We start from the raw sequence: 131,919 nt of genomic DNA on the forward strand, positions 1-131,919 counted from the left end.
TAGTATGAGGGGTCAGCCAGTAGCAATCTGAGCTAACAGTGTAAGGTTTTCTGTATGTATGCAATGAATCCCTGACAACGTTAGTAATCATGTAGGCTGGTGTTATTTATTTATTTATTTATTTATTTATATACTACTTGGGACCATTTCTTCCCCCTCTGACTCTGTGATTCCCCATATTGATATTGGTCACAACAAAGCCTCGGAATGAAGGTGGATTTGGCGCCGATGGAAGATGTCAACAATAGCTATACTGTACAATATGGAGAGCAGAGAACTTAGGTGGGCTATTTGGTTGCCACGGGGTTGCATGTAAATGCTTTCCTTAACTTATGTTTGGATCTCAGTTCCATTCAAACGAACTAATTCCAATAAATTTGGGGAAACGTGTTTGTAATGTTGTGTCTTGGTCAATCTGAACTGCATGGTAACCATAGACTCCTAAACAAGCCGAAGGTTGTTGGCTTTGTTCTCATATTTAAGGCTAATGTTATTGCCAAGGTCAAAGCTGAGAAAAACAAAAGGTAAACAAATTGTAGACACATTACTCTGTGGCATTTCGAAATCAAACTTAAAAAACTCTGTCAGTGTTCTGACCTATGTTTGACATTAGGGTTGGAAGGTATGCATTTTAATGGATTGCAATTGTTGTTTTGAGCACTCCAATATTTCTACCTCACAAAAGTATTTGACTGGGACTAATCAAATTCCTATCCTAACTTGAACCATGAAAGGCATGTGATGCAGGTGTTCAGTCTAAGATAAATGCACCAGGTTTCAAAACACGCTTGCCAAGGCGAAGGTTATTGCAAACTGTATAATGCCTGATGGAATAAATATGTAAAAGTTCTAATGGATGTGGAATGTTAATTGAGGCATTTATCATAATTGTGGAATCAGAGCTGAACATGGACAGACACGCTGTCTGAATCTGCCCTTGTGTCCCAAGGGTATCCGACTTCAGATCCTGTTCCTACTCTGTTCCTACACATCCCCCTGCCTGTACATTAGCCCTCCAGCACGGCACCGTTTTCTACAGCCTACAATATAGAAAAGAAAAAAAACTCAATAGAAGCAATAGCGCAATGAACTTCTGTCTTTTTTAAGATGACAGAAAACTACCAGCTATTAGTTCAGCAGTGTGTGCTACTGTATATAAACACACCTGCTGTTACACATCCACAGCCCACCAGATAAATTCTTCATAATCCCCTCTTTCAATCATAAAATGCATATTTTCTGTCCTCAGAGAAAAAGACAGGTTAACACCCCTCTATAATAAAGGGCAAAAGATATCTAAAGCTTGGTTGGCATCAAGTCTGAAGCAATTCATCAATCCAATCTGTGTTTCTAATAAGCAGGTTATAAATGTAAGGTGATAACATTTAGGAAATAAGCCCCTCTGTATGGTACCGTGTGGTACCAAGGAACCTCAATACCCATTTGTCACACACTCAAGGACTTGCTCTCTGGTCATCAGGCGGCCTGCTCTATTGTTTTTGGAGTCGGATTAGTGTTGGAAGTAAACTCCCTCTGGCTGGAGAGGGGAGTTGTGTGTGTCAGGAATGTTGTCAGAAGTCTTTTGGGCAGATATACTACAGACTGGGGATTGACGCACAGGATTATGGGTTCATGGAAAGGACCACAGACAGACTGAACAACTGGCTACAATATGTACCTGATGACTTATAGTTTTTTGGTGAGCTCAAATTGATAGCGCCGAAACCTGCGTTTGTCAATGATTTTACTTCCTGGACTGTACAGTCCCATTGGTGAATTGTAGCATCAACAAAGTTAACAAAGTAAGACTATTTTATTTGAAATTGTTCATCTTTTACACATTAACAGATATTATACACAAGCCTTAGTGGTCCCTTTAGCCCATGACGTGGTCATTCAGAATGCTTATTGGGTGTCAGCTGGGATGGCTTTAGGTGGAGGGCAAGGTCACACACAAACACCCATATACACCCACACACATACGCACACACACAAAGGAACAAACACTTACACACTAACAGACACATACACATAATGCAAGAGAAACTAGGACACATACTCTAGCCATCTAATGTACTGTAGACATCAACAGAGGGGGGACTTAAAGTGCATACAGCAAAAGAGGAGATCCTTATCAGTCTTCTTTACAAACATGAGTGATAGCTACCTCCACTGAAGCAATGATCTTAGTGTGACACTATCTTTACAAATATGATATCCCTTTAGCACATTTATAGCTCAAACTGTGCCTTGCATTAGACAGAAATGACACTGCATAGTTCACTGGTTTGTCTTATACATTATTGCAGTACAATATTACTCCAAGTCCGATTCTTGGGTATGATTAGTGGGCAAGAGAATGGTACAGGAATGTGTGAGGCTAAATAGCCCCGTAATACTAGAAGGGGTGGCTGTGTGGGTACTACTAAGTACTAACTACTATAGGAAGGAATTGTGATGAGTCAATGACTCAGTGAAGACGGGAGAGTAGATTGGACAGGGTGGTCCTACAGTAATGATGAGACTGGCCTGTAGTCCAGTGGAACAGGCGATGCAGGGTTAATACTGTAGAGCAGTAGCAATCCAAACGGAATGGAGTGGGCAGTAGTCCAGATGTAATGCTTCAGGTTGTCTGTAGTCCACATGTTTTGGTGAAGATCGCAGTCTTGAGAGAAGAAACACACCAGGACGACGAACGGTTAAAAGCCTGTTATTTTCCGTTAAAATTTCCCCATGATTCTACACGTTGGATCGTTCACAACCAGCAGGTGATCACTAACACACCGCGGCCATCTGTTGCTTTTAGCCGTTAGTTGTTCCGGTGTGTTTCTTCTCTGAATGTAGGGGAAACAGCAGAGGGAAGGGGACACTGATCAATTCTGGCCCTGGGCCATTGATGGGTTCCTTGGGAAATCCATAACGGGAGGTCTTCCCAGCCCAGTAGGGTTTATCTGTCAGTATGGGTTAAACAATACCTGTGTGCCCATTATCCACATATTCTGGTGAAGGTGGCCTGTGGTCCAAATGTATAGAGGGATAAGCAGAGGGAAGAGGACCCTGGTTCATAACTACTTCCGTGGCACGTCCGTCATGGGAAGTCCATAGAGCCTATAGGGTGGGGTTGTGAGTCAGTAGGGGGCAAACAGTAACTGTGTATGGGAGGTCCTGACAGGCCCGGGGGCGGGGCGGAGCAGAGCAGCAGGGAGGGTCTGTGTCTGAAAAAAGGTGGGACCATGGGAGTTAGCGTGGGTGGAGCGGAAGCCGGGGAAGGCCGAGCCCATGGCTGCTGCTGCCAATGCTGCCAGATGAGCGGGCATTATCTGGGTTATCTGAGGCTGGCACAACTCCTTCCCCACTGTCAGCTTCACCTGGGGGGGGGGGGGGGGAGAGAGGGGAGGGGGGAGGGAGAGAGAGAGAGAGAGAGAGAGAGAGAGAGAGAGAGAGAGAGCAGTGAAGAACAAACACCATTGTAAATACAACACATATTTCTACTTAACTATTTGCACATTGTTACAACACTGTATATATACATAATATGACATTTGAAATGTCTTTATTCTTTTGGAACTTCTGAGTGTAATGTTTACTGTTAATATTTATTATTTATTTCACTTTTGTTTACTATCTACTTCACTTGCTTTGGCAATGTTAACATACGTTTCCCATGCCAATAAAGCACTTACATTGAAATATATATATATATATAGAGAGAGAGAGAGACAGAGAACAAAAAACTCAATCAGTGTCTGAGAGTATGGGTTTGAAGGTCAATGGAGCTCTTTGAAACGTCTTCTGTATCAGTGATAGGGAAATGGAGCTTCCTCTGAACACAAAGATGGAAATTGTTATGTGCTGTCAATCAACTGAATCATGTATTCTAACCTACTTGGAGGAATCTTTGCTCTTCCATATAAAAGTGTCTCCTCTGGGTTAATACAGTTGATGATGGGATTTAGAGGAGTCATTTCCCACAGATTGTCAACCCCTGGGCCTAGTTGCAAGTTATCTCTGTCTGCCACTTTATGAGACCCATGATGGAAACTTGACTTTTCCCTCAATACATTCCACCTTTAGCATGCCTGTCTCAGACCTTCATTTTTACTAGGCCTGTAAAGTCACAAACCATATCAACTTCATATCCAGGGGATATTGAATAGACGAATAATGAAATACATAGTTTTAGATTACAAAACAAGAGCATGAGATACCCTCAATCATGTCCCTCACATTTTGGTGAAATAGATTTGTGGAGTAGAGACTTTCTGATTGTTTGGGTGATTCCTCTGACTCTGTTGTGATGACCTTTATTGTGTCAGTATTGAGACTAGAAGGGACTTACTGGTTGTGTGGCCTGGCCTTTCGGGGGTTTACTGTAGGGGCTGTATTTGGGTTTGGCCGGTTTGCCTGCCGCTCTGTCTTTGTGACGTCTGCTGCTGATGTGCTGGAGGAGAGATGGAGAGGACAGTAAGGTTATATAGTAAGAAAGGTAGAGACTACCAAAAGACCAAGGAGGACAGAACACCTCTAATTGATTTGGAAGGTTGTCAGCTGTAGAGGTACAAATCAAAACAAGAAAATTGCCTAGTAAATGCAACGTCAAAATTGCATGATCAACGCGGCACCCTAAAAGCCCAAATATATATTTTAAAAAAACGTTCCAATTCAATTTTAAGACATGTTCCATTCATCCAGTTTTGAAAGCCTACCTACTAATTTGTTTCTATTCATTTTGTGTAATCACTGCCTGAAAACTATTTTCTGTAATGTTAAGGTTATATTACATAGGCTTCGTAAGAATTTCCAGTTAGACACTACTTCAACGAACACAAGAGAGACAGATACAGTTATACCACTGATAAGAACCTGACATTTAAACATAGTGAATTCAAACAATTTCCATTAACTAAATTCACAATTTTCACTCATGGAACTGTGATAATTTACAATGGCTAATGTTCATGTAAAACCCTGGTGTCTCTCACCTGTTTAAGCTGTGTCTCGGAGTTGACGTGCACATCGCAGATCTCACAGTGAAACGTTTTGTTCTGTAGGCCCGTGGCTGCCTTGGTGGGCGGAGCTAGCTTACTCTTGACCCCTGGCCGGGGGAAGGACTTGATGGAGCCAACACCACTCCTGGCCTCTAGCATGGTCTTGTGCTTCGTACCTGGATGATAAAAAAGGACAAAGTGTGTCACAATAAGGTCTATCAGGCATTTGCATCCACAGTCCCTTGCCACTATTATGTAAACAGCATTGAGAGGCACTGACATTATTTGCCAATGAATATACCCTACCAATCAATTGATGAACATGATTGGCTGTGTTCTTCACATTGACAGAAGAGTGAACTCCATTTAAGAGCTGCTATAAAGGGTTAGCGATTGAGCCCCCAGGGACAGGAGGGACTGAGCGGAGGGCAGGTCTCTCACCGCTGTTATGAGCCTCCAGTTGAGATGCTGAGTTGACGGCCATCTTGCAGAGCGAGCAGTAGAGCAGACGCCTGGCTTTCTCTTCCTCTGTCTCTGGGTCTGTCTCAGCCTCTTGCTCCACCTCCATGTCTGGTTCTAAAGGTGAGCTGGGTTTGGGCGAGGCCCTGTCGTCCCCTCCTGTGGCTGAGGTAGTCTCTGTCCCTGTGGATGAGTTGGGACTTGATGCCAGCGTAGGTGCCAGGGGGGGTAACATTGATGTCATGGGTGCCAGGGTTGATGCCAGGGATCCCAAGGTTGGAGCCAGTGTGAGCACAGGAGATAGCGGTAGTGGTGATGCACCCGGAAAGCCATCTGCAGAGGGCGATAGATAATTTATTTCAGCAGGGAAGGTCAATTAACAAGACGACCACTGCACCAAAAATAATTGTCTCATGTATAGAGATGAAAGTAATATATGGATCAATGCGATCTGATGAGAGAAACAACACAAGTTGTTATAAAGAATACAGTGAACTGGCTCCTCATTTACCAAAATGAAATTTTAGCCTTGGCAGCATCCCCTGATCGATGTCAATTCTTCTCATTTCTCTCTACTGCAATGACACAGAGTGAAGATCGCCATCCAAGGGAGCAAATCAATAGTGAATTATGTCGTGCTATTTTTGCGAACCATTATGTATGGCTCTTATTTATCCCAGTAGAGGTGTCAGAGACGCACAATACTGATGGGAGTTACAACATCACTAGACACACATTTATCACATTTGAGTCCAAAAACATGCAATTCATTCACTTTCTGCTATTAAGGTGATTTTTGAGAGGAATAATTTGTTTGGGTATGTAATTACAAACACAGAATTGTATTCATTTATTAGTGTTGATGAACGTAAAAAATAATGAATGTGATTTGTGACAATATAATATCATTGAGTATTGATAAATCTTTCAGTGCATGAATTGTAATTGCTTATTCCGTAAGTTCTCAATTAAATTATTCGAAAACTTTACATGAAGTTCCACATGACACCAAACCATTTCATTCATAATACTCTACAATATCCAAATTACAATATACACCATTAACTCTAGTTGACACTTTCCATACTTGATATTTCTGTTATATCACATGAAGCCACGACCATTAGCATTTGAGTGAATAATTAATTGGATGGCAATTTATGGTGGGCCTCATCTTGTCACTGATGAATACTGTTTATGCTAAGAGGAAAGCAATAACCCTCACCCCCCTGCAATTATTATTCACATACTCCCAGCCTTCTCTTGAGTGCCAGGTATCAATACACCCCACAGTCACACTAATCCAATCACTCAATCAAAGCCAACTCACTAGAGACCAAGAGCTGTCAACCTACCGCCTTCTATGGGCAGGTTTTCAGCACAAGATAATAATTGTATTTGTCCTTGAAAAGCGGGGTTAAATGTGTTTTTGTAGTTTGTCTGTCAACATACAGTGCCTTGCAAAAGTATTCATCCCCCTTGGCGTTTTTCCTATTTTGTTGCATTACAACCTGTAATTTAAATTGATTTTTATTTGGACATACACAAAATAGTCCAAATTGGTGAAGTGAAATGAAAAATATTACTTGTTTCAAAAAATTCTAAAAAATAAATAACGCAAAAGTGGTGCGTGCATATGTATTCACCCCTTTTTCTATGAAGCCCCTAAATAAGATCTGGTGCAACCAATTACCTTCAGAAGTCACATTTAGATAAATAAAGTCCACCTGTGTGCAATCTAAGTGCCACATGATCTCAGTATATATATACCTGTTCTGAAAGCCCCAGAGTCTGCAACACCACTAAGCAAGGGGCACCACCAAGCAAGCGGCACCATGAAGACCAAGGAGCTCTCCAAACAGGTCAGGGACAAATTGTGGAGAATTACAGATCAGGGTTGGGTTATAAAAAATATCAGAAACTTTGAACATCCCACGGAGCATCATTAAATCCATTATTTAAAAAATGGAAAGAATATGGCACCACAACAAACCTGCCAAGAGAGGGCCGCCCATCAAAACTCATGGACCAGGCAAGGAGGGCATTAATCAGAGAGGCAACAAAGAGACCAAAGATAACCCTGAAGGAGCGGCAAAGCTCCACAGCGGAGATTGGAGTATCTGTCCATAGGACCACTTTAAGCCATACACTCCATAGAGCTGTGCTTTACGGAGGAGTGGCCAGAAAACACGTTTGGTGTTCGCCAAAAGGCATGTGAGAGACTCCCCAAATATATGGAAGAAGGTACTCTGGTCAGATGAGACTAAAATTGAGCTTTTTGGCCATCAAGGAAAACGCTATGTCTGGCGCAAACCCAACACCTCTCGTCACCCCGAGAACACCATCCTCACAATGGAGCATGGTGGTGGCACCATGATGATGTGGGGATGTTTTTCATCGGCAGGGACTGGGAAACTGGTCAGAATTAAAGAATGATGGATGGCGCTAAATACAGGGAAATTCTTGAGGGAAACCTGTTTCAGTCTTCCAGAGGTTTGAGACTGGGACGGAGGTTCACCTTCCAGCAGGACAATGACCCTAAGCATACTGCTAAAGCAACACTCAAGTGGTTTAAGAGGAAACATTTAAATGTCTTGGAATGGCCTAGTCAAAGCCCAGACCTCAATCCAATTGAGAATATGTGGTGTGACTTAAGGATTGCTGTACACCAGTGGAACCAATCCAACTTGAAGAAGCTGGAGCAGTTTTGCCTTGAAGAATGGGCAAAGATCGCAGTGTCTAGATGTGCCAAGCTTATAACGACATACCACAAGAGACTTGCAGCTGTAATTGCTGCAAAAGGTGGCTCTACAAAGTATTGACTTTGGGAGGGGGGGTGAATAGTTATGCACGCTCAAGTTTTCAGTTTTTTGTCTTATTTCTTGTTTGTTTCACAATAAAAAATATTTTGCATCTTCAAAGTGGTAGGCATGTTGTGTAAATCAAATGATACCCCCCAAAAATCTATTTTATTTCCAGGTTGTAAGGCAACAAAATAGAAAAAATGCCATGGAGGTGAATACTTTCGCAAGCCACTGTATATGTGTTGTGCTAGCATGCACGTCTCTATACATGTGCTTTTGAGTATGTACTCTGTTGTACTTGTGTTTTTGTGGTGAGTATATACCACAGGAGGTTGTTGGCACCTGAATTGGGGAGAACGGGCTCGTGGTAATGACAGGAGCGGGATAGGTGGAATGGTATCAAATACATCAAACCCATGGTTTCCAGGTGTTTGATACCATTCCATTTGCTCCATTCCGGCCATTATTATGAGCCGTTCTCCCCTGGTATATACAGTATGTTATATTTACAGTATGTGTGTGGTTGTGTACTGTACACACAAGCATGGATGTGACTCTTCCTTATTATTATTATTTTTTACCCCCTTTTTCTCCTCAATTTCGATCATGTTTCTTCGCTGTAACTCCCCAACAGGCTCGGGAGGCGAAGGTCAAGTCATGCGTCCTCTGAAACATGACCCACCTAACCGCGCTTCTTAACACCTGCCCGCTTAACCCAGAAGCCAGCCGCACCAATGTGTCGGAGAAAACACAGTTCAACTGACGACCAAGGTCAGCCCGCAGGTGCCCGGCCCGCCACAAGGAGTCGCTAGAGTGCGATGAGCCAAGTAAAGCCCCCCCGGCCAAACCCTCCCCTAACCCGGACGATGCTGGGCCAATTGTGCGCCGCCCTATGTGACTCCCGATCACGGCCGGTTGTGATACAGCCCGGGATCAAACCCCGATCTGTAGTGATGCCTCTAGCACTGCGATGCAGTGCCTTAGACCGCTGCGCCACTCGGGAGGCCCTCCTTGCTTCATCCTTTAACCAGGAAATCCCATTTCAGTGACACACCTCCATTTCAATCAAGGTCAACCTGTTCAAAAGGCCATGTAGGAACATGAATGTGTCTGTTCTTGCATTGCAGTTCACTCATCCTCCATAATGCCATTAAAGAGCCATTTACCTTTCGCGAGCAGGTGATTATAGTGTACTTTGGCTGGCCTAAAAGCCCTCTACTCTGGGTAATCCATATCCCCACTCGCTGTGACCTAACTGGCTCTGGGAGGCCGTGTTAAGAACTCAATCCCCTCTCATTAATGAAGGTAATGACTGTGATCAATCTAGAGAGGCAGCAGGTGGGGACTGACAGCTATGGGCTAAGAGGGGGGGGGGGGGGGGGAGTAAGAGAGAGAAAAAAGGGGAGATAAGGGGTAATAGAGGAAATAAGGAAGGGAGTAAGGAGACAGAATGAGAAAGAGAGATTGCAGAGGGAAATAAAGCGTGGAGAGGAAGCAACAGTGAGAGAGAAAGAGGGAATGGAAAATACAGTATGTGAAAGAAAGAGGAGGGAGTACAGAGACCCCAGAAGGAAAGGGGAAAGAGAGGAGATAAAGTCAAAAGAGAGTGACACAGTTAAAAAGAGAGAGAGAGAGAGAGAGAGAAAGAGAGAGAGAAAGAGAGAGAGAGAGAGAAAGAGAAAGAGAAAGAGAAAGAGAAAGAGAAAGAGAAAGAGAAAGAGAGAGAGAGAGAGAGAGAGAGAGAGAGAGAGAGAGAGAGAGAGAGAGAGAGAGAGAGAGAGAGAGAGAGAAAGAGAGTGCATGCCACAAAGAAAGAGGGAATTCGAGTGACAGGTATCATGACCCTCTTGAAGAGCTCCCTGTCCTTTTCGTCACCTGTTTTTATACCTCTATAGCTCTCGGCTCTCCCGGGAGATTTCCTTTGGCGATAGAGCAGAAATGCTCTTCTCAAATCTTTCCACTCTTGTTAGGCTTCCAGGCAATCACAGAGCTCCCCCGAGATCTGATTACCTTTCTCAATGATGCTGGATTAAGCTCTTTAATTAAAACCATTGGGCCCCATGATATGCCACCATGACTTAAAGGACAGAAACCCCTGCAGTTGTAAGGCATTCCTTCCTTTCTTCATTTTGATTTCCAGGCCAACTACAGAGGCAGTTTTGAATCTACTGTGATTAGGATCTTGATAAAGTAGCTTTGATACAGAAGTGTATTTATAATGGTCGCGATAATCATTTGGATAACAGAGCAAAATTATATTTGAGATATTTCACAGCAGGGGTCATAGATCTTACGTTGACTCATTCAGCCCCTCCTTTCTCATTGGAATTCATTCTCCTGACAAAATCCTTTTGGAAAGTTTCTACAGCTTCAAACCTCCTCAGAACTTCTCACAAATGAGGGCATTTACAGTAAATCGTAGTTCCACGCAAGTGAAAAGCTGGTTTAATGCACAGAGTCATCAGATTTGTGATGCATGTCTCTGTGTAAGGGCTTTTTCCAACCCAGTGCATACAGAAGAGATTTGGATATTTGAATTCCTTGTTGGTTAGGAGACGTGCATGGGGAGCTGTGATGGTTAACTGATGGCTGAACAAGCCTAAGCTAGCCCCCATGCCCCATGCCTGTTCTATTGTGTAGCTGCTGTCAGTACAGGCATGGCTCCCCTGACAATCTGCTATTTAATAGCTAATATCAGGGTACATTTCCTCAGGCACTGGACTGTAACTGAGAGATGGCGACTGCGTTATGGGCAACTCTTCTCTTTCTTAGGCACGTGCATGCGCACACATGCACACACGCATACGCACACACACACACACACACACACAGCTTGACAAGCAGTGGCTAAGTCATCGACTAATCTATACAATCTCACTGTTTGCCGGCTGTCCATTCGAAGCTACACACAAGTTCACAAGTTTAAAAAAAACACAGAACAACGTACACAGAACGTGTGTTATAATGGCACTTTGGCAGAAGTTTTGCATCAACACTGTGAGCCCACTATCAAAAGAGACTGCAGTTCCTCTCCCCCATTGCTCATATCTGCTCACTGTAGCCATTTCTCTTCCCTGACCTCTGCTTTTCATTAGAGGAGCTCACGGGCACTGATATACCGCTAAATACTTCAGCCCCAAAGATAATGTGGCGTTTACCCGCCTTGCCAATTAATTTCCCTGACATCTGAGCACATTAATATTCATTACCCAATGCCACTTGTGACAAACGGACGCTCCCACGTTTTGTAGACACGATAGCAAGGTGGAGGAGAAACCTGCTTGTTTGTTTTGGGAGGTCAGTGATGAAAATGATTTATGGCTATGTTCCTTTTCCGATACAGTGTTTAATGGTCTTTGAGGCCTCCAGGGTCTTATTGTTAAACATTATTTTGTGAACAATATTTTCCACATAGTGAGACGTGGGCTTGCTCTTGAGACACACCTATGAGTGAACTCTGTGCTGCATTTCTCTAACAAATGCATAAATATTCAAAGACTGGATGAATAAACGAAAGCTTGTTTTGTAATTCATTAGGTTGGTACGAAACTGAAGAGTGATATCAGCTCTCGCTAGAGGGGGTTTCTATTAAGCAAACATGAGGAGGACCAAAACATACATTGACGAAATACCCCATTTGTGGAGCAAACGTTATATTAAAAAGTTACCTGGTATACTCTACCTTCACAACTGAATAGAATGTGGGGACAAAACATTGTACCATTGGAATAAATATTTTATGACTTTTTAAATATGTTGATACCCTCTCCGTAAGTTGTGAATGATCCTATTCTGCAGGTGTGAGCATGCAAGACCAGAGTGTTCACAATGCAGTGACTTACAGAGTGTGAAAAGGAATCGCAGGACCTGAGCTCAATTATGGATGCTGGTGTGTGCTCCAGAAATGTGCTCCTGGTTTAAAATCGCTTACACATGGAACATTGGATTGAAGGCCCTGGACTGAGGCACTCAAACCTAATCCTGGAGAGCCATGGTCCAAGGTTTCATTGGTGCCATTTTATGAGGCAATTAAAGATGGATACAGGAATAATTTAGTAGTGGACAGAGGTTACCCAGAGAGCACTCTGCTTCTCCAGGTCCTATGGGTTCAGCTGTAAGACTAATGGAATTGACAGAAGGTCATCCTCCGAGCCTCCACCGACTGAATTTTAGAAAGATAAGACGGTCAAGCTTATCTGGTCCTGGTGCCTGTCTCCTGTAGTAAATGTACATCGTCAAGACGTCAACTGTATCTACTTCCTCCTACTCCCAAATTTCTCTAGTGTGACACCATGATCAGATATACAACATTTACAGTAATGTTATCCAGGTAAAAACAAACGGATGAGGAGAAAGAGAACTATCAGCACACTGTTTCTGTACTCCCACAATTTTATTTTGCAACCTTTACACCAAAGGGACCTGATCAGGTATTTCGGGAGACTCGGCACCTTTTGAAATTTGTTGGATGGATGTGACAAAGAAAAGAGTGACAGACAGAGAGAGTGGATGGGGATTGGAAAAAACAGTGGATACGGAAGGAAAGTAAAGGAAAATGACCAACCTTTCCTGTCAGTGCCGTAGGACATTGCTGGAGGGTTGATGCTCTTAGGGGTTTCCTGGTTGGTGGTTTCCTTGGTGACCACTGAACCATTGAGCTTACATTTGGGAGCATCCAGAGATTTCAGCTTCTTGGCGTGTTTTGTTCCTTTGTAGTGGGCCAAGGCTTGGCTCTGTGAGAAGAACAAATAGCAGGCTCAATTTAAACCAGGCCAAACTATGACCAAAAACTAACTCAAATCAGTGACTCATGAAATATCCAAAACACAGTGAGCAGGCATCACAAAGCATTGCCTTTTATAGTACTGAGTAGACACACAAACTTTAAAGGGTTCAACATCAAAATAACATCCATGACATTAACAAGGACCAATTTACACTGTTATCCATGCTCCTTTGCCTGTTATGTGATTTTTTTATTTGTCTCACATCTCAGTATAGTATCAGGGGCCATGTGATGGGTGAATTTGTGATAGTCTGATGTTTCATTTATGTAGCTGTTTGAGTTTAGAGTCCAGACACGATTCGTCCAAGATTCACCTTCACAACGGATTTACCCGGACGCATGGACTGGGCCACATGCAAAGACTTTCAGTCATCCTTGTTTACCTCCACATACTTCCTGGCTGACTTTGCCTGTGGCAGGAGGGAAGGTATTAGGAGAAATGCAATTGCTTCTTGTGCCAGCCGCATCCCCGGCAGGGCATTGTTAGTATCTTTGTGTGCTATCGGGGAAGTTTCAATCAAAACCATTGAGACAAAGAATTGTTACTTGCTGTTTGCAATTTTTTGGAGAAAATGAACTTTCTCCATGCCAATTAGAGCAAATCAACAAAATGGAAATGTTCAGATAAAACCCATTTTCTCTACACTCAACCTAAATTGATTTAGTCTGTGGAGGACATAGACAATTATTGGCATTGGAAAACCAAAAAAAAAGCAAACAGATATTAATGTGAATATTCTATAATCCGCATAAATACATTTTCCCACCAAAGATCTGTGCGTGATGACATATTGCATATACATTTTAAAAAAAATACTTTTGCTGTTAAATTCCCATGTACTGAATAAAAAATACAAGTTAAATGGATTTCCATCGCATTTTCAACTCTACTGATGGTTTTCTCTGGTCTTGGCATGTGCGCTCTAACCAACAGCTCGCAGATACAGTGTGGGTAGGTTACCTACATGATGAGAGCAATTTTTTCAAATGGCAGCCAAGTATCGATCATCATGTCATCAGAATAAGACCCTAGATATTTATTGGAAAGGAGCATCAACCTCATCAACTTGCACTTTCACCACCATGTGAAGTTCATCATAACTTATTTCATCTATAGTCTAATATACTGCATGCTTTCCCGAATCGTAGTAGAAGGACCACACAATATCATCGCGTGACTCCAAGTTTACTTTGATATGTTGGTTATTCTATCAATATTTGCGCATAAAGGTGTTTCTACTGCCATTTCTTGCATCATTACATTTACAGACACAAAAAGATCCCACCTTGTCTAGCGTATTTTGTTTTGTCGACATTTAGAAAGTTTACCGCCAAATTTGCTGTTCCCATCAGGCCTGTCGTGACATTTTTAATCCGACATGTACTTTACACTCATAAAAAGGTTGGATGGAGACCTGGTTAATGTCTACATTATCTTTCCTCCAATATATTTATTCCTTATAGCATGCTCCAGGTATCCAAGCAATCAGTAGATTTTTGCCAGAAGACACAAGTGATATATATGAATGAGTGATTAGTGTAATCAAGACCATAATTCATCTTTCATTAAAGCATTGATGTGGAAGAATTGCCTTAACGATACTTGAGATTTGACACAGACTTGATTAAGATGGGGAAGGAGGACATTCGTTTTTTGGATGGTCTATAAGTGAGAAAGACATCTTATCAAATAATAAATAATATCCACTGTCTTCAGCCCAGCCAAGCAATTTATAAACTTGATCTCCACTATAAAAAGCAGTAACCCGATGTGTCCAAAGACTAAATACAGTACAATATATATTTTTTAAACACTCTGGGCAATATATTTTGGGGGATCAGATTTGTCCATTAAGCTCAGAGAACAAGTGTACTAAAGGAAATTATACATTTCAGTTATGGACATGAATGGGTTAATATTTAAAGTTCTTGAAATCACAAACTGAAAGACTTTCACTCTAATACTAAAAACGCAGTAACTCAATATATATTTAATACAAATGTGTTGTCTCGCCCAATCTAGTCAGTTTTGTATGTGTAAAGATGGCCTTAGACTATGCAGAAAAACCCCTTCCCAGTCTGACAGAGTGGGGGCCCTAAGCGAGATTGGTTTGGCGGCCCTCCCACCTAGCGGCAACAATTTTTAAGGGCCCTACACACCCTATGCAAACAGAGCGACGGAGCGTCGTATATGATCCGTTCCAAAATTTGAGTCGCACATGTTGGGCGGCCTTTAGTTGCCCTTGACGGCAGAGAGAAACATTTTAGTTAATTTCCTGCAATTCTACACATTTTGCCATGGGGCGTAGAGAAAATGTTGCAGTTTTAAAGCAAGTTTTCTGCAATTCTACACATTTTGCTATGGGGCGGAGAGAACATTTAGCAATTTTATTTAAAAAATTATGTAATTCTACTCATTTTGACATGGGGCAGAGATTTTTTTTTTTGCAGTTTACAGCTAATTTCCTGCAATTCTACCCACATTTGCCATGGGGTGAAGAGACATTTTTGCACTTTAAAAGCTAATTTCCTACTAACGGAGTAAATAAATATATATTTTTAAATCGCTATATATTTATTTATTGTATTTTTGGTCAGAAGCCCCGGGGGGCCCTAAGTGACCGCCTACGTCTGTTATGCCTGATGCTGGCCCTGCTGACAGATCACGACTATGGATAAGGCCATTTCAAAGATCATCAAAGGTGCAAAGCAGAACGCGGTTCCTAGCATAGCTGTTGAGATCTCGTCCAACTGATTCATCCTGTAAGTCATGCAAGGTGTTGAGTATGAAATGCGTCCATCCACTACAGTGCAGTTTTTGGTGGTGTCTTTGCAGTCTGAAGAAGTGGCACTGATGAGCTGTTGCCCCAGTCCTGAGACCCATTGAACAACCCACAGAAATGCTCTTGCTCTTCCAGCTTTTGGAGAGTGCCCTGAGTTTTGAAATCCTGCTTGATCACTGGCACCATCTTCTCCACACTCTCCATTACCCACTCCTGAGCCTTCTCTGATCTTCCAACAGCTCCCAGGACTCCCACAGCCGACAAAAGGATGAAGATTATGAACAGGCCGCCGAAGAACAGTATTAGCATGCACCGGTTCTTCTGAACAGCTCCAACACAACCCAAGAAACCAAACGCCATGATGATGATTCCAACGACTAAGAGCAGGTTTAGAGCTGGGACTGCCTCATCTGTGAGTCTGTGGTCCTCTGTAGCTCAATTGGTAGAGCATGGCGCTTGTAACGCCAGGGTAGTGGGTTCGATCCCCGGGACCACCCATACGTAAAAATGTATGCACACATAATGTATGCTCTGGATAAAAGCGTCTGCTAAATGGCATATTATTATTATTATCTGCAATACTGCTTCCATCCCTGTTCACTTTGGTAGATGGAGACACCAATAAGGATGCATCAATCGATCCAGGACAGAAAGTTGAAGAAGAAAAGCAGATACTTCAGGCCCTTTTATAGACTGCCATTTTCTGTCAACAGCCAAGCAAGAGGTGGAGAGAGTGAGTGTGAAGTTGTAGATCTCCACAGCGTGAGACTGGTTTGGTGGTAGTGGGTGAGTTTGTGGCTTGTGTTTCACTGGCCACCAATCAGAATGTCAGTAGTTATCTCCTCAGGTTGAAATGTGAGGAGACATCCTCCTCTAAAGAATGACTCGAGGGAAAAATATTTGTACTGTTTGAGCAATACATTTGAGAGCTGTGTCAGCTTATTGAGGCACTTTTGACTTAGCGCAGAGGAAAACTGGATGGGAATATCCCAATTATATGGTACAATGGATTAATTAAATCATATTGTATGTATTTTCTTTTCACCACTCAAAAGTCCAGGTATTCTGTCCTTCACCAAAGTAAGTTAAGCTACACGTACCATCCACCACCCAAACAACCTCCAAGTCCACTAAGTTTCTCCATCCAATTTAAACTCCTATATAGTCAATTTGCAAAGATGATAAAGTATTTTTGATGTCCAAGTGACATCAAACTGAAATATCTTCTCCCTATCTTGGCACCACAGAGATTGAATAGGTAAACACCATCTTTATCTGTTTGCTCAGGAGTTGTGATTGATGGCTGGGATGGATGATGATTATCCTGAGCTAGACCTCAATGCTGAAGAAATAATAACCACCGCTTTGAGTAATCACTAGCACATTGGGGCACTGAATAGATAGCTAGCTTCCTTAGTGGAGGAAGTATGACAATGCCATTTTGTAATGCTACTGAATTAACTACTCCTGGCTCAAAAATGTGTTTTAAATTGTAGGAAAATGTGCATTGATGGTAAGAATAAGGTAATTGTACAGTCAGATTCCATGCATTTTAGTAATGAGGGTTATATCAGAACTACTTTGTTTATTATTAAACAACTGTGGTAATGTATTGCAAGATAACAGTTGTTTACTCCAACTTTAAAGCCTTTACAAGAAAGTTGCCCTAGATTATAAAGACGGCATGTTGTGCTAGATATATTATTCAGTACACATCCTCATATGAGACAAGTGACATCATGTGCTATTTCACAACTGACATCTTACATAAGGATGCAATGTGTCCCCTTTTATAACAAATTACATATAGTTTTTGAAGATTCATGAGCCCATTATGTCTTATGTTTCAAGCAAGACTTTGTTTGAAGTATGACCTCATCAACATCTTCTGGGATCCTGTAAATATAGGTCGAACATGTAGGAGTGTACCATTGTACTTTGTTATTCAGGTCAATACGACTCAACACAACACAATACAACACAGGTTCATCGAGGGAATTTGGACCCGTGTGATTCCCAGAAGCTCACTCACCTGTGAGTTGAATCTCAGTTGGCACACGCTGCACGAGACGTGTCTTCTCTTCGTCAAGGGAGGAACTCCAAACGTGTGATGCATAACAGCTTTCTGAACTGGGTCCATCTGCGGGGAGAGAGGAGAGAGTAGAATCTAAGTAAGATACAGTGTTAGAGCAGACCTCGAAATCAACCACCTTCCATCCCTTGTGGGGTGGAAAGAGACAATTATTTGCTTTAGAGCAGGGTTCCCTAACTCGCTGCAGGTGATTTTTATTTGGCCCTCCCAAGTCTTCTGAGCAAAACAAAAAGTACATTTTTATTATTTATTTTTTGCTGGACACAAAAGACTGTAAATACACCAGCAAATCAGCTCCAAGTGAGTTTAATTTTGGAAATATGTTCCAAAGTATTCCCATGCATAGTAGAGAGATATATGTAATCGAATACAAAGCAAGGTTTGAAATGATTATGTTTTAGTCAAATATTTTATCTGTTTGGGCTTCTTGCGGTCAAATTGTAGTCTACAAATTATTTGTAATTATGTTCTGGCCCCATGACCATCCGCTCAAGAAAAGATTGGCCTGCGGGTCAATCTAGTTGATGAGCCCTGCTTTAGAGCCTCTTCAGGTGTTAGACGTTTAATATTAGCTACAGCAGTTGTCTTCCAACTCAGACACAGACATATTGCACATTAATCTTAGTCAGTAGACAATAACATTTAATTGTTCACTCTCTCTTTGGTCATTCATTGTTCTAATCAAGTTCAATAACCACCAGCCAACAGTGCAAGCTCAATTCAAGACAAAAGTGTATAAGATCAAATTCTATAAGTTTAGGGCAGGAAGAAGGTGTAAAAGATACTTCTGTTGAAGCATTTACTTCCTTTATCATGTGTTGCTGCACCTTCTCTCTCTCTGTTTGATATTGTATGCACCTCCATCTGTCTAATGACAGCATTTAAAGAAGCAAACAAACAGCCATCTAATACAGGGAAAAGTTCCATTGTTAGAGCTGGATTAGGAGAGCTACCTGTTGTTGGCTTTCTATACTAAATACAGAAAACACTTCATACATGTTAACATTTTTATATGCATTAGATTAGTAAACTCCAATTAATTGGGATGAAACCTCCATTCACTCTCAAATGTTGACAGTAAACAGGCGGGGTAGCAATGGCTTTGAATATAACCGCGTAACAAAAAGAGGTCAGATATCTATAGACGGGTTAGCTGACAATGTCACAAAAACGATGAACGCACGTACAGTGGGGAAAAAAAGTATTTAGTCAGCCACCAATTGTGCAAGTTCTCCCACTTAAAAAGATGAGAGAGGCCTGTAATTTTCATCATAGGTACACGTCAACTATGACAGACAAATTGAGAAAATATAATCCAGAAAATCACATTGTAGGATTTTTAATGAATTTATTTGCAAATTATGGTGGAAAATAAGTATTTGGTCACCTACAAACAAGCAAGATTTCTGGCTCTCACAGACCTGTAACTTATTCTTTAAGAGGCTCCTCTGTCCTCCACTCGTTACCTGTATTAATGGCACCTGTTTGAACTTGTTATCAGTATAAAAGACACCTGTCCACAACCTCAAACAGTCACACTCCAAACTCCACTATGGCCAAGACCAAAGAGCTGTCAAAGGACACCAGAAACAAAATTGTAGACCTGCACCAGGCTGGGAAGACTGAATCTGCAATAGGTATGCAGCTTGGTTTGAAGAAATCAACTGTGGGAGCAATTATTAGGAACTGGAAGACATACAAGACCACTGATAATCTCCCTCGATCTGGGGCTCCACGCAAGATCTCACCCCGTGGGGTCAAAATGATCACAAGAACGGTGAGCAAAAATCCCAGAACCACACGGGGGGACCTAGTGAATGACCTGCAGAGAGCTGGGACCAAAGTAACAAAGCCTACCATCAGTAACACACTACGCCGCCAGGGACTCAAATCCTGCAGTGCCAGACGTGTCCCCCTGCTTAAGCCAGTATATGTCCAGGCCCGTCTGAAGTTTGCTAGAGTGCATTTGGATGATCCAGAAGAGGATTGGGAGAATGTCATATGGTCAGATGAAACCAAAATAGAACCTTTTGGTAAAAACTCAACTCGTCGTGTTTGGAGGACAAAGAATGCTGAGTTGCATCCAAAGAACACCATACCTACTGTGAAGCATGGGGGTGGAAACCTCATGCTTTGGGGCTGTTTTTCTGCAAATGGACCAGGACGACTGATCCGTGTAAAGGAAAGAATGAATGGGGCCATGTATCGTGAGATTTTGAGTGAAAACCTCCTTCCATCAGCAAGGGCATTGAAGATGAAACGTGGCTGGGTCTTTCAGCATGACAATGATCCCAAACACACCGCCTGGGCAACAAAGGAGTGGCTTCGTAAGAAGCATTTCAAGGTCCTGGAGTGGCCTAGCCAGTCTCCAGATCTTAACCCCATAGAAAATCTTTGGAGGGAGTTGAAAGTCCGTGTTGCCCAGCGACAGCCCCAAAACATCACTGCTCTAGAGGAGATCTGCATGGAGGAATGGGCCAAAATACCAGCAACAGTGTGTGAAAACCTTGTGAAGACTTACAGAAAACGTTTGACCTGTGTCATTGCCAACAAAGGGTATATAACAAAGTATTGAGAAACGTTTGTTATTGACCAAATACTTATTTTCCACCATCATTTGCAAATAAATTCATAAAAAATCCTACAATGTGATTTTCTAGAAAAAAAATTCTCATTTTGTCTGTCATAGTTGATGTGTACCTATGATGAAAATTACAGGCCTCTCTCATCTTTTTAAGTGGGAGAACTTGCACAATTGGTGGCTGACTAAATACTTTTTTCCCCCACTGTAGATGGGGCAGAAGTCTTTGTGTTGTTATGATTCTGGACCGTCAGATAGCTAGCAACAATGACAAGAAGCTGCCATGTGGGGAATAGTAGGTGGATTGTTTCAGTTCGTTGCTGAACAACGCATTTGACACAATGGTGATTCAACCTGATTGAGTTTGTCTGCAAAAAAAATGTTATGGTGTCTCCACAGCGCTTGTGTAATTATTTTGATGCAGAAAAACTCTGTTGTATCACAACCATTTTACCAAATGCGTTGTAAATCAGTTGTACAACTTGAGTCTGTACAGGGCCTTAACCAGCACAGCTGCATTCCTAGCAACACATTATTCCTCCATCAGACTCTCCCATCAGCCACCCAGTGCGCCACATACTCCACAGAGAACCTCCTGCTGGGAGCCGGCTTCAATTGAGATATCTCCCCATCCACACACACATCTGTATGCTAAGTCACACGCCAATTATCAATAGTTTTCCCTATGTTATCCTCTCCGTCCGAGCGAGTGTCTCCTTTCATTCATGTGTCCTCTGTGATTCATGCTGATGTGTTGGGGAGACGTCGGGGGACCATCTCCCCTGACGACAGGGGAATAACCAGGCCGTTTAATGGATACTATCTGACAGCCGACAGCAGCCTGTCTGACGGACAGTTCAGCGTGTCGGCGGTGAGACTGGTTCACTCAGGGCAGAAGATAATGCAACAAGACAAGACAGTGATGAGACGCGGTGGCAGTGTGTGTGTGGGTGACTTTCACTTCCTAACTGTGATAAACTGGACAAACAAAACACGGAGCACTATTTTTGTTCATTTATCAACTTGATATTTTCTATATGCCCATACAAGGCCCATATATCACTGAATAAAACATGAGGTCAAATGAATCCTTTTTTTTTCAAAATAATAGTGTTTTGTGTGCTTATACATTTAGTAAGAGACTGTGACCAGCAGCTGAAATGCTGCGTAATAACATATGCTTTATGTGTCCTCGTAGTTTACTGTTTAGGATTCCACCACTGCAGTGATGTGATGACATCAGAGAGAGAGAGAATGAGAATGAGAGAGAGAGAGAGAGAGAGAGAGAATGACTGGTCAACATACTGAGCCAGCCTCCACCGTGAGGTGTGAATGTTCCATTCACGGCCGCCAGGCACGCTTACCATTAACTAAAGTGGGATGAATGACCTGTCAAAAGTAATCCTCCCTCCTATGCGTTTCCCAATTACCTCCGCTGCCTAGGCCACTCAGTTAGTTATCATCAGCCATGCCGATATAGATTGTTGCCACACCAAAACATTTGCAAGTCAAATGCAGGGGACGCTCATAGCTTATAATGAGAAACAACAAGCTTCCCAGGTGTTAATAAAAACGCAGACCGATTCACATGAGAGGAAGTTGAGAGGGGAACAGAGGAAGCAATGAGGTCTGAGGGGTGAAGAGCAGAGAGTCTGCTGTAAACTGAGCGCACAGACTAGTGGATTTATCTACTAAAGATGCTGAAAGACTGAGAGATAGAGAAAGATAAATACATTTTCCCACACTGTCTTAGTACAACTGTTAAACTTTGAGTGCTTTTTCGTAATCACATACTGAGAGAAGTGAATATGTTTGGTGTAATATGGATTTGTTTGCAACAGGAGGAGAAAGAGGGGGAATGAGAGAGAAGAGAGAGAGATGAGAAGGAATTTCCCCATAGTGTACTTGAGTGGGTCACTGGATAGGAAAATTCACAGTGACCGTGAGTAGAATGAAACTCATAGAATCTTGACTCAATTTAATTTTCTAATAGGATTATAACTCAGTTACTGCAGATCAATTTGATCTTCTTCAAACTGTTAACTTTGCTCAAAAAGCCCCAGGGAACGGTCTGTTTTCTTTCTATTGTTACACTTGTTTATCTCTCCTCCTTAGGGTTGAAGCATCCCAAATTGAAAATGATTGTGTGTTTCTTCATCATGTATAGAAGAAAATAGGTCTAGTGGATCTCAGTGGAATTTGTGTCTGTGTGTGTGTGTGTGTGTGTGTGAGTGTGTGTGTGAGTGTTTGTGTGTGTGTGTGTGTCTGACTAGCTATCATTACTATGTAAAGGGGCAGTAGCACTGTTGAGCTCTTCAATTGGGCTTCTTATACAATATGCCACACAGAAGAGTGGGGTGGGAGTTCATTATGCATATTGCTGCTGTGGATATTACTGCTTTTTAAGGGGTTTTAAGGGTTTTGGGATTCTATGAAAGGATTTAAGTTTTATGCTGTTATTCCCCTTGATACAGGCACTTACTGTCAGTAATGCTAAATAAGAGTGTTAAATTATTAAAATGTAAGTAGAGAGACAGAGGGCGAGAGAGAGAACCTGAATGGACTACTTTCCAGGAATACAGAGCAAAAACAAGGACAATTCTATCTCTCCCTCTCTATTTCTCCTCTCTCCCTTCTTTCGCCCCCTCTTTCTGCTCTCTTTCTCCATTGCACCTCTCGTTCCACTTATCTATCCTTCGGCTTTCTGTTTCTTGTCTCGGATTGTATTTTTTCCAGTATGAGTGGTACTTTAGCATTTTCCCATCGGTCTTCACCGCTGACCCCTCTCACACCATCACAATCCGTCAGGATGAAATATTGAACTAGGGTGTCTCCTCTGCTCCCCAGAGCCACCTGGCTGCCTCACACTCTCCCCGACCCGCTCAGATGAAAATGTAACACTTTAACCCCACCCTCCCATTGCCTCAGAACAAAGCATATCTGAGCTCCATCAAAATGTCCTTATCCTTAGAACTGTCACGTGATATGATATAAAAGCTCTAACACCTAAAAAAGTAGCCTTGAACATTATGAAACTATGCTTAAATAGGGTTTGAATACATTTAACAGCATTTTTTCCCACAACAAATAAACGTTTACTATATTTGAACGAATCCATCTACATCAGCAATACAATGTCTTCACAGGTCTCGAGCCAAACTCACCACAATAAAAAGGTGATTTAATCTTTCACATTTACATCACAATTCATTGGTTTACCGTAGATCAAGTTTATGTGGTTCGATAGTGTTTTGCTTGATTCCTTCATAAACCCGATTTCTAATCTATCATTCTATCAAACCTCTCTGGCAACACCCCACTGGATCGAGGGGAGTTATTCTCTCATGACAGGGTTCAATGAACTCTAAGATTAAACAATTTATCTTCTCATAATATTCTGCCATGAATATCAAACAAGGCCAATATTCATGATAATGACAGTGTCAAGGCGTCAGTGTAATGCGGTAGGCGAAGTCAGCCGCAGGACACAGAGCTAATCAAAAGGCGTACTTTACTCGTAGGTAAAAGAATGAACAACAACCTCACACTAACGACAACCAAAAAAAGGGAACAAACCCGCTGTCACGGTTTCGGACGAGGCTGCTCCTCCTCCTGGTTCGGGCAGGCTTCGGCGGTCGTCGTCCCCGGAGTACTAGCTGCCACCGATCTATGTTTCATGTTCGTTTGGTTTTGTCTGGATGTTGTACACCTGTGTCTTGTTAGTCCTCGTTAGTGTCCTATTTAGTTCTCGTTGTGTGTGCTTGTCGTTGTGTGTGATTGCGCTTCTGTTTCGTGTTTGGAGCTACATTTTCCCTCCAGTGTTTTGGAGAGGGTTGTTTGCACATGTTTGTGCGTCATTTGTTTTGTCGCCTGTGTGCGTCGTGCATTTTGCCTTCGGGCTTATTGTGCTTCTGTTGTATATATATAATATATATATTGCACTAAAGCCTTTGGACTGAGCCTCTGCGTCCTGCGCATGATTCCTACACCACACCCACCTTCAGCACGCCTTGACAGAATCACACACCGCATAATGGAATCAGCAGGATCGGCAGTGACGCCTGTGTCGCTCGAGGAGCATCTCCATGGGCAAGAGGACCAGATCCGACAACTGGAGACCGCTCTACAGGAGGTAATCAACATCATGCACCGATGGGAGGCCAGTAGGGTACCCACACCTCCACCTACCCTGTCCATCCCATCGGTCGGTCCACCAGTCCCAGGTTCGGAACCCAGGGGGATTCGGCTCTCGCTCCCGAGGGCGTATGACGGAACAGCTGCCGGGTGTCAGGGGTTCCTCCTGCAGGTGGAGCTCTACCTGGCCACTGTACACCCGGTGCCCTCGGGATACGAGAGCGTTTCCGCCCTCATCTCCTGTCTCACGGGCAAGGCGTTGGAGTGGGCTAACGCCGAGTGGAGGAAGATGGACGCCAACACCATCACCTACGCCGAGTTCTCCCGCCGCTTCAAGGCCGTGTTCGACCATCCACCTGAGGGCAAAGCGGCGGGGGAGCGTCTAGTCCATTTGAGACAGGGGAGGAGGAGCGCTCAGGTGTTCGCTCTAGAGTACCGGACTCTAGCGGCGGATGCAGGGTGGAATGAACGGGCTCTCATCGACCATTTTCGATGTAGCCTACGAGAGGACGTTCGACGTGAGTTGGCCTGCAGGGATACCCATCTTACCTTCGACCAGTTGGTCGATATGTCCATCCGTCTGGACACCCTGCTGGCCACCCGTGGACGTCCCGAGGGGAGTCCGTCCATTCCGCCCTCCGGCACCTCCGAGCCGAGCCCTATGGAGCTCGGGGGTGCCGGCGCTAGAGAACGGAGTAGGAAGAGCCCGAGGGGGCCTGTCTCCTGCACCAAGTGCGGTCGTGGAGGGCACACTACGGCCAGGTGCTGGGGAGGGTTCTCCGGGAGTAACGACAACAGGCCACGCACTGGGGGGGCCTCCCAGGTGAGTAGACGTCCCACTTACCCAGAGCTTTCTGTTGCGCACTTTTGTATACCTGTTTGTTTTCCACAGGTTGCACCTCATTCCCAGCATAAGGCGCTAGTAGATTCAGGCGCAGCTGGGAATTTTGTTGATCGGAAGTTTTGTTTTGAGTTAGGGATCCCTCTCCTACCTGTTGACAAACCTTTTCCCGTTCATGCCTTAGATAGCCGCCCGTTGGGGTCGGGGTTGATCAGGGAGATCACAGCGCCACTTCGGATGTGTGCGCAGGGGGGTCATGAGGAGACTATACAGCTGTATCTGATCGACTCTCCTGCGTACCCAGTGGTGCTGGGGATTCCCTGGTTAAGCACCCATAACCCTGCTATTTCGTGGCAACAGAGGGCTCTCGATGGGTGGTCTGCTCAGTGCGAGGGGCGATGTTTGGGTGTTTCCGTGGGGGCGACTTCGGTGGAAAGTCCAAACCAAGTGCCCGCACTGCACATTCCGCCTGAATATGGGGATTTAGCTCTCGTGTTTAGCAAAACTAGGGCGACGCAGTTGCCTCCTCATAGACAGGGGGATTGTGCGATTGATCTCCAGGCAGGAGCAGCGCTCCCACGGAGCCATGTGTATCCTTTGTCTCAAGAGGAGAGAAAAGCTATGGAGACTTACATAGCCGAATCTTTGAGACAGGGATACATTCGGCCCTCCACTTCTCCCGCCTCCTCGAGCTTCTTTTTTGTGAAAAAGAAAGATGGAGGGTTGCGCCCGTGCATTGATTACCGTGGTCTCAATCAGATTACTGTGAAATACAGTTATCCACTCCCTCTGATTGCGACCATGACGGAGTCATTGCATGGAGCGCGGTTTTTCACAAAACTGGATCTCAGGAGCGCGTATAACTTGGTGCGCATTAGGGAGGGTGACGAATGGAAGACAGCGTTTAGTACCACGTCAGGTCATTTCGAATATCTCGTCATGCCATATGGGTTGATGAATGCTCCATCAGTCTTCCAATCCTTCGTAGATGACATTTTCCGGGATATGCAGGGACAAGGGGTGGTCGTGTACATTGATGACATTCTGGTGTACTCGTCTACCCGAGCAGAGCATATAACCCTGGTGCGTCGTGTATTGAGGAGGCTGTTGGAGCACGACCTATATGTCAAGGCAGAGAAATGTCTGTTTTTCCAGGAGTCGGTCTCCTTTTTGGGTTATCGGTTGTCCGCGTCAGGGGTGAGAATGGAGGTGGATCGTGTGTCCGCTGTGCGTAATTGGCAAACCCCAACTACTGTAAAAGAGGTGCAGCAGTTTTTGGGCTTTGCGAATTACTACCGGAGGTTTATCCGGGGTTTTGGACAGGTGGCAGCTCCCATCACGTCCCTTCTGAAGGGGGGTCCGGTGCGCCTGCAGTGGTCAGCCGATGCGGACAGGGCCTTTAGGAGACTGAAGGACCTGTTTACGTCGGCTCCGGTGCTGGCGCATCCGGATCCCGCATTACCCTTTCAGGTCGAGGTAGACGCGTCTGAGGCTGGTATAGGGGCCGTTCTCTCTCAACGGTCCGGCACGCCACCTAAACTCCGCCCCTGTGCTTTTTACTCAAAGAAGCTCAGCCCGGCGGAGCGTAACTATGACGTTGGGGACAGGGAGCTGTTAGCTGTAGTTCAAGCCCTTAAGGTGTGGAGGCATTGGCTTGAGGGGGCTCAACACCCTTTCCTCATTTTGACTGACCATCGGAACCTGGAGTACATCCGGGCAGCGAGGAGACTGAACCCTCGCCAGGCTCGATGGAGTATGTTTCTCACCAGGTTCGTATTTAAAATCACGTACATCCCTGGGTCCCAGAATGGTAAGGCGGATGCGCTGTCCCGGCGGTATGACACGGAGGAGAGGTCCGTTGAGCCCACTCCCATACTACCGGAGTCTTGCCTTGTGGCACCGGTGGTGTGGGAGGTCGATGCCGAAATCGAGCGAGCATTGCGTACCGACCCCAGCCCTCCACAGTGTCCTGAGGGTCGGAAGTACGTTCCGCTCGAGATTCGGGATCGACTCATTTACTGGGCTCACACGTCACCCTCCTCTGGACATCCGGGTATCGGCCGGACGGTGCATTGCCTTAGCACTAAATACTGGTGGCCCACTTTGGCTAGGGATGTGAGGGTTTATGTCTCCTCCTGCTCGGTGTGTGCCCAGTGTAAGGCGCCCCGACATCTGCCCAGGGGTAAGTTACAACCCCTGCCCGTTCCACAACGACCATAGTCCCACCTCTCGGTGGATTTTGTGACAGACCTTCCCCTCTCTCAGGGGAATACCACCATCCTGGTCGTTGTGGACCGGTTCTCTAAGGGTCTTCCTACTGCCCTACAGACCGCTGAGGCCCTATTTACCCACGTCTTCCGGCATTACGGGGTACCCGAGGATATAGTGTCTGATCGAGGCCCCCAGTTTACCTCTCGTGTTTGGAGAGCGTTCATGGAGCGTTTGGGGGTCTCGGTTAGCCTTACCTCAGGGTACCACCCGGAGAGTAACGGGCAGGTAGAACGTGTCAACCAGGATGTGGGTAGGTTTCTGAGGTCGTATTGCCAGGACCGGCCGGAGGAGTGGGCACGGTACATTCCCTGGGCCGAGATGGCCCAGAACTCTCTCCGCCACTCCTCTACTAACCTAACCCCCTTCCAATGTGTGTTAGGTTACCAGCCGGTTCTGGCACCTTGGCAGCAGAGCCAGATCGAGGCCCCTGCGGTGGATGATTGGATGAGGCGCTCGGAAGAGACGTGGAACGCTGCCCACGTCCACCTGCAGCGGGCCGTCCTTCGTCACAAGGCGAGCGCCGATCTCCACCGCAGTGAGGGGCCGGTGTACGCACCCGGAGATCGAGTCTGGCTCTCTACCAGAAACCTACCCCTCCGCCTGCCCTGCCGGAATCTGGGTCGGCGGTTTGTGGGGCCCTTTAAAGTCCTGAGAAGATTGAACGAGGTGTGTTATAGGTTACATCTACCTGTTGAGTATAAGAATATTAACCCCTCGTTCCATGTGTCTCTTCTCAGGCCGGTGGTAGCTGGTCCACTCCAGGACAATGAGATAGGGGAGACTCCTCCGCCCCCACTGGACATCGAGGGGGCTCCGGCGTACACCGTTCGGTCCATCTTGGACTCTAGACGCCGGATGGGGGGTCTCCAGTATCTCGTGGAGTGGGAGGGGTACGGCCCGGAGGAGCGGTGCTGGGTGCCGCGGAGGGACATCCTAGACCCATCTCTCCTGTCGGAGTTCCACCGGGACCATCCCGCGCGCCCTGCTCCGCGTCCTCCTGGTCGTCCCCGAGGCCGGGGTCGGCGCACGGCTGGAGCCGCGCTTCAAGGGGGGGGGTACTGTCACGGTTTCGGCCGAGGCTGCTCCTCCTCCTGGTTCGGGCAGGCTTCGGCGGTCGTCGTCCCCGGAGTACTAGCTGCCACCGATCTATGTTTCATGTTCGTTTGGTTTTGTCTGGATGTTGTACACCTGTGTCTTGTTAGTCCTCGTTAGTGTCCTATTTAGTTCTCGTTGTGTGTGCTTGTCGTTGTGTGTGATTGCGCTTCTGTTTCGTGTTTGGAGCTACATGTTTGTGCGTCATTTGTTTTGTCGCCTGTGTGCGTCGTGCATTTTGCCTTCGGGCTTATTGTGCTTCTGTTGTATATATATAATATATATATTGCACTAAAGCCTTTGGACTGAGCCTCTGCGTCCTGCGCATGATTCCTACACCACACCCACCTTCAGCACGCCTTGACACCCGCACACTAACGACAACCAAAACTTGAACAAACAAGCACAACACACAGTGTGAGACAGAGGGTTAAATAGGGAAGACATAACTACATGATGGGAAACAGGTGTGACCAAATTAAGACAAAACAAGTCGAACATAGATACATGGATCGGTAGCAGCTAGTACTCCGGTGACAGCGAACGCCGAAGCGGAGGGGCAGCCTCGGCTGAATCCGTGACAGTACCCCCCCCCCTTGACGTGCGGCTCCAGCCGCGGAGGAGGGCGGGTCGGATGACTCTGGTGGAAATCCCTCAACATGGGGGGATTGAGGATGTCCCTCCTAGGGACCCAGCACCGTTCCTCCGGACCGTACCCCTCCCACTCCACGAGATATTGCAGGCCCCCCACCCGACGTCTCGAATCCAAGATGGAACGGGCCGAGTACGCCGGAGCCCCCTCGATGTCCAGTGGGGGCGGAGGAACCTCCTGTACCTCAGACTCCTGGAGTGGACCAGCTACTACCTGCCTGAGGAGAGACACATGGAACGAGGGGTTAATACGGTAATTAATAGGAAGCTGTAACCTATAACAAACCTCGTTCAATCTCCTCAGGACTTTAAATGGCCCAACAAACCGCCGACCCAGCTTCCGGCAGGGCAGGCGAAGGGGCAGGTTTCGGGTCGAGAGCCAGACCCGGTCCCTCACTGCAGTGGCGATCAGCGCTTGCCTTTTGTCGCCTGATTGCCCGCTGCAGGTGTACATGAGCAGCATTCCAGGTCTCTTCCGAGCGCCGAAACCACTCATCCACCGCAGGAGCCTCGATCTGGCTCTGATGCCAAGGTGCCAGGACCGGCTGATAACCTAACACACACTGGAAAGGCGTAAGGTTAGTGGGCTCAATGGACCTCTCCTCTGTGTCATACAGTCGAGACAGGGCGTCTGCCTTAGCGTTCTGGGAACCTGGTCTGTAAGTGAGAGTAAACACAAAACGAGTGAAGAGGAGTGGCGGAGTGAGTTTTGGACTATCTCTGCCCAGGGGATATAACCTGACCACTCCCCCTGCTGGTCCTGGCAATAGGACCTCAGAAACCTACCCACATCCTGGTTAACTCTCTCCACCTGCCCATTACTCTCGGGGTGAAAACCTGAGGTAAGGCTAATCGAGACCCCCAGATGTTCCATGAACGCCCTCCAGACCCTTGAGGGGAACTAGGGACCCCGATCTGACACAATATCCTCAGGTACCCCTTAGTGCCGGAAGACGTGTGTAAACAGGGCCTCAGCAGTTTGTAGGGCTGTAGGGAGACCTGGCATAGGAATGAGATGGCAGGACTTAGAAAACCGATCCACAACGACCAGGACCGTGGTGTTCCCTTGTGAGGGGGGAAGGTCCGTCACAAAATCCACCGATAGGTGGGACCACGCCGTTGTGGAACGGGTAGGGGTTGTAATTTCCCTCTGGGCAGGTGTCCAGGTGCCTTACACTGGGCGCACACCGAGCAGGAGGAAACATAAACTCTCACGTCCTTGGCTAAAGTGGGCCACCAGTACTTCCCACTAAGGCAGTGCACTGTCCGACCGATGCCAGGATGACCAGAGGAGGGTGACGTGTGAGCCCAATAGATCAATCGATCACGAACCTCGAGCGGCACGTACATCCGACCCTCTGGACACTGGGGGGGAGTGGGCTCGGTACGTAACGCCCGCTCGATGTCCGCGTCTACCTCCCACACTATCGGTGCCACCAGAAACGACGCCGGAAGTATGGGAGTGGGCTCAATGGACCTCTCCTCTGTGTCATACAGTCGAGACAGGGCGTCTGCCTTAGCGTTCTGGGAACCTGGTCTGTAAGTGAGAGTAAACACAAAACGAGTGAAGAACATGGCCCACCTTGCCTGACGAGGGTTCAGCCTCCTCGCCGCCCGGATGCACTCCAGATTACGATGGTCAGTCAAAATGAGAAAAGGGTGTTTAGCCCCCTTAAACCAATGCCTCCACACTTTCAGAGCTTTAACCACAGCTAACAGATCCCGGTCCCCCACATCATAGTTGCGCTCTGCCGGACTGAGCTTCTTAGAAAAGAAAGCACAGGGGCGGAGTTTTGGTGGCGTACCCGAGTGCTGAGACAGTACAGCTCCAATCCCAGCCTCGGACGCGTCCACCTCAACCTGGAATGCCAAGGAAGGATCCGGATGAGCCAGCACCGGAGCCGAAGTAAACAGGTCCTTCAGATGCCCAAAAGCCCTGTCCGCCTCAGCTGACCACTGTAGACACACCGGTCCTCCCTTTAGCAAGGAGGTAATGGGAGCCGCTACCTGAACAAAGCCCCGGATAAACCTCCGGTAGTAATTGGCAAAATCCAAGAATCGCAACACCTCCTTCACCGTGGTTGAAGTCGGCCAATTATGCACGGCCGAAATGCAGTCAATCTCCATCTCCACACCTGACGTGGACAGGCGGTGTCCTAGGAAGGAGATGGATTCTTGGAAGAACAGACATTTTTCCGCCTTCACATACAGGTCATGCTCCAACAGTCGACCAAGCACCTGACGCACCAGGGACACATGCTTGGCCCGTGTAGCGGAGTATATGAGAATGTCATCAATATACACCACTACACCCTGTCCATGCAGGTCCCTGAAAATCTCATCAACAAAAGATTGGAAGACTGAAGGAGCATTCATCAAACCGTATGGCATGACGAGGTACTCATAGTGCCCCGAGGTGGTACTAAATGCCGTCTTTCACTCATCTCCCTCCCGGATACGCACCAGGTTGAACGCGCTCCTGAGATCCAATTTCGTGAAGAAGCGCGCCCCGTGCAATGACTCCGTCATGCTCGCAATCAGAGGTAATGGATAGCTGTATTTTATAGTGATCTGATTTAGACCACGGTAGTCAATGCACGGGCGTAAGCCACCATCCTTCTTCTTCACAAAAAAGAAACTAGATGACACAGGGGAAGTGGACGGCCGAATGTATCCTTGTCTCAGAGATTCTGTGACATATATTTCCATAGCCGCCGTCTCTTCCTGTGACAGAGGATACACGTGACTCCGGGGAAGCGCAGCGCCTACCTGGAAGTTTATCGCACAATCCCCCTGTCGATGGGGTGGTAATTGAGTCGCCTTCTTTTTACAAAAGGCGAGAGCCAAATCGGCATATTCAGGCGGAATGTGCATGGTGGGAACCTGGTTTGGACTTTCCACCGTAGTTGCCCCTACGGAAACACCTACACACCTCCCCAAGCACTGACTTGACCATCCCTTGAGAGCCCTCTGTTGCCATGAAATAGTGGGGTCATGAGAAGTTAACCAGGGAAATCCCAACACCACTGGAAACGCAGGAGAATCAATCAGATATAGACTAATTATTTCCTCATGCCCCTCCTGCGTCTTCATCCAGAGTGGCGCTGTGACCTCCCTAATCAGACCTGACCCTAAAGGGCGACTATCTAGGGCATGTATAGGGAAGGGCACATCAACTGGCACAATAGGAATACCTAACCTACGGGTAAACTGACGATCAATAAAGTTCCCAGCTGCGCCTGAATCTACTAGCGCCTTATGCTGGGAATGAGAAGAAAACTTGGGAAATACAACATTAATACACATATGCGCAACAGGGAGCTCTGGGTGAGTTGGGTGCCTACTCACCTGAAACGGTTCACCAGTGCGCTGCCTACTGCCTCGACTCCTTGAAGGCCCTCCCCAGCACCGACCAGCAGTGTGTCCTCTGCGGCCACAGTTGGTGCAGGGGACGGTCCCTCTACCGGTCTCCCTCATAGCAGCACCCTCGAGCTCCATTGGTGTAGGGTCGGAGGTGCTGGGGGATGGAATGGACGGCCCCTGATCCGGACGTCCGCAGGTTATCCAGTCGGATTGAAATATCCACCAGTTGGTCCAGGTTTAGGTTGGTGTCCCTGCAGGCCAATTCCCAACGAACGTCCTCCCTTAAGCTGCAATGGTAGTGGTCGATGAGGGCCCTCTCATTCCATCCTGCGCTGGCAGCCAGAGTCCGAAAGTCCAGTGCAAATTCCTGCGCGCTCCTCTTCCCCTGTCTGAGGTGGAATAGACGCTCACCCGCCGCTCTCCCCTCCGGTGGATGATCGAATAAACTCTGCATAGCTTACAGTTGCGGCGTCTATTCCTCCCCACTCTGCGTTGGCCCACTCCAGCTCTTTACCGGACAGACAGGAGATGAGGGCGGACACGTTCTCGTATCCCGAGGGAGCCGGGTGGATGGTTGCCAGGTAGAGCTCTACCTGGAGCAGAACACCCTGACACCCGGCAGCTGTACCGTCATAAGCCCTCGGGAGCGAGAGCCGAATCCCACTGGACCCAGATGGTGAAGAGATAGACATCGGTGTAGATGGTGGTGTAATTGGAGGAGGTATAGGGATACCTCCTCTCTCCCATCGCTCCATAGTATTAACTACTCGTTCCATAGCGGTGCCGAGAGCCTGGATCATGGCCGCTTGTTGTTGGACGCGTTCCTCCATCGATCCGGCTGGCATAGCTGTACCTGCTGACTCCATGTTATGGTGCGTGTTTCTGTCAAGGCGTCAGTGTAATGCGGTAGGCGAAGTCAGGCGCAGGACACAGAGCTAATCAAAAGGCGTACTTTACTCGAAGGTAAAAGAATGAACAACAACCTCCACGCAGGGAGGGAACAAACCCGCACACTAACGACAACCAAAACATGAACAAACACGCACAACACACAGTGTGAGACAGAGGGTTAAATAGGGAAGACATAACTACATGATGGGAAACAGGTGTGACCAAATTAAGACAAAACAAGTCGAACATAGATACATGGATCGGTAGCAGCTAGTACTCCGGTGATGGCGAACGCCGAAGCCTGCCCGAGCAAGGAGGAGGGGCAGCCTCGGCTGAATCCGTGACAGAGAGAAAAGCCTATATTGCTTTTGAATTCCTCTATTCCAAATCAATGCCCTAATATAGAGAAATACATAGCTTACCTGCAAACACAGAATGTAATAATGGTAAACACTTTAATATCAATGAATTCAAGAGTTTTACACACATGCCTACAGTACACTGCTTGAAGCAAGGCCGGCCCTTGGCATACTGTAAGCGACATAGGCGGTCGCCTAGGCAAGGGTTTTCCAAACTCGGTCCTAGGGCCCCCTCTGGCTGCATGCTTTGGTTTTTGCCCTAGCACTACACAGCTAATTCAAATAATCCAAGCTTGATGACGAGCTGGTTATTTGAATCAGTTGTGTAGTACTAGGGCAAAAACCAAAACGTGCACCCAGGGGGGGCCCCAAGACCGATTTTGGGAAACCCTGGCCTAGGCCCCCAAACCAAATGTTTTACAATATTTTTTGGAACTTACTGTTGAGAGTTAGAAGAGTAGAATACACAATTTCTACATTTGGTGGTGCATCAGCAGTTTTCCTCTTCTCACTGACAGTCACTCAATTAGCCCATGTCAGCTATTTGTTTTTAGATTGGTAAGTTAGTCTACCCGCTATCTAAACTTGTAGTAATCATGGCCGAATTACCAACCGGGCACGAAGGCCCTAGGGTGTCCAGGGGCCCTGACCTCGAGGGGGCCTGTCATGCCAAATAGTGTCCCCCTGCTTGGCTCTATTTTACCTCGTAGCGGTCACAGAGGATGGAGGATGCGGGCAGTTCTATTTCCCCTCATAAGTGCTCTCTCAGACTGCGCAAAATTATTACCTCAGAATTGCTCTCCAAGGATGGTGTTTTTGACGGTGACTACCTGCTGACTACCTACTGCTTCAGAAGACCGAAAAGACTGGAGAGAGAACATTCTTTCTTTACCATATATTTGTCTTTATATAAGAAAATATTGTTAAATAGGAAGAAATAATTTAAGCTGTTATTAGATTGACGTTGCTAGCTAACGTTACTGTACTTATTTACCTCAGCTAGCTAGCTAGACAGTTTAGTCAGCTAGCTAGCTAGACAGTTTTATTTTTCTAACGTTAGCTAGCTAGCTAACTGCTTTTGTAGCTTTCTGTTTGTATGTAGCTTGCACTTCAATGGCATCCCTCGAGGAGATTATATTTTATCTTTCCAACCAGGCGAAATACTAGGAAGGCACCACTGTGGGGGCAAAGAAATTCACAATTCAGGGTAACTTTAAGCAGTTAACTTCTATTAGATAACTGGAAGGATTTAGCTATGTACAACCATTTTTCAACAACCATTTTCCATCTAGCTAGTTACATTTATGTCATTTAGCAGACGCTCCTATCCAGAGCGATTTACAGTTAGTGAGTGCATACATTTTCATACTTTTTTCATACTGGCCCCCCATGGGAAACGAACCCACAACCCTGGCGTTGCAAGCGCCATGCTCTACCAACTGAGCTACACAGGGCCCTCATGGTCATCTACATGTTGCTAGCAATACATGTAATTATATGTCTGTCATATTGAGGTATCTAGCTATAAGTTAACCTTGATCAATCAAATAGATAAGTGTAAGCAATTATGGTCATTCCAACTGCTCTTACAGTGAGGGAAAAAAGTATTTGATCCCCTGCTGATTTTGTACGTTTGCCCACTGACAAAGAAATGATCAGTCTATAATTTTAATGGTAGGTTTATTTGAACAGTGAGAGACAGAATAACAAAACAAAAATCCTGAAAAACGCATGTCAAAAATGTTATAAATTGATTTGCATTTTAATGAGGGTAATAAGTATTTGACCCCCTCTCAATCAGAAAGATTTCTGGCTCCCAGGTGTCTTTTATACAGGTAACGTGCTGAGATTAGGAGCACACTCTTAAAGGGAGTGCTCCTAATCTCAGTTTGTTACCTGTATAAAAGACACCTGTCCACAGAAGCAATCAATCGATCAGATTCCAAACTCTCCACCATGGCCACGACCAAAGAGCTCTCCAAGGATGTCAGGGACAAGATTGTAGACCTACACAAGGATGGAATGGGCTACAAGACCATCGCCAAGCAGCTTGGTGAGAAGGTGACAACAGTTGGTGCGATTATTCGCAAATGGAAGAAAAACAAAAGAACTGTCAATCTCCCTCGGCCTGGGGCTCCATGCAAGATCTCACCTCGTGGAGTTGCAGTGATCATGAGAACGGTGAGGAATCAGCCCAGAACTACACGGGAGGATCTTGTCAATGATCTCAAGGCAGCTGGGACCATAGTCACCAAGAAAACAATTGGAAACACACTACGCCGTGAAGGACTGAAATCCTGCAGCGCCCCGCAAGGTCCCCCTGCTCAAGAAAGCACATATACAGGGCTGTCTGAAGTTTGCCAATGAACATCTGAATGATTCAGAGGAGAACTGGGTGAAAGTGTTGTGGTCAGATGAGACCAATATCGAGCTCTTTGGCATCAACTCAACTCGCCGTGTTTGGAGGAGGAGGAATGCTGCCTATGACCCCAAGAACACCATCCCCACCGTCAAACATGGAGGTGGAAACATTATGCTTTGGGGGTGTTTTTCTGCTAAGGGGACAGGACAACTTCACCACAAAATCCCTCCTGAGATGTGTGCAAATCTGGTGGCCAACTACAAGAAACGTCTGACCTCTGTGATTGCCAAAAATGGTTTTGCCACCAAGTACTAAGTCATGTTTTGCAGAGGGGTCAAATACTTATTTCCCTCATTAAAATGCAAATCAATTCATTACATTTTTGACATGCATTTTTCTGGATTTCTCTGTTGTTATTCTGTCTCTCACTGTTCAAATAAACCTACCATTACAATTATAGACTGATCATGTCTTTTGTCAGTGGTACAAAATCAGCAGGGGATCAAATACTTTTTTCCCCTCACTGTAACTAGGTGTCTTTGCGAGACAGACACAGACAGACAGAGGGGGGGGGGGGGGGGGGGAGCGGAAGACAGAGAGAGAAATGCAGAGAGAGAAACGGAGAAAGACAGCAGTGCAAATTTACTTAGACTTCAGTATTTCAACAACTGTTCTCTTCCAACTTGTTAGGCAATCACATGTATCTACAGGGGAAGGATGGCCAGCCACACAGGAGGGTGATTTTCATTAAGGAGGAGAAGGAGGCCGTGCTGACCAAGATGCATGCTGGCCATTTTGGAGTGAAGCGCATGATTGCCAAAATCAACCTGGCGTGGGATTGTCAAGGATGTGGACAGCTGGGCAAGTGAAATAACCTTTCGTTTATCAATCACATTCTATTATATCTGAAATTATTGTGATTTCAATGAGTGTCATATCAGAGTTTCAATTTGTCACTTTGTGCTTAAAAGGGGTGAAGACTGTGGCACCGGAGTTGAAGCCCATCAAAGTTGTTTCACCATGATCAGTAAGTGTACAGTGAGGGAAAAAAGTATTTGATCCCCTGCTGATTTTGTACGTTTGCCCACTGACAAAGACATGATCAGTCTATAATTTCAATGGTAGGTTTATTTGAACAGTGAGAGACAGAATAACAACAAAAAAATCCAAAAAAATGCATGTCAAAAATGTTATAAATTGATTAGCATTTTAATAAGGGAAATAAGTATTTGACCCCTCTGCAAAACATGACTTAGTACTTGGTGGCAAATCCCTTGTTGGCAATCACAGAGGTCAGACGTTTCTTGTAGTTGGCCACCAGGTTTGCACACATCTCAGGAGGGATTTTGTTCCACTCCTCTTTGCAGATCTTCTCAAAGTCATTAAGGTTTCGAGGCTGACGTTTGGCAACTCGAACCTTCAGCTCCCTCCACATATTTTCTATTGGATTAAGGTCTGGAGACTGGCTAGGCCACTCCAGGACGTTAATGTGCTTCTTCTTGAGCCACTCCTTTGTTGCCTTGGCCGTGTGTTTTGGGTCATTGTCATGCTGGAATACCCATCCACGACCCATTTTCAATGCCCTGGCTGAAGGAAGGAGGTTCTCACCTAAGATTTGACGGTACATTGCCGCGTCCATCGTCCCTTTGATGCGGTGAAGTTGTCCTGTCCCCTTAGCAGAAAAACACCCCCAAAGCATAATGTTTCCACCTCCATGTTTGACGGTGGGGATGGTGTTCTTGGGTCATAGGCAGCATTCCTCCTCCTCAAAACACGGCGAGTTGAGTTGATGCCAAAGAGCTCGATTTTGGTCTCATCTGACCACAACACTTTCACCCAGTTCTCCTCTGAATCATTCAGATGTTCATTGGCAAACTTCAGACGGCCCTGTTTATGTGCTTTCTTGACCAGGGGGACCTTGCGGGCGCTGCAGGATTTCAGTGCTTCACGGCGTAGTGTGTTACCAATTGTTTTCTTGGTGACTATGGTCCCAGCTGCCTTGAGATCATTGACAAGATCCTCCCGTGTAGTTCTGGGCTGATTCCTCACCGTTCTCATGATCATTGCAACTCCACGAGGTGAGATCTTGCATGGAGCCCCAGGCCGAGGGAGATTGACAGTTATTTTGTGTTTCTTCCTTTTGTAAATAATCGCACCAACTGTTGTCACCTTCTCACCAAGCTGCTTGGCGATGGTCTTGTAGCCCATTCCATCCTTGTGTAGGTCTACAATCTTGTCCCTGACATCCTTGGAGAGCTCTTTGGTCTTGGCCATGGTGGAGAGTTTGGAATCTGATTGATTGATTGCTTCTGTGGACAGGTGTCTTTTATACAGGTAAAAAACTGAGATTAGGAGCACTCCCTTTAAGAGTGTGCTCCTAATCTCAGCTCGTTACCTGTATAAAAGACACCTGGGAGCCAGAAATCTTTCTGATTGAGAGGGGGTCAAATACTTATTTCCCTCATTAAAATGCAAATCAATTTATAACATTTTTGACATGCGTTTTTCTGGATTTTTTTGTTGTTATTCTGTCTCTCACTGTTCAAATAAACCTACCATTAAAATTATAGACAGTGGGCAAATGTACAAAATCAGCAGGGGATCAAATACTTGTTTCCCTCACTGTAACAATTAATATTTTGCCCATATAAGTTGTTTTGTAATGGTTGCTTTATTTGACCACAGCAGAGTTCAATATTATAGAGTGTGTGTGTATGTGTGCGCGTGCTTGTGTGTGTGAGTCTCCTTACAAATATGAAATTCTGCATACTGTATGACACAGATACTGTACGGGTCAGAATAAAGTAATCTTCTCTCTAACACTTTAAATGTTAGGGGTGGACCTCATCAGACCCTTCACGAAATTCAGGAATGGCAGCAGCTGGTGTCTGACAGCGATCGATCACTTTACCAAGTGGGTGGAAGCAATACCCATTAAGGTCAGTAAAGGAAGAGAATGTGCTTAACTCTAAATACTTATGAAAATGTGATATTTCAGTTTTATATTTTTAATAAATTTGCAACAAATTTTCACTTTGTCATTATGGGGTATTGTGTGTAGATTGATGAGGGAAAAATTAATTTAATCAATTTTAGAATAAGGCTGTAACGTAACAAAATGTGGGAAAAGTCAAGGGGTCTGAATACTTTGTGATTGACTTAGTGTTGTTGTTTGTCTATTGCTATTTTTTTATTACGTACTTTCAGATCACTGAAAGTTCACCTGATGTGGTGGAAGTTGTCGAACCAGATCAGAACGCTTTCGAGGACCACCTTCAGGCACGGGCTGAGAAGGAGGTGGAGTTTACTGAACAGGTGAAAATGATTGTCCGCTGTTAATTTATTTTCTGGCCCTCCAAGAGATATGTAAGAAATGTATTTGAAATGTTCGTTTTTTTGTGTAAAACAACACAGTGGGGCCTAAATGTATTTGTGTGACAGAAATGTCAATACCATACATAATTGCTAATATAATTTCTATATTGTCTTTCTAAGGTCCTGTGGAAAAACATTTGAAAAAATCTACATAAAGAAGACAAATGTTGTTGCTTGTAGGGAGTGTTTCAAGACTGGTAAGACCAGAGACAAATGAGCTGGGGGACTTGTTGACCGGGATCATTGATAGCCAGCCACCCCTAGAAGGTATCCCCGATGATGACCATTTGGACAGTTAAGATGTGAGACCGTTCCAATCCTCATTTGGTAGGACGCATTCATTCAACATGTGCCATCCCTGGACTGCAGGGAATATGTAATGTTGTCAGTCATCTCTTGCACTCCCATCTTGAAATGTTCTCTAATGCAGCAATGCAATCATTTTCTAGAGGCAGATGATCACCATAGCTGGGAGGGGACTTGTCTTAACAGGATGAAGGTCAGCCGGCTACATCTGCAGCAGCCGGGAGGGAAGATTGTGTCACTAATCCGGGCCGGAGGACAAAGACACAGAGGCTGAGCATGCATGAGAAACTGCCCATGGAATTTCATAAGCGCAAACTAATGTATTTAAAAGAGCATGATCTGAAGATGCAAATCCTTCATGTTGAGTTGGTTATGGAGGAGGAGGAACGAAACATGAAGCAGCAGCAGTACCAATGTTATTCTCGACTCAGCACCAGTTTGGGGTCCCGACTTTTCCATTTGTGAATTAAAAATATTTTTGTTACCAATCCATGGGTATTGTTTGCTTCAATCATGAGCTATCTTTGTTGTGAGAAGTGTTGCATAGCAAAATCATCTCTGTAGGCTTGTCCATTTCTGTCATTGTCTGCCTCAACCATGGGAACATCTGGGTCATCTTCAATATGAGGATCTGGGCAGCCATGTTTGAGGTAATTGATCTGGTCAGCCATGTTTGAGGTAATTGTGAAGCACTGCTGTTGCAATTATGACAATGCAGCATCTTCTTTGTTGAAAGCGCAATGTGTTTCTGAGACACTGGAAACCACTCTTCCATACACCAAACACGTGCTCCACTACATCTCTGGTGTGGATATGAGCGTGGTTGTATCGTTGTTGCTCAGGTCCTTTTGTGGGAAGATAGGGGATGAACAAGAAGTTGGTCTGTGCATACCCACTGTCACCAAGTATGATTCAACTCTGTTGTCCTCCTTCAAGCTGAGCATACAAAGATGATCCTTGAGTCATTAGCTGCACCTTTTTAATGTGCAACAATGTTGGAGAACTGCACACACTTTGTACATTTATTGAGAACCAGTTTTTAAGATTCCTGTACTCCTCAGCATCTGCTGTAGAGGGACACTTGATGGGAATATGACATCCATCTATACAGCCAATGACTCCAGGGAAGTTCCCATAGTATGAAAAATGTATGCACTCACTAACTGTAAGTCGCTCTGGATAAGAGTGTCTGCTAAATGACTAAAATGTAAATGTAAATATTCATAGAACTATACCTTGTGGTTGGCTCGGGCAGCAGCATCAGGGAACTTGATGTAATTGTCTTTCAGTTCACATATAGCATTGCAGATTTTGTGGACTATTCTGCATTGAGTCGATTCACTTACACCACTAAAATCGGAAGGTTCCAGATGCCAAAAACCTCAAGGTGATCAGTACTTGTAGGGAAGGAGGGATGGGCCTTCCCCAAAGAGAGTAAGATGAAAGCCTTGGATCAAGCAAACAAATGTAATCTGCATGTTATCTGCACATATGTAAATGGTCACAGAAATGGATTTCATCAAAATCATTTAGTGGGTTGCTCCTGTCTATAACCACCCTTCTGTCTGGCCTTGGTGGTGCTCTTTGATCATCCTTGAAATAGTTCATGTAATCCATTTTCCTCCATTGCCAAGATCAACCTGGGGGCCAACATCCATTAATCTAAAGTTAAACCTGCCTCTGGCCAGGTTTAATTTAAGCTTTCACTTATACTGAACAAAAATATAAATGCAACATGCAACAATTTCTAAGATTTTACTGAGTTACAATTCATATAAGGAAATCAGTCAATTGAAATAAATTCATTAGGCCCTAATCTATGGATTTCACATGACTGGGAATACAGATATGCATCTGTCGGTCACAGATACCGTTTAAAAAAAAGTAGGGGAGTGGGTCAGAAAACCAGTCAATATTCTTCCGAGGGCATTGAGGAGTACACCACATCAGTCACTGGCTTCATCAATAAGTGCATCGATGACGTCGTCCCCACAGTGACTGTACGTACATACCCCAACCAGAAGCCATGGATTACAGGCAACATCCGCACTGAGCTAAAGGGTAGAGCCTCCACTTTCAAGGAGCGGGACTCTAACCCAGAAGCTTAAAATAAATCCCGCTATGCCCTCCAATGAACCATCAAACAGGCAAAGCGTCAATACAGGACTAAGATCGAATCGTACTACACCGGCTCCGATGCTCGTCGGTTGTGGCAGGGCTTGCAAACTATTACAGATCTACAAAAGGGAAGCACAGCTGCGAGCTGCCCAGTGACACGAGCCTACCAGACGAGCTAAATTACTTATATGCTCGATTCGAGGATAGTAACACTGAAACATGCATGAGAGCATCAGCTGTTCCGGACGACTGTGTGATAGTTTATCAAATCCCATTGTGATGCAGGGGGGGGGGGGGACTTTTTGGCTGGGGACATTATTTGGCATGACAGGCCCCCATTGATTTTGTTAGTCACTCTCACTCAGATATCATATTAACATGGCATAAGCCATGGCAGAATGTGTAGAATATCAGGAAATTAGCTTCAAAACTGCACAGATTTCTCTCCACCCCATGGCAAAATGTGTAGAATTGTAGGAAATTAACTGTATAACTGCAAATTCTTCTCTCCAACTCGGCATAGTCTCACGAGTGGCGCAGTGGTCTAGAGATCCTGGTTCGAATACAGGCTCTGTCGTAGCCGGCTGCGACCGGGAGACCCATGGGCGGCGCTCAATTGGCCCAGCGTCGTCCAGGGTAGGGGAGGGAATGGCCGGCAGGGATGTAGCTCAGTTGGTAGAGCATTGCGTTTGCAACGCCAGGGTTGTGGGTTCGATTCCCACGAGGGGCCAGTATGAAAAAGAAATACAAATAATAATGTATGCACTCACTAACTGTAAGTCGCTCTGGATAAGAGCGTCTGCTAAATAATGTAAATGGCAAAATGAGTAGAATTGCATGAAATGTGCTATAAAATCAACCAAATCTCCGCTATGGCCCCCAAAAGGCAAGGGCCGGCCCTGGCTTGAAGTGACATGATACCTTCGCAGTGAGGTGAACTACTTTTTTTATATATATATTTCATATATTTTGAAGTTTGTAATACTACTGAGCTCTAGATATTGTAGTTTGTGTACAAATCAGAGGATGTTTCAGAGTCTCAGGCGGACAACCGTGGAGGAAGACTTAAATACATATCATAAACCTTTCACAAGCACAGCGGAAGGGAAGTATAAATGCTCACAGAATCCCAGCTCGAAGTAGGGTGTGGCAAAAGACCACAAAATATCTTCTACGACGTTCAGCCCTCTAGCCGCTCTAGGCTAACAATCTAAACGATGATGTAGTCTTGAAAGTTTGTCAGTCTCGTAAATCCACTGGGTCAACCTTGTCTCTGTGCGAAAATCTTTCCTCCACTAAATCTTTCCCCGGGGACCGTACATGGCAAGTCTGCTTTCCATTAGGGAACAATCGGTGTTGCAGGTGCAAACTGCTAGTGTGACTCCCCAGCTGTTTCTGGTTTATCAGACCTGAACCTCACGCACACATCCCCAAAATGGACAGATGCCTCTAACTGGGGTGTGAGAAAGAGCAGCTGGGTAATACAAAGAAAAACAGGTGAACATCTTAAAATGGCCAGATTAACAGTTTAAGGTTGATACATTGTCACCTTTTCATCTTGGCCCACTTTGAGAGCAACTAATAATGCAACAGAATAATGTTTCCTTCTTATGTAAATGGCTATACAAGATCTTCAACTCAAGGGTTCATTGGGTGATCCACTATAAATCAACCTGTCCATCATAGATTATGAGGCTACATACTGTAGACCCTTGAATGCATTGTAACACATACTTGTATGATTTCTTGTCAACTTTTTCACATAACATTTTACAACGTACATAATTGTCCCATCTAAATCCATTTTGTGAATATTCTACTTTGGAGAGGTCTTACTGCAAATCTTGAGACGAGAGAAAGCACTACAAAATAAGTGTATGGATATCAACAATACTTTGCCAGGCGAGCTCCTGGCACAAAGCATCCCCATAAAGAATTGACTTTAGCTCCACAGTTTATCTCTGCATTCCTACTGAGAAAGCTCTGCTGGCCGCTACCCAGGGGAGTGAAATGTTATCGTGGGAGAAACCATCAAGAGAGCGCTCGCCACATAAAGCTACTGTTAGGGGCTGAGGTTAAAAAGCACTGAGTGCTAACTGATAACCATTGCAATGACCATATAGTCTGTATTGCGCATTTACATCAGGTGGGATTTGGAAGGGCGTACCACAAGGGTGGTCCTTATCCACACTGCTTTCTCCTCTTTGGTGGTTCAGCTGCTATCCTTCTGGGAATACAATTTATAGAATCCATTAGCTGTTACGAGACTTGCGTAAATCAAATAAAAACCTGCCAATAGTCTCCGGCCCTTTGTTCTTTTTTCAAATCACGCAGTTCTCCTCCGCTATCATTTATCATCCAAAGCAAAAACAGATAAAGCCGTATGCTTATACGCAAGTGCATTTGAAACCTACATTTCCATTACTGGTATTGATAGAAGAATTGACTTTTAGAGGGGGGGATTGAAATGGGTTGTGATGCTTGAGGGACTCCTGGCTGAAACCCATGTGTCATTCTCAGTCCGGGACTACAAAGCAATTTTCCAGCGTGCAGATTGGTGAGAAGGAATCAATAACTCACATTCCTGATTACTCTACAGAGGAAATAGAGTTTGTATTGTTTCTTCAAGACAAATGTAAGCCTCTGGCAAGATATATTGTATTTTCAGCGGTGAAGAAAGCCCCCTTAACTGAAAACTACTTTTCCCATTCACTCCTTTCATTACACCCCCAAACCAACACCTGCCTGTGCTGAGTGTTGAGCTCTTACTCTTTTTATTTGGTTTGTTTCTGTTCTTTCACTGTGGCCATCTCAATATCACTACTGCAGTTGTTGTCATCTAAAGTTCTACACCTATTTCACAGTTGATTTCACCTTAGCTGTGAACGGCCTTCCTGCTTTGTTGTTCCTTTGTCTACAAAAACTTTATTTCTCCTCCTGACAAATAAACCAAATGTTTTCTAGGAAATGTGAAGAGGAGCTTCTACAAACCAATTATTTCTAACATGAAATACTGCAGCACAATGGCCAGAATGTAATATGCAAAGGAAATAAGCAGGGGTGTGGGGTTGCACAGCTTTTATACAGCAAATGAGTAAATCAAACGTTTATTACGTTATATATTATAGATACACTGTCATATTACATAAGGACACATTTCTATTTTATGAGAAGTATTGCACCCCAGGAAGCAGGAATAGCAACCAAGGGGGAGTATAACAAAACATTGAGAAAATATTCCTGCTATCCCTTCTGGCTAAACATATCCTGATTATGTCAGTCACATACTGTATTACAAAACAACATTGGCTGAGAGCTGCCAGGAGACTTGGAATCTTTCTCATCAGATGCAGGTGTGGTCATGCACGTAACTCCCGGCTCTGGAAAGAAGGTGGAAAATGTATCTGCTGAATATCACACCAGAACTCTGACACTTTATTACACCGGAGTAGATTAACGGAAAACTGTAGTCATCATCGTAGTCTATATGATTCTTTTGTATTTTGCGAATCAGAGTGCATAAATGTTTATTGTGCCCTAGAGGCGCATAAGTAAAACTGACCTCATTATATCTGATAGAACTGCAACCTTTCCAATAGCTGCTGATGGTAAGTAGCTTTAGCTAAACCTTGTATAGTACATTTAATAACACCCAATACCTCTCTATCTACACTGGAAAATAATGCATGATTACCACACAAGTTATTGATCCACTTCATCAATCATTTGATTGAATTGATCCCTTCTTTCTGATGAAGGGCATTGACGGCCGAAACGTCATGATTTTAACTCAAATTAGATCAATAAAGATAACGTTTTCAATTGTGAGTGAGAGTCACGCCTCTTCCTTCAAAACATTGAATTGATCCCACTCACAACAATGCTGTGAAACCTCTTGACACAAAACGAACCATCCACCATGGATCATTTCAAATTGACACACACAGAAAAAAGCGCTCCATCCCACATGCAAGAAACAGACATCACCACTATGTTATGTCCTTGAAACCAAACCAATACAAAGATATGCAAGTGTAAGCAGCATAACCAAACATGGAACAATAACTTGTGCATAAACAGTTTTATAGCACTGTTGATGGTGCCAACGCTAGCTTTTACAATCACCCTACATTCATTCTGCCAGTGATTAAATGTCAAGGGCTCAGAGAAAGAAGAGAGAGAGTGAGAGAGAGAGCGTGTGAGAGAGAGAGAGAGAGATGGAGAGAGAAAAAAAGAGAGTAAGGGAGAGGTGATTAACCCATGTTAATCCAGTATCAGCTTTCCGTGATTTGGAGGCTTCCCAGTACATTACTCATTATATGCCGAAAGGTCTGTTAAATGCAGATTAGAGGGTGAGAAGAGGAATGGAGGCAGGACTTGAAATCCGTTCCTGATACTATCTGGCCTTCAACTGGACTATCCAAGCTTTGTTCCGTGATGATGTCCCCACTTGTCTCCTGTGTTTTCCTGCAGCTGTGCTCCATATTTCTGGTTCTCTGTTTCAAGCAGACTTTAAATTGAGCTATCCCCTGTAATTCAAACGCAAAAAGCTCAAGCCATAGACTTTTATCTGTCACATATTTTCCACTAGACATAATTTTGTGATGATTTTGCTCAATTCAAACCTGATGAGGCCACATATTTGGCTATAATTTCAATCTGCGTACAAAGACAACAGTACAAGAGAATACAGTCGACTTCTATAATAAGTGCACAGTGGATATATGTGAAGTCTGTTTACGTGCAACGTATTTCATGAGTCCCAATTCCAATATATTATTTTAAATTACCCTGGTTGACTGCCTGCTCTGGTTTAGTGCACACATTTATGACCATGCTAAATCATTGTTTACATCAGCAGCTGAAAGTATTAGAAATGTATGGTCAAATGTCTGAAAGAGGCTCACACTTCAAAAGACAAATCACATGCCCTCTGACATGAATCTCATCATACTAAATCTAAACCATCGCACCAACGATAACAGATACCATACTTTATGACCTTAGCCAGGCCTAACCAGGATTGTAATGCCCAATGACCTGAGCTGACCCCATCACATGACCCGGGACTTACCGTGCCGAAGCCAGGGAAGAGGCTGACTGCTGAGGCCGTATCCAGGGGAAACGGGAACTGGAACTGCTTCATGCCCAGAGACTGCTGGACAGTGGGCAGAGCAGGACGTATCAGCGTCGGCAGGAGGCCATTTTGACATGCATTACCTGTAGAGGAGAAGAAAGGGAATGGGCAATGTTAGATGGTCTGTGCTGTGGTGGTTCTCAGTTAAACAGGAGCATGATATTATGAGCAAACTGTAAAATGTCTCATAGCCCAAACCACCAAAAGTCAGACTCAAATGGGATGAAATATGAGAGCACTTGTATCCGATATTGGTCTGCCTTGCAGAATTCTTTGCCAAATCCAGGTTTGTGGTTTTCCCTGACTATGATGACCTCTCTTCTAATGAAAATAAGACCTCTAGACTGAGTCTGAAGAAGTTGTAGATAAACCGAGACAATTGAGACATAGCCTACAGAGACAAATACAATATGATGTTAATTGGATCATGGGAATGCCATGTCAGCCTTATCTAGTTGTATTTGACTCTTTAATAATCCTTCGCTTCTATCTCATAAGCACTGTTTAAAGCTGCAATCAATATATGTAACTTTTTGGGTGACCCGACCAAATTCACATAGAAATGTAAGTTATAAATCTGTCATTCTTATTGAAAGCAAGTCTAAGAAGTGGTAGATATGTTCTATGTGCGCTATTTCTATGCTTCCCGTTCTTACGTTTTGTTTTTGCGTCTTCTACTTTCGGTTTTGTACACCAGCTTCAAACAGCTGAAAATACAAAATGTTTGGTTATGGGAAATATATTTCACAGCGGTTTAGATGGTACAATGATTCTCTACACCAGGGTTCTTCAATTCCGGTCCTGGAGGGCCGAAACACTTCTGTTTTTTATTTCTACCTGGTAGTTAATTGCACTCACCTGGTGTCCCAGGTCTGAATTAGCCCCTGATTAGAAGGAGAGGATGAAAAACAGAGGTGTTTCGGCCCTCCAGGACCGGAATTGAAGAACCCTGCTCTACACTATAGTTGCTTGTTTTGTCAGATAAACTGAAACTAGGTGAACTATTCGAATTTTAGCAACCAGGAAATGGTGGAGTGATTTCTGCATAGGGCATCTTTAGGAGAGAAATGTCCTAATGCTGAAACCATCCTCTTAATTACAAATGTGAAATGAGTGCACCAGACTAGACAGATCTATAACTAAGTAGATTCAATAGCAAGGGCTGTAAAACTCCCTGGAAAAACCAAAGTAAATACTTATTGTCATGTACATAAGAGACTCCAGAGCAGGCTTTATAAGCCATGATTTACAACCAGCAGAGCCTTACTTCAACACCGGGGGATTAGAAAGCAGAGAAACGACCCCAGCTTTCCAAAACATTAGGAATTAAAGAAAGCCATTCTGTACCCATTAATTAGAACCAGGGATGACTTTTACTGACTTTTACCGCAGCACATTTAACAACATGAAGAACTCAGAGCCAGCATGACTAAAAGCGCAGATACCATATCAAAACACTGTCTTGAGACAAATAAAAACTATGTTTGCCACATTCAAGTCCCCAGGCGATAGTAAGGGTGAATAAAAAGAAACAGTTGTAAAAAAGAAAGAGGGAGAGAGGGAAAACCACAAGTCTTTTTTCCCTCCGCTCGGAGGAGCGCTGCCATCTGTTGGAAAGCAGCACATGCCGATGCTCATGTGGAGACACGTCCCAGTTCTCCTCTAACAAAGCATGTCCTTCTGCAGCCATCATCCCTGCAGGATCCTCCACTGACATGTTGCCTGACGTCACCTTGGAAACACGCTGCCGACAAGCTAGATTGCCTACCAGAAATGTAACGTGCAGTCAAAACAGCCTATTCAAACAACCAGAACTGTACTCTCCATGGCTGATGTTGAGGAGTGAGGAGTGAGCTACAGTATCCAATGGGTGGTGTTTCAAATATAAATGTGTCCATGGAAAAAAGGAGGGAATGTATCTGGTTGTGATGGAATTGTTATACCTACATGTTTGCACATACAAGAAGGCACATAGGAGTCCAGCATCTCAGCTCTATTGAATGACAAAAAGCAAACAAATCACATAGGTCAATATTTTAGCCAATCTTTTAGTCTCCCCTAACACAGTGCAGTAACTCAAAAACCAATTTCCCCATTTTAGGATGGCGTACTGAGACAAGACTCTTTAACCTCATGGGTTCATTTTCACTTCCTCCGTTCTGAAGGATAGCAAAGCAATACTGATCTCCCAACATGCCCGAACACACAAGGAGACATTCCATCTTTTAACATTGCCTCGTGTAAGGCTAGAGTTTCAACTCCCTGACCTGAACATTATATTGGCTCATGGCTCATTGTAGTATTAAGAGTGGCGCTTGTAGACTAGAGTAAGTTCTGTCTCTAGGTATGAGACCCTCCAGCTGTGTATAGGACACTCTTAGAAAAAAGGGTTCTTCAGCTGTCCCCATAGGAGAACCTTTTTTGGTTCCAGGTAGAACCCTTTTTGGTTCCAGGTAGAACCCTCTCTGAAAAGGGTCCTACATTGAACCCCAAAATGGGTTCTACCCGGAATCAAAGGGTTCTCCTATGGGGAGTGTGCATGTGTGTTTTCATGTGGTGTGTTTTGAAAGACGTGTAAAATAGATATGTGTGCTGCTCGTAAATGCATGTAAGTGTGTCCTTGTAAGTTTGTTTAATGTGTATCTGTCCACGTCTTGGGCGTCACGCGTCTTTTCATGCATGTCTGTGCCTGTGGGCGCCTTGCAGATTGCCCCATATCGCCCCTCTTAAAAATGTTTTATCTGGAACTAAAACCCTGCGGCTGTGTGTTGAGCGAGAGTAAAGATGTCTGGAGGACACAGACTACCGTGAATAATTAATCGTCTTCCTCACCCACCTCCGCCTCTCCTGGTCCTGATCCTGACTGCTCTCCGATAAGATCTGTCCAAAGGGCTGAGATTCCACACAGCCGGAAAACTGCTGTCATAGAATATAGAATCTACGAAGCAATGGTCTACTATTTCACGGAGCAAATATAAATCCAATTATTGGAAAATATGAGTTCAACTGCGTGTCAAAACCATTAATATCCTTATGATGTCTATTCAGATGCGTTTCACAGCATTGTGTTCTCAGGGGCTGTCTGATTGTATTCCATGACTCTTCCATTACACTCAGGATCAATCACTGTAATTAAGATGCAGGGGTTACAGTGCTATCACCCAATTAACAAAAACTACAAAGAATGTAGAAACATTAACATCTCTTATTAATCAATAATATTTGAAGATTGGTCAATTAGAAACAGATTTACAGCTTTCTAATTTCTCTCTAACAAAATTATGTAAATGTACCCCAAGGCTACATGTTTGTATCCATTTCAGTAAATTCTCTGCTGCATTTATAACAGTTAGGATTTATCTCCGGGCTCTAGAATAGCCTGGCTAAAACTAGAACCCCACCCTCGCAATGTAACCCGCTCTGTTGTCATGACTTTCGCGGTGTAACCTCTAATAAACACAGCTGTCTTGGAGTTTGATCCAACAATCACTTCCCCTGTGCTCTGTAATCTGAGGTTAACCAAATAGACATTTACATGCTCTTAAACCAGATACACCAGATACTTGCTCTGGGCCTCCAACTCAACACTAATGCTTTGTATGATTACAGCTCACACTTAGACACATTACTCCTGCTGAGTTATTGCCCTTTTATTGGCCTTTTTCATTCATTTGGACTCAGTTCATGAAGGGGGTTATTTGCATAGGGGGCACAGGGGTATTGCCCCCCTTGATTTTCTGAAATTCTAAGAGATCAAATTCATATGAATTTGTAGAAGTATTATGTGACATGAGGATTTATATTATTCAAAATGTGTATTCAAAAAGTTTTAAACCAAAAACATCTTTGAGGAAAACCACAAACTTGGATTTGGCAGACACAAAACAACAAAAAGTATTTATATCACTGACACAACAGCTAATTTAGCATGGTTTATAGTGTAACATATTATGCAAACAATATTAATATCTTCATCCACAAATGCTTAAGCAATGCATGTTCTCCACAACCAAAACCTAACAACCTTCCTTCCTCCCTGTTCCTCCGTTATGCAATGACGACATTAGACATTAGCACAACAACAAAATTATTCTATTCACAATGCACTTCTCGTACATTTGACAAAAGTGACAAAATAGCGTTTCACCACCCTATCGTCACCAGGGCTACCCGTCTCCAGGTGGGTCTGGAGGCTGAGCCAGAACCAGGGAGGTGACTACACAGACCAAGGACACCAGACCAGTCACGTCCCTACTACATCAACACTCCTTGCCCTTCAATGTACACAGAGAGCTAATGTCAACAGCATGCATGTCAGTACAGGATAGATTGACTGCATCAATTCTTGTTTTTGTGAGAAATATTATTGTGTAGAAAATTCCAAATGGTCTGTATAATCAACTTACATATAGCTCTGACAGACATACTTACCCCACCAGACATGCCACCAGAGGTCTCTTCACAGTCCCCAAATCCAGAATGAATTCAAGGCAACACACAGTATTATATAGAGCCATGATCACATGGAACTCCATTCCATCTCAAATTATTCAAGCAAACAAATAAAACAACACCGCACAGCACCTAGGCTTTTAGGCATATGTATATGTACTGATGTGTGTGTAACAGTCAGTAGGACCTTTTTTTGGTTCTATTGTTCTTATTTTCAATGTGTATAGTTCAGTCCTTGAGCTGTTCTTTTCTCTTGATATTCTGTATTATGTAATGTTTTATGTTTTGTGTGGACCCCAGGAAGAGTAGCTGCTGCTTCAGCAACAGCTAATGAGGATCCGAATAAAATAAAAAATACTCCTGTGGATGAACACCTGCCAGGCGACCAACAGTCACAGGTCTCTGAGAGCTTATGCATCTCTACACCTGACACACATCCTACATCATAACCTCTTTCCTAAAGGACGCATTAACAGTCTGCTCACAATCTCACCTGGCTCCAAAACAAAAACTCTCTGTAACACTTTACTTAAAGCCTGCAGGTATATTGCATTATAATGCAGTTATAATGCATTATAAATCTTGTCATGAGCATGATGTATAATGAACCCCTTATAATGTCAGAATCTCACTCTATTAGGTTGCAGTGTAATTTGAGATTATTTTAATCCCACAAAAAAAGACAGTGCCCTTTTACGAAGCCTTGCTGCAGAAGAATCAGTGTAATTATTCTTCTAACGTGAGAATGTAAGCCAGCGATGTGAAGAGCACTCCTGCTTTAAGTCTGCCTAAGCCCCTCATCAAACACGAATCTAATGGAAGAAGTCACATTCTTTCATTTCTCGGACTATTCTGCACAGCATATCAAGTGGCTCGCAAAGCCGACCGTGAGCTAGCTCCTTCTTTGAATTCCTTCGCTATAAACACATCGGCGAGACTCTATAAAACATGTGAGATGAAATCCAAACCTTGGACTTTCAACCCCACACATGGATCTAGTCTGGCAGGATGGATAATGTCTAGGGGGGATAGACACGGGGCGTAGGGCTTATCCAACTGTGTTAAATCTAGTAAGTGTGGAACTTCACACTTTCCTTCCTTTTACGTTAATCAAACCATCCGTTCCATCTCTGAAGAGGATGCATGTACTGCTAATGCCACACATGCACACAATCACACACACACACACCAACTCACCGAAAAACATGCTGCTCTCCATGGCTCCTTAGACATGGGGGTCTGTATGTCCTCTCGGATGCCCTGCCAGCTTGTGTGTGTGTGTGTCCATGGGCAGCAGCCTGGGCATGTCTCACACACTCTTTATGTGTGTTTGTGTGAGTCTGTGCAGTGCTGGAGTCCGTCTATCTATCTGCGTGTCTGCAGCCGTTACTGTGTGCAGCCGTTACTCTCCTCTCACAGTGGTCTGTGTCCCCCTCCTTCGTCTCGCTCTCTCTCTATCTATCTCTCCATCTCTCTCTCTCTCTCTCTCTCTCTCTCTCTCGTCTTGCTGGTTCTGCTTGTCTCTCCTCCCGTCCTCCTTTACACTCTCCTCTCTACTCTACTTGAGTGCTGGCCCCTCTGCGTGCTTCTCTTCTCTCCAAGGTGTCTATCTACATTTTCCAGCTACAGCTTCTCTTCTGATCTATTCCTCTCTCTCTCTCTCTCTCTCTCTCTCTCTCTCTCTCTCTCTCTCTCTCTCTCTCTCTCTCTCTCTCTCTCTCTCTCTCTCTCTCTCTCTCTCTCTCTCTCTCTCTCTCTCTCTCTCTCTCTCTCTCTCTCTCTCTCTCTCTCTCTTCTTTGTTAAATGTGTAAAACTCTCGCCGTCTCCTCTCTCACACTTTCTATATATCTTTCCCTCTTTTTCTCTCCTTTTAATATCTTTCTTTCTTTACTTCTTTCTTTAACTACCTATCTTCCTCTGTTCTCTGTTCTCTCTTTCTCTGTCTGTTTCCTTACTCCCTTATCTCTCGTTACTCTCTTTTTCTCTGCCTCTCCATGCTCACTCTCTCTCTATCTCTCTCCATGCTCTCTCTCTATTTCTCTCTCTCTCTCTCTCTCTGTCTGTAATCTGACTCCTGAAGCTGGGCTGATATCAGTGCTGTGCTGTTGGTGTGAGATCCACTGCTCTTCTCCGTTGTTTTCTGGTGGCTCCTCATGCACAACTCAACATAACACAGAACAGAACACCACCAGGCACAAGCGACAGCCACCAGCCACACAGAGAGACAGCTGGTCGCTGTTACCCACAAATACCAACTAGGTTTTGTGATGCACAACAAGGGTTTGCCTGTATATATATATATGTGTGTGTGTGTGTGTGTGTGTGTGTGTGTGTGTGTGTGTGTGTGTGTGTGTGTGTGTGTGTGTGTGTGTGTGTGTGTGTGTGTGCCAGCATCCACCCACTTAACCTCCACCGCCCTTGGCTCTGTTTTCACACAATCACTTTGATTGGTTCACTGTAATGCCTCTGAAGGTCAGACAGCAGCATTGACCGCTCCAAAGCCTGGCCACCGCTATCGACTACAAATGAGACAGTCCTGATCAGAGCGATGTCTGTCCACACACACCCCGAGATAGCCAGCCCAGCCTTTAGTGACATCATAACTGTCTCCTCAAGACCCAAAAAGAAATCAATGTTCTCAAGTGTTGCGATTTCTCTCCTCCTATCCCCTCAGGCTCCGCTATGGCAGCCATCTCGCATCGCACAGATGTTTTCAATTAATCCTGAAACCCATTCTGTCTCGCCCAACCCCCGAGCCCACTTCCAGTAAATACGTTTATTCCATATCTGAAACGGCAGCCTCTCCTTCTCTCCCTCCTCTCTTGGTCATTCACTCTCTCTCTCGCTCTGTCTCTCTCTCTCTCTCTTTCACTGGTGGTGGCTGTGGTGGCTGGGCGAATGTGGTTTTTAACCTTGACTCGCAAGTGTCAGTGGCGGGATGGTGCATTATTTGTCACCATGAATAGCGGTTAAAGCAGCAACGCAGCCCGGAGGAGCACCACTGCACCACATGCAAGTGCAGCCTGGGCTACTTCATTAATCTTGCTGTCACTTCCATGACGCTTTTCATTAGTTATGGGGCTATCTGATCAACAGGCAGACTCCCTGGCTTTTCAAAGCCTTTAAACTGCTATCTGGGAGAGGGAGACTGAGGAGGGGAAAGAGCCAGGAGAGAGAGACATACATGAAAAAATACTACAGTTTACTATAGAATACTACATTACTTACTATGGAATTCTATAGTAAACTGTAGTAAGTATACTGTAGAATACTATACTACACACTGTAGTATCCCTCAATCATGTGTAGTACTTACTATAGAATGTTGTAGTATACGGTAGAAAACTACAGTAAATACTACAGTATTATCCACAAAAAAACACTGAAGTAAATACTCCAGTAATGTCTGCAAAAACACTACAGTCCGCAAAAACACTACACTTTTTAACTATGGTAACTAGTAAAGTATTTAATTTGCATATACCCATTCCTCTCCCCCATATTGCAATTTGTGCCACCAATAAGTGAGAAACCTACATGCCAAGTGTACAATATTATTGTGTTCCCTACAGGTTATAGAAAAGAGCAGAAGCTCTGAACTATCCGTTCAGATCTCAGTCCTACAAACCTACAGGTTATGGAACATTTGCTGGAAAGCCTCCACTTCTATGTCAAAGATAATAAAACAAAAACACTATAGTAAATACTACAGTAATGTCCGCAAAAACACTACAGTAAATACTACTGTAAAGTACAGTCCACAAAAACACTACGGTACATATTATTATTTTTTTGGTAATTTAGCAGACACTCTTATCCAGAGTAGCTTAAGTGCCTTGCTCAAGGGCACATCGACAGATTTTTCACCTTTCGGTTAATGGCCTAAAACTCTTACCCACTAGGCTACCTCCAATCCGCAAAAACACAACATTAATTACTATAGTATATACTACAGTTTTATTTTTATACTATAGTTAACTGTAAATACTGTGAATGCTACAGTAAAGTCAGCAAAAACACTATAGTATTTATACCATATTATAAACTGGGTGGGTTGTGCCCTGAATGCTGATTGGCTGAAAGCCGTGGTATATCATACCATATACCACGGGTATGACAAAAACATACTTTTTACTGGTCTAATTACGTTGGTAACCAGTTTATAATAGCAATAAGGCATCTCGGGTGTTTGTGGTATATGGCGAATCTACCACAAGGGCTGCAAAACTCCCTGGAAAAACCAAAGGGGGGGGGGGGGGGGGGGGTTAACAGAGTTGCATAAAGACTATGGTTTCACGGAACAGTGGCCAGTGTCACCTTCAGTACCACCATGCTTTCGATCACACACTCAGGCCCCTTTCACTGCAAAGTCAAACGCCTGGTGAACAGTGCACATAAACATTTTGACAGTGGTGAAAAAAGTTCTCAACTGTCATACTTGAGTAAAAGTAAAGATACCTTCATAGAAAATGATTCAAGTAAAAATGAAAGTCACCCAGTAAAATACTACTTGAGTAAAAGTCTACAAGTATTTTGTTTTAAATAGTTAAGTATCAAAAGCAAATGTAATCGCTAAATATACTTACGTATGAAAAGTAAAAGTATACATTTCAATATACTGTATATATATATATTTTTTTTACAGATAGCCAGGGGAGTTATGGTACGTTACGGTAGTCCATTGTATCCGATGATGACTTCCACTTCTGAGTTAACAGTGAATTCTATGGTGACTGTAGAGTCCAATCCGAGATCCACAAACTTGATTGCAGGTGGGGCATATTTAGTCTGTGTTGGCGGGGGCACCAGCCTGTGTAGCATCACCTTGGCCAGGACCTTGCCGGCAACAGCCAGAAGGGATATCCCCTGGCTGTTGCCGCAGATGGACTTGTCACCCTTGTTCTTATAGATGTTGACAATGTTTGCATCCCGCCACTGTTGGGGGATGATCTCCCGGTCCCAAAACCTCAGTGATGTACTGGTAGAGCATTCTGGTGCAGAAGGAACCTCTTAAGTAGCTCTGCCGGGATGCTGTCAGCGCCAGGAGTCTTGTTGTTCTTGAGGGAACGGATAGCTGATAACACCTCTTGGAAGGTTGGCAAATGGTTGAGGTCTTGAATGGGTGGACGGACAGGCAGTTCTTCCAGGATGGAGTGGTCTGTAGGAGAGTGCTGATTGAGTACTGCTTGAAAGTGGTCAGCCCACCTCATCAGGATCTGGTTTTGGTCCTTCAAGAGAGTCAGACCATCAGCTGTTTTCAGGGGGGTGATGGAGCAACTTCTAGGGCCTCCAACACTCAGACATAATTTACAAACGAAGCATTTGTGTTTAGTGAGTTCGACAGATCAGAGGCAGTAGGGATGAACAGGAATGTTCTTTTATTTTTATTTATTTTTTTCACCTTTATTTAACCAGGTAAGCCAGTTGAGAACAAGTTCTCATTTACAATTGCGACCTGGCCAAGATAAAGCAAAGCAGTGCGATTAAAAACAACAACAACACAGAGTTACATATGGAATAAACAAAAACGTACAGTAAATAACACAATAGAAAATAGAAAATCTATATACAGTGTGTGCAAATGTAGTAAGTTATGGAGGTAAGGCAATAAATAGGCCATAGTGCAAAATAATTACAATTGAGTATTAACACTGGAGTGATAGATGTGCAGAAGATGATGTGCAAATAGAGATACTGGGGTGCAAATGAGCAAAATAAATAACAATATGGGGATGAGGTAGTTGGGTGGGCTAATTACAGATGGGCTGTGTACAGGTACAGTGATCAGTAAGCTGCTCTGACAACTGATGCTTAAAGTTAATGAGGGAGATAAGTGTCTCCAGCTTCAGAGATTTTTGTAGTTCGTTCCAGTCATTTGCAGCAGAGAACTGGAAGGAATGGCGGCCAAAGGAGGTGTTGGCTTTGGGGATGACCAGTGAGATATACCTGCTGGAGCGCATACTACGGGTGGGTGTTGCTATGGTGACCAATGAGCTAAGATAAGGCGGGGATTTGCCTAGAAGTGATTTATAGATGACCTGGAGCCAGTGGGTTTGGCGACGAATATGTAGTGAGGGCCAGCCAATGAGAGCGTACAGGTCACAATGGTGGGTAGTATATGGGGCTTTGGTGACAAAATGGATGGCACTGTGATAGACTACATCCAATTTGCTGAGTTGAGTGTTGGAAGCTATTTTGTAAATGACATCGCCGAAGGCTTTGTTGCGAAACAGGAAGCCGATTCTAGATTTAACTTTGGATTGGAGATGCTTAATGTGAGTCTGGAAGGAAAGTTTACGGTCTAACCAGACACCTAGGTATTTGTAGTTGTCCACATATTCTAAGTCAGACCCGCAGAGAGTAGTGATTCTAGTCGGGCGGGCGGGTGCAAGCAGCGTTCGATTGAAGAGCATGCATTTAGTTTTACTAGCGTTTAAGAGCAGTTGGAGGCCACAGAAGGAGTGTTGTATGGCATTGAAGCTCGTTTGGAGGTTTGTTAACACAGTGTCCAATGAAGGGCCAGATGTATACAAAATGGTGTTGTCTGCGTAGAGGTGGATCTGAGAGTCACCAGCAGCAAGAGCGACATCATTGATATACACAGAGAATAGAGTTGGCCCGAGAATTGAACCCTGTGGCACCCCCATAGAGACTGCCAGAGGTCCAGACAACAGGCCCTCCGATTTGACACATTGAACTCTATCTGAAAAGTAGTTGGTGAACCAGGCGAGGCAGTCAGTTGACAAACCAAGGCTATTTAGTCTGCCAATAAGAATGCGATGATTGACAGAGTCAAAAGCCTTGGCCAGGTCGATGAAGACGGCTGCACAGTACTGTCTTTTATCAACTGTGGTTATTATATCGTTTAGGACCTTGAGTGTGGCTGAGGTACACCCATGACCAGCTCGGAAACCAGATTGCATAGCGGAGAAGGTACGGTGGGATTCGAAGTGGTCGGTGATCTGTTTGTTAACTTGGCCTTCAAATACTTTTGAAAGGCAGGGTATGATGGATATAGGTCTGTAACAGTTTGGATCTAGAGCAGGGGTGTCAAACGTCCGGCCCGCGGGCCGGATCAGGCCCGCAAACGGGTTTAATCCGGCCCGCGAGATGATTTTGTAAAGTATAAAAATGCGCTGCAATTTTTCAATAAAATAAACTGCTGTTCCAATTGCGTCCACTGGATGGCGCAATAGCAATTGTGTTAAGCAAGCAAACTGTTTATACCGGGGCAGAGCAAGTAGGTCAAGCACGTGCAGCCAATGAGCTACTTTGTTTTGCCCGCGATATTTATTACGGCTTCTACTTTTAACATTATGTGCTTTGGCACCCTCATTGCCCCAATATGTCTCTGATTGCACAGTGTTCCAAGAAAAATGGTCATCCTCCTATTTATTCACGGAATTGAATGGGAAAGCTGTATGTTTGGTGTGTTCACAGCATGTTGCAGTGCTGAAAGAATATAACCTTCGTCGCCACTATGTGAGTCTTCATGCCGACAAATATGACAACTTTCAAGGACAGCGGAGAAGAGAGAAGGTGAATGAACTGTTGGCGGGTCTGAAGAAACAGCAGTCTGTGTTTACTCACAGCCGAGACATCAGTGACGCTGCAGTGAAATCTAGCTACCTCATTGCTAATGAAATCGCAGTGGCTTCAAAACCATTTAGTGAGGGTGAATTTGTAAAAACATGCATGATGAAGGCAGCAGAGATTGCGTGCCCTGAAAAGCGGCAGGCTTTTGCAAATATCAGCCTGACAAGAAACACAGTTGCAGACAGGATTTCCGATCATTCAGTGGATTTGGACAGCCAGTTGAAGCAAAAAGTAAAGTCATTTATTGCGTTTTCGGTTGCAATTGATGAAAGCACGGACATTACAGATGTTGCACAACTGGCCATTTTCATCCGCGGAGTTGATGACACATTGACCGTCACCGAGGAGTTCGTGGAGTTGGTGCAGATGACAGATACAACGACAGCAGCTGATATTTTTACCGCACTCGTCGGCGCGCTGGACAGGGTCGGAGTGGACTGGTCCCGCGCTGTCAGCCTGGCTACAGATGGTGCGCCCTCAATGATCGGGAAAAAAGCAGGCGTTGTGACAAAGTTCAGAGAGAAAGTGCAATCTGCAAATGGAGGAAGTGATTTTTTGACTTTTCACTGTATTTTGAACCAGGAGGCTTTGTGTTGCAAGTCATTAAAGATGGATAACGTCATGAAGGTGGTCATCCAAACTATTAATTTCATCCGATCCAGAAGCCTGAATCAACGTCAGTTTGACAGCCTTCTCAGAGAGAAAGACCACATCTATGGCCTGCCATACCACACTGAGGTAAGATGGTTAAGCCGAGGTGCTGTGCTGAGGCGTTTCTTTGATTTACGAGAAGAAATTGAACAGTTCATGGAAGAAAAGGGCAAACCAGTGTTAGAATTTCATTCCGCAGAATGGATGCAGGACCTTGCATTTATGGTGGATGTTACAGAGCACCTGAATAACTTGAACAAACAGCTGCAAGGGCGCAACAAAGTTGTCACGCAGTATTATGACAGCATACGTTCTTTCAAGTTGAAGCTGTCGTTGTGGGAGACGCAACTTGCCGGTGGTGATGCAACTCACTTCCCCTGTCTGAAAAATGTGTGCGCGACCCAACATGTGGCAGACATGAAGCAGTTCAAAGATAAAATAACGGGACTGTTACGGGAGTTTGAGCAACGCTTTCAGATTTTTGGTGAACTGGAGAAAGACTTCAACGTTTTTTGCTCGCCATTCACCGTGAATCCCTCTGATCTGCCCGTCAGCATCCAACTTGAAATAATAGACTTGCAGTGTGACTCGGATTTGAAGGGCAAATTTGCCGCAGCTGGCTTGGACACATTTTATCAGAATCTCTTGCCAGGTTACCCCAACTTGACAGCCCTCGCTGCAAAACTGTTGTGCATGTTTGGAACCACATATCTTTGTGAGCAAGTTCTCTCTGTAATGAGCATAAATAAAACAAAGCTGCGCTCAAGGCTCATGCACAAGCACTTGAATCACATCCTGAAGTTGGCTGCCACTCAGGATGTGACGCCTGATATTGATGCGCTGGTGAAAGCTAAAAGATGCCAGGTATCAGGAGTCAAATAAACTATGCAACCCCACTTAAAGTGCTGCATGAGACACCCTGATATAGTTCTGTGATCTGTGATATACTTCTGTGAATCACTGAGGCATTGTGTGTTTGTGTGTTCTTTGTCCTCAGAACTTTCAAATAACTTGAGGTGTTTTATGATTAATACTGATGTTGTGCTTTTGGACACACTGTCCTCAGGCTCCAGCTTTATGTTTATATGTTTTTATGTTGATGTGCTATTGTTTTTAATTGTTTTTATTTTATTTGTATATTTAACCTATTCTTGACTCTGTGGTTATTGCACTTGTTTGGGGAACAGGATTTCATTATTTTTATCTACATTTCTGCCTGAGAAATGACACCCTGATATAGTTCTGTGATCTGTGAAACAGTTCTGTTAATCACTGAGGCATTGTGTGTTTGTGTGTTCTTTTTCTTTAGAATTTTCAAATAAACTTGACGTGTTTTATGATTAATAGTGATGCTGTGCTTGTACTATTTTGGACACATTGTCCTCAGGCTCCAGCTTTATGTTGTATGTTGATCGTATTAAAACAAAGAAAACAATCTGAAGTTGTTGTTTTAAGTTATATATACCATGATTTTTCCGGTCCGGCCCACTTGGGAATAGATTTTCCTCCATGTGGCCCCTGAGCTAAAATGAGTTTGACACCCCTGATCTAGAGTGTCACCCCCTTTGAAGAGGGGGATGACCGCGGCAGCTTTCCAATCTCTGGGGATCTCAGACGATACGAAAGAGAGGTTGAACAGGCTAGTAATAGGGGTTGCGACAATTTCGGCGGCAAATTTTAGAAATAAAGGGTCCAGATTGTCTAGCCCAGCTGATTTGTAGGGGTCCAGATTTTGCAGCTCTTTCAGGACATCAGCTATCTAAATTTGGGTGAAGGAGAAGCGGGGGGGGGGGGCATGGGCAAGTTGCAGCGGAGGGTGCAGAGCTGGTGGCCGGGGTAGGGGTAGCCAGGTGGAAAGCATGGCCAGCCGTAGCAAAATGCTTATTGAAATTCTCGATTATCGTAGATTTATCGGTGGTGACAGTGTTTCCTAGCCTCAGTGCAGTGGGTAGCTGGGAGGAGGTGCTTTTATTCTCCATGGACTTTACAGTGTCCCAAAACTTTTTGGAGTTAGTGCTACAGGATGCACATTTCTGTTTGAAAAAGCTAGCCTTTGCTTTCCTAACTGATTGTGTATATTGGTTCCTGACTTCCCTGAAAAGTTGCATATCGCGGGGGCTGTTCGATGCTAATGCAGTACGCCACAGGATGTTTTTGTGCTGGTCAAGGGCAGTCAAGTCTGGGGTGAACCAGGGGCTATATCTGTTCTTAGTTCTGAATTTTTTGAATGGGGCATGCTTATTTAAGATGTAGAGGAAAGCACTTTTGAAGAACATCCAGGCATCCTCTACTGACGGAATGAGGTCAATACCAGGTCAATTAGAAAGGCCTGCTCGCTGAAGTGTTTTAGGGAGCGTTTGACAGTGATGAGGGGTGGTCGTTTGACCGCGGACCCATTACGGACGCAGGCAATAAGGCAGTGATCGCTGAGATCCTGGTTGAAGACAGCGGAGGTGTATTTAGAGGGTAAATTAGTCAGGATGATATCTATGAGGGTGCCCATGTTTACGGATTTAGGGTTGTACCTGGTAGGTTCCTTGATAATTTGTGTGAGATTGAGGGCATCTAGTTTAGGTTGTAGGACGGCCGGGGTGTTAAGCATATCCCAGTTTAGGTCACCAAGCAGTACGAACTCTGAGGATAGATGGGGGGCAATCAATTCACATATGGTGTCCAGGGCACAACTGGGGGCTGAGGAGGGTCTGTAGCAAGCGGCAACAGTGAGAGACTTATTTCTGGAAAGGTGGATTTTTAGAAATCCGAAATGCTCTGGGTCGATAGCACGCTGTGCAGACTGGCCGATAATTGTCCAGGCTAGAGCTGGCTGGTAGGTAGTGCAGGCCACGGACAGTGGTGAAGACCACTAACGGTGGCTAATAGCAATAGCTAATAGCAAGTAGCTAGTTAGCTGGCTTACTGGCTAGTTTCAGCCGTGGGTTCTTGATAAAAGGTATGAAGAAATAATAGAATCCGTTCCACATTGGGTGAGGCGGATTGCAGGAAAGTATATTTAGTTAAGGATGGAAAGTGAGATAGAGAAATATATATATATATAAAAAAAAAAACAGGCTATTTACACGAGGACACAACATAATACACGACCGCACTGCTATGCCATCTTGGTTCTCTTGATAAGTGCGTGAATTGGACCCTTTTCCTGTCCTGCTACAGTATGCATTCATAATGTAATGAGTACTTTTGGGTGTCAGGGAAAATGTATGTAGTAAAAAAGTACATTATTGTCTTTAAGAATGTAGTGAAGTAAAAGTAAAAGTTGTCAAAATATAAATAGTAAAGTAAAGTACAGATACCCCAAAAAACAACTTAAGTAGTACTTTAAAGTATTTTTACTTAAGGACTTTACACCACTGCATTTTGATAAACAAATTGAAGAACTAAATAAACCCATCAGAGAGAAATACCCTTCAGGCATCTCATTCTGGTTCTGTCCTTTATTAGGCCACCCTGTTTGGTATTCAAGCCCTAGTCTCAGCTTTAGTCAAACTCAAAAATCTCTCAGAAAAAAATATATGCAAGGCAGCGTGTGAATATTAATAGATGTTGTCTATACTGACAAACTTGGTGTAATGCAAGATTTTGTAATATACTGTTGGAACTGTGTTGTGGGTACAGAGTAGAACTGTCATGACAACCGTAGAGGAAGAAGAAACAGTACTAGGTCAAACTCTTTCTCTTTTACTTGTTTGGGATTCAGAACAAGAACATGAGTCATTTGAAGACAGAAAATATCATAACCACAGCACTGGAAACGTAACAACATTGGCCATGTTAACTTAACCACACGCTCGGTAAGTAAACGACTTATTACACTGATGATAGTTGACAGTTACAGAGGGTTAATGAAATGAAACGTTACATGCAAACGGTACCACGTCAAAAGTGAGTTGTGTGTAATCCTTCCATGTGTGAGGACGGCGATTTGGCCCGCTTCCCTCCTGCAGTGCCTTCTGGGAGTAAAACTTGAGTTCCCACCATTTACTCAGCATGTGTTTTACATCATCAGGCAATAGCGTACAGCAGGGAGGTACCATTCATACCTAGAGGGTAGAAACCTCGCAAAGTAGCATTTCTAACCACCTACAAATATGCAGAAACACCTTTTACACGACAGAGATGGTTTGGGCCCTATATGCTCCATATTTTCTATTTGAGTCTCAGCCAAGCCCAACAACAGTATGAGGCCATTTAAACAAAACTGGCGCACAACACGTTTCAACTATTATTCTAATAATGTTTTAGCAATCTGCTTCAGTTGTCAATCAATTAATTTATCATCCAGTGATTTAATCTACGTTTCTCAGCAGTGAGGAACAAAGCAACTACATCATGGTCCCATCCTATGCACCACGTGTGTGTACTATAGCTCTGTGATTTGAAGCACATCACTTTGTTAGGATACAGTACCCTGATGGACATAGTTAGATAGAATTTGGGGAAAATACCCTCATCCACCCACTCCACACTTTATCTCTGAACATCATAGAGCCAACAGAACACAGGCAAGACATGCTCCGGCATTCAAACCAATTCCAGATTTTGTAATGTACTTGTTCTCTCTCTCCCTACCTCCGGCCCCTCTTTCTCTCTCTATTTTCCCTTTACTCTCTCCTTTATCTGCTTTTACAGCTTGTAAGACGAGCAGTTGGAAGCAAAGGAGGAAAGTATTGATCTTCAGAGAACAGAGAATTACTGCAGTCTAACACACAAATTGGTGTCAAGAGCTAATCATGCCACTAAAAACAACATTCCCTCAGAAAAATGTTTACCACTACAAATAGATCTGATTGGTTGGAATCCAATGAAAACTTGACAAATAGAGAGAGAAATGGAAATTAATAGACAGTGGGGGTGATATTGTCAAGGGAATACACAAAGGGGAAAGGCATGATCGTGTGTGCAGAAAATAATAAGATACAGTGCATTTGGAAAGTATTCAGACCCCTTCCCTTTTTCCAAATTTTGATACGTTACAGCTTTATTCTAAAATGGATTAAATAAAAACAATTTCTCATCAATCTACACACAATACCCTATAATGACAAAGCAAAAACAGGTTTTTAGAAAGGTTTGCAAATTTATTCAAAATAAAAAACTGAAATACCTTATTTATGTAAGTATTCAGACCCTTTGCTATGAGACTCGAAATTGAGCGCAGGTCCATCCTGTTTCCATTGATCATCCTTGAGATGTTTCTACAACTTGATTGGAGTCCACCTGTGGTAAATTCTATTGATTGGACATGATTTGGAAAGGCAAACACCTATCTATATAAGGTCCCTCAGTTGACAGTGCACGTCAGAGCAAAAACCAAGCCATGAGGTCGAAGAAATTGTCCGTAGAGCTCAGAGACAGGACTGTGTTGAGGCACAGATCTGGGGAAAGGTACCAAAAAATGTCTGCAGCATTGAAGGTCCCCAAGAACACAGTGGCCTCCATCATTCTTAAATGGAAGGTTGGAACCACCAAGACTCTTCCTAAAGCTGGCCGCCCGGCCAAACTGAGCAATTGGGGGAGAAGGGCCTTGGTCAGGGAGGTGACCAAGAACCCGATGGTCACTCTGACAGAGCTCCAGAGTTCCTTTGTGGAGATAGGAGGACCTTCCAGAAGTACAAGCATCTCTGCAACACTCCATGAATCAGGCCTTTATGGTAGAGTGCCCAGACGGAAGCCACTCCTCAGTAAAAGGCACATGACAGTCGACTTGGAGTTTGCCAAAAGGCACCTAAAGGACTCTCAGACCATGAGAAACAAGATTCTCTGGTCTGATGAAACCAACATTGAACTCTTTGGCCTGAATGCCAAGCGTCATGTCTGGAGAAAACCTGGCACCATTCCTACGGTGAAGCATGGTGGAGGCAGCATCATGCTGTGGGGATATTTTTCAGCGGCAGGGACTGGGATACTAGTCAAGATTGAGGGAAAGATGCACGGAGCAAAGTACAGAGAGATCCTTGATGAAAACCTGCTCCAGAGTGCTCAGGACCTCAGACTGGGGCGAAGGTTCACCTTCCAACAGGACAACGACCCTAAGCACACAGCCAAGACAACGCAGGAGTGGCTTCGGGACAAGTCTTTGAATGTCCTTGAGTGGCCCAGCCAGAGCCCGGACTTGAACCCGATCGAACATCTCTGGAGAGACCTGAAAATAGCTGTGCAGTGACGCTCCCCATCCAACCTGACAGAGCTTGAGAGGATCTGCAGAGAAGAATGGGAGAAACTCCCCAAATACAGGTGTGACAAGCTTGTAGCATCATACCCAAGAAGACTCGAGGCTGTAATCACTGCCAAAGGTGCTTCAACAAAGTACTGAGTAAAGGGTCTGAACACTTATGTAAATGTCATATTTTTTTAATATATTTTTTTATACATTTTCAGAAATGTCTAAAAGCCTGTATTTGTCTTTGAAATTATGGGGTATTGTGTGTAGACTGATGAGGGGGGGAAAAACAATTTAATCTATTATAGAAAAAGTCTGTAACGTAACAAAACGTGGAAAAAGTCAAGGGGTCTGAATACTTTCCGAATGCACTGTATGTTCAAATGGCTGTGGCTATATCTATTATACATTCCCACCACCATGCTTGACCGTTGGTATGAAGTTCTTACTGTGGAATGCAGTGTTTGGTTTTTGCCAGGCATAATGGGACCCATTTTGTCCAAAAAGTTATACTTTTGAATCATCTGTCCATAGAACATTCTTCCAAGAGTCTTGATGATCATCCAGGTGCTTTTTGGCAAACTTAAGTCAACTTTTTGAATGACATGGGTCCCATTATGTCTGGCGAAAACCAAACACTCCATTCCACAGTAAGAACCTCATACCAGCGGTCAAGCATTGTGGTGGTAGTGTGATGGTTTGGGGATGCTTTGCTGCCTCAGGACCTGGATGACTTGCCTTAATAGAAGGAACCATGAATTCTGCTCTGTATCAGAGAATTCTAGTTTTGGAATGGCCTAGTCAAAGTCCAGACCTAATCCCAATTGTTTTGTTGTGGCAGGACTAGAGAAAAGCAGTTCATGCTTGAAAACCCACAAATGTCGTTGAGTTACAGCAGTTCTGCATGCAAGAGTGGGCCAAAATTCCTCCACGGCGATGTGAGACTGATCAACAACTACAGAAAGCATTTGGTTGCAGTCATTGCTGCTAAAGGTGGAAAAAACAGTTATTGAGTGTAAGGGGGCAATTACTTTTTCACACAGGGGAATTGGGTGTTGCATAACTTTGTTCATTAAATAAATAAAAGTATCTTTTTTTTGTTATTTGTAAACTCAGGTTCCCTTTATCTAATATTAGGTTTTGGTTGAAGATCTGATAACAGGTGGTTATTTTGGACCAAACAGACTGACAACCGCATAAAGTTAAATAAAAACACACTTTAAAGTGGAACTGACAGCATTTTAGCAACATGAAATCTTATTAAAATCAGTGCATTCGGAAAGTATTCAGACCCCTTGACTTTTTCCACATTTTGTTACGTTATTCTAAAATGGATTCAATTGTTTTTTCCCCTCATCAATCTACACACAATACCCCATAATGACAAAGCAAAAACAGGTATTTACTGTAATATCACATTTAAATAAGTATTCAGACCCTTTACTCAAAAATATGCAAAAATAGAGAAAATCAGAAAGGGGGAAAATACTTTTTCACAGCACTGTACAACACTATACAGAGTTAAGAAGTAATTCCATGTCAGAAGAAATATGTCAAAACAATACATCTTACATATTGTTGTTCCGTATTAACATGGGAATCAAACTTCCAGAGGTTTGGGGATGATGTGATCTCTGAAAACAGGCGTTTCAAACAAATTTGATCTCGTCTTGGCTTCGTCTGCATGCTCTTTCACTCCTGGACTACCAGGGGAACGTTCTTCTCCCCACTCCTCTGACATTGGACGAGAAAAAGCAACGGTTCTGAACTTTTAGCAGAGCCAAACTCGACATGAGAGGTTCCAAGCTTTAACAGCTGCTAATTGGATACTGATGTGGACTTGACATCATCTGATTCCAGCCATTTGTGAGCTCTTGTTAGAAACCCACGCAAATCTAGGGCTGAGAGAACGGCCTAAAAGCCAAAGTACATGCTGTGGAAGATGGCTTTGCTATGTAAACATCGACTTTATGAGGACCAGAAAAAGTAAACAGGGCTAAACTGGGTGGAAGTTAGTAACGTTCGAAACGTTGGGTAGAAACAGAAACCAAACAAAAAACACTGACACACATCATTACATTACTCAGGACAAGTACCGCAAACAGGAAAATTGGTTGGAAGGGTCCTGTGTGTGATTGGCTAGGGATGTAGCCAATCACCTGATCATGGTGATCAGTTGCGTACTGCTGCAATGGAGAACAGTGCCACGTCATTTGTCACACACATTGATTACAGTTTTATGGCTGCTTATAGCATAAGCTATGTCATTCTCATGACAGTGTCAAATGACACTGAAAGTCACTTCATGAAGGACATTTCAGCGAAAGTGTCTTACAAGAAAATGCTCCCTCCTTAACTGATTGGATCTCATCTCAACATCTATTTTTCTCTATTACAGCTGTCACAGCCAGACCTTAATTGCTGCTGACATGAGTGGGGAGTTTTAGCTGCTATGAATCACAGAGGTAGTGGGGTGACAGACAGACGGCGTCTTGGTGCTAAAGCCGATCTGAGCTGTGGGGGTTATCGATTGGCAGCCTCCTCAGCTCACCAAACCTACAGGACACCGGGTCAATATGGATTTGATTTGCGCCACACATAAATGAGATCTTAGCTGAAATGTACAGATGTATTCTGAGGAGGTTGCTGAGTGTGCAGGCAAGTAATTAAAGAGACATTGTGGATTTGATCAGCAGAACCTAACCAAGCCTGATTTATATAGCTTCTCCTCCAGGGAACACTTCTTTACACTTTTCCTCCCATCAGAAACCAGAGCCAACTGTCATAGAATCAAGTCGTTGATTCCAGTTCTGCTTGCTCATGAAAAACTGTGATGTGAGTAGGACTTTGAACAATCGATCTCCATCTTGAATCCATCACTGTTAGTATTTCTCCATAACACCGCTTGGCTGAGGGAAGTACAAAACTAAAGGATTCAGTCTCTCCAGTCAAGCACGTTATCAATGACACCCAATATTGTTAGCCCAATACAACCTTTCTAGGCTGGTCCGTAAAGGTTGCTATTGTAAAATATGTGAGACAATGGTTGTTGTGCTTATTTAATCCATTTGAATCATTCCTGGATTTGAGTGCTACAAGAGGAAATTCTCCAATGTAGAAGTAATGCAACATCCCAATATTATACCATATTTGGCTAACCCAATGACATAAGTGCAACATTCAATCATGAGGTAATTTATATCCTTACAAAGGATGAGTTCTGCAGATATCTCATTATCGCTATAGTCACATCCCATAGCTGCACGGCTCATCACTAAATGTGTTATACCGTTAATATTTTATTCATAGATAGCGTGAACATACAGTAGCTATTTCAATCCAGTGTGAGTGCACATAATTTAACTCAGAATGAATTTGTTCTGACACGTCCAGGTATTGGCATGAATTTATTCATAACATTATTATACATGATACAGGCCAAACATGAACCCCACTGGAAAACAGCTATTCTTCTACCCCTCCTTATACACTCCATTGGATATTGTAGTTGTATCGTTTTCTCTGTGGGCCTCGTCCCAATCGTAAATTCAACACAATATATAACTCAATAAAATACATAACCTCGAGGTTATTAACCGTTTTCGAACCGCTATCATACAGCCCATAATGCACGGAAAGAATGTGCACCTTGTCATCGAGTGACACGTAAATCCTAATAAATGTGCCGGCCCGCCAAGGCACTGCAAGATAAATGGACGCATCCTCCATCCCCCCCAGCCTCTGTCAAGGTTAGCGAGGAAAGATGCACTTTATTGGATATTCAAACCTATTTTCCATCGCCAACTCAATCACCAAGATATCTGTGTGGAAACATCCTGATGTGTCTTCCCTGGCAAGGTGAAGGAGGATAGCACAGGGCAGGAGAATCATGGAATCTGGGAGGGTGCGTGAACGGCGGTGAACCGGGACCGACAGTTGAGCAATGGCAGCCGACAGGGTGGGCCGCCCCGGTCGCCCTTGAGCTGGCCAAACATGAGCGGTGGGCTGTTTGTTAGGCGGACACACAGATCACAATGCTGTAATTACCAGTCAGGGAGCTGAATGGAGGAGAGCCTGTAGTCGACACTGACTCGACCGTCGTTGAGTAATGCAAAGGGTTGGAAACAGTGCTGACACCTTGGCTTTGAGGATCCAAGACTGTCCAACCGTCATCAGGCAAACAAATAAATTCCACATCAGACAGAGAGCGGAGTAGGAAAAAATTAGTCTACAATGTGCCAAAAAAGAAGAAAAAAATGTAACTGCAAATATCCAAGACATGCACATCAACCACACTATAACAAATTACTCTTTGGGTCCAACCTAAAAAAAAATGTGTCAACTGTACAAGCAAATTAGTTAGGTTTTCTCAATAAATAAATAAAACTACATTTGTTGAAACCAATATGATGCAATGCCAACTGTTATATTTGATTATTAACAAACCTATATTTCAAGTTGCAACCTACTTCTTTCAACACTCAACTTACTTTTCCACTTTGATAAAACCTAATAATTAACATAAATACAAACTATTATATATACAACCCATTTTTTTATGTTGTACCAAGTAGATTTTTGCTATGCAATGTGAATATGCATGAGGTGTTGAAAGCAATTTAGAAGCTTTCATTCAATTCAAAAAATCACATTGATCTGTCAAATGTGTTATTTGATTTCAGACAAATTGAATAGAATATGTTGAATGAACCAAAGCGTAATTTTGGAGCATAGCAATCAGAAAAAGCACTTCAGATGAACAACAGTGCCATCCCACTTTGTTTTACAGTGCACCTGTACGAAGACTGTAAATCGGTATATACAGTATACTATATCCACTTTCTAGGAACTAAGTGCATCATTCAGGGTCTGACCAACTTCAGTTGAACAAAAATACAGGCCTTTCCCATCCTAAGACTAACATGGAGACTAATGTTTAAATGTCTGCACTGTTTGACTCAGCACAGTAGGGAAAGCAACCAGGGCTAACTGTATTTATAAAAAAAATGTATTTATCTATTCTATGAGACACCAGGACTGTGTCATAGTATGAAACGCTTGTGTGAACAGCAGACGGTTGCTACTTCCTACTGTCACACTAGCAGAAGACAAAGGGAGGAAGAATGGAGGGAGAAGAAAAAGAAGACAGGCAGACAGAGGAGAAAGCTAAAGGGGGAATGCGAAGAAAATGGAAATGGAAGGAGAGAGGGGAATGGAAGAGTGGAAGGCAAAGGGAGTGAGACTAACAGAGTGCTAAAGAGAGAGAGAGAGAGAGAGAGAGAGCGAGAGAGAGAGAGAGAGAGAGAGAGAGAGAGATTAACACAGTGATGAGAGAGAGGGGGAGGGTCTTTGCTGTAGATATTGAAAGCTCTCAGAACAGACCTTTCTGCTTTGATGAGATCTGCACTTAACAGCAGGCCAATGAGACATCATCTAATTTCATCCACTTCAATGTGATGAACCCATCATTTCCTTGAGCCCTTATCTAACACAGTGACATACACTATACAGTGTTGCTCAACTTCAGTATCTTCAAACATCCAACCAGCATCCAGAACTCAATATGATGTCTGTCTCCCAGTTGATTGCCTCTATGGTTCCCTCAACTTCCCTGACGACAGGAAGCAGTGCATAACAACACCATCGCTACTTCAATGTTGAATCTGTGACTTCCATCCAATGAATACGCAAACAGAAACCTGATATATACCTAAGTAATGCTTGCATATGAATCATGTAGAACCTAAAATGCATTCCACTTCTACATATGTATCGGTTGCCAAGCTCACACCACAACTAACAAATGTGAACTGACACCAGCAAATGTTGTTAATTTTTCAGCGGGTAATATGGAAAACTGCATCTGTAAGAATCAAAGTTAAAAGGTGGTTATATTTCTATTGGACAAAAGAGACTGACAACCATATAAAGTGAAATAAAACACACTTTAAAGTAGAACTGACAGCATTTTAGCAACATGAAATCTTATTAAAATATGTTCATATACAGTGCATTCGGAAAGTATTCAGACACCTTGACTTTTTCCACATTTAGTTCCGTTATAGCCTTATTCTAAAATTGATTAAATATTTTTTTCCCCTCATCAATCTACACACAATACCCCATAATGACAAAGAAAAACTAGGTTGTAAATTTTTTTTGCAAATGTATTACAAATAAAAAACGGAAATATCACATTTACGTAAGTATTCAGACACTTTACTCAGTACTTTGTTGAAGCCACTTCGGCAGCGATTACAGCCTTGAGTCTTCTTGGGTATGACGCTACAAGCTTGGCACACCTGTATTTGGGGAGTTTCTCCCATTCTTGAGAGGATCTGCAGAGAAGAATGGGAGAATTGGAGAAACTCCCCAAATACAGGTATGCCAAGCTGCACAGCTATTTTCAGGTCTCTCCAGAGATGTTTGATCGGCTTCAAGTCTGGGCTCTGGCTGGGCCACTCAAGGACATTCAGAGACTTGTCCCAATGTCCCCTGCATTGTCTTGGCTGAGTGCTTAGGGTCGTTGTCCTGTTGGAAGGTGAACCTTCGCCCCAGTCTGCAGTCGTGAGCGCTCTTGATGAGGGAAAAAAATGATTTAATCAATTTTAGAATAAGGCTGTAATGTAACAAAATGTGGAAAAAGTAAAAGGGTCTGAATACTTTCCGAATGCACTGTACACCCCCAGGAAGAATATGACACTTTATTATTTTATTTTTTAAACATTTTCTGAAAAGTGGGCACCTACAGTTGAAGTCGGAAGTTTACATACCCCTCAGCCAAATACATTTAAACTCAGTTTTTCACAATTCCTGGCATTTAATCCTAGTAAAAATTCCCTGTCTTAGGTCAGTTAGGATCACCACTTTATTTTAAGAACGTGAAATGTCAGAATAATAGTAGAGAGAATGATTTATTTCAGCTTTTATTTATTTCATCACATTCCCAGTGGGTCAGAAGTTTACATACTCAATTAGTTTACATATTCAATTAGTATTTGGTAGCATTGCCTTTAAATTGTTTAACTTGGGTCAAACGTTTCGGGTAGCCTTCCACAAGCTTCCCACAATAAGTTGGGTGAATCTTGGCCCATTCCTCCTGACAGAACTGGTGTAACTGAGTCAGGTTTGTAGGCCTCCTTGCTCGCACATGCTTTTTCAGTTCTGCCCACACATTTTCTATAGGATTGAGGTCAGGGCTTTGTGATGGCCACTCCAATACCTTGACTTTGTTGTCCTTAAGCCATTTTGCCACAACTTTGGAAGTATGCTTGGGGTCATTGTCCATTTGGAAGACCCATTTGCGATCAAGCTTTAACTTCCTGACTGATGTCTTGAGATGTTGCTTCAATATATCCACATCATTTTCCTTCCTCATGATGCCATCTATTTTGTGAAGTGCACCAGTCCCTCCTGCAGCAAAGTACCACCACAGCATGATGCTGCCACCCCTGTGCTTCACGGTTGGGATGGTTTTCTTCGGCTTGCAAGCCCCCCTTTTTTCCTCCAAACATAACGATGGTCATTATGGCCAAACAGTTCTATTTTTGTTTCATCAGACCAGAGGACATTTCTCCAAAAAGTACGATCTTTGTCCCCATGTGCAGTTGCAAACCCTACTCTGGCTTTTTATGGCGGTTTTGGAGCAATGGCTTCTTCCTTGCTGAGCGGCCTTTCAGGTTATGTCGATATAGGACTCGTTTTACTGTGGATATAGATACTTTTGTACCTGTTTCCTCCAGCATCTTCACAAGGTCCTTTGCTGTTGTTCTGGGATTGATTTGCACTTTTCGAACCAAAGTACGTTAATCTCTAGGAGACAGAACGCGTCGCCTTCCTGAGCGGTATGATCGCTGCGTGGTCCCATGGTGTTTATACTTGCGTACTATTGTTGGTACAGATGAACGTGGTACCTTCAGGCGTTTGGAAATTGCTCCCAAGGATGAACCAGACTTGTGGAGGTCTACAACTTTTTTTTCTGAGGTCTTGGCTGATTTATTTTGATTTTCCCATGATGTCAAGCAAAGATGCACTGAGTTTGAAGGTAGGCCTTGAAATAAATCCACAGGTACACCTCCAATTGACTCAAATGATGTCAATTAGCCATGACATCATTTTCTGGAATATTCCAAGCTGTTTAAAGGCACATTAATGTATGTGAATTTCTGACCCACTGGAATGGTGATAGAGTGAATTATAAGTGAAATAATCTGTCTGTAAACAATTGTTGGAAAAATTACTTGTGTCATGCACAAATTAGATGTCCTAACCGACTTACCAAAACTATAGTTTGTTAACAAGAAATTTGTGTAGTGGTTGAAAAACGAGTTTTAATGACTCCAACCTAAGTGTATGTAAACTTCCGACTTCAACTGTAGATATGGACATTTTAACGTTTTCATACATTCTTAGAATGTTTGGGAATTACGTATACTAAGGCATTTGTGAAAATTCTATAGCAATATAGAGTGGAAAAGCGGCCGTGCATTTGGACAATTAATAGACACAGCAGTAAATAAGTCTAATAAAAACATCTGTTTTGTCCAGGACCGCAGTCTACGCAGACCGGTGCACCATAGCCAATCAGAGGTACAGTAGGCCTATATGCAAACAAGCCATTTGCAACAAGGGCCTGCATTCACTTTGAACTGGACTGTGTGTTTACAGGCAGTAGCAACAGCGCGACTTTAGATAATAATAACACATTCTGCAAAAGCCACAAAATATACATTAATGGATTTCTGCAAATATGTAGCTAAATACCACGGGAGTCCTCTTACATTTGGGAAGTTTACAGTCCTATTTATCAAACGAGGGTAGGCTATCTTTCCCTATATGCACATCAACAACAACAAGATCATCAGCTAATGCTAGCCAGAGGAAGATGAGCTAAAATCTAATGAAGGAACATTAGATAAACCCTTTCAAACCTTTTCAGCTAGTTGGCTGTCAAAATTGCACTGATAAACGATGGGGAATCGCCTGCTCGTCCCAACCAAGCACCCAAGCTAACTGGCTAAAGTTGGCTAGCTTGCTAGCTAGCTACTTCCAGACACAAATGAGAGAACACCTCACTGACCATTTTACTCGCCCTAGCTGAGCTGGTTAGGCCGTTTACATGTTATATATGCTGTGTATGCTGATGACTCAACCATATACGTATCAGCAACCACAGCTAATGAAGTCACTGTAACCCTTAACAAGGAGTTGCAGTCAGTTTTGGAATGGGTGGCCAGTAATAAACTGGTCCTGAACATCTCTAAAACTAAGAGCATTGTATTTGGTACAAATCATTCCCTAAGCTCTAGACCTCAGCTGAATCTGATAATGAATGGTTTGGTTGTTGAACAAGTTGGGGAGACTAAAGTACTTGGTGTTACCTTAGATTGTAAACTGTCATGGTCAAAACATATAGATTCAATGGTTGTAAAGATTGGGAGAGGTCTTTCTGTAATAAAGAGATGTTCTTCTTTTTTTTTGACACCACACTCCACAAAGCAAGTCCTGCAGGCTCTAGTTTTGTCTTATCTTGATTATTGTCCAGCCATGTGGTCAAGTGCTGCTAAGAAATACCTAGTTAAGCTGCAGCTGGCCTAGAACAGAGCGGCATGTCTTGCTCTTCATTGTAATCAGAGGGCTAATATAAATACTATGCATGCCAGTCTCTCTTGGCTAAGAGTTGAGGAGAGACTGACTGCATCACTTCTTTTTATAAGAAACATTCATGTGTTGAAAATTCCAAATTGTTTGCATAGTCAACTTACACACAGCCCTGAAACACACACTTAACCCACCAGACATGCCACCAGGGGTCTATTCATAGTCCCAAATCCAGAACAAATTCAAGAAAGCGTACAGTATTATATAGAGCTATTATTGCATGGAACTCCCTTCATCTCATATTGCTTCCCGAGTGGCACAGTGGTCTAAGGCACTGCATCGCAGTGCTAGCTGTGCCACTAGAGATCCTGGTTCGAATCCAGGCTCTGTCGTAGCCGGCTGCGACCGGGAGACCCATGGGGCGGCGCACAATTGGCAGGGATGTAGCTCAGTTGGTAGAGCATGGCTTTAGCAACGCCAGGGTTGTGGTTTTGATTCCAACGGGGGGCCAGTATGAAATAAATATATATATATTATAAAATAATGTATGCACTCACTAACTGTAAGCCGCTCTGGATAAGAGCGTCTACTAAATGACTAAAAGGTAAATGTAATGCTCAAATGAACAGCAAATCTGGTTTCAAAAATCATATAAAGCAACATTTCACGGCACAACGCCTCTCCCATATTTAACCTAGATATTTTTAGTGTATGTATAGATATGTAGGCTATGTGTGTCGTTTTTAAATGTATGTAGTTCTTTCCTTGAGCTGTTCTTGTCTATAAATGTTCTGTATTATGTCATGTTTCATGTTCTGTGTGGACCCCAGGAAGAGTAGCTGCGGCTTTCGCAACAGCTAATGGGGATCCTAATAAAATACCAATACTATTTAGAGCGTTCGTGACTATTACTTTTTTTGCCTACGTTTACTAACACCGGTCATATTCAGCGGGTGTTGCGCGTTCGTAAATTCATTAGTTATTCTGCACTCTGGCACACTCAGACAAGAGTGCTCTGAAATTGGAGTAGATGGCTAGCCAGAGTGAATTTGCAAACACAAGAGATATGCTAACTGGATAACAATCATTCAGCATAGCTAGCTAGCAAAGCGATTCACATTTATTTGCTAGCTAACCAAATGACACATGCATCTCTACCTGTGTAGCCACCGAAAAATGATAGGAGGGGAAAATGTCAGTCACTCACCCACTCCTCCAATGACATGACATCCTCCTAGCAGCTAGCTAGCTAACGTTAGGCTCTGTATTTTTAGCTTGCTACATAAATAGATGCGCTAGCATATTAGCCACGTTATGACTGACTTGTGATCATTGCCCTTGCTAGTTTGATTGTATTGACATTCCCAGCCTTAGTTACATTCATCAATTTTTGTCCAAAATATTGAGTCATTGAAACTGAAACAGTGCATCCCAAATGGAGGCAGCAAACAATATATCCGGCCAGTTGTGATTTACAACCTGATAGCAATATTTGTTGGACTACCAAGAAATGTATTGGTGTATTATATTAATCATGCATTGAACTGCATCCATCTATTCTGCCAACAATGCCTTAGTGTACGTCATGGAATGTTGAGTCAAATATAACCTATTTTTAAAACCTCTTATAAAGTTGGTTTTATAGCATAAACTGGGAACTTGATATGCTTTACTGATATTATGATTGTCTGTTTGTTTCATATCTGCAAAGTAGTTCAAACGCATTCAGTTCCACTTTAAGATTTTAACTGATTTTGAAATGTCTTATATCTTAAAGGTCATCAGTTGAACAGTGCATTTGTTTTGGCTTCAAAGTATTTTGGTATCATGCCATTATCAGGGCCTGACTCAGTTCTGGGAAAGCAAGTGCAATACTCCACTTTCCTGATACTTGTAATATAATCTCAGAGTGGCATTGTCATTATACACAGCGGTTCACCTGCCATGCTTGTGCCATTCCTACTGCATTATACTGCCTCTGATGCTCTAATGAAATACTGGATAACACTTAAAAACTTAAAGTGGAGCTGACAGCGTTTGAATTTCTATGCAGATATGAAACAAAACAGACAACCATAATATCAGTCAAAAATATAAAATTACCAGTTTATGCTACAAAACCAACTTTATACAAGGTTTTAAAAATAGGTTATATATTTTTTTTTATGCCATGACGTAGAGTAACATGCTGACTAGACCGGGCACATGTGTGCGTCTGCGTGTGCCATCGCGCGCATGTTGATTTGGTCAATCCACACCAGACGTGATCAGGACACGCTGGTTGAAATATCAAAACAAACTCTGAACCAACTATATTAATTTGGGGACAGGTCGAAACACATGAAACATTAATGGACATTTAGGTAGCTAGTTTGCTGTTGCTAGCTAATTTGTCCTGGGATATAAACATTGGGTTCTTATTTTACCTGAAAAGCAAAAGGTCATTTTTTTCTGGATCTTTGTAGAATTCTGACTCATTTTGTGTTCTCTACTCCGACAATTAATCCACAGATAAAAGGGGAAACCTAGTTAGTTTCTAGTAATCTCTCCTCCTTCAGTCTTCTTCTTCTTTTGTGGACTTTATATGGCGGTTGGCAACCAACTTTAAGGTGCATTACCGCCACCAACTGGACTGGAGTGTGGACCTCAGTTCATCTTTCAATCAACCACATGGGTATATGCTCCTAAAAAACAATGAGGAGATGGGACTTGCATCGCGTCAAGCGTCCAAAAGTTATATTTTAGTACCTGCCTACACAGACGCTCATTGACGCATGCGAGCAGTTTGGATGAAATTATTGAACACATTTATTTTGCAACACTCGCGGACGCCACACGGTGTGGTCAGCATGTAAGGCATTGTTGGCAGAATAGATAGATGCAGTTCAATGCATGATTAATATAGCTAATTCACCAATACTTTTCTTGGTAGTCCAACAAATATTGCTATCAGAGGTTGTAAATCACAGCTGGGCTGGTACATTGTTTGCTGCCTCCAGCCATTCGGGATGCACTGTTACAATTTCAATGACTCAATGTTTTGGACAAAAACGGATGACTGTAACTAAGGCTAGGAATGTCAATACAATCAAATTAGCAAGGGCAATGACCACAAGTCAGTCATAACGTGGCTAATAGGCTATCTATTTATGTAGCTATTTATTTCGCAAGCTAAAAACACGGAGCCTGACGTTAACTAGCTAGCTAGCTGCTGGGAGGATGTCATGTCATTGCATGAGTGGGTGAGTGGCCCACTTTTCCCCCCATATCGTTCGTTTTTCGGTGGCTACAGCTAGAGATGCAGGTGTCATTTGGTTAGATAGCAAGACATGTGAATCACTTTCCTAGTTAGCTATGCTGAACTTGAACAACTGTTATCCACAGTTAGCAAATCTCTTAGTTGTCAATCAAATGTATTTGGCATCAATCAAATGGGAGGGCAGGTAGGCAAGTTCCCATTCAGTTGTCAAAACGTGGGTTGGGACAAGCATGTATTGGCAGGCAAGCTGCAGAGGGGCGAGCAGGCTACTATTCCCCCTCGTTTATCAGTGCAATTTTGACGGCCAACAACAAGCTAAACAATTTTGAGATAGTTTATATACTGTTCCAACGTTAGATTTGAGCTCATCTTGCTCTGGCTAACATTAGTTGTTGATTTTGTTGTTGTTAATGTGCATAAGCAACTGAGGGAGAGAGAGCCTACCTGTTCATGGTTGTTTGATCAATAGGACTGTAAAGTTCCCAAATGTAAGAGGAATCCCGTGGTATTTACATACAGTGCTATGAAAAAGTATTTGCCCCCTTTCTAATTTTCTCTACTTTTGCATATTTGTGATACTGAATGTTATCAGATCTTCAACCAAAACCTAATATTAGATAAAGGGAACATAAGTGAACAAATAACACAACAATTACATATTTATTTGATTTATTTCATAAACAAAGTTATGCAACACCCAATTCCCCTGTGTGAAAAAGTAATTGCCCCCTTACACTCAATAACTGGTTGTGCCACCTTTAGCTGCAATGACTCCAACCAAATGCTTCCTGTAGTTGTGTCAAGGCGTGCTGAAGGTGGGTGTGGTGTAGGAATCATGCGCAGGACGCAGAGGCTCAGTCCAAAGGCTTTAGTGCAATATATATTATATATATATACAACAGAAGCACAATAAGCCCGAAGGCAAAATACACGACGCACACAGGCGACAAAACAAAAGACGCACAAACATGTGCAAACAACCCTCTCCAAAACACTGGAGGGAAAATGTAGCTCCAAACACGAAACAGAAGCGCAATCACACACAACGACAAGCACACACAACGAGAACTAAATAGGACACTAACGAGGACTAACAAGACACAGGTGTACAACATCCAGACAAAACCAAACGAACATGAAACATCGATCGGTGGCAGCTAGTACTCCGGGGACGACGACCGCCGAAGCCTGCCCGAACCAGGAGGAGGAGCAGTCTCGGCCGAAACCGTGACAGTACCCCCCCCTTGACGCGCGGCTCCAGCCGTGCGCCGACCCCGGCCTCGGGGACGACCAGGAGGACGCGGAGCAGGGCGCGGGGGATGGTCCCGGTGGAACTCCGACAGGAGAGATGGGTCTAGGATGTCCCTCCGCGGCACCCAGCACCGCTCCTCCGGGCCGTACCCCTCCCACTCCACGAGATACTGGAGACCCCCCATCCGGCGTCTAAAGTCCAAGATGGACCGAACGGTGTACGCCGGAGCCCCCTCGATGTCCAGTGGGGGCGGAGGAGTCTCCCCTATCTCATTGTCCTGGAGTGGACCAGCTACCACCGGCCTGAGAAGAGACACATGGAACGAGGGGTTAATATTCTTATACTCAACAGGTAGATGTAATCTATAACACACCTCGTTCAATCTTCTCAGGACTTTAAAGGGCCCCACAAACCGCCGACCCAGCTTCCGGCAGGGCAGGCGGAGGGGTAGGTTTCTGGTAGAGAGCCAGACTCGATCTCCGGGTGCGTACACCGGCCCCTCACAGCGGTGGAGATCGGCGCTCGCCTTGTGACGAAGGACGGCCCGCTGCAGGTGGACGTGGGCAGCGTTCCACGTCTCTTCCGAGCGCCTCATCCAATCATCCACCGCAGGGGCCTCGATCTGACTCTGCTGCCAAGTTGCCAGAACCGGCTGGTAACCTAACACACATTGGAAGGGGGTTAGGTTAGTAGAGGAGTGGCGGAGAGAGTTCTGGGCCATCTCGGCCCAGGGAATGTACCGTGCCCACTCCTCCGGCCGGTCCTGGCAATACGACCTCAGAAACCTACCCACATCCTGGTTGACACGTTCTACCTGCCCGTTACTCTCCGGGTGGTACCCTGAGGTAAGGCTAACCGAGACCCCCAAACGCTCCATGAACGCTCTCCAAACACGAGAGGTAAACTGGGGACCTCGATCAGACACTATATCCTCGGGTACCCCGTAATGCCGGAAGACATGGGTAAATAGGGCCTCAGCGGTCTGTAGGGCAGTAGGAAGACCCGACATAGGGAGAAGACGACAGGCCTTAGAGAACCGGTCCACAACAACCAGGATGGTGGTATTCCCCTGAGAGAGGGGAAGGTCTGTCACAAAATCCACCGAGAGGTGGGACCATGGTCGTTGTGGAACGGGCAGGGGTTGTAACTTACCCCTGGGCAGATGTCGGGGCGCCTTACACTGGGCACACACCGAGCAGGAGGAGACATAAACCCTCACATCCCTAGCCAAAGTGGGCCACCAGTATTTAGTGCTAAGGCAATGCACCGTCCGGCCGATACCCGGATGTCCAGAGGAGGGTGACGTGTGAGCCCAGTAAATGAGTCGATCCCGAATCTCGCGCGGAACGTACTTCCGACCCTCAGGACACTGTGGAGGGCTGGGGTCGGTACGCAACGCTCGCTCGATTTCGGCATCGACCTCCCACACCACCGGTGCCACAAGGCAAGACTCCGGTAGTATGGGAGTGGGCTCAAAGGACCTCTCCTCCGTGTCATACCGCCGGGACAGCGCATCTGCCTTACCATTCTGGGACCCAGGGATGTACGTGATTTTAAATACGAACCTGGTGAGAAACATACTCCATCGAGCCTGGCGAGGGTTCAGTCTCCTCACTGCCCGGATGTACTCCAGGTTCCGATGGTCAGTCAAAATGAGGAAAGGGTGTTGAGCCCCCTCAAGCCAATGCCTCCACACCTTAAGGGCTTGAACTACAGCTAACAGCTCCCTGTCCCCAACGTCATAGTTACGCTCCGCCGGGCTGAGCTTCTTAGAGTAAAAGGCACAGGGGCGGAGTTTAGGTGGCGTGCCGGACCGTTGAGAGAGAACGGCCCCTATACCAGCCTCAGACACGTCTACCTCGACCTGAAAGGGTAATGCGGGATCCGGATGCGCTAGCACCGGAGCCGACGTAAACAGGTCCTTCAGTCTCCTAAAGGCCCTGTCCGCATCGGCTGACCACTGCAGGCGCACCGGACCCCCCTTCAGAAGGGACGTGATGGGAGCTGCCACCTGTCCAAAACCCCGGATAAACCTCCGGTAGTAATTCGCAAAGCCCAAAAACTGCTGCACCTCTTTTACAGTAGTTGGGGTTTGCCAATTACGCACAGCGGACACACGATCCACCTCCATTCTCACCCCTGACGCGGACAACCGATAACCCAAAAAGGAGACCGACTCCTGGAAAAACAGACATTTCTCTGCCTTGACATATAGGTCGTGCTCCAACAGCCTCCTCAATACACGACGCACCAGGGTTATATGCTCGGCTCGGGTAGACGAGTACACCAGAATGTCATCAATGTACACGACCACCCCTTGTCCCTGCATATCCCGGAAAATGTTATCTACGAAGGATTGGAAGACTGATGGAGCATTCATCAACCCATATGGCATGACGAGATATTCGAAATGACCTGACGTGGTACTAACGCTGTCTTCCATTCGTCACCCTCCCTAATGCGCACCAAGTTATACGCGCTCCTGAGATCCAGTTTTGTGAAAAACCGCGCTCCATGCAATGACTCCGTCATGGTCGCAATCAGAGGGAGTGGATAACTGTATTTCACAGTAATCTGATTGAGACCACGGTAATCAATGCACGGGCGCAACCCTCCATCTTTCTTTTTCACAAAAAAGAAGCTAGAGGAGGCGGGAGAAGTGGAGGGCCGAATGTATCCTTGTCTCAAAGATTCGGCTATATAAGTCTCCATAGCTTTTCTCTCCTCTTGAGACAAAGGATACACATGGCTCCGTGGGAGCGCTGCTCCTGCCTGGAGATCAATCGCACAATCCCCCTGTCTATGAGGAGGCAACTGCGTCGCCCTAGTTTTGCTAAACACGAGTGCTAAATCCCCATATTCAGGCGGAATGTGCAGTGCGGGCACTTGGTTTGGACTTTCCACCGAAGTCGCCCCCACGGAAACACCCAGACATCGCCCCTCGCACTGAGCAGACCACCCATCGAGAGCCCTCTGTTGCCACGAAATAGCAGGGTTATGGGTGCTTAACCAGGGAATCCCCAGCACCACTGGGTACGCAGGAGAGTCGATCAGATACAACTGTATAGTCTCCTCATGACCCCCCTGCGCACACATCCGAAGTGGCGCTGTGATCTCCCTGATCAACCCCGACCCCAACGGGCGGCTGTCTAAGGCATGAACGGGAAAAGGTTTGTCAACAGGTAGGAGAGGGATCCCTAACTCAAAACAAAACTTACGATCAACAAAATTCCCAGCTGCGCCTGAATCTACTAGCGCCTTATGCTGGGAATGAGGTGCAACCTGTGGAAAACAAACAGGTATACAAAAGTGTGCAACAGAAAGCTCTGGGTAAGTGGGACGTCTACTCACCTGGGAGGCCCCCCCAGTGCGTGGCCTGTTGTCGTTACTCCCGGAGAACCCTCCCCAGCACCTGGCCGTAGTGTGCCCTCCACGACCGCACTTGGTGCAGGAGACAGGCCCCCTCGGGCTCTTCCTACTCCGTTCTCTAGCGCCGGCACCCCCGAGCTCCATAGGGCTCGGCTCGGAGGTGCCGGAGGGCGGAATGGACGGACTCCCCTCGGGACGTCCACAGGTGGCCAGCAGGGTGTCCAGACGGATGGACATATCGACCAACTGGTCGAAGGTAAGATGGGTATCCCTGCAGGCCAACTCACGTTGAACGTCCTCTCGTAGGCTACATCGAAAATGGTCGATGAGAGCCCGTTCATTCCACCCTGCATCCGCCGCTAGAGTCCGGTACTCTAGAGCGAACACCTGAGCGCTCCTCCTCCCCTGTCTCAAATGGACTAGACGCTCCCCCGAACTCGGCGTAGGTGATGGTGTTGGCGTCCATCTTCCTCCACTCGGCGTTAGCCCACTCCAACGCCTTGCCCGTGAGACAGGAGATGAGGGCGGAAACGCTCTCGTATCCCGAGGGCACCGGGTGTACAGTGGCCAGGTAGAGCTCCACCTGCAGGAGGAACCCCTGACACCCGGCAGCTGTTCCGTCATACGCCCTCGGGAGCGAGAGCCGAATCCCCCTGGGTTCCGAACCTGGGACTGGTGGACCGACCGATGGGATGGACAGGGTAGGTGGAGGTGTGGGTACCCTGCTGGCCTCCCATCGGTGCATGATGTTGATTACCTCCTGTAGAGCGGTCTCCAGTTGTCAGATCTGGTCCTCTTGCCCACGGAGATGCTCCTCGAGCGACACAGGCGTCACTGCCGATCCTGCTGATTCCATTATGGTGTGTGATTCTGTCAAGGCGTGCTGAAGGTGGGTGTGGTGTAGGAATCATGCGCAGGACGCAGAGGCTCAGTCCAAAGGCTTTAGTGCAATATATATTATATATATATACAACAGAAGCACAATAAGCCCGAAGGCAAAATACACGACGCACACAGGCGACAAAACAAAAGACGCACAAACATGTGCAAACAACCCTCTCCAAAACACTGGAGGGAAAATGTAGCTCCAAACACGAAACAGAAGCGCAATCACACACAACGACAAGCACACACAACGAGAACTAAATAGGACACTAACGAGGACTAACAAGACACAGGTGTACAACATCCAGACAAAACCAAACGAACATGAAACATAGATCGGTGGCAGCTAGTACTCCGGGGACGACGACCGCCGAAGCCTGCCCGAACCAGGAGGAGGAGCAGTCTCGGCCGAAACCGTGACAAGTTGTTGATCAGTCTCTCACGTCGCTGTGGAGGAATTTTGGCCCACTCTTCCATGCAGAACTGCTTTAACTCAGTGACGTGTGGGTTTTCTAGCATGAACTGCTCGTTTCAAGTCCTGCCACAACATCTCAATTGGGATTAGGTCTGGACTTTGACTAGGCCATTCCAAAACTTCCAATTTGTTGCTTTTTAGCAATTTTCATGTAGACTTGATTGTGTGTTTTGGATCATTGTCTTGCTGCATGACCCAGCTGCGCTTCAGCTTCAGCTCACAGACAGATGGTCTGACATTCTCCTGTAGAATTCTCTGATACAGAGCTGAATTCATGGTTCCTTCTATTAAGGCAAGTCGTCCAGGTCCTGAGGCAACAAAGCATCCCCAAACCATCACACCACCACCACCATGCTTGACCTTTGGTATGATGTTCTTATTGTGGAATGCAGTGTTTGGTTTTCGCCAGGCATAATGGGACCCATCTCATCCAAAAAGTTGACTCAAGTTTGCCAAAAAGCACCTGGATGATCATCAAGACTCTTGGAAGAACGTTCTATGGACAGATGATTCAAAAGTATAACTTTTTTGACGACATGGTTCCAGTAATGCCTGGATGTTTTGGAATGGCCTAGTCAAAATCCAGACCTTATCCCAATTGAGATGTTGTGGCAGGACTTGAAACGAGCAGTTGAAACTACTGGCTAAAAAGTATACAAAATTACCAGAGAATCTCTTTAATGTTACTAATGTTCTTTTTGGGCAAAGATGCAGCAAAGAACACAGGCAAGTAATTAACTTATCCTATAAATTCCATTGTAACTCTACATTACCTAAGCCACAAAGGATTGACTGGGGTTGAAAACCCGACCACACATCAATTTAGGATGTTTTATGTATAATCCTTTTTCGCTGGCTGGCTGATAAAACATTAAGTAGACAAGATTTCATCTATAATTAGATAATGATTTGTCCTAATATGTATGAGATTTTAAAAGTGTAGTTTGACATCATTTTGTACTTCCTAAATTAAAGGGTCTGCTTTGTGTCTGAGGAACATAGACTTTAAATAACCACTTGGCATAATATTAACTTAAGGCAACATCTGACGTTAGATAGATATTCATAACTGGTTAGTGGTTATTCATTTTACAAGCATCTGGATCGCAAAACCCCCGAAAATGAAACCTACAAAAAATCACACAAACAACAATGTGTTTTCCACAAACTTGCCTTCCCATTAATGTGCTGTTGTTTTGGTTCAGCATATTGAAGCAACTTGGCCAACTTTGGCTTTATCCAATTTTAAAGAAAGAACTGAGGGAGGAAGGAAACAACAGGCTACTTTCACTGGGCTAACGGCAACTTTGGCACTGAGTAGAAGGGCTGTATTGCCCCAGCTGAGGCGGATATTGAAAGCACAATACAATAGCAGACAGCACAATCCATTACAGGGCTTCTAGAATTTCATTTGCCTCAGATACAGTGGAGCACACAGAGATTCAATACACCATGTTCCTTCCTAGGGTTGGAAACTGTTTGGCCGGCGTTCATTAGTTCTCCACTGCAGCAGTGATGTTTTAGCACCTTAAAAGCTCTCTGTGTGCTTTCAACTTTATTCCCAATTACACCTAATTAAGACCAATGAATGTCTAATTTCAGAAGACATCTAAGGTTTATGGCTATCCTGTAACACAAGTGGTATATTTGAGTTCCAAAACCAATGTCAAGTATATTTACTCCATTAAATCAGTGTGGAAATAGTCCTGAATATCTCTCAGAAAAAGTAATTACTTTGCCCTTGTGATTGTACATTCCAGACATGTATGATTGCTGTATCATGAGTCATGACAACAGTTTATCTTTGATGACATCAGCAAGATAAGGGCACATTTTTCAAAGACCCGGTTGTCTTGTGACTGAGACCACTAACTTAATCCATCATCCAAAGTGCACTGCACTCCTGATAACAACATGCCTGCTCAGCCAGTCAGAACAAACCTATTAAAGTTGTTTTGTTATCTAAAAAGCCAATTACTGTAACATAGAGTACTACCCACCACTGTAAATCAATGGACTGGATGAAGGTATTACTTCTTAGGTACCTTAATGCAGGTTTCTCGCTCATTTCCCCTACCAGAGGGCTTTATTTTATATGGACTAACTTGAGATTCCTCAGGGACCGTTTTGTAATGCTACTCTTCTCTCTTCTCTTCCCAATGGTGTGTTTTAGAATGGGGTTGGTACTGGGGTATGTCTTCAATCACCATACTGACATCTGGGAAGATTGAAGAAGAAGATTACTTTGGTTCTTTTTGAAACCTGTAACAATAATGATATACCGTAGATTAATGTGATTTCCTCTCGAACACTTGAAACAATTTGACACCGGTTTTGTAATCCTTTGTATGGGTGATTTTTAAGCTCAGTTACTTACATGAACAGGACAGGAAGAAAAATATACTGTGTTAGCTCAGTACTTGAATCATCTTACAGTAATGTCAAAGGTATGTGCAGTAGATTGTCACGGTCGTCTATGTCGTCTAAGTATGACCAAGGCGCAGCGTGTCCAAGAAACATGACTTTATTAAACAAACGTTATCGAACTACAAAACAAAAGACGACTCAATGAAGTCCACGGTACACTGACCGAAACGGAACAAAAACCCACAATTCCCACAGGAAAACATTCAGATTAAATATGGCTCCCAATCAGAGATAACGAGCCGACAGCTGACACTCGTTACCTCCGATTGGGAGTCATAGACCAAACCTAGAAATGAAGCCAACAGAAAAGCAAACATAGAAAATACACCCAAACCCAACATAACAAAATACACCCTGGCTCAAATACAAAAGTCCCGGAGCCAGAGTGTCACAGTACCCCCCCCTAAAGGTGCGAACTCCGGGCGCACCAGCATACAGTCTAGGGGAGGGTCTGGGTGGGCGTCTGTCCCCGGTGGCGGTTCTGGCCCTGGTCGTGGTCCCCACCCCACCTTAGTCACTATCTGCTTCCGTAGCCTCCTCCACATGACCACCCCCCCACTAAACCCCACTGGATTAAGGGGCGGCACCGGACTAAAGGGCAGCACCGGACTAAGGGGCAGCACCGGACTAAGGGGCAGTACCGGACTAAGGGGCAGCACCAGGATAAGGGGCAGCACCGGGCTAAGGGACAGCACCGGACTCAATGGCGGATCCTGGCTGGCTGGCTCTGGCGGATCCTGGCTGGACGGCTCATGGCTGGCTGAAGGATCTGGCTGCTCATGGCTGGCTGACGGATCTGGCTGCTCATGGCTGGCTGACGGATCTGGCTGCTCATGGCTGGCCGACGGATCTGGCTGCTCATGGCTGGCCGACGGATCTGGCTGCTCATGGCTGGCCGACGGATCTGGCTGCTCATGGCTGGCTGACGGATCTGGCTGCTCATGGCTGGCTGACGGATCTGGCTGCTCATGGCTGGCCGACGGATCTGGCTGCTCATGGCTGGCCGACGGATCTGGCTGCTCATGGCTGGCTGAAGGATCTGGCTGCTCATGGCTGGCGGAAGGCTTTAGCGGCTCCGGTCTGGCGGACGGCTCTGAAGGCTCATGGCAGACGGGCGGCTTTGCAGGCTCAGTACAGACGGGCAGTTCATGCAGCGCTTGGCAGACGGACAGTTCAGACGGCGTTGGGCAGACAGGCAGTTCAGGCGCCGTTGGGCAGACGGGCAGTTCAGGCGCCGTTGGGCAGACGGGCAGTTCAGGCGCCGTTGGGCAGACGGGCAGTTCAGGCGCCGTTGGGCAGACGGGCAGTTCAGGCGCCGTTGGGCAGACGGGCAGTTCAGGCGCCGTTGGGCAGACGGCAGACTCTGGCCGGCCGAGACGCACTATAGGCCTGGTGCGTGGTGCCGGAACTGGTGGTCCCGGGCTGAGGACACGCATCTCAGGGCTAGTGCGGGGAGCAGCAACAGGACGCACAGGACTCTGGGGACACACAGGAGGCTTGGTGCGTGGTGTAGGCACTGGTGGTACTGGGCTGGAGCGGGGAGGTGGCGCCGGAAATACCGGACCGTGCAGGCTTACTGGCTCCCTTGAGCACTGAGCCTGCCCAACCTTACCTGGTTGTATGCTCCCCGTCGCCCGACCAGTACGGGAAGGAGGAATAACCCGCACCGGGCTATGTAGGCGAACCGGGGACACCATGTGTAAGGCTGGTGCCATGTAAGCCGGCCCGAGGAGACGCACTGGTGGCCTGATGCGTTGGACCGGCTTCATGACATCCGGCTCAACGCTCAATCTAGCCCGGCCGATACGTGGAGCTGGAATGTACCGAACCGGGCTATGCCTGCGTACAGGAGACACCATGCGCTCTACTGCGTAACACGGTGTCTGCCCGTACTCTCGCTCTCCACGGTAAGTCCAGGGAGTAGGCGCAGGTCTCCTACCTGACTTCGCCACACTCCCTTTAAGCCCCCCCCCAAGAAATTTTTGGGTAGTACCCACGGGCTTCCAGCCTCGACTCCGTGCTGCCTCCTCATACCACCTCCTCTCGGCTTTAGCTGCCTCCAGCTCTTCACGAGGGCGGCGATATTCTCCCGGTTGTGCCCAAGGACCCTTTCCAGCCCGTATCTCCTCCCATGTCCATGAATCCTTTGGAGCTGGGTCCTGTTGCCGCTTGACACGCTGCTTGGTCCTCTTATGGTGGGTTTTTCTGTCACGGTCGTCTATGTCGTCTAAGTATGACCAAGGCGCAGCGTGTCCAAGAAACATGACTTTATTAAACAAACGTTATCGAACTACAAAACAAAAGACGACTCAATGAAGTCCACGGTACACTGACCGAAACGGAACAAAAACCCACAATTCCCACAGGAAAACATTCAGATTAAATATGGCTCCCAATCAGAGATAACGAGCCGACAGCTGACACTCGTTACCTCCGATTGGGAGTCATAGACCAAACCTAGAAATGAAGCCAACAGAAAAGCAAACATAGAAAATACACCCAAACCCAACATAACAAAATACACCCTGGCTCAAATACAAAAGTCCCGGAGCCAGAGTGTCACATAGATGATCAGGTGGAATCCTTTTAAATTGTGTTTGCGCTACAGACGGCTATATCGGTCCGCTAATACAGAACTATTAAAGGCCAAGTATACTACTTTCGTGGGAAACAACATTTCCCCTCCAAAAAATTATAGTTATTAATACAAAAAAATCATTCTGATTTTTTAGGGGTGCTGCTGCACCCTCAGCACCCCTGCTTCCCGCGACTATGACTCCAGATACCACTCGCCAGTGAAAACAGATTCATTTAGTCTTGGTCCCTATTCTTGGTCTAAAATACACAATAAAGCCTCTCATAAAGTCGGCCTGGTGTTGGATAGAGGAAGTGTGTCAACAATCAGGACTCATACTGTGGCTGAGCTGGGAATTCTCCCAAAGCCGGAGGAGATTACATGTTCGGAATGAGAGGAAAGACGGGTGACTTTATTTCCTGTTTTTTAAACCACACTCAATTCACCAAAGCTTGCCTAAAGTGACAGTTCCGTTGACAGCGCTGGTGAAACATTGAACTGGACATTGAAAACACATCACAACAAGAGCTCTCCTACTCTGCTGTCCTTTTTTGATGACGTCATTGAAATGCTGCGATTGCGAAATAAAAAGTTGTAAAACAGTACCGTATTGGTACAGCTCGAGGGGATTGCAATTGTTTAAAATATAGTATTGGCAAGGTCCACCTGCTCCTTATTTTCTGGATACAAATGATGCCAAAACGTTGTTGGAAAAAAGCCGGAAAAGGGCAAACTCAAATATATGGATGCAATCCCCATCCCCCCTTCCCCTCTCTCTCCTTCTCTCTCCGTATCCCTGGGGTTAGACTGTCTACCAGTTGAATTACAGCAGACTTGGGCCGGGGGTTATTTGTCATCCCTCATTTCTTCTTTGATCCCGCTGCAAATATCTGCTCTCCAAAGCTTCGTCCATTCAACCATTCCCATCAGCCTTTTGTAATTAAGACCAGGCTTCTTTCTGGGGATTTTCCTCTTCTTTTTTTTTTACTACCCAGCTGTCTCTGCAAGTCCCAGCATTATCTTTTTTGACCCTAGTGTGAGTGAACAAAATACACTTAATTTCAGTTCCCTCATCTGTGAAAAAAAAAAAAAACGGCCCTAGCATGTTTGTGCCAATGGGCAGTGCAGATGTTTTGTCCCTGAACGGGCCCACCTTGGGCTTCCAGTGATGTAATTTCCTATTAAAATAATAGCTCTCCATAAAGAGCAGAGGACTCTTAATAATATCTGTATCCAAAAATATGAAAGTCATTATTTGAGACTAAATCATTATTGGTGAAAAATACAGGAGGTTCTGATTTCCTTGGGGGGACGGGGAGTAAATCCCCTCTTGTGCGCAGTTCACTTATCCCTATAGGTTGTAAAGGTTTAATCATTCCAGGGGATCCAATTCAAAGAAGACTGCACATAAAGACTCATGCTGAGCCCGACTTGCCTGGGAACCTTTCCAGACAGAATTATGACTGCAGAGTACTGTACGCAGCATGTTGTTTACCATTAGTTGGCCCATGCCTCCAACCAGTCTTTTGATTTATTTAAAATATTACCCAATAAACGTGTTTTTCGACTGTACAGTATCTACATGCTGTATCTGCATTGACCCCCCCCCCCCCCCCCCGCACTAACTCTTTTGACTCATCACATACACTGCTGCTACTGTTTATTATCTATCCTGTTGCCTAGTCCCTTTACCCCTACCAATATGTACATATCTACCTCAATTACCTCATACCCCTGCACATCGACTCCATGTATATAGCCATGTTATCATTACTCATTGCGTATTTATTCCTTGTGTTATTATCTTTCTATAATTGTTCTATTTTTCTCTCTGCATTGTTGGGAAAGGCCTGTAAGTAAGCACATCACCGTTAGTCTACACCTGTTGTTTACGAAGAATGTGACAAATAAAATGCTTTGATTTGCCCAGCTGCTGCTAAGTAATATATAGTGGTAATGAATATGTTTTATGTTGGCATAATACATGGCAGCGAGCCAGATTCCTCTCCATTATGTGTTATCTCTCTGCTGTGTCACCCTATTTCATTTCCCCCTTGCCACTGCCCTTCATTGAACAATGGGGCCTGGTGACTGAAAGGTTCCCTGTCCTTTCTGCATGGATGATGGACGCTCCCACAATGATCTACCTGGCCTCTGTCACTTGGTGTGTGAGTGCTGCAGTGAGACTGATATCTGTTGAGAGTGGGTACCTGGTTCATTAACAACTAATACAGGAAGTAGTAAAACAGAATGCACCTGTCCTTTTTGCCCTACGTTTGCCTTACATTTGAATGATGATTCATCCATTATTCAAACCTCTTAGTAACGTCTACATGGCTTTATCTGCACATTACCTGCTCCTGGCCAATGATGATCAACTATCAAGGAGCTACCCTGAAGGAGTCGATGGAGGGTGGCAGTATTCCTTGAGATTACAATCTTGCAAGAACAGATCATCTGCAGATGAGTTAGCAGAGGGGATGTGGAGGAATGCTGAGATTTGAAATGAAATGATAAGCAATTCTGAAACCAAGTCTTTTCATGTAACGAACTCTGCAGCAAACGCTAGATAATGAGACATAGAAAGACATGAGGATAACCATATAAGGTAAGGATACAGATATAGATCTTATCATACACTCAGTATATATACATCAATCAAAATAATAATAGATGTATGATTACGGAACTCATATATAAAGATATGGAAGCCTATGATCCTCAGCTCTTATCTGAGAATTATTCATAAACATTTGAAAGCATTAACAAATGAAAATGAAAGCCATTCTTCAATATGACAGACAAGAAAGGGCGTGTTTTCCGTTTTGCCCTGCTTGGAAAGAATGTTGACAAGAGAGAGCAATGCCTCTTGTCTCATAAGACAAAACATTCCAAACCTGTCAGTGTATCAGACATGCTCACATACACAAACAAATGCTTGGAGATATGCATACACACACACACACACACACACACAGACAGACAGACAGACAAAGGCGGAGAAAGATGTACACTCTGATCCCTTTGTTTGTTTGTCTTGAAACATTTCCTCTTTCCTTTTCACACAATCCGAAACACATTTACTAGGTCATGTGTGGAGATGAGCAAATCTCATTACTCAAAATTGCTTCAAGAACATAATAAACTCTCTTTATAACCATAATAGCTTTATTGATCTCTCTAATGCTAGTACTGTACCTATTACAGTCTATGTCAATTCTTCAAAAACAAAAACAAGGGTGGTATCAATCACCGAAAATGAGATACAGACCCTTTACAGTTGTGACATCATAACCTATAACATAACATATGGATTCTTTAAAGGAGCGGGAAAAAACTGTCTCCAACATTTCCCAGAAGCCAGAGCTGGTATCAATTAGCATATGTTGGAGAAGATAGCTCTCTTTGATAATAGCAGTGCCCAGCGAGAAAGCCACAGAAAACCTTCCCCACCACATCAGTAATCTCTGACAACCTTCTGGTCTTTATAATGCTTACATAACTCACCATCATTAGTCATGTTCCATGAGCCATGTGTTCAACTAATTGACAATAATGGCAACAATAAGGATAAAGTGCAAAAGCTGTAGAAAGTAACACACGTCCCAGATGTTTGAATTCTCTGCGTTCGTCAAACCTTTTACAAAAAACGTTATCTCCAATATTTTTGCTCGTTTTTCTTTTTGGTCACAGAAAATTATGAGCTTTAATATTTCCAGCTGATGGAATTCCTGCTCTGTGTGTGTGTGTGTGTGTGTGTGTGTGTAATGTGCCACTAACTAATCCTACTCAGCAAAGTCTCCTAACACATATCCACTCTCAGATCTATATACCCAGCAGGAATGTAAACAACAAGGAATTTATGTAGATTATTGTTGACCCCTCAAAAAAATCACCCCGGCATCCATCCATGCATATTTGGATGGTTCATAGATTGAATCCAGTCAGCATTGTATCCGTTTTGATCACTCAGGTTTTTGACATACTACTGATCACAGATCACACGTTTGGATCAATCCTCCTACACACACTATTTTCCTTCCATGCACATTTCCTCCCATATGCAGCAGTATGCCGGATGATGGCATAAATTGCCTGATGAATGGGATGGACCTTTGACCCACGGCTGCATTTCAACTAAGTGGAGGGAAGAGAAAATAACACACGCTGCAGGCGACGACAAGCATCGAACAATTCATCACAAAATGAATCTCCTCAGAATAGGTAACGCCTCGACATCGAACTATGACCTGTCAGCCTTAAAGCCTACAGCCACATCTTTCTTTTACATATCAACATATTTCCTGAGACGGTAAAAAGGTCCTGATTGGGTGAAATTTCAAAATCACCACTACATAGAGGTGTTTCATTACCACAGCTACAGAGGGAGAGTCAGGCTGCTTCCCAAATGGCACCATATTTCCTATTTAGTGCACTACATTTGACTAGAGCCCTATGGGCCCTGGTCAAAAGTAGGGCACTGTGTAGGGAATAGGGTGCCATTTGGGACACTACCTCAGTGAGTAACCCATATGAAATCCATATGCAGTTAGAGCTGCTTTGCCTGCCCTGAAGGGGTTAACACTAGCCAAAAGGTTGTCATGCACCAGGGCACCAAAGAGCTATGATCGAGTGTGTCACGACTGTCTGTGAGATGCGGTAAACGAAGTCAGGCGCAGGACACAGAACTCTCGGAGACGTACTTTTAATACGAAAAGGATCCAAAAGGACACAGAAAATAACTCCACGCAGGGAGGAAATAACCCCCTCACAAAATAGACAACCGTGAAGGGGAAAATAATCACACACAAAGTACAGATGAGAGACAGGGGTAATTATAAGGGAAACAATTAACATAATGACGAACAGGTGTAAACAATACAGACAAAACTAAACAAACACCGATAACATCGAACGGCAGTAGCTAGTACTCCGGGGACGACGAACGCCGAAGCCTGCCCGAGCAAGGAGGAGGAGCAGCCTCGGCAGAATCCGTGACAGTACCCCCCCCTTGACGCGCGGCTCCAGCCGTGCGCCGACCCCGGCCTCGGGGACGGCCAGGAGGACGCGGAGCAGGGCGAGTTGGGTGACTCCGGTGGAACTTTGTCAACAGGGAGGGATCTAGGATGTCCCTCCTAGGGACGCAGCACCGTTCCTCCGGACCGTACCCCTCCCACTCCACGAGATACTGCAGACCCCCCATCCGACGCCTCGAATCCACGACGGAACGGACTGAGTACGCCGGAGCCCCTTCGATGTCTAGTGGGGGCGGAGGGGCCTCTCGTACCTCATTCTCCTGGAGTGGACCAGCTACCACCGGCCTGAGGAGAGACACATGGAACGAGGGGTTAATGCGATAATTAACAGGCAGCTGTAACCTATAACATACCTCGTTCAATTTCCTCAGGACTTTAAATGGCCCCACAAACCGCCGGCCCAGCTTCCGGCAGGGCAGGTGAAGGGGCAGTTTTCTGGTCGAGAGCCAGACCCGATCTCCCGGTGCATAAACCGGACCCTCACTGCGGTGGCGATCGGCGCTCGCCTTTTGCCGTCTGATGGCCCACTGCAGATGGACGTGCGCAGCGTTCCATGTCTCCTCCGAACGCCAAAACCATTCATCCACCGCAGGAGCCTCGATCTGGCTCTGATGCCAGGGTGCCAGAACCGGCTGATAGCCCAACACACACTGGAAAGGAGTGAGATTAGTGGAGGAGTGGCGGAGTGAGTTTTGGGCTATCTCTGCCCAGGGAATATACCCCGACCACTCCTCCTGCCGGTCCTGGCAGTAGGACCTCAGAAACCTACCCACATCTTGGTTTACTCTCTCCACCTGCCCATTACTCTCAGGGTGAAAACCCGAGGTAAGGCTGATCGAGACCCCCAAACGTTCCATAAACGCCCTCCACACTCTAGAGGTGAACTGGGGACCCCGATCAGACACTATATCCTCAGGCACCCCGTAGTGCCGGAAAACGTGAGTAAACAGGGCTTCGGCCGTTTGTAGGGCTGTAGGAAGACCTGGCATAGGGATGAGACGGCAGGCCTTAGAAAACCGATCCACAACGACCAAGATCGTGGTATTCCCCTGGGAGGGGGGAAGGTCCGTGACAAAATCCACCGACAGGTGAGACCACGGCCGTTGTGGAACGGGGAGAGGTTGTAACTTCCCCCTGGGCAGGTGTCTAGGCGCCTTACACTGGGCGCACACCGAGCAGGAAGAAACGTAAACTCTCACGTCCTTAGCTAAGGTGGGCCACCAGTACTTCCCGCTAAGACAGTGCACCGTCCGACCAATACCAGGATGACCAGAGAAGGGTGACGTGTGAGTCCAATAAATCAGTCGGTCACGGACCTCGAGCGGCAAATACCTCCGTCCCTCTGGACACTCTGGGGGAGAAGGGTCGGTACGTAACGCCCGCTCGATTTCCGTGTCGACCTCCCACACCACCGGTGCCACGAGACAAGACTCCGGTATTATGGGAGTGGGCTCAATGGACCTCTCCTCTGTGTCATATCATCGGGTTCTGTGACCCGGGGATATACGTGATCTTAAAGACAAACCGGGCCAGAAACATGGCCCACCTAGCCTGACGAGGGTTCAGTCTCTTCGCTGCCCGGATGTACTCCAGGTTACGATGGTCAGTCAGAATGAGAAAAGGGTGGTTAGCCCCCTCAAGTCAATGTCTCCACACCTTCAGGGCCTGGACCACAGCTAGCAGCTCCCTGTCCCCCACGTCATAATTGCGCTCCGCCGGACTGAGCTTCTTAGAATAGAAAGCACAGGGGCGGAGTTTTGGAGGCGTGCCCGAGCGCTGAGACAGTATAGCACCGATCCCCGCCTTGGACGCATCCACCTCGACTTGGAACGCCAAAGAGGGATCCGGATGTGCCACCACCGGAGCTGAGGTGAACAGGTCCCTCAAATGACTAAACGCCCTGTCCGCCTCAGCCGACCACTGCAAACGCACCGGGCCCCCCTTTAGCAGGGAGGTAATGGGAGCCGCTACCTGTCCAAAACCCCGGATAAACCTACGGTAGTAATTGGCAAAACCCAAAAACCGCTGCACCTCCTTTACTGTAGTTGGAGTCTGCCAATTACGCACGGCTGAAACGCGGTCAAATCTCCATCTCCACCCCTGACGCAGACAACCGGTGTCCCAGGAAGGAGATGGACTCCTGGAAAAACAGACATTTCTCTGCCTTCACATACAGATCATACGTGTAGCTCAGCTGGTAGAGCACGGCGCTTGTAGCGCCAAGGTAGTGGGTTCGATCCCCGGGACCACCCATACACAAAAAATAAATGTATGCACGCATGACTGTAAGTCGCTTTGGATAAAAGCGTCTGCTAAATGGCATTTTATATTATTATATTATTATATCAGAATGTCATCAATATACACCACTACCCCCTGTCCATGCAAATCCCGGAAAATCTCGTCTACAAATGATTGGAAGACTGAAGGAGCATTCATTAGACCGTATGGCATGACGAGGTACTCATAGTGACCCGAGGTGGTACTGAAGGCTGTTTTCCACTCATCTCCCTCCCGAATGCGCACCAGGTTGTAAGCGCTCCTGAGATCCAATTTTGTGAAGAAGCGCGCCCCGTGTAATGACTCCGTCATACTAGCAATCAGAGAGAGAGGATAGCTGTATTTAATAGTGATCTGATTGAGACCACGGTAATCAATACACGGGCGTAAACCCCCATCCTTCTTCACAAAAAAGAAACTTGAGGACGCAGGAGAAGTGAAAGGCCGTATGTATCCCTGTCTCAAGGATTCGGCGACGTATGTCTCCATAGCAGCCGTCTCCTCCTGAGACAGAGGATACACATGGCTGCGAGGGAGCGCCGCGCCAACCTGGAGGTCTATCGCACAATCCCCCTGTCGATGAGGTGGTAATTGAGTCGCCTTCTTCTTACAGAAGGCGCTTGCCAAATCGGCATACTCAGGAGGAATGTGCATTGTGGGCATTTGGTTCGGACTCTCCACCGTCGTTGCCCCTACGGAAACAATCTCATTCCATCCCGAATTGGCAGCCAGAGTCCGGAAGTCCAGTGCGAATTCCTGTGCGCTCCTCCTCCCCTGTCTGAGGTGGAATAGACGCTCACCCACCGCCTTCCCCTCCGGGGGATGATCGAACACTGCCCTGAAGCGGCGGGTGAACTCTGCATAGTTCACAGTAGCGGCGTCTATCCCTGCCCACTCGGCGTTGGCCCACTCCAGTGCCTTGCCGGACAGACAGGAGATGAGGGCAGACACGCTCTCGTATCCCGAGGGTGCCGGGTGAATGGTTGCCAGGTAAAGTTCCACCTGGAGCAGGAAACCCTGACACCCGGCTGCGGTGCCATCATAAGCCCTCGGGAGCGAGAGCCGAATCCCACTGGACTCCGGATGTGAGACGATAGGAGTAGCCGATGGTGGTGGTATCGTTGGAGGAGGTGTGGGCAAACCTCCTCTCTCCCATCGTCCCAAAGTGTTCATAACGTTATCCATAGCGGCACCAAGATTTTGGAGCATCGCTGCCTGTTGTAGGACGCGCTCCTCGAGTGATCCAGTCGGTGCCGTCGCTCCTGCTGACTCCATGGTAAGGTGTGTGATTCTGTCACGACGGTAAACGAAGTCAGGCGCAGGACACAGAACTCTCGGAGACTTACTTTTAATACGAAAAGGATCCAAAAGGACACAGAAAATAACTCCACGCAGGGAGGAAATAACCCGCTCACAAAATAGACAACCGTGAAGGGGAAAACAATCACACACAAAGTACAGATGAGAGACAGGGGTAATTATAAGGGAAACAATTAACATAATGATGAACAGGTGTAAACAATACAGACAAAACTAAAAAACACCGATAACATCGAACGGCAGTAGCTAGTACTCCGGGGACGACGAACGCCAAAGCCTGCCCGTGCAAGGAGGAGGAGCAGCCTCGGCAGAATCCGTGACAGAGTGGGTCATGGTTTAACAGTGGAGCTGCGGGGAATTGGTCCACATAGCCTTTTGTGGAGCATTTGAAGTCAATCTGTTTGCATTTCAGAGTGCTGATTCATAAGCAGAATGTGTGTCACGAAGCAGAATGTATATGTGTAGCATTTAGGTGTGCCGGCGCTACTGAAGGTTTTCTAGGAATGGGGGTGCTTATTTGGGTATAGTCATTGTACTGTAGATCCTATTACTCTGTCATTGTCATAGAGATTGATCTGAGGATGTCATGCAGTCTCCATTACATATCATTATTTCCCTACATTTCACAGAATGAAATCAACTGTATTCAAATGAGGCTAATTAGATGTAAACAGGTTGACCTTTCACAAACATCATCTATCACAGGTCAAACATAACAAACAAAAAAATTGCGCACAGTATATCACACTGCATCCCATTGTCAAGGAGTGAATGAGCCTATGCATCTGTGTTCAAACATGGTCATCAGTGCAGACCGTGGGGACTAGTGTACTGTACTCCCTGGAGTATGTGCGGTCTGATAACCTATAGTGATTAGGAGGGATGTACTGTGATGTGTGTGATGGGAATGGCCCTGTACAGGATCTGCTGTAGCAGAATGAGGGAGGAAAGAGAATGAGGGGGGAGTGGGGGTGACGGTAACGTTCATTACACGCTCTGCTGCTCACACACGACGCCGTCTCAGACACAGAGCCATCACTCACACACACGTCCCCACAGGGGGAGCCGGGACACAGACGATCACTTCCGCACGTAGGCTACACACACACGCACTCACGTACACACACACGTCAGCACACACACAGACACACACACATATACAGACACAAACACACACGGCACACACACTAGGACCTTCAAGAGGCTCCAGTCCTCAATTTCTCTACTCCTAAGGGATACAGCAGATATTTATAGCAAATAAAATGATATTTATTGCATTTCATAGCTCAATTATCTCAATGGCTAGAAGTTTGCACTGGACCTCTGAAGATTATTCAGAGTAGTTCTACATATTATAAAACACGTAGCTTTTCTGTTTGGTTCTATCAAAAGTATGCCAAATTGATTACTGTAAATAGTTCATAAACATGAAACCATAAATATCTCTTACCCACTCCTAAACACTTAATGAATCCCAATTAGATTTTATCAGAATATGTCCATAAATATCGATAGCTTTAAAATAACACAATATGACCTGGTTCATAAGAACTTACAGAGACACAACGAGAAAAGCGACAGAGCACTGACCGATCGATCTATAATCCATAACCATTGCCTGAATTACACCATACCCTAAATGGCTTGGAGGTTATCACTATCACTGACCATTTCAGAACTATTGACTGGGGTGCAGTGAATTTCGTCCCCTTCCATCACTGTGTGACTCCATCCCATTACCCCAGATTCAGTTCAAGGGACTTGACAAACGAGTGTCCATGTCTCCGTGACTCTCTGAACCAATCAGAGTGGCCACTCAGATGAAATCACGGGCAAATAATATTGCACCTAGACTCATCATCATTAATTACTGGCCCTGTATCAATATCTAATTATCCTAGCTGTCTCAGTGCATGATGGGAAACAGAAGATAAATCCCATGCAATAAGACTTTATATAACAATCATGGAACTATAGTGGCATAACCTATAGTATGTTGGTGCTCTGTTGTTACATATGACCACTATTAATTTTCTACTTTATACAGGGGTTTATGGTGCAATTGAAGTAATTTAAGATTATTTCACCATAGTTCATCTGGTATAGCCAGTGTATAATAATCTAGTAGTCACATTGCTTAACACTAAGGCATGCTTACAGTCCAAATAGCACTCTACTGTATTAGCACTACGGCATGTGTTTGTCCACAGTTCATGCATTAACTCCGGTAGCCAGCCTCGTTCTCTGGCCTGTAGTTTGGCAGAGAGATCATCACTGCATTAATGTGTTTCCCATGAGAGGAAACAGCTGTCCTTGAGTAAGGCACTTAACCACTACAGCCTCAGTAAACACTCAGCTATGCAAAGGCTAATAAGTAAAATGGCCCTCATGGTTTGCCATAGCATAAAGGTGTAATTCAGGCAAGAAAACAATATCAGTTTTTCAATACATGTCATATAGCATACATCATTTGTTTTAGAAAGAAGATAGCTAAGAATGTGAAAAGAAGTAGGGTAGAGTTAAGAAGAACCAATATGGCGAAGTGAAGAGATAGGAGTAGTTGTATTCTAGAACAAAAACACTAGTCAGAGATAACATGCATTCTTAGGTTTTCTCTATAAATCATAGTCAAAAACATACAAGATAAAGCTATTTCTTCATCATGAGAGAATATATTATATTCTCTCATGATGAAGAAATAGCTCTATCTTGTATATTTTTGACTATGATTTATAGAGAAAACCCAAGAATGCATGTTATCTCTGACTAGTGTTTTTGTTCTAGAATACAACTACTCATATTGACAATACATAGAGTCCTATATAGATTCCTCTGTGGTGAACGGTCATCCGAGATAAATGAGATCATATTCCAACAGGAGCCGTAATCGCCCTCCTTCACTCTGAGACATTGGCCACTGCCTTAAAAGAACATAACACCTTGGAAACGTTGAGGTCAATTATCCGCGGTAAACCCCAGCACCTCAGAGCACAGATTATTTCACAGATGACTTCTGGGAAAGATAATCAATGTTCCTAGCTGTCAACCTGAGCAATCTCGATCACAGGCTCGGAAGCTTTAAGGACCAGAATAACCTGAGCTTCAGAGACCGGCTGCACATCCCTGAAACAGTTATCATTTGATTATTTCACCTAAACCTGCCCAGTTTTATCATATCAATGAGACGGCCTCGCAGTTCATTCCCAGTATGTTAAGCAAGTATTATCCAGAGAAATGGAAATCGTCATATCTCTTACTGAGATCACACACAACACAAGGGAAAGCTCACATCTAGACATTAAAGTGAATCTAAGAAAGTGAATAGACTTGAAATCCATGTTAAATTGATACTTTGTCCCTATGGCCTAATCCCAGTCAGATAACACACAAAAAAAGTATATATGTTGTGTTGTAAGCAAACAAATAAAACTGTGCACTAAGACCTTATTTCCGTTCAATGAAATCCAGATAAATTGAGGGCTGTGAAAGAAGACGATTAGCTGACCCCACAGCTGTGAACATCGGATAAACAAAATCAAGTCTCCAAGGATTTGGGGGAAACCTCGTTGGCGTGCAACAGCCTGTCTTAATTTCCTTTCAATCCTCTACATCCACACTCAACCCGTAATCAATGTCACAGAAAAGTTAGTATCCAAATGACAGTGGGAGTGTAGAGACAGAGAGGTACTAGAACTATAGCCATAGGCAAGGGAAGAGAGGTTTACAGTTATTGTATTACACTTAGAAATATGAGAAATATGTGTAAAATGTGAAGCCACAGGATTCGGAAACCTAGTATGGTGGAGCTTAACCTCACCTCATGTGTTGTATAAGGCAAACTATGACAATGCTCCACTAGATACTTGGCCTTCCAAAAAACGGTTTAAAAAAAATACCTTTCTATTGACAATCCATACCGCAGTATAAAGCCAGCATCACACTGTTGTCACCTAAACCAAAATTATACTGCCTGCATATGGCTACATTGCTGAGCATTTGAGACAACTGTTAATGTTATTTATATGACAGTGTAACACCGCATATTGAAAGCGTCTTTCTTGCTGAAATATCCTTTCATGTAGACCTAAAGCTAATAAAAAGTGTAATAACACATAATGTCATATAATGTCTATATTTCATCAGGGAGTTAGCTAGCAACAAAGTCATCTCCACTCTCTCATCATACCCCGCACAGCCATTACAATCCATCTAGCCTCTCCTCACTATCAGTAATGGCTTTTACTATCACAGTTCAGCCTTTTATTGCTCTTATTTATTTATTGGATAAAGAAATAAATAAAAATAAACTTAGCCTAGCTTCTAGTCTGGTAATTCATAGCACAATTTTCTTTGGCCAGTGAAGCAAACCCCTATGTAAATCTACTATTAGACATGGATGTATGGCCCAGAGCGGGTATCATAAGACTTCCATGCAAACAACCTCTGGACGCTCAACTCAACACTCAACATCCCCCGAGACAACAGCCTTCAAGGACAGAACTAGAAGACACATCAAGCCCACCGCATTAATTATTCACTGCATAAAGGCCTTGTCGGGAGCAGATAAATGTGTCTTTTAAAATTCCTCTGTTCTCTCTACTGCAATTTGGTTGGGGAAAAGAGCACTGTTGCCTGAGAGTTATCATCCAATTTATCTCCCAAATGCCTTATCTGCCTGTCCCTAAAAACAAGCGCAATCCACTAAATTGAATGTGGAAAATGCAGGGTTTGTACTGAGGGTGATCACATTAGTTTGAATAGAGTGCTTGAAAAGTGTGTGTGTGTGTGTGTGTGTGTGTGTGTGTGCTTGCATGTGCATGTGTGTGTGAGTGAACATCAAAGCATCTGTCACGCCCTGGCTCTGGGGACACTTGTATGTTGAGCCAGGGTGTGCATTTCATTTGTTTATTTAGTATGTGTATTTCTATGTTGGCCTGAGTGGCTCCCAATCAGAGGCAACGAGTGTCAGCTGTCGTTGGTTGTCTCTGATTGGGAGCCATATTTAAACTGTCTGTTTCCCATTTGTGTTTGTGGGATCTTGTTTCAAGTCTGTTTATGGTAGACCGTGAACTGTCACGTATCGTTTATTGTTTTGATCGTGTCTCTAATTAAAGAGTATGTTTGCCTGCAACGCTGCGCCTTGGTCCTCCTCTATGTATGACGATCGTGACAGCATCTCTTTAATAGAAAATGCTCTCATGTTGAATGCGATGTCTACACTACTTATGGTCCCCCATGGATTACAGAGCACTACAAATAAACACAGTTTACTAGAACTGACAACAATGACATTATTACAGCTAGTTAGTGATAAGCACAGTTGCGATGTCCTCTGTGACCCCCCCCCATGGTTTCTTTCCCCTGGTAATCAGGAGTAGTGACAAGCCAAGCCAGCGGGCAACTCCAGGCTAAAACAAACATCTCTCTCCACCAGCTGATCCTCTCCTCCACATAATAGACTTCACTCACGTCTCTCCCACTTAATTTCACCTCCCCTCCAAAAACACAGAAGCCCCATGAGTATTTTATTTTTATTTAAAATGTGTTGACCTTATTTAACTAGGCAAGTCAGTTAAGAGCAAATTATTATTTACAACGACGGCCTACCCCGGCCAAACACGGACGACACCCTATAGGACTCCCAATCACAGCCGGATTGTGATACTGCCTGGAATCGAACCAGGGTCTGTAGTGACAGTGCCTGAGATGCAGTGCCTTAGACCGCTGCGTCACTCGGGAGCCCCATAGACTTCTGAGTAGCATGTTCTTTATGGAGGTTGTAAATACAGCTCCACTGTATCAAGCAGGTAATACCATAACACATGCTAACAGCGATTGGCACTGGGGTGTATGAGGCAAAATCTCTTGTCAGCGACATCACTTTGTTGATTATGATTAGCATTTTGCAGCAGACATCCATTGTCAGATTATCTAGCTATTAGCCTTGAGGTAGTGCTCTGTGAATTCTTTCTCAGACTCGTGCACTGCCATACGGAGTACTTTGAAGTCATATAAAGTGACTTTATGAGAAGTCCTCTACTTCCAAGACAGACCAATAAAATTCAGCCAAAATGAGTGATGTATATAGCCCTCTGCTTTTCCAGGACTGTGACTGGCATTTAAGTGGACGTCCTGCAAAGCTCTCTGCTATCATTTGAACAGCTGTATGTCAGTCCATTGTTTATTAAAGTGATCCAACCCACTTGGATATCTTAGAGTAAATCTCTAAGTATGGTATCTAATATAATAATATAATAATAATATGCCATTTAGCAGACGCTTTTATCCAAAGTGACTTACAGTCATGCGTGCATAATTATATATATTTTTTGTGTATGGGTGGTCCCGGGGATCGAACCCACTACCTTGGCATTACAAGCGCCGTGCTCTACCAGCTGAGCCTTCTCTTGTACTACCCTGTCAGTCTATATGTATTGAGGTTTATACTCTTAGCGAGTTCCTGCCAAAAATGCAGGAACAATAAAACAAATCACATTTAATTTGTCACATGCTTTGTGAACAACAGGTGTGGACTAACAGTGAAATGCTTACGGGCCCTTCCCAACAATGCAGAGAGAAAGAAAATAGAGAAATAATAGAAAAGTAGAACACTAATAGATACACAATGAGTAACGATAACTTGTTGTACTAGTACCAAGTCGATGTGCAGGGGTACGAGGTATTTGAGGTAGATATGTACATATACAGTGGCTTGCGAAAGTATTCACCCCCCCTTGGCATTTTTCCTATTTTGTTGCCTTACTACCTGGAATTTAAATGGATTTTTTGGGGGTTTGTATCATTTGATTTACACAACATGTCTACCACTTTGAAGAAGCAAAACATGTTTTATTGTGAAACAAACAAGAAATAAGACAAAAAAAACAGAAAACATGAGCGTGCATAACTATTCACCCACCCAAAGTCAATACTTTGTAGAGCCACCTTTTGCAGCAATTACAGCTGAAAGTCTCTTGGGGTATGTCTCTATAAGCGTGAAACATCTAGCCACTGGGATGCTCCAGCTCCTTCAAGTTGGATGGGTTCCGCTGGTGTACAGCAATCTTTAAGTCATACCACAGATTCTCAATTGGATTGAGGTCTGGGCTTTGACTAGGCCATTCCAAGACATTTAAATGTTTCCCCTTAAACCACTCGAGTGTTGCTTTAGCAGTATGTTTGGGTCATTGTCCTGCTGGAAGGTGAACCTCCATCCCAGTCTCAAATCTCTGGAAGAATTTCCCTGTATTTAGTGCCATCCATCATTCCTTCAATCCTGACCAGTTTCCCAGTCCCTGCCGATGAAAAACATTGTGATGGTGTTCTCGGGGTGATGAGAGGTGTTGGGTTTGCGCCAGACATTGGCCTTGATGGCCACAAAGCTCAATTTTAGTCTCATCTGACCAGAGTACCTTCTTCCATATGTTTGGGGAGTCTCCCATATGCCTTTTGGCGAACACCAAACATGTTTGCTTATTAATTTTTTTAAGCAATGACTTTTTTCTGGCCACCCTTCCGTAAAGCCCAGCTCTGTGGAGTGTACGGCTTAAAGTGGTCCTATGGACAGATACTCCAATCTCCGCTGTGGAGCTTTGCAGCTCCTTCAGGATTATCTTTGGTCTCTTTGTTGCCTCTCTGATTAATGCCCGCCTTGCCTGGTCCATGAGTTTTGGTGGGCGGCCTTCTCTTGGCAGGTTTGTTGTGGTGCCATATTCTTTCCATTTTTTAATAATGGATTTAATGGTGCTCCGTGGGATGTTCAAAGTTTCTGATATTTATTTATAACCCAACCCTGATCTGTACTTCTCCACAACTTTGTCCCTGACCTGTTTGGAGAGCTCCTTGGTCTTCATTGTGCCGCTTGCTTGGTGGTGCCCCTTTGCTTAGTGGTGTTGCAATCTCCGAGGCCTTTCAGAACAGGTGTATATATACTGAGACTTTATTTAACTAATTATGTGACTTCTGAAGGTAATTGGTTGCACCAGATCTTATTTAGGGGCTTCATAGCAAAGGGGGTGAATACATACAGTTGAAGTCAGAAGTTTTCATTAACTTAGGTTGGAGTCATTAAACTTGTTTTTCAACCACTCCACAAATTTCTTGTTAACAAACTATAGTTTTAGCAAGTTGGTTAGGACATCTACTTTGTGCATGACACAAGTAATTTTTCCAACAATTGTTTACAGACAGATTATTTCACTTATAATTCACTGTATCACAATTCCAGTGGGTCAGAAGTTTACATACAGTAAATTGACTCTACCTTTAAACAGCTTGGAAAATTCCAGAAAACGATGTCATGGCTTTAGAAGCTTCTGATAGGCTAATTGACATCATTTGTCACGTTCGTTGAATGACGGGTCAGACCAAGGCGCAGCGTGATATGCGTACATGTTTATTGAACTTAATAAACACACGACAAAACAATAAACTAAACGAAACGTGAAGTCCTAAGGTAGACACACACAACAAACCTTAACCGGAACAAGATCCCACAACTAGACAGTGCCAATAGGCTGCCTAAGTATGGTCCCCAATCAGAGACAACGAGCGACAGCTGCCTCTGATTGGGAACCACACCGGCCAACATAGATCCACACATACTAGATAGACAACCTAGAATAAACACAACAAAGAATATACACACCCTGACTCAACATATAAGTGTCCCCTGAGTCAGGGCGTGACATCATTTGAGTCAATTGGAGGTGTACCTGTGGATGTATTTCAAGGCCTACCTTCAAACTCAGTGCCTCTTTGCTTGACATCATGGGAAAATCAAAAGAAATCAGCCAAGACCTCAGAATTTTTTTTGGACATCCACAAGTCTGGTTCATCCTTGGGAGCAATTTCCAAATGCCTGAAGGTACCCCGTTCATCTGTACAAACAATAGTACGCAAGTATAAACACCATGGGACCACGCAGCCATCATACCGCGCTCAGGAAGGAGACGCGTTCTGTCTCCTAGAGGTGCACGTACTTTGGTGCGAAAAGTGCAAATCAATCCCAGAACAACAGCAAAGGACCTTGTGAAGATGCTGAAGGAAACAGGTACAAAATTATCTATATCCACAGTAAAACGAGTCCTATATCGACATAACCTGAAAGGCCGCTCAGCCAGGAAGAAGCCACTGCTCCAAAACCGCCATACAAAAGCCAGACTATGGTTTGCAACTGCACATGGGGACAAAGATCATACTTTTTGGAGAAATGTCCTCTGGTCTGATGAAACAAAAATATAACTGTTTGGCCATAATGACCATCGTTATGTTTGGAGGAAAAAGGGGGGCTTGCAAGCCGAAGAACACCATCCCAACCGTGAAGCATTGGGGTGGCAGCATCATGCTGTGGGGGTGCTTTGCTGCAGGAGGGACTGGTGCACTTCACAAAATAGATGGCATCATGAGGAAGGAAAATGATGTGGATATATTGAAGCAACATCTCAAGACATCAGTCAGGAAGTTAAAGCTTGGTCACAAATGGGTCTCCCAAATGGACAATGACCCCAAGCATACTTTCAAAGTTGTGGCAAAATGGCTTAAGGACAACAAAGTCAAGGTATTGGAGTGACAAAGCCCTGACCTCAATCCTATAGAAAATGTGTGGGCAGAACTGAAAAAGCGTGTGCGCGCAAGGAGGCCTACAAACCTGACTCACTTACACCAGCTCTGTCAGGAGGAATGGGCCAAAATTCACCCAACTTATTTTGGGAAGCTTGTGGAAGGCTACCCGAAATGTTTGACCCAAATTAAACAATGTAAAGGCAATGCTACCAAATACTAATTGAGTGTATGTAAACTTCTGACCCACTGGGAATGTGATGAAAGAAATAAAAGCTGAAATAAATCATTCTCTCTACTATTATTCTGACATTTCACATTCTTAAAATAAAGTAGTGATCCTAACTGACCTAAGACAGGGAATTTTTACTAGGACTAAATGTCAGGAATTGTGAAAGACTGAGTTTAAATGTATTTGGCTAAGGTGTATGTAAACTTCCGACTTGCACCCACCACTTTTCCGTTATTTATTTTTTTGAATTGTTTGAAACAAGTTATTTTTTTCATTTCACTTCATCAATTTGGACTATTTGTGTATGTCCACTACATGAAATAAAAATAAAAATCAATTTAAATTACATGTTGTGATGCAACAAAATATGAAAAACGCCAAGGGGGATGAATACTTTTGCAAGGCACTGTAACTAGTAATAAAGTGACAGATAGTAAACAGTGATGAGACAAAAAGGGTCAATGCAAAAAGTGCATCTCCCAAAACACTGTCACCTAATCTGTCCCTAATTTGTTGTTTTGCTGTCATGCTACAGTACTTTCCTGCGTCTAACTCTAATTAACACACTGACTCACACACACACAGCATGACGACATCCAGCAGTTAAATGTGAGATTCGTTTTTAAGTCTATATAAACTTGTAATGAAAATGTCTGGTTTGTGTATAAATAAAAGAAAACACTATGTCACAGTTTTAAACACTGAAGTGAAACGTCAGCAAAGCCATTTCCTTCTCTTAGTGGACATGTGTTAAAAAGTCTTGGGAGTGAGGTAAAAACGGTGAAAAACACTCCAGTAAATTCTGAATTGGCCCGCTCAGCAGTTCAAACCACACTGAGACATTATTGGACTGTGAAATAAATGTCCCCACTTTGAACCAAATGAAAAAAAAATCGAATCCATTCTTCACTTGAGTGCAGATCTGCTGATAGCTTACTTCTTAGAGACGGACTGCTCCTCAAGAACAAAACACCTCATACCACTGTTTAAAAGTAAAGGGACATATTGCACTGAGAATGAGTAGGTATGTGTGAAACCTTAATTTTGGCAGTGAGGGAACATGAATCAAATAAAAAATAGTTATCATAGACTGCAGTGCAGGTAAGGGAAGTCTTCTATGCTTCCTTTTACTTAACCACAAAAAGGTTAAACAAATTCAGGAGAATTTCAGGAGAGATTAAGAAAAGTTTGATTAAATTAGAGCAAATGCATTTCTTGATACATTATCAGTGTTTTTGCTCTCTGAGGGTATGGTATTTCAGAGTATGTTTCAGATTATGAACCAATGCCTAGCAGTATACTGGCCTATAGCCAAGTAAAACTCAACTCCACAATGTACTTCACATCAACGGAGTGTGGGCTGACTAGAGCTCCGACATTGTCCCTTTTAATTGCGGCCTATTCTGTGGTTGCTGAAATCCGTAGTTTTTTATAAAAACTTCATTTTAAGTGACGCTAGTCGCCTCTCAACTCCGTTGATGTGAAGTACATTGTGGAGTTGAGTTTCACTTGGCTAACTGGCATACCGTTATGTTACGAGCATGCTGCTGCTGTCATCTGCAGGTCACATATGGAACTGCATAACTACCGTCCTCTCCTCCCTCATGTAATGATGTTTCCAGTGAACTATCAATTATGTCCCTATAAAGCAGGGTTTCAGAAACTTAGTCCTCGGACCCCTTGGGGTGCATATTTAGGTTTTTGCCCTAGCACTACACAGGGGGGGGGGGGGGGGTTAATTCAAGGAGATTTTATATGATTAAATAGTACGGTATATTATAAGGCACAGTATGAGGTAATATATAATAATGTTTTAATTCAAGCTTCTAGACATTTCTGGGCTACCAGTCTGCTAGACATTGCCACTGATTATAAATAAAAGATGTTGAGGGAATTATAGATGAAAAGGTATCAATTTTGAAGAGAGTTGTGCAATAACTGATGGGACTACAAAGAAAGAAGACTGCACAATCCATATCACTTCATTTGCAACACTTTAGTCACTTGAAACTTCTATGGATTCCTTGGGGCGGTTTTGCGGACACAGGTTAACTCTAATCCTAGACTAAATTGCACTTTTAAACTGGACTAACTGAAATTGCATTTCTCAGACATGGTTTAAAAAGGTCTCAGATTTGCCCTAGTCTAGATTTTAAAAGTCTAATTTCCAGAAGGACAATTATAGTTAATCTAGATCTACACTGAACAAAAATATAAAGCAACATGTAAAATGTTGGTCCCATGTTTCATGAGCTGAAATAAAATATCCCAGAAATGTTACATACACACAAAAAGCATATTTCTCTCAAATGTTGTGCACAAATTAGTTTACATCCCTTTAAGTGACCATTACTTATTTGCCAAGATAATCCATCCACCTGACAGGTGTGGCATATCAAGAAGCTGACAATAAAAGGCCACTCTAAAATGTGCAGTTTTGTCACATAAAACAATGCCACAGATGTCTGACTACAGGAATGTCCACCAGAGCTGTTGCCAGAGAATTTAATGTTAATTTCTCTGCCATAAGCCACCTCCAATGTCGTTTTAGAGAATTTGACAGTACATCCATCCGGCCTCACAACCGCAGACCACGTGTATGGCATCGTGTGGGCGAGCGGTTTGCTGATGTCAACGTTGTGAACAGAGTGCCACATGGTGGCGGTGGGGTTATGGTATGGGCAGGCATAAGCTGCAGACAACGAACACAATTGAATTTTATCGATGGCAATTTCAATGCACAGAGATACCGTGATGAGATCCTGAGGCCCATTGTTGTGCCATTCATCTGCACCTCATGTTTCAGCATGATAATGCACGGCCCCATGTCGCAAGGATCCGTACACAATTCCTGGAAGCTGAAAATGTCCCAGTTCTTCCATGGCCTGCATACTCACCAGATATGTCAGCCATTGAGCATGTTTGGGATGCTCTGGACCGACGTGTACGACAGCGTGCTCCAGTTCCCGCCAATATCCAGCAACTTCACACAGCCATTGAAGAGGAGTGGGACAACATTCCACAGGCCACATGCAACAGCCTGATCAACTCTATGCGAAGGAGATGAGTCGCGTTGCATGAGGTAAATGGTGGTCACAACAGATAAATCAAATCAAATCAAAATGTATTTGTCACATGTGCCGAATACAACAGGTAGTGAAATGCTTACTTACAAGCCCTTAACCAACAGTGCAGTTTTAAGAAAGAATACCTAAAAAAAATAAGATATAAAAGTAACAAATAATTAAAGAGCAGCAGTAAAATAACAATAGCGAGACTATATACAGGGGGTACCGGTACCGAGTCAATGTGCAGGAAAACCGGTTAGTCGACGTAATATGTACATGTACAGTTGAAGTCGGAAGTTTACATACACCTTAGCCAATACATTTAAACTCAGTTTTTCACAATTCCTGACATTTAATCCTATTGGAAATTACCTGTCTTAGGTCAGTTAGGATCACCACTTTATTTGAAGAATGTGAAATGTCAGAATAATAGTAGAGATAATTATTTCCTTAAGCTTTTCTTCCATTCATCACATTCCCAGTGGGTCAGAAGTTTAAATACACTCAATTAGTATTTGGTAGCATTGCCTTTAAATTGTTTAATTTGGGTCAAACGTTTCAGGAAGCATTCCACAAGCTTCCTGCAATAAATTGGGTGAATTTTGGCCCATTCCTCCTGACAGAGCTGGTGTAACTGAGTCAGGTTTGTAGGCCTCCTTGCTCGCACACGCTTTTTCAGTTCTTCCCACAAATGTTCTATAGGATTGAGGTCAGGGCTTTGTGATGGCCACTCCAATACCTTGACTTTGTTGTCCTTAAGCCATTTTGCCACAACTTTGGAAGTATGCTTGGGGTCATTGTCCATTTGGAAGACCAATTTGCAACCAAGCTTTAACTTCCTGACTGATGTCTTGAGATGTTGCTTCAATCTTTCCACATAATTTTCCTTCCTCATGATGCCATCTATTTTGTGAAGTGCACCAGTCCCTCCTGCAGCAAAGCACCCCCACAGCATGATGCTGCCACCCCCGTGCTTCACGGTTGGGATGGTGTTCTTCGGCAAGCTGCCCCAGTTTTCCTCCAAACATAACAATGGTCATTATGGCCACACAGTTCTATTTTTGTTTTATCAGACCAGAGGACATTTCTCCAAAAAGTAAGATCTTTGTCCCCATGTGCAGTTGCAAACCGTAGTCTGGTTTTTTTATGGTGGTTTTGGAGCAGTGGCTTCATCCTTGCTGAGCGGCCTTTCAGGTTATGTCAATATAGGACTTGTTTTACTGTGGATATACAGTGGGGGAAAAAAGTATTTAGTCAGCCACCAATTGTGCAAGTTCTCCCACTTAAAAAGATGAGAGAGGCCTGTAATTTTCATCATAGGTACACATCAACTATGACAGACAAAATGAGAAAAAGAAATCCAGAAAATCACATTGTAGGATTTTTAATGAATTTATTTGCAAATTATGGTGGAAAATAAGTATTTGGTCACCTACAAACAAGCAAGATTTCTGGCTCTCACAGACCTGTAACTTCTTCTTTAAGAGGCTCCTCTGTCCTCCACTCGTTACCTGTATTAATGGCACCTGTTTGAACTTGTTATCAGTATAAAAGACACCTGTCCACAACCTCAAACAGTCACACTCCAAACTCCACTATGGCCAAGACCAAAGAGCTGTCAAAGGACACCAGAAACAAAATTGTAGACCTGCACCAGGCTGGGAAGACTGAATCTGCAATAGGTAAGCAGCTTGATTTGAAGAAATCAACTGTGGGAGCAATTATTAGGAAATGGAAGACATACAAGACCACTGATAATCTCCCTCGATCTGGGGCTCCACGCAAGATCTCATCCCGTGGGGTCAAAATGATCACAAGAACGGTGAGCAAAAATCCCAGAACCACACGGGGGGTCCTAGTGAATAACCTGCAGAGAGCTGGGACCAAAGTAACAAAGCCTACCATCAGTAACACACTACGCCGCCAGGGACTCAAATCCTGCAGTGCAAGACGTGTCCCCCTGCTTAAGCCAGTACATGTCCAGGCCCGTCTGAAGTTTGCTAGAGTGCATTTGGATGATCCAGAAGAGGATTGGGAGAATGTCATATGGTCAGATGAAACCAAAATAGAACCTTTTGGTAAAAACTCAACTCGTCGTGTTTGGAGGACAAAGAATGCTGAGTTGCATCCAAAGAACACCATACCTACTGTGAAGAATGGGGGTGGAAACATCATGCTTTGGGGCTGTTTTTCTGCAAAGGGACCAGGACGACTGATCCGTGTAAAGGAAAGAATGAATGGGGCCAGGTATCGTGAGATTTTGAGTGAAAACCTCCTTCCATCAGCAAGGGCATTGAAGATGAAACGTGGCTGGGTCTTTCAGCATGACAATGATCCCAAACACACCGCCCGGGCAACGAAGGAGTGGCTTCGTAAGAAGCATTTCAAGGTCCTGGAGTGGCCTAGCCAGTCTCCAGATCTCAACCCCATAGAAAATCATTGGAGGGAGTTGAAAGTCTGTGTTGCCCAGCGACAGCCCCAAAACATCACTGCTCTAGAGGAGATCTGCATGGAGGAATGGGCCAAATACCAGCAACAGTGTGTGAAAACCTTGTGAAGACTTACAGAAAACGTTTTGACCTGTGTCATTGCCAACAAAGGGTATATAACAAAGTATTGAGAAACTTTTGTTATTGACCAAATACTTGTTTTCCACCATAATTTGCAAATAAATTCATTAAAAATCCTACAATGTGATTTTCTGGAAAAAAATTTCTCATTTTGTCTGTCATAGTTGACGTGTACCTATGATGAAAATTACAGGCCTCTCATCTTTTTAAATGGGAGAACATGCACAATTGGTGGCTGACTAAATACTTTTTTCCCCCACTGTATCTAGTATCCTTGCCATACTGAATGGATTTCCAGGACTGAAATACACTCACTGGTGATGCTGCTCTTGGTGGAGGTGGATCGCCCAGTCTTTTCTGTGCCGTGGCTACGTGGTTGCTTGGCTGTGGTAGGGCGGGCGATGTCCACCATGATTCCTACTGCCCTGCTTGGCAGTGAGGGATGAGGCGGAGAGGAGCACAGGTAGCCGCTGCTGCAACTGTCACTCAAACAGGACTCCGGGCTGGAGGCGGAGCCAGAAGAGATGTAGGCTATTACACCACCTGAGGGGAGAAGGAAAAACCCACAAGGTTAGTGGAATTAACTCAAATTTACGTCATATCAAAAACATAATATTGATGTCGTAATATTTTGTTACAACTAAGAGGAACACAACGTTTTATTCTAAATGCAATGCAAATAGCCTGGGTAGCCATTTGATTAGATGTTCAGGAGTCTTATGGCATGGCGGTAGAAGCTGTTTAGAAGCATCTTGGACCTAGACTTGGCACTCTGGTACTGCTTGCCGTGCGGTAGCAGAAAGAACAGTCTATGACCAGGGTGGCTGGAGTCTTTGACAGTTTTTAGGGCCTTCCTCTGACACCGCCTGGTATAGAGGTCCTGGATGGCAGGAAGCTTGGCCCCAGTGATGTCCTGGGCAGTACGCACTACCAGCAGTTGCCATACCAGGCAGTGATGCAAGCAGTCAGGATGCTCTCGATGGTGCAGCTGTAGAACCTTTTGAGGACCTGAGGACCCATGCCAAATCTCTTCAGTCTCCTTAGGGGGAATAGGTTTTGTCGTGCCCTCTTCACGACTGTCTTGGTGTGCATGGACCATGTTAGTCTGTTGGTGATGAGACACCAAGGAACTTCAAGCTTTCAACCTGCTCCACTACAGCCCCGTCGATGAGAATGGGGGCGTGCTCAGTCCTCCTTTTCCTGTAGTCCACAATCATCTCCTTTGTCTTGAACACGTTGACAGAGAGGTTGTTGTCCTGTAGTTCACACGGCCAGGTCTCTGATCTCCTCCCTATAGGCTGTCTTGTCGTTGTCGGTGATCAGGCCTACCACTGTTGTGTCATCGGCAAACTTAATGATGGTGTTGGAGTCGTGCCTGGCCATGCAGTCATGAGTGAACAGGGAGTACAGGAGGGGACTAGGCACGCACCCCTGATGGGCCCCCATGTTGAAGATCAGCGTGGCGGATGTGTTGTTACCTACCCTTACCACCTGAAGGCGGCCTGTCAGGAAGGCCAGGATCCAGTTGCAGAGGGAAGTGTTTAGTCCCAGGGTCCTTATCTTAGTGATGAGCTTTGGGGCACTATGGTGTTGAACGCTGAGCTGTAGTCAATGAATAGCATTCTCACATAGGTGTTCCTTTTATCCAGGGCAGTGTGGAGTGCAATAGAGATTGCATCATCTGTGGATCTGTTGGGGTGGTATGTAAATTGGAGTGGGTCTAGGGTTTCTGGGATAATGGTGTTGATGTGAGCCATGACCAGCCTTTCAAAGCACTTCATGGCTACAGACGTGAGTGCTACGGGTCGGTAGTCATTTAGGCAGGTTACCTTAGTGTTCTTGGGCACAGGGACTATGGTGGTCTGCTTGAAACATGTTGGTATTACAGACTCAGGTTGAAAATGTCATTGAAGACACTTGCCAGATGGTCAGCGCATGCTCGGAGTACACGTCCTGGTAATCCATCTGGCCCTGCGGCCTTGTGAATGTTGACCTGTTTAAAGGTCTTACTCACATCGGCTACGGAGAGCTTGATCACACAGTCGTCCGGAACAGCTGATGCTCTCATGCATGTTTCAGTTTTACTTGACTCGAAGCGAGCATAGAAGTAATATAGCTCGTCTGGTAGGCTCGTGTCACTGGGCAGCCCGCGGCTGTGCTTCCCTTTGTAGTCTGTAATAGTTTGCAAGCCCTGCCACATCCGACGAGCATCGGAGCCGGTGTTGTACGATTCGATCTTAGTCCTGTATTGACGCTTTGCCTGTTTGATGGTTCATTGGAGGGCATAGCAGGATTTATTTTAAGCTTCTGGGTTAGAGTCCCGCTCCTTGATAGCCGAGGCTCTACCCTTTAGCTCAGTGCGGATGTTGCCTGTAATCCATGGCTTCTGGTTTGGGTATGTACGTACAGTCACTGTGGGGACGACATCATCGATGCACTTATTGATGAAGCCAGTGACTGATGTGGTGTACTCCTCAATGCCCTCGGAAGAATACTGACTGGTTTTCTGACCCACGCCCCTACTTTTTTTTAAACGGTATCTGTGACCGACAGATGCATATCTGTATTCCCAGTCATGTGAAATCCATAGATTAGGGCCTAATGAATTTATTTCAATTGACTGATTTCCTTATATGAATTGTAACTCAGTAAAATCTTAGAAATTGTTGCATGTTGCATATATATTTTTGTTCAGTATAAGTGAAAGCTTAAATTAAACCTGGCCAGAGGCAGGTTTAACTTTAGATTAATGGATGTTGGCCCCCAGGTTGATCTTGGCAATGGAGGAAAATGGATTACATGAACTATTTCAAGGATGATCAAAGAGCACCACCAAGGCCAGACAGAAGGGTGGTTATAGACAGGAGCAACCCACTAAATGATTTTGATGAAATCCATTTCTGTGACCATTTCCATATGCACAAAGAAAATGCAGCTGACATTTGTTTGCTTGTTCCAAGGCTTTCATCTGACTCTCTTCGGGGAAGGCCCATCCCTCCTTCCCTACAAGTACTGATCACCTTGAGGTTTTTGGCATCTGGAACCTTCCATTGTGAAACAGGAGATTTTTGTGATGTAATTGAATCGACTCAATGCAGAATAGTCCACAAAATCTGCAATGTGAACTGAAAGACAATTACATCAAGTTCCCTGATGCTGCTGCCCGAGCCAACTACAAGGTATAGTTCTATGAATATGGGAACTTCCCTGGAGTCATTGGCTGTATAGATGGATGTCATATTCCCATCAAGTGTCCCTCTACAGCAGATGCTGAAGAGTACAGGAATCTTAAAAACTGGTTCTCAATAAATGAACAAAGTGTGTGCAATTCTCCAACATTGTTGTACATTGAAAAGGTGCAGCTAATGACTCAAGGATCATCTTTGTATGCTCAGCTTGAAGGAGGACAACAGAGTTGAATCATACTTGGTGACAGTGGGAATGCACAGACCAACTTCTTGTTCATCCCCTATCTTCCCACAAAAGGACCTGAGCAACAACAATACAACCACGCTCATATCCACACCAGAGATGTAGTGGAGCACGTGTTTGGTGTATGGAAGAGTGGTTTCCAGTGTTTCAGAAACACATTGCGCTTTCAACAAAGAAGATGCTGCATTGTCATAATTGCAACAGCAGTGCTTCACAATTACCTCAAACATGGCTGCCCAGATCAATTACCTCAAACATGGCTGCCCAGATCAATTACCTCAAACATGGCTGCCCAGATCCTCGTATTGAAGATGACCCAGATGTTCCCATGGTTGAGGCAGACAATGACAGAAATGGACAAGACTACAGAGATGATTTTGCTATGCAACACTCCTCACAACAAAGATAGCTCATGATTGAAGCAAACAATACCCATGGATTGGTAACAAAAAGGTTTTTAATTCACAAATGGAAATGTCGGGACCCCAAACTGGTGCTGAGTCGAGAATAACATTGGTACTGCTGCTGCTTCATGTTTCGTTCCTCCTCCATAGCCAACTCAACATGAAGGATTTGCATCTTCAGATCATTTGTGTATGGGTGGTCCTCTGTAGCTCAGCTGGTAGAGCACGGCGCTTGTAACGCCAAGGTAGTGGGTTCGATCCCCGGGACCACCCATACACAAAAAAAAATAAAAAAAATAATGTATGCACGCATGACTGTAAGTCGCTTTGGATAAAAGCGTCTGCTAAATGGCATATTATATTATTATTATTATTATTTATTATAATTATGCTCTTTTAAATACAGTAGTTTGCGCTTATGAAATTCCATGGGCAGTTTCTCATGCATGCTGAGCCTCTGTGTCTTTGTCCTCCGGCCCGGATTAGTGACACAATCTTCCCTCCCGGCTGCTGCAGATGTAGCAGGCTGACCTTCATCCTGTTAAGACAAGTCCCCTCTAAGCTATGGTGATCATCTGCCTCTAGAAAATGATTATATTGCTGCATTAGAGAACATTTCAAGATGGGAGTGCAAGAGATGACTGACAACATTACATATTCCCTGCAGTCCAGGGATGGCACATGTTGAATGAATGCGTCCTACCAAATGAGGATTGGAACGGTCTCACATCTTAACTGTCCAAATGGTCATCATCGGGGATACCTTCTAGGGGTGGCTGGCTATCAATGATCCCGGTCAACAAGTCCCCCAGCTCATCTGTCTCTGGTCTTACCAGTCTTGAAACACTCCCTACAAGCAACAACATTTGTCTTCTTTGTGGTCCTCTGTAGCTCAATTGGTAGAGCATGGCGCTTGATCCCCGGGACCACCCATACATTAAAAAAATTATTCACACATGACTGTAAGTCGCTTTGGATAAAAGTGTCTGCGAAATGGCATATTTCTTTTTTTTAATCTTTTTTTTAATGTAGATTTTTTCAAATGTTTTTCCACAGGACCTTAGAAAGACAATATAGAAATGATATTAGCAATTATGTATGGTATTGACATTTCTGTCACACAAATACATTTAGGCCCCACTGTGTTGTTTAACACAAAAAAAACTAACATTTCAAAGTGACTCTGATTTAAAAAAGTAAACAAAAAATAAATATAGTATCATACCTGAAGTTGTTGTAGTGTCCTTTTGTTTACTTTTTTCATTTGAGTTGAATTCATTACAAATGGTAGTCCAGGCATTCTTTGTATTGTTTTCTGTTTGTTCTCGATAATTGGGTGGTTTGACAATTCGCTTCAAGCGGGTTTTTTCAAAGTCACTGAAATTCTTTGAACGTTTTCTTTTACCTCCTTCCATTGTTTTGTTTAGGTGACTTGCTCCAATTTCATACAATGCTTATTATGTATTAGTGCCCCATCCCTGGTTTTTGAAGCGTCCTCAGGTCAGCACCAAGTGCACATTGTTAATCTAATCAAGCTTCACAAAGATTAACTGGTTAGTCCTTAATTACCATAGTCTGGGACTCCCTAGTCTAGAACTAATTAATCTGAAGTTAAGCAAAGTCTCACAAAGCCGTTTTTAAAATCTGGATTGATTTAAATAGAATTAGCCTAGTCCTGATTTAAATTAAACTCTGTCCGCGAAACCGTCCCATAGTGCACAGCGAATGCAAACAAACCATTACTCTGGAAAATAGCCTCAGAAAGAACATCATTATGCCCATAGACCAACACAAGTTGTCAACACTTTCAAAACCATTTCTAAACTGATTTTGTCATCAATGTAAACACTCTGCTGAGATGTCACAAATTGCAGGTGGTAAAGATTTTAAGAAACCACTGAAGACCAGTCTTAAAAAATTGGGCCTCTAGTACGCTCTCCAAACTCTCCATTGAAAGTGTCTGATGTTGTTGTTCCAAATTAAACACATTTCCTGCTAATACTATATTCCATATTATCTTACAATAATCACTAGTGTTACACCATTTAATTGACTTACTGTTTATTAAAACATTGTAGACATTTCTGTTTCATTTTGATAGCCCTACCCCACTGGGCACAAACTGGTTGAATCAACGTTGTTTCCACGTCATTTCAACCAACAAAAATCAATGTGATGAAAAATGATTGAATTTGAAAAAGTCTTTTTTTTTTTTTACAAAACGTTTAACCATTGTGACATTTTTTGTTGATTTCACGTTGAATTCACGTTAGTTGACAACTCAACCAAATGTTAATCAAAACTAGACGTTGAACTGACATCATGCCCAGTGGGACGATGCCTACGATGTAGCCCACCTGTTGTTATATCGATGCATTTCATTTGCCATTTCTCCTCCTCTGAGTGGGCACAATCTTTATAATGCACATGACCATTTGCAAGACTCAGGATGTAGAAGAACATTTCATTTCCAGAAAATGTGTTTGTTTGCTGTTAAGTCCTTGGAGTGTCTTGTCAAATGTTCCTAGCCTACATAGTGCCGGATTACCGAACGGGCACGCAGGTCATAATATACACAGGGCCCCCTGGAGGTAAGACAGCAAAATGGGTAAAATTGCAGGAAATTACCTTTAAAAATTACAGGAAATTAGCTTTAAACTATGCGGTAGTCCGGCCCTGAGCCTACCCGACAAAATTAAGGGTGCACATACCTGCGCATTCCAATAGTTGTACGTGGCCATCCAGCGAGGATGCTAATATTATGAATTAGTCTACTGTGAATTGTGAATGAAATTACGTTCCTTTTATGAATGAGTTATGATTATGATTATGTCTCCTTTAGACTATTATTATACAATGTAATTAAGGATTTTGGGACATGCCTTTTGCATTGAATACCATGTAATTTTGTTAATGTCAATTTTAACAGTGGTATGTCCCAGGGAAGGGCTAGTGGAATGTAAACGCCTGTTTGGGGTTATTTTGGGCAGATTCATCTTGGTAATTGTGGCTGACATGAGCCTGGTATAGCCCAACCTGAGTCTTATGGTATAGACAGGTTTGCCTGCTCTTGGCATTTTCTTTTCCATTATTATGTCAAATTGAGAAGTTTATAAATATCTGTTTTTTTTAAAAATAATTTTCTCAATATTTCCAATTGCATCTATGGACCATCATTTTCAACAAATAAAAGCATATCTTCTGTACCTGATCCTGCCTGCCTCCTGCAACATTTCTGCCCTTATAGACTGCTACAAGTTCCCTATTTTATAGGCCGCTATGGGAAAACCAATACTCTGGTTTTCAAGGAATAGAGTTACTGTCCTATCGTGAGTTTGGATAACTTATTAAGTACTGATTCCATTATCAATACATACAGTAATATTTACATTCCATAGCAAATCCATAGTGATCTATGTTTTCATTTGATACCCTGTTATCATTTAAAAGATTGTGGAACAGGTGTTCTATTTAAGCATTTCTCTCTCCCTTCTTTGGAGGAAACTAGGCTGGGTCAGTGCCAATGAGAACTTGATCTCTTTGGATTCTGACCAACATACACTGCACCAATCAGATGTGATTGTATTAGTAATTTGAGTGGAGTTGTCATTCCAAAACAAAACACTGTTGATTGTGTTTGAATAGTCAGTGATTGAAATGTGACCACTGCCAAGTTGTGCATTATATGCTGGCGTCTACTGATGTGGGCGTATAATTTTTTTTTTAAACCTGCGATACAGACGGCTATATTGGTCCGCTAATACAGGACTAGTAAAGGCCCAGTGCACTACTTTTGTGTGAAAACAATTATATTTTATATACAGTACCAGTCAAAAGTTTGGACACACCTACTAATTCAAGGGTTTTCCTTTATTTTTACTATTTTCTACATTGTAGAATAATAGTGAATACATCAAAACCATGAAATAACACATATGGAATCATGTAGTAACCAAAAAAGTGTTAAACAAATCAAAATATATTTGAGATTTGAGATTCTTCAAATAGCCACCCTTTGCCTTGATGACAGCTTTGCACACTCTTGGCATTCTCTCAACCAGCTTCACCTGGAATGCTTTCCAACAGTCTTGAAGGAGTTCCCACATATGCTGAGCACTTGTTGGCTGCTTTTCCTTCTCACTGCGGTCTGATTCATCCCAAACCATCTCAATTTGGTTGAGGTTGGGGGATTGTGGAGGCCAGGTCATCTGATGCAGCACTCCATCACTCTCCTTCTTGGTAAAATAGCCCTTACACCGCCTGGAGGTGTGTTGGGTCATTGTCCTGTTGAAAAACAAATGATAGTCCCACTAAGCCCAAACCAGATGGGATGGTGTATCGCTGCAGAATGCTGTGGTTGCCATGCTGGTTAAGTGTTCCTTGAATTCTAAATAAATCACAGACAGTGTCACTGCAAAGCACCCCCACACCATAACACCTCCTCCTCCATGCTTTAAGGTGGGAACTACACATGCGGAGATCATCCGTTCACCCACATCGCGTTTCACAAAGACAAAGCTGTTGGAAACAAAAATGTCAAATTTGGACTCCAGACCAAAGGACACATTTCCACCGGTCTAATGTCCACTGCTCGTGTTTCTTGGCCCAAGCAGGTCTCTTCTTATTATTGGTGTCCTTTAGTAGTGGTTTCTTTTTAGCAATTTGACCATGAAGGCCTGATTCACACAGTCCCCTCTGAACAGTTGATGTTGAGATGTGTCTGTGACTGTGACTTGAACTCTGTGAAGCATTTATTTGGGCTGCAATTTCTGAGGCTGGTAATTCTAATGAACTTATCCTCTGCAGCAGAGGTAAATCTGGGTCTTCCATTCCTGTGGCGGTCCTCATAAGAGCCCGTTTCATCATTGCGCTTGATGGTTTTTGCGACTGCACTTGAAGAAACTTTCAAAGTTCTTGAAATGTTCCAGATTGACTGACCTTCATGTCTTAAAGTAATGATGGACCGTCGTTTCTCTTTGCTTATTTGAGCTGTTCTTGCCATAATATGGACTTGGTCTTTTACCAAATAGGGCTATCTTCTGTATACCCCCCTACCTGTCACAACACAACTGATTGGCTCAAATGCATTAAGAAGGAAAGAAATTCCACAAATTAACTTTTAAGAAGGCACACCTGTTAATTGAAATGCATTCCAGGTGACTACCTCATGAAGCTGGTTGAGAGAATGCCAAGAGTGTGCAAAGCTGTCATCAAGGCAAAGGGTGGCTATTTTGATTTGTTTAACACTTTTTTGGTTACTACATGTTTCTATATGTGTTATTTTATAGTTTTGATGTGGTCACTATTATTCTACAATGTAGAAAATAGTAAAAAGATAAAGAAAAACCCTTGAATGAGTAGGTGTGTCCAACCTTTTGACTGGTACTGTATATAAAATATATATATTTTTTAACACGAAAGTAGTGCACTGGGCCTTTACTAGTCCTGTAAATTGTTTAAAAAAAACCTTGAATGAGTAGGTGTAACCAAACTTTTGACTGGTAGTGTATACAGTGGCTTGCAAAATTATTCACCCCCCTTGGCATTTTTCTTATTTTGTTGCCTTACAACCTGGGGGGGGGGGGGGGTTGTATCATTTGATTTACACAACATGCCTACCACTTTGAAGATGCAAAATAATTTTTTTGTGAATCAAACAAGAAATAAGACAAAAAAACAGAAAACTTGAGTGTGCATAACTATTCACCCACTCAAAGTCAATACTTTGTAGAGCCACCTTTTGCAGCAATTACAGCTGCAAGTCTCTTGGGGTATGTCTCTATAAGCTTGGCACATCTAGCCACTGGGATTTCTGCCCATTCTTCAAGGCAAAACTGCTCCAGCTCCTTCAAGTTGGATGGGTTCCGCTGGTGTACAGAAATCTTTAAGTCATACCACAGATTCTCAATTGGATTGAGGTCTGGGCTTTGACTAGGCCATTCCAAGACATTTAAATGTTTACCCTTAAACCACTCGAGTGTTGCTTTAGCAGTATGCTTAGGGTCATTGTCCTGCTGGAAGGTGAACCTCCGTCCCAGTCTCAAATGTCTGGAAGACTGAAACAGGTTTCCTTCAAGAATACCCCTGTATTTAGCGCCATCCATCATTCCTTCAATTCTGACCAGTTTCCCAGTGCCTGCCAATGAAAAACATCCCCACAGCATGACGATGGTGTTCTCGGGGTGATGAGAGGTGTTGGGTTTGCGCCAGACATAACATTTTCCTTGATGGCCAAAAAGCTCAATTTTTGTCTCATTTGACCAGAGTACCTTCTTCCATATGTTTGGGGAGTCTCCCACATGCCTTTTGGCGAACACCAAACGTGTTTGCTTATTGTTTTCTTAAAGCAATGTTTTTTTCTGGCCACTCTTCCGTAAAGCCAAGCTCTGTGGAGTGTACAACTTGAAGTGGTCCTATGGACAGATACTCCAATCTCTGCTGTGGAGCTTTTGCTGTGGGATGTTCAAAAAGCTCCATAAAATTTGATTTGATTTGATTTGATTTGCAGCTCCTTCAGGGTTATCTTTGTTGCCTCTCTGATTAATGCCCTCCTTGTCTGGTCTGTGAGTTTTGGTGGGCGGCCCTCTCTTGGCAGGTTTGTTGTGATGCCATATTCTCTCCATTTTTTAATAATGGATTTAATGGTGCTCCGTGGGATGTTCAAAGTTTTTGATATTTTTTTATAACCCAACCCTGATCTGTACTTCTCCACAACTTTGTACCTGACCTGTTTGGAGAGCTCCTTGGTCTTCACAGTGCCACTTGCTTGGTGGTGCCCCTTGCTTAGTGATGTTGCAGACTTTGGACCTTTCAGAACAGGTCTATATATACTGAGATCATGTGACACTTAAATAAAGTCCACCTGTGTGCAATCTAACTAATTATGTGACTTCTGAAGGTAATTGTTTGCACCAGATCTTATTTAGGGGCTTCATAGCAAAGGGGGTGAATATATATGCACGCACAACTCTTTCGTTATTTATTTTTTAGAATTTTCTGAAACAAGTAATTTTTTTTCATTTCACTTCCCCAATTTGGACTATTTTGTGTATGTCCATTACATGAAATCCAAATAAAAATCAATTTAAATTACAGGTTGTAATGCAACAAAATATGAAAAATGCCAAGGGGGATGAATACTTTTGCAAGGCACTGTATATATATACCTTTTATTTTTTTCAGCACCCTTAGCACCCCTACTTCCCGCGGCTATGGCTCATGGGTAGGCGTCAGTAAGATCTGGGAGAGGTGAACATTAACTGGAGAGTGAGAGAGAGAGAGAGAGAGAGAGAGGCAGAGAGAGAGAGAGGCAGAGAGAGAGAGAGAGAGAGAGAGAGAGAGAGAGAGAGGGCGAGATAGGGAGGGGTTGTCCAGACTCTTGGTTTTAACACTCTTGGTTTGACCACCAGACAACAGCAAGACAAAGAGAACAGTTATGAGCTGAACATAACAGTATGCCAGCGGAAGAGAGGACAGTAGCAGGTGACCCAACTGCTGATTATTATGATTTCCCATTGTAGCCAATTCAGTTGCAGTAATTCCGTTACAAATCTTTTCATAATTCCGTTACCAATTTGATAATGGAATTACGAATTGTAATCACTTAATAATTCATAAACAAAATGTATATCAGTCAAATCACTATACATAATTGGTAGGTCTACCATTAATTGTTACTTCTGTGAACTTTCATTATCCTCCCTCCTCATGAGGGAGAGAAATTAGAAAATATCTTAAAGATATGTGGGTTTTTGGTAATGGAATTACAAGGCACAAGGCAATGTTTCTTAAACTTACAGAAGGAAAATAATGTATCCAAAACTAAATATAAGTGTTGATATTAGTTGGCAGGGGTCTTTAAGTCAACATTATTGTGTTTTGATGTATTTCTAATACCTTTTAGGACATTTATTTTGGTAGATGTTTTCTAAGACCCCTTTTCCATCTATTTATCCAGAAATCAAAGCCTTTATTATGCCTAGTTTTTAAGATGGATTTTTTTTTAAAATGTATCTATGTTTTCTTTACCCAAAAATATAGACTTAGCTTTCATTTGACACCCAATTTGATATGCTCCTATGTCCCTCCAGGACACCTACAGCACTCGATGTCACAGGAAGGCCAAAAAGATCTTCAAAGACATCAACCACCCGAGCCACGGCCTGTTCACCCCACTACCATCCAGAAAGCGAGGTCAGTACAGGTGCATCAAAGCTGGGACCGAGAGACTGAAAAACAGCTTCTATCTCAAGGCCATCAGACTGTTAAATAGCCATCACTTACTTGCCGGCTACCACCCGGTTACTCAACCCTGCACCTTAGAGGCTGCTGCCCTATATACATAGATATGGAATCACTGGGCACTTTAATAATGGAACACTAGTCACTTTAATAATGTTTACATACTGCTTTACTCATTTCATATGTATAAACTGTATTCTATTCTACTGTATTTTAATCAATGCCACTCCGACATTGCTCGTCCTTTCCATTCCATTCTTTTACTTTTAGATTTGTGTGTGTTGTTGTGAATTGTTAGATACTACTGCACTGTTAGAGCTATGAACACTGTTGGAGCGTTTCGCTACACCCACAATAACATCTGCTAAATATGTGTATGTGACCAATAACATTTGATTTGATTTGATTTGAACTTCACGTTGGTGCTCATGGGTCCTTTTCGATGGAAATGCCCTTATATAGATTTAGCTGCTCATTTAACATTCAATAATAATTGTGGATATCTAAAATCAAGATTATTTGACAGTTCAAAGTATGGATGCCTTGAATGATGCGCATTTTAGTTGCGCTAAACCTCAATAGGGATAAGAAATGTTATATGGCATTCTCATGGTTGGATGAATGCTTATATAATAGAAAAGCAAGCGACAATATGCATTGGGTTCAGATACACAAGTACAATTCAAAAATCTCTAACCCCTAAAAATGTTTGTTGATTTGTATTTTCTTCTGAACAGAGGTGATCATTCTTGAGAGCTGAGTGCAACAGCAACAAACTGGCAGGTGTCCAGATCCATTTTGTGGCTGAGAAGAGAATCGGTTTCACACAATTTGCCCTGAAATAGAACAAGACAACCACAAAAGAGCACTCTTGCACACTTGGATGATTTCTACACAGTCCAAGGCCTTATGTGATTATTGGAAAAGTTTAAAGTCTGTCTCGGAGAGGCTCTTCTTGGTTTCAGTGGGCTTGGTGTATGTATGTGTGCTGGGTGAAAGTTTTTTAAAAAGAAATTATTTGTGGCTCTCACAACAGGAGCAGCCAACTCTGAAATGAGAAGACTGTGATGTCTGCAGGATTACTGATCAGGTATAGGACTAAACCACCGGCTTCAGTCAATATCCTGAACAAGGATGAGAATCTATCTACACTGACTTAATCAGAATCAGGATGAGTTCAAACAGGGTTATAGTGGTTCCTGATGTGAACAAAAGTGCTGAATCTGTAAGACCCATGTTGGCATTGTAACGCTATAGGAGAATGTATCAATCTATATGTGGATAATAGTCATGTCATTCGCTTCTATAAGAGTTAAAGGAGACTCTCAAAACACTTATTTTCTGGGTCTGGGTTCCCATAATAAGATAATAAGACTACACTTCATTGCCTTTGGATGGGCAAAACAGATGCAGTTGAATAGATTTCTGGTGAAATCAATAAACATATAATCAATAAACACAACACCAGAACACCTTGGTCTCTCTACTTACAGGTCCTTTGATAATAGAAACCCATCGAAGCTCATATTGATAGTCACCCTCTGAGAGAAGAAGATGATGTGTGTTTGAGTGACCTTGGCTTGTCCCTGGCTTCCTGTCCCAGCGTTGCCCCTGTCCAATCAGTGTCTCTCCGCCTGAATTGCTGCCAGTCCCTGGGATGGAGGAGTAACAGATAGACAGATAGACAGACAGACAGCCCCCTGGCCTCCTCTCTCCTTGTCCTCACCACATCACCATGACATTAAGATGACAGAAATGTCACTGATGTCAGTGTGGCATCAGACAACAGAATAACATGGGGATATACAGGCATGAGGAGAACAGTACAGAAGACAGTGAGAAAGTGCAGGAGAGGAGAGTTGATTAGGCCCCAGTGGCAGGTGTCATAGCCCCACCTTGTGTTCAACACCAGGAAAGGATTAACACACACTGATGCTCAGGATGCTGAGCCATTTCAATGCCTTTTATGTCAGCCAAGATCTGATCACTGTGTCTGCCATTGGATAGGGCCTTCAAAAAGATTCAACATATAGATTCAACATATAAATGTTGGATAACAACTGATGTGAGCACCATCAACATAAAGTCTTTATAATACACCCATATGCATAGTGCTTAATTGAGCAGCTCTCTCAGGTCAAATCTTGGATATTTGATGACACAATACAGTGAGGGAAAAAAGTATTTGATCCCCTGCTGATTTTGTACGTTTGCCCACTGACAAAGAAATTATCAGTCTATAATTTTAATGGTAGGTTTATTTGAACAGTGAGAGACAGAATAACAACAACAAAATCCTGATAAACGCATGTCAAAAATGTTATAAATTGATTTGCATTTTAATGAGGGAAATAAGTATTTGACCCCCTCTCAATCAGAAAGATTTCTGGCTCTCAGGTGTCTTTTATACAGGTAACGAGCTGAGATTAGGAGCACACTCTTAAAGGGAGTGCTCCTAATCTCAGTTTGTTACCTGTATAAAAGACACCTGTCCACAGAAGCAATCAATCAATCAGATTCCAAACTCTCCACCATGGCCAAGACCAAAGAGCTCTCCAAGGATGTCAGGGACAAGATTGTAGACCTACACAAGGCTGGAATGGGCTACAAGACCATCGCCAAGCCGCTTGGTGAGAAGGTGACAACAGTTGGTGCGATTATTCGCAAATGGAAGAAACACAAAATAACTGTCAATCTCCCTCGGCCTGGGGCTCCATGCAAGATCTCACCTCCTGGAGTTGCAATGATCATGAGAACAGTGAGGAATCAGCCCAGAACTACACGGGAGGATCTTGTCAATGATCTCAAGGCAGCTGGGACCATAGTCACCAAGAAAACAATTGGTAACACACTACGCCGTGAAGGACTGAAATCCTGCAGCGCCCGCAAGGTCCCCCTGCTCAAGAAAGCACATATACAGGCCCGTCTGAAGTTTGCCAATGAACATCTGAATGATTGAGAGGAGAACTGGGTGAAAGTGTTGTGGTCAGATGAGACCAAAATCGAGCTCTTTGGCATCAACTCAACTCGCCGTGTTTGGAGGAGGAGGAATGCTGCCTATGACCCCAAGAACACCATCCCCACCGTCAAACATGGAGGTGGAAACATTATGCATTGGGGGTGTTTTTCTGCTGGGGACAGGACAACTTCACTGCATCAAAGGGATGATGGACGGGGCCATGTACCGTCAAATCTTGGGTGACATTAAGGTCCTGGAGTGGCCTAGCCAGTCTCCAGACCTTAATCCCATAGAAAATCTGTGGAGGGAGCTGAAGGTTCGAGTTGCCAAACGTCAGCCTCGAAACCATAATGACTTGGAGAAGATCTGCAAAGAGGAGTGGAACAAAATCCCTCCTGAGATGTGTGCAAACCTGGTGGCCAACTACAAGAAACGTCTGACCTCTGTGATTGCCAACAAGGGTTTTGCCACCAAGTACTAAGTCATGTTTTGCAGAGGGTTCAAATACGTATTTCCCTCATTAAAATGCTAATCAAATTCTAAAATTTTTGACATGCGTTTTTCTGGATTTTTGTTGTTGTTATTCTGTCTCTCACTGTTCAAATAAACCTACCATTAAAATTATAGACTGATCATGTCTTTGTCAGTGGGCAAACGTACAAAATCAGCAGGGGATCAAATACTTTTTTCCCTCACTGTACTTACTTATTCCTCATGCGTGGCTGCAGAATGCATTGAATTTGCTGTAGCTAATGCTATATTGAATATGTTGTAGCTTTAATAACTTTCTATAAAGATGTTATGTCGTTTTTATTTAATTTAGTGATTGTGTTATCAGTGGACCTATAGCCTATAACACATTACCATTCAATATCAAATATTGATACTACTTCCAAATAGACCTAGCCTACATTTGCTCAACAGCTTTAGTAGTGAAATAATATTTACACCCCATCCAATCCACTGACACATTTGCCCAGATGGACCTAATTGAACGTGTTTCTCTCAAGCAGCACAACATCTGTGTCGAATTTGGTGAATCTAATGTCACTCCACTCAACTGTTCAACGCACACAAAAACGCACCAGCCATGAACTGAAGTTCCAACCAATCTGAAGACAAGCCTAGTAGGCCCTAACAGTGAACTGCCCCAGGAGACTCAGAGCATTCAGCATTCTTTCTCCATTGGTTTTGGTGTGGAGAGGGGACCTGAGGAACATGGAGGACGAGGTTCCCGATTGTTCTGGGTTTAAACTTATACACTGCAATTTCCATCACAAAGGCCCTCAGCACAGTGCAGAGCTGACCTTGTGCCCTGTCACGGTGAGACTCAGGAAGTACTTGTGCTGCAGCCTCCTCTATTCACACGCTGGCCCATAGGTCGCTGTCAGGCCCCTCCATGGCCGAAGGCTATTGTTATGCTGATCTAATGACTGTGAAGGGTAATCCAAAAGGCCTTCATTAGAATGAGGATCAGAATTCATAAACATTCAATGAGGGAGGAACATGGAGGCATTGCATGGGAGCGCTGCAGTGAATTATTTGATTGAATAAGTTTGGTCAAATGGGGAATGAATGCACAGTCCCTCCATCAGTGTGTCATCATGAAGTATCTCACAGTCCATACAGGAGAAGCTCTGCCCTGCACAGCAAAAGCTCTGCCCTGTATGACAGTGTGTGTTGTTTTGGGCTATTTTTGCAAGGGAAGACTTTGCTTGAATTCAAACCTTAAACAATAAACATTTGAATAAACATGGCCTTTTACAGCATATTGGATGACTGTCATTCATATTCCATTCATCCAGCTCAATGTAACATCGATAGGTTTAGGCTACTACATGATACTCAAATTTTCCCTGTACCCATCATGAGGTTGCTACAACCTAGCCTATGAATGAAAGTTTACAACCTAGGTGCACAGGTCGAGATAATTTTTTGTAATCAAGTTGAGAGACAGTGACACATTCAATAGCGCTTTGCACACTCTTGCCTCCATCTAGCTGATCTAGGATGTAATCATTAGTCCAACAGTTGCAAACGAGAGTTTCTATTGGACAAATTCAGGTATGTCCCCATTTCGTTCAGTTTGCTTCCGTTTAAGAAACGTTTTTCAACAGAATCTGCGCAATGAATACACCCCTGATCACACGCAAACACAATTCACGTACATAGCAGCCACATACAAACAGCTCGTTGTGTATCCAATTCCTTCTCGCATCTATCTACGCGCTCTCCTCCTCTCACCTTTCTCTTCGCTTGTGGACTTCAGTGCACAACACATCAGCTACTGTACAGAGTGCTGCTGAAGCTACTATAGACCTTCATTGCAAAACTGTGTTTTAATAAATGATTTGGTGACGTGAATATATTTAGTATAGTTCTATCTAAAAGGCATACTTTTTATGTTTCACTATTTATTTATTTATTTTGAAATTCACTGAGGAGGATGGTCCTCCCCTTCCTCCTCTGAGGAGCTTCCACTGATATACACATACACTATTCATCCCCATTACACTAAAGTTATGTTGCCCATGGACAGCTATGCGTGAACCAAGTCTGGGTTTCCCAAAAGCATCATAGTTTAGTTTCAATAGAATTAAGAAGCTTTTGGGAAACCCAGCCCAGTGTTATGCCATACTATGTTGAGTTTCCTGATCTACACGCGCGTTATCATAGCCTACCTTTCTCATTCGACCTGCAGTG

The 131,919-nt window shown here is 44.1% G+C and overlaps 1 protein-coding gene across 1 annotated transcript; it reads right to left on the bottom strand.

The window, feature by feature from the left end:
* Positions 1 to 1,796: 1,796 nt before the first annotated feature.
* LOC311139984 (zinc finger protein 385D-like) lies at positions 1,797 to 114,592 on the bottom strand (the record flags this gene model as incomplete). Its single annotated transcript, XM_084174969.1, has 8 exons — positions 1,797 to 3,368; positions 4,340 to 4,441; positions 4,983 to 5,164; positions 5,430 to 5,630; positions 12,816 to 12,984; positions 17,853 to 17,960; positions 47,331 to 47,476; positions 114,496 to 114,592. The coding sequence occupies 8 exons, from the start codon at positions 114,590 to 114,592 to the stop codon at positions 3,129 to 3,131; spliced, it is 1,245 nt and encodes a 414-aa protein (XP_084031095.1). The 3' UTR covers positions 1,797 to 3,128.
* Between the last annotated feature and the right edge of the window lie 17,327 nt (positions 114,593 to 131,919).

Source organism: Coregonus lavaretus (genome assembly GCF_964263955.1).
Source record: "Coregonus lavaretus genome assembly, chromosome: 13".
In the NCBI taxonomy this organism is placed as follows: Eukaryota; Metazoa; Chordata; class Actinopteri; order Salmoniformes; family Salmonidae; genus Coregonus; species Coregonus lavaretus.